At 41.0% G+C, this 118,186-nt stretch overlaps 1 protein-coding gene across 4 annotated transcripts; it reads right to left on the bottom strand.

The window, feature by feature from the left end:
* Positions 1-562: 562 nt before the first annotated feature.
* On the bottom strand, positions 563-116,533 carry ica1 (islet cell autoantigen 1). Of its 4 annotated transcripts, none has more exons than XM_072251985.1 (15): positions 116,465-116,533; positions 106,006-106,035; positions 100,843-101,014; positions 90,734-90,806; positions 89,366-89,489; positions 85,681-85,879; positions 66,929-67,054; positions 53,205-53,303; positions 47,552-47,652; positions 32,881-32,930; positions 31,311-31,379; positions 31,144-31,203; positions 10,492-10,752; positions 3,824-3,919; positions 563-1,528 (listed from the first exon to the last, which is right to left on the bottom strand). In XM_072251985.1, exons 2-15 carry the CDS (start codon positions 106,020-106,022, stop codon positions 1,407-1,409), a joined length of 1,569 nt encoding a protein of 522 aa, XP_072108086.1. In that variant the 5' UTR covers positions 106,023-106,035; positions 116,465-116,533; the 3' UTR covers positions 563-1,406. The 4 variants fall into 4 exon arrangements, with proteins under 4 accessions (XP_072108086.1, XP_072108085.1, XP_072108088.1 ...); XM_072251984.1 differs by lacking the exon at positions 116,465-116,533 and adding an exon at positions 112,226-112,402; XM_072251987.1 differs by lacking the exon at positions 116,465-116,533 and adding an exon at positions 112,226-112,402 and having other exon boundaries at positions 3,842-3,919.
* Between the last annotated feature and the right edge of the window lie 1,653 nt (positions 116,534-118,186).

Here is a 118,186-nt window from a genome sequence, read left to right as displayed (position 1 = left end):
TTTAAAAATACATCTATAGCGTTGGTAATGAGAGAGGCTGGTATACGCCGAGCAAAAAAACGTAAAGCATCCATTAGTCTCTTCATTTAGATTGTAAATGTATCGACTACTCTAAGTACCTGTATTGCACGTTGGTTTTCCTACCAGAAAAATGAGCATGATGAGGTTCAATTTTAACCCCACACTTTGGTGTCTCCCTCCATCTCTCCCTCTGTAAAAATTGACCAATAATGCAAACCTTTTTGGAGAATTGAAAGCTCTGGACTGAAATTCCTGCCAAGGGTGAAGTGAGCAACCTTGAGCTGAAATTGCTACGGCTCTGCTTACCAGTCCAAAAGCAGTAGTTCTTTCTTTAACCATGATTCAGAGATACGTACTGATTCAGCAATGCTGCCAAGGCTACTGATTCATCTAATGACAATACAACATGTCTCAGTCAGTACCCATGCTGTTAATAGAATGACACATGGAGTTACCATGTAAATTGCAAAACAACCTCAAATTTAACTAATTAAATTAAAGGCATCCATTAGTCTTGCAAGACCATGGATCTGCACCTGGAAAGTCTTACTCTCCAGGGTGCAGGCCTGGGCAACGTTGTATGGAAGACCGGCGGTTGCCCATGCTGCAAGTCTCCCCTCTCCACGACACCAATGTTATCCAAGGGAAGGGCATTAGGACCCATACAACTTGGCACCCGTGTCGTCGCAAAGCAATGTGTGATTAAGTGCTTTGCTCAAGGACACAACACATGTTGCCTCGGCTGGGGCCTGAACTCACGACCTTCAGGTTGCTAGTCTAATGCCTTAACCACTTGGCCACGAGCCCACTAATTATATCAATGGATACTTGCTTTTTTTTTCCTATTACTAATGATCTGAGAACATGAATTAATGTGTATTTCAGAATCAGAGCCATGTACAATGTAGTGGGGAGATGATTGATTCCCTGATGAAAATAGAAACATATACAGTACATTTCCGAGTGACTGGAGCATTTTACCACCCCCTGATGAAAATAAATTCTGATTTGTTCTCTGAGAGTAATTGAATAAGGAAAATGTTCAGTGTAGAAGTTGGCTCTGTGCAATGACAGAGCTTCTCTGAATAAAAAGTGTTGCCAATTATATAGATTTATTGTTGGTTGTAGAAAGTAGCCTAGAAAACATCTGGTTAATTGAACAAAAATGACATTACTCTCTATCATTTAGTAACAAGACATCAACATTTACAGATTGTCTTTTTAATAGATTTCTATCATTTGTGCTGATAAAAATAATTAAATATTTTTTTCAGCGGGTTATAATGAGTGAAAGATTAGAAAATTAGGATCTAGTAGTCAGCATTCAATAGACTTACCAAAGATTACAATATTATAGTCATGATTACACCTTAGACTAATGTGTGTCATGCATTGAGGAGCTCATGTTCCTCATCAGTTCGTCCAATTGCATCCGGGTTTGATAATGGGTCCAGGTCAGCAAAAAGTTTAAACCATGTAGACTGGTCAGTTGAATTTTTCGAAGCACCTAAAAGCACAAGAAATATTATGTTAATAAATCTGGTGTTACAGTATCTTAATTGTAGGGGAAAGAATTCTAAACATTTTGCCAGAATACAAACATAACTGATGTTTGTTAATATTTCATGCTGAATCTAACAAGTTTTACCTGGAATGAATAAATTCAGCACATCTGCCAGACTGTATTACATTGTATTTTATAAATGAGGTTTCATATTGTAATAAATGACAGCTGGAGTTTTACTCAAACAAATTCTGCACAGAAGATGAAATATGATTTTGAGCCTCAGTGTAACCAGATCATAGATGCTGAATACATGCTTCTCTGCCAACAATCTGAATTCTCCAACTATGTAGTATCACATCTCCTACAGGGTTCACAATAAATGTTAAAACAGGAAATGCGACAAAAGTCAATTGCATACTGTTGGGAATGTTCAACTGACCCCAAACAGTCAGGGAGAGATGGAGGAACAAATCTTTAAGCTCCTTTCTGAAAAGGGCAAAAAAAGTTCATCCAATTATCACGTGAGTTTCAATCAACATAACCAACAGAGCTGCAACCTGTTTAAAGGATCTGTGAATAAATTCCCAGGTCGGGATGAAATGGTGACGTTAGTAAAAGATGCAAAGGAGGAAATTCTGGACCATCATTTGTCACTTCTCCCTGGCCACAATAAAGGATTAGAGGTCTGTTGTTTAATTTGAAGTTATAGCATAAAACTTTCTGTTGAAAAGCAAAGATTCATCAAGATTCTGTTAACTTGACAACAGGTGATATGGAAGTTCATTACGGACTGTGCATTTAACATGGTCCACTTGGATTTTAGCAAGGGTTTTAAATAAGGCCTGCAATTCAGGATTGCTTGAAAAGCTCATGGAACCATCGGGGAAGTGGGAAATTGGATTTGAAATTGGCTCCGTTGCAGCAAGCAAAGAACAATGGTTGACAACAGGTAGTTAGGTAGCCTGAGATACTTTTGTACTCAAATGATCTTGCTGATACCTCAGTTTGCACATGGCCCTGCTGAGACCACACTGCTGCAGATTGATTCGTTGTATTTAATAAAGGGTACATTGACAACCATAAAGGGAATGCAACAGGGATTCACCATTAATGATTTCTGGGATGAAGGAGTTAAATTTAAAAGAATGAAAGGTGATTATTGGAGCCTTTGGGTTCAGATGTAATCGTCCTTTTTGTACAGGTCGTACCTCCCACAGAAGAGGCCTCAGTGATCCAGGAATCAGAATCCCTGCCCCCTACACCAGTCTCTCAGCCACACATTAGTAAGCTTGATCATGCTATTCTTGCACACGCTGGCATGTGGCACAGGCAGCAACCCTAAGATTACTACACTGGAGGTCCTGCCTTTCAGCTTCCTACCTAACTCCCTGAGTTCTCTCTTCAGGACCTCCTCCCTTTTTCTACCTATGTCATTGGTACCAACATGTACCAAGACTTCTGGCTGGTCACCCTCTCCTTTCAGAATACTCTGCACCTGACCCAAGACATCCCGTACACTGAAAGGTGACCTCAGGGGAAAACGCATACTGTAATTCTGGACACTGAGAAGCTAGATGCCGGAATGGACTGTAGTGAGCGAGGAGTCAGAAGTCACCAGTCTGATATAAAACTCAATGCTGTTACTGTGAACGGACTGAAGTTCCGAATGATTACCTCCTCCAAGTTTTGTGAAGATGGCATTAACATTACTACAGGGCATTTGATCATCACAAACAAAGCCTGTGTTTACTACTCATTCCTAATTCCCCTGAGCCGAGTAACCAGTCATGAGTCAACTAAATTGGTGATTCTGGAGTCACTCACAGGCCAGATTGATTAAGGGAAGCAGATTTCCTTTCCCGAAGGACATCCATGAATCAAATATCTTTTATTTTAAACAATCCAGTATTTTCAGTAGTACTAACATTTTTAATGCAGAATTTAATTACTTGCCTTTGTTCCCCAGCTACCATGGTGAAAATGTTAACTTACGATATTAGCCCAGTAATGTAGCCACTCTGCTACTGAACCCACCGTGCAACCTTTCTCCAAATAGAGGTAAACATTATCAGGAACTGTGATGTACTGAATATTCTGGCAAGACCAATGCATTTCAGACAGATGGACTTGTTGCTTTTGTACCCACTACTGAGGATCTCATTTAATAAACTTTACCTGCCCCAATTACTGGACTTCGAATATCTCAATTCATGCACTATATGATATTCAGATACAGCGCGCACGCACACACACACACACACACACACACACACACACGGCCGATGGAACAATGACCTTTTAATGGATTCTTACTCATATCCCCAATGAATCCGTTTAGCTGCTCTTTTGACTGAAATGCAGGTTGAAGATTGAGGCCGGCTGCTGTCCAACCTTAAAAAGAAATGAGCAAAGTATTCAAACACATGGAATGTGTATATATAAAAAAACTGCAATACACATGTTTTTACACTGCTGCCAGTTACTGAGGACATTTATGAACAGATGTTGTAAAGAAACATAATCAATCAGCTTTAAACCATTCTATACCACACACAACTTGTCATAAGTAAAAAATAAACTGCTGGAGGAACTCAGTGGGTCTGGCAACATCTGTTTGTCATAATCTGTGATACTAATCCATCAACACTAATTGGATTAGTATCACAGATTTACAAATGTGCACGTTAAAACAGAGCTATTTTGTGCAGTTCAAGTTATGTTGTTTTGTTTCAGTTTGATTGCATGCAGTGAAAGACTTGTTCATTAGTGTCTTCTTTCATTTCTCTCACCGGGTGACAATATGGACAAGAAACAGAGTACTTCTGAATTGTGCTCATTGTTGCCTGTTAGAGTACAGCAAACTTCCAGAAACAAGATTGTCCTTTTTAATAATGTAGTACACTGGTGCTAGTATTGGTATTGTTTCATGAATGCCACATGTACCAAGATACAATGAAAAGCTTGTCCTGCGTACTCTTGATACAGATCTGATCATTGCACGGTGCACAGAGATAGAATAAGGTAAAAAAAAGACAATGCTGAATAAGGTGTAAAAGCTCCTGAAAGAGTGCAGTACAGGTAAACAATAAAGTGAAAGATCATAACAAGATAGATAGTGAGGTCTAGAGTCCATTTTATCATACAAGAGTTCCATTCAAGAATCTGAAAACAGTGGGATGGAATCTGTCCTTATGCGTTGGTAAATGCTTTCAGGCGTTTGTATCTTCAGAGCAGAAGTCCCCAACCCCGTGCCGAAGAAGTCTTCAGTGTCCTGCCTCAATGACTACCGCCCCGTTGCACTCACATCCATCATCATGAAGTGTTTTGAGAGGCTCGTCATGAGGCACATCAAGACCCCGCTGCCCCCCTCACTGGAGCCCCTGCAGTTCACGTACCGTCCCAACAGTTCAACAGACGACGCCATTGCCATCACCCTCCACCTGGCCCTAACTCACCTGGACAAAAAAGACACATTTGTTCAAATGGTGTTCATAGACTTCAGTTCAGCATTCAACACAATCATTCCTCAGAAACTGATTGGAAAGCTGAGTCTACTGAGCCTGAACGCCTCCATTGCAACTGGATCCTAGACTTCCTGACTGGGAGACCTCAGTCAGTCCAGATTGGGAGCAGCGTCTCCAACACCATCACACTGAGAATGGGGGCCCCCCAGGGCTGTGTGCTCAGTCCACTGCCATTCACTCTGCTAACCCACGACTGTGCAGCAATACACAGCTCGAACCACATAATCAAGTTCGCCGATGACACGACCGTGGTGGGTCTCATCAGCAAGAACAATGAGTCAGCATACAGAGAGGAGGTGCAGTGGCTAACGGACTGGTGCAGAGCCAACAACCTGTCTCTGGATGCAAATAAAACAAAAGAGATGCTTGTTGACTTCAGGAGGACACGGAGTGACCGCTCTCCGCGGAATATCGACGGCTCCTTCGTAGTGATCGTCAAGAGCACCAAATTTCTTGGTGTTCACCTGGCAGAGAATCTCACTTGGTCCTTCAACACCAGCTTCATAGCAAAGAAAGCCCAGCAGCATCTCTGCTTCCTGCGAAGGCTGAGAAAAGTCCATCCCCCACCCCCCATCCTCACCACATTCTACAGAGGTTGTATTGAGAGCATCCTGAGCAGCTGCATCACTGCCTGGTTCGGAAATTGCACCGTCTCGGATCGCAAGACCCTGCAGCAGATAGTGAGGTCAGCTGAGAAGATCATTGGGGTCTCTCTTCCTGCCATTAGACATTTATACCACGTGCTGTATCCATAAAGCAAACAGCATTATGAAGGACCCCATGCACCCCTCATACAAACTTCTCCCTCCTGCCATCTGGCAAAAGGCACCGAAGCATTCGGGCTCTCATGACCAGACTATGTAACAGTTTCTTCCCCCAAGCCATCAGACTCCTCAATACCCAGAGCCCGGACTGACACCAACCTACTGCCCTCTATTGTGCCTATTGTCTTGTTTATTATTTATTGTAATGCCTGCACTGTTTTGTGCACCTTATGCAGTCCTGGGTAGGTCTGTAGTCTAGTGTAGTTTTGTGTTGTTTTACATAGTTCAGTGTAGTTTTTGTATTGTTCATGTAGCACTGTGGTCCTGAAAAACATTGTCTCATTTTTACTGTGTACTACTGTGTACTGTACCAGCAGTAATGGTCGAAATGACAATAAAAAATGACTTGACTTGACTTGACTTGAAATGGCTTGTATGAGGGGGCATAATTTTACAGTGATTGGTGGAAAGTATAGTGGGGGATGTCAGTAGTAGTTTATTTTAAAAACACAGAATGGACGTAATATGACATTTCGACTCCTGTACCCAGTGTCCTGAGTGAGGACATGTGTCAAATGCCCTCTTCAACACATTGTCCCATTACTACTCCACTAACTTCTGTCCTTCACAAAACTACTAACCACATTAACCACTGTCATTCAAATCCTTAACACAGATGTGTTACCCATTATAAATTGGTTATATACAAAAGGCAGAAACCAAAACAAACATGTTCACCATCACATTAAAATAAGAACTGTACAATTGATGAGCAAATTTATTCCAAAAGAGCTATTTTTAAAAAGAATTGGCTATTTGCTTAACCCAACATTTTCTGATTCAAAAATGCTCTTTTTATCATTGTAATAAATCGAGCAGGAGGCAATACTGAATTAGATGTGTTTTTCCTCCACTGTCACTACAGTACTCCAGCTTCTCGAGCATACAAGCAAATATTAATTTAAATTATTTAACCAAGGTCAGCCAACTGCAAACCTCCTGGTAGTGAAACTGCCACGGGAAGTGTCTACATCAATCACTGCCCTGTAATTTGTATGCAAATTAAACTCATGCATACATCCTGCCTGAAATCAGGGCAGGCCCCTTGATGATAAATTTTTATTTCAAAATTGAGAGTCCATTTTTTGAGAGGTACAATAAGATATCACTAAATAGAAAGCACTTCTCATACTTGGAATAACTTTTTGTTTAAAAAGGCGAAATGCTTAAACACAATACTGATTTTGACAGGTGATTATACTTACAATTTTTTAACAAGTGACACATATTTATCAATGAAAAAACATACTTTTTTTCCTGAGACCCATAAGTGGGCAAGATCTATTTTGATGGGAACTCAGTTTGAAGAACAAGACAAATTAAGATAAAATCTTACTATAAAAAATAGCTTAAAGAAAATATTAGATAATTGAAAGGTCATGTAATATTTGCAAGGATATATTTTAAAATCATTCTTAATATCCTGGAATACATCATCACAACCTCTCTGAGCCCTCCATGCCTCTATTTCTGTCACTACTTCCACTTTTTCTTTTTTAATTTTTGTGCATGAAGTACAAATACTGTACAATGGAATGCACTCCACAGCAAGCAACCAATGCCAACATTAAATAGACCCAAGTCCAGTTTCACTTAGATAATAAAAATAACAAAATAAGTACAGATGCTGGAAATCTGAAAAAAAAACACACAAATTGGTGGAAACAAGGGATTGAGACTGGAAAAGTTAAATTAATTTCTCTTTCCACAGATGTTTCCTGACTTGCCATTTCCAGGACTTTGTTTTTGTTAATACATAGACGGGTGTAGTGTGAACTAGAATACACCCCAAGCACATCCCATTACTGTGATCTTGTAGAATGAGATGCCGGTTGGTGCAGAATTTGAGAATCATTTGTGCTACAAACCCATGACAACCAGGAATTGGACTGACATTTAGAACAGAATTATTTCCATTTTATTAATTTGGATCGCACTGAAGTCAAAAGCAAAAATCTAGCATCCAACAACATTACTAGATCTCTCTTTCTTTAATCTAGTTGGCTGCCATGCACATTTGATTCTGTGTTACCCGTGGTAAAATTCATATCAGGATGGAATATAAAATTGAATGCACTTATAAAGGAAAAAAAGGCTGCTGATTTGCCCATGCCTACTGACCCAGAGGAATTTACACCCATTTATTCCAGCTCTCATTCTTCTACCTGAAGCAACAAATAATCTGCTGGAAAAACTAAATAGGTTGAGTAGCATCTGTGAGGGGAAAGGAACTGTTGACGTTTTTGGTCAAAACCCTGTATTGGCACTATGCGCATTCGCTGACATTTTGTGCTCCACATTACCTCTGTCCTTTGCTCAGAGAACAGTATTAGGGAGGGGGCATCTGCAGAATGGTAATAACTTTACAACAAATTACATTTAATATAATCTTTGAATTCAGTAAAATATATTTATTTTTATTTATTGAGATGCAGCGTGGAGTAGGCCCTTCTGGCTTTTCAAGCTGTGTTGCCTCAGCAACCCCCAATTTAACCCTAGCCTAACCACAGGACAATTTACAATGAACAAATAACCTACAAACCGGTACATCTGGAGCACCTGGAGGAAAGCCATGTGGTCACGAGGAGAAAGCCTTATAGGCAGCAGTGGGAATTGAACCCGGGTCACCTATACAATAAAGAATTGTGCTAATCACTACACTACTGTGCCACCAGAATGTTTCATAGGAGTACAGTAAAATGCGGATTCCCAGCTGAAGAAGGGGATATTAGGATAGCTAACCAAAAATATAGTCAAAGAGTAGCTTTCAAGGACTATCTTAAATTGGGGAAAAGTACAAGGGAGAGAGACGGGAAAAGATTAGCCAGAGAAGTCCCAGAACTTTTAATCTAATTGCTGAAAGCTCAGCTGCTCATCGTGGAGTATGGAGGTGAGGGTAACACAAGGATGCAGAGTGGGAGGAAATTTAGTCTATAGGCTGGAGGAGATTATATACTTGAGGATGAGGAGGAATTTGAACATTGGAATAATAAATTTTAAGACTGAGGCATTGTGGACATACATCCAATCTAGTCGATGCACAATGGTGATAGTTGATGTTGAGTTAGAACACTTTCAGCAGTTTATGGACACACTTGTTTGTGGAAAGTGAGAGCCATCAGAATTTCAAGGGCTCGCACAACCCGAGGCAACACGTTTACCAGCACCTGACTGAGGGAGAGTAGGGTGATTACAGAAATGACTGTTTAAAAGTAAGAGAGTGAGCCCAAATGAACGGTCTTGATCCGAGACACTGACTAACCATTTCTCTTCAGAAGTGCTGCTTGACTGGTTGAGCCCCTCCGGTGCCGTTCTGTGGCATTTAAAAGTACGAGGCTGCCCTTTTAAGACTCGGATGAAGTGAAACTTTTTTTAAAAATATGGTCGTGAGCATTTGATTGTTCTCCTACAAAGAGTAGTTGAAGCAGAGAATATAAATTGTTTAAAGCTAATTTGTTAATGAGACAGGGGTTGAATGGCTACATAATTTTTCTATGTATGTTTCTATAATGAAATACAGACTAAAGTTTCAAACAAAGGCTACAATCAGATTCACCGTGAGCTTATGTAAAGGTGAAGACTTGCGTGGCTAAATTGCCAATGTCACCTATGTACTGGACTGTCTGACAAACTTCACCACACACATTATTGCACAGTAGAAATAGCAGTTTAAAGCCAGTGCTAAGCAGTATTCTCTAAGCATTCTTGTTCCTTAACCTGTCACACTTGAGACCTGGGCCAAGGCAAATTAACCTTACTATATTTGTACAGCACATAGGAAAGGTGGGTATTGAAATCACAAGAATACCAGAGGAGAAACGTACTGGAATTAGTCAATGTAGTAGAACTTTAAAATATAATTTTAGTATACTTTGCAGTATAAATTCCTAGTCCTGTCCTGTGAAGAAGTTGGGCCCATCTCCTTGGAGTTTAGAAGAACGAGAGGTGCTTCAATTGAGACGTACCGGATTCTGAGAGGGATTGTTAGGATTGCTCTATGTAGCTGAGACTGAGTCTTTTTTTCCCCTCACTCGGTAGGGTAAATGACTACAGGATAAGGAATCGAGCAGATGATTGAGCTGATAAATCATTTTCTTTTGGGTTGCATGTTTTGCAATAATCAACCTCAGGGTTTTTTTTAAAATGCTCTGTCCTTCAATTTTACCCAGGTTTCAATCAATAGATCTTTGGATCCTTGATGAGTTCAGGCAAAATGATCAATTAGGAAAGTGGACAAAGGCTGTGAGGGAGAACAGGCTTAAAGAACGCAGAGAAATAAAAGCAGGAGTAAACCTTCAGTCTTTTCTTTTCTCAAATAGTTTTATTACTCATTGTCTGAATTGGGGAGGAAAATAAATAGGAAAGCTTCCAGGCTGAGCCTTTATTTTGGGCTAAATACATTCTCAATTAATTGAGAGAAGGATGGAGTTCATTTATATTTGTGCAAAATTGGAGATTTAGCCTTGAAAATGGATCAACTAGAATCTGCTAAAATTAAATTGCAAACCTTCTAATATGGATTTGGAATATTACTTCAAAGATTTATCAAGAACACAACAGCATTATCAATGAAAAAATGTTCAAGGTGCTATTATTTTCATATTTCTATACTTACCAGTAACTGAAGATGATAGATCTCCCAAGCTTTTGTCAAACAGTTGAGAAGGGAGGAAGCTTGAAGGAGAGGGAGATTGGTCCGATTCACCAGCTGTTGGATGGTTTGGTGAATGCAGACCTTCTCCAAATACTGCTTGCCATTCTCTGCTGAAGTCACCCTCTTCCAGTGATGTCCCATTTAGTATTTCATTCAACAACGCCATTTCATCCTTGTCACTTGTTTGAGATTCAATGGAGTTGATCAATAAATTCGTTGGAGCTGAAATTAAAATTGAAGAAAAAACATCAATTTGTGTAATATGTTGATATGCACAGGCAAATAAAATCTCATTCTCAAATATTATAGAAAGACTAATTTTTGTACCATACAATTTTAACAACTTTCATTTCTTAGGAGAGGTTAACAATCTTGGAAATACATATTCTGCAACTATGATACATTGCCATAAGATATATATCCTGTCAGTAGAGTCAAAAATTTTGCAACAGGACACTGTAATTCTTTTAATGTCTGTTCCTTGAAAAACATAATTTAAAAAAAAAAATTCTACTTACTCTGGATGTACATACAAAACTACGCTAACATTCTGTGTTTCTCTTAACACATTATCCAGCTTGGGTTTGGTTTTTTGCATTTTATTTCCTGCAAACTTTTAGATAATTTTAGAATAATGTCCTTTTTGTAATATGTGGTTTCAGTCTGTCATCATCTTGACATTTCCCATGTTATTCATTTGAAAATCAGTGTTATTGGTTCCAGCATAGTAGAAGATGAGGATCATCAGTTTTTGCACAAAATCACTTCTGGCGTATAATCAGCCACAGCTTTCATGACATGGCACGAATGAACTTCTGCTTTCCTGCTTAGATTCCCCTATACGGTGCACTGTCTCACAGGAATATTAGGAGCCAAGCAACAAGCATTCCAGGCTTTCACAAGTAATTCCATCACTCTGGTTCAGTTAATAATTGAAATTAGCTGGTCCATTATCAATTCTTTGCCAATCTTGCTAATGAAATAAGATGCTTTTTAAAGTTATTATTATACATTGTAAGATAATTTTAATAGCTCTGATATCTGCTTACATTTCATTTGAAAACAATTTTCATCCCTTATCCCTGATTGTTATTTTAACACCGAAGTTTCGGATTCATTATCCACATGAGGAGATTGCCATCGATATTCCTTACTCTAACCTGGATGTGAAGTAGCTAGAAACCATATTAGCTGATATAATTTGATATCAATTAACCTTAAAGAATGGCAGGAAAAGATCTTAAAATTGCTTTGATGTGAGAGTTATCCAAGGAAAATATATTCATATTGCTAATAGGGTCACCAGCTATATTTTATGATTAAAACATCAAAACACCAAACTGCTGAATAGAACAAACAAAATTCTATTAATATTCTAATTTTGGACATTAATATGATGTTGCTGTGTAAAATTTTAGTTACTAATAGTTCTGTCAAAACGTACACCCGAGTACGAGAGTATTATACAATAATGATGCGTTATGGTTAAGTTACTAGACATGTGTTCAGAGGTCTGGATCCAAAGACAAGTTCAAGTCCTACCATAGCAATTGTGGAATTCACAGTAATTAAGGAAATCTGAAACAAAATTCTAGAATTTGTAATGGTGCCTCTGAAACTACTGGATTATTGTAAACATCTGTCTTATTTACTAATGCCTTGAGGGAAGGATATCCACCCTTGCATTATCTGACTCCTCACACAGCTAAGCCTTCTGAGACAGTTCTTGAAATGGAAGGGGAGACCTAGCAACAACCAATAAACACTGGCCTGGTGAACAACTTCCACGTAGCAGGTGGCTAGACATCAACAGAAAATGAACGCCAAGGAGACTCACTGTGAATCACATCAGTGAGAGCTTTTATCTAATTAAAACATTGTCAGGGCTACCCTGAAATGCAACAAAAAATAAACGCACATCGGTTTCATTCATCTTCAAGATCTGTGTGTTACTAGCAACATCCATTCCACATTACCCATGAGAAGATGGTAGCACCTTCAGTCCCAGTGAAGAAACTCCCACTGTGCTGTTGGGAAGGGAGTTCCCAGAGTTTCACCTACCGATAATAAAGGAACACCTCCGAATCAGGAGGATATGCATTCCAATGCACTGGTTGCCCTTGTCCTCTCTAGTGACAGAGATTGCAAGTTCATGAGATGCAGTTAGAGTGGTCTAGATGAGAAATTTCCATACCTTTTATAAATGAGGCACACTGTAGCCACTGACTGAATTGCTGGGTAGGGTGAAGGAAAGAACCCAATCAAACCTGTTGATGAGATTCTTGTGCATTGTTGGAGCTGCACTAATCCAGTTAAATGGTGAGTATCCAACATAATCCTGATTTGTGCCTTATACATGGGGATGGCAGGAAGAGTTTTAATCATCACAAGCAGTCGCTTGTTTCAGTGAGGTAGCATGAGATTTTAAAAGAGCTCAGGGCCTTTCCTGACTTTTCAGCAGAGTTCAATCATCGCGATATATTAAGTACTTGGGAAAAGGCCAATAAAATGATCTTGGGTTTAACCAGAGTGGCCAATGTGGGAGCGGGTCAGTGTTAGAGTGGTTAGTTTCAGGTTTTGACTCAAGAGGCTTATGCAAGAAGAAGCAAATGATCTGGGTAAGTTCCTTTCTCTCTTTGTCGAGTAGTGCATAGCTGGTACAGGAAGAAAGGGCCAAGGGTCAGTGGTGTTTTCTTCATGTGAATGTGGGAACTCAGAGTCCTCCAGTCTCTCTGATAACTACATGTGCATGAGGTGCATCAGGCTGTATCTCCTTACACATCATGTTAAGAGTGGAGCAGCAGCTAGATGACCTCTGGTTCATACTGGAGAATGAGAAGGTGATAGGAGCTACAGCGAGGTAGTCATTCCCAAGCTGCAGAAAGCAGGTAGCTGGGTGACTGTCAGGAGAGGAAAAGGGAATGGCTAGACAGTCCAGAGTATCCCTGTTGCCATTCCACTCAATAATAAGTATACTGCTTTGGATACCATGGGAAACAATCTACCAGGGAAAAGCCACAGTGGCCAGGACTCTGGTTCTGTGGCTCAGTAGGGAATGGAGGAGAAGAGAAGATTTAACCATTAGAGGAGCAACCAGGAGATTCTGTGGACATGAAAGAGACACCTGGATGGTATGTTGTCTCCCAGGTGCCAGGGGGAGGGACATCTCAGGTTGGGTCCACAGGGTTCTAAAGAGGGAAGCTGAACAGCCAGGTGTTACCATACTGTTGATAGGAAGAGGGATGGGGTCCTAAAGAAGAATATAGGGAGTTAGGTAGAAAGTTGAAAAGCAGGAGCTCAAGGGTGGTAATCTCTGAATTTCTGCCCGTGTCACATGCCAGTGAGGGTATGAATAGAATGCTTCGGCAGTTAACTGCATGACTGAGAAATTGGTATGGTGGGCAGACTTTCAGATTTCTTGATCACTGGGATCTCTTCTGGGGATGGCATGACCTGTACAAAAAGGAAAGTTTGCACCTGAACTCATGGAGGACAAAGTTCAAAGTAAATTTATCATCAAACTACATACATGTCATCTTTTACTACCCTGCGATCTATTTTCTTGCTGGCATTCACAGTAAATACAAATAAACACAACAGAATCAATGAAAAACTGCATAGAATAAAAACGGAGAAACAAGTAGAAGTGGTGTGTAGTGAGACTGAGTAAGGAGAGGCAGTTGACAGAGCAAAACTGCCGTCAGTGGGATGTGCGTCTTTACACTAGGTAGTAGGTTCAATAGTTTGGAAAAGTGAGGATAAAGTAAAAGGGAAAGAGTGCAGGACAGATTACAAACATCTCCAGAATAAATAAAAAAACAACAAGTTTAGAAAGGGATAAGAATTTAACTTATGTTAATATGGGGGCAAGATTGAAAAGTGTGGAGGTTATATATACAGGGCTGTAAGTCTTATATTTAAATGCATGCAGTACATGGAATAAGGTAGGTGATCTTGTTGCACAATTATGGAGATTGGCAGGTATGACGTTGTGCGCAGCACTCAGTCGTGGCTAAAAGATCATAGTTGGGAGTTTAATAACTAAGAATTCACAATGCATCAAAAGAACAGGCAGGCAGGTAGGCAGAGGAAGTGGGCTGGTTCTACCAGTAAAAAGTGAAATCAGCTCCTTAGAAAGAGGTGACACAGGATGGGAAGAGGTAGAATTGTTTTGAACAGGGTTAAAAATCTGCAAGGGTAAAAACCCTGATAGGAGTTTTACACAGACCTCTGACAGTAGCCAGAATGTACAGAACAAATTACAACAGCAGATCGAAAAGGAATGTAAAAAGGGCAATGTTACAATAGTCATGGGGGATTTCAATACACAAGTAGAATGGGAAAATCAGGTTGGTGCTAGGTCCTAAGAGAAGGAACTTTTAGTATGCCTATGAGATGGTTTTTTTAGAGCAGCTTATGTTGAACACACTAGGGGAAAATGCAATTCTAGACTGAGTGTTGTGTAAAGAACCAGATTTCATTAGAGAGCTAGAGATCATAATATGATGGAATTCACCCTGCAGTTTGAGAAGGAGAAACTAAAATCAGATGTATCAGTATTACAGAGGAGCAAAGTGAACTAGACAGGCATGGGAGAGGAGTGGGTCAAAGTTGATTGAAAGAGGACACCAGCAGGGACGACGGCACAACAGCAATGACTGGAGTTTCTGGGAGCAATTTGGAAGGCACAGGATATATTCATTGCAAAGAGGCAGTATTCTAAGGGGAGAATGAGGCAACCATGGCTGACAAGGGAAGGCAAAAACAGCATAAAAGCAAAAGAGAGGGCATATAATTAGAGCAAAAATTAGTGGGAGGTAGAGGATTGGGAAGCTTTTAAAAACCAACAGGAGCCAATTAAAAAGCCGTAAGGAGGGAAAAGATGAAATATGAGTATAAGCAAACCAATAATATAAAAGAAGATACCAAAAGTTTTTCAGAAAGGTGAAAGGTTTGAAGGTAGAAAAGTCACATGAGCCAGAAGGACTCCTCCCCAGTTGTAGCGGTAGCAGTTACTTGAACAAACCAAAACTGCTTAGAGACTAAGCATGTGGGGGTGGGGGTGATCCTGTACAACGCGCTATTTATCCAGAACTAAGTTCCAAATCAAAGAATACATTCAAAATTGTATTAAGCTAGCTAACAAAGAACCTTGAAGAGATAAAAACTCTTGAGACTAAACAAGCAACATAACAAAATAAACAGGCTTAGCATAGTAAAGGGTTTTAAGCCAAAAGTTCTTAAGCTTATTCAGGAATATTCAAACATAGTTAAGCAAATTTAAGTGTAATTAAGCAAGCAACAGAAAAGGTAATCACCCCTCAGCTCTACACAAACTAGACTTACTCCAAAGACAAAGCATGAAGATGTAACTAAACACTTCACTTTTACCATGCCCCAACCCGTGTGATTAACTATCACAATAAGCATAATAAACACACAACACAAAATACAATACAGGTAGAAAATAGATATATGGCTCCCATACTAGTGTTCTAAAAGAGGTAGCTGTAGAGACTGTGGCGGCATTAATAGTGATCTTTCAAGAATCAACTGGTTCTGGAATGGTTCCAGAGGACTAGAAAATTGCAAGCATTACTCCACTCTTCAAAGAGGGGAAGGAGACAAAAGACAGAACATAATAGGCCAGTTAGGCTGACCTCAGTGGTTGGAGAGATGTTGGAGTCCATTATTAAGGATGAGGTTTCAGGGTTCTTGGAGACACATGATAAAATAGGCCAAAGTCAGCATGGTTTCATTAAGGGGAAATCTTGCCTGGCAAATCTGCTGGAATTCTTAAAGGAAATAACAGGCAAGACAGACAACAAAGAGTCAGTGGATGTTGCTTACTTGGATTTTCAGAATGTCTTTGAGAAGGTACCACACATAAGGATGCTTAACAAGATAACAGTCCATGATATTATAGGAAAGATACTAGCATGGATACAAGATTGGCTGACTGGCAGGAAGCAAAGAGTAGGAATAAAGAGAGCCTTTTCTGGTTGGCTGTCGCTGACTAGTGGTGTTCTGCAGGGGTCGGTATTTGGACCACTTCTTTTTACGTTGTACGTCAATGATTTGGATGATGCGATCAATGGCTTTGTGACCAACTTTACAGATGATACAAAGATAGGTGGAGGGGCAGGTAGTGTTGAGGAAGCAGCAAGTCTGCAGAAGGACTTAGAAGATTAGAATGGGCAAAGAAGTGGCAGATGGTATACAGTGTAAGGAACTGTATGGTTATGCACTTTGGTAAAAGGAATAAAGATGTATACCATTTTTTAAACAGGGAGAAAATACAAAAATCAGAGGTGCAAAGGGACTCGGGAGTCCTCACGTAGGATTCTCTAAAGGTTAACTTGCAAGTTGAGTTGTTGATAAGGCAGGCAAATGCAATGTTAACATTCATTTTGAGATGACTGGAATATAAAAGCAAGGATGTAATAAGGTATTGGTCAGACCACACTTGGAGTACTGTGAGCAGTTTTGGGCTTCTTATTTGAGAAAGGATGTGCTGGCATTGGCGAGGGTCCAGAGGAGGTTTATGAGAATTATCCCGGGTATGTCTGATTGTTCGATGGTTCTGGGCCTGTGGTCGCTGGAGTTTAGAAGAATGAAGGACTATTTCATTAAAACCTATCAAATATTGAAAGGCCTCAATAGATTGGACATGGAGAGAATGTTTTCTTTCATGGGGAAGTCTAGGTCCCTTTAAAACAGAGATGAGGAGGAATTTCTTTAGCCAGAGTATATTGAATCTGTGGAATTCATTGCTAAAGATGGCTGTGAAGGTCAAGTCATTGGGTATAGTTAAAGTGGAGGTCGACAGGTTCTTGATTGGTAAGGGTGTCAAAGCTTACAGGAAGAAGGCAGGATAAGGGAGTTGGGAGGGATAATAAATCAGCCACGATGGAATGGTGGCACAGACTCGATGGATCAACTGGCTTGATTCCGTCCCTATCTCTTATACCTTATTATGGTTCAGTTATTACAGGTTTATGTAGTCAGTGTTTCCAATGACAAATACTGATAATTTTCTGGTCAATGGCAACTCTAGCATATTGGTGGTGAGGGACTTGGGAATGATAATACTGTATCACTGAATGGCAAGTTTTAATGGAGATATTCATGGCTTGGCACTATTATTGCATATTTGTTAATTATTCGGTCACACTGCTTGCAGATTTGTAGTGCTTCATTTGGCGAGGAACAGATGAAACGTTGCAGCTGAATCTGCTTTGCAACAGCAAAATGTACACAAATAATGTTGCAATTATATCTTACAAGATTTAAGAAGTTTTTACGTAAATGAATTGGTGTTGGTTCTAATCGACAGTGCTTTGGCATAATGTCTCTAAACAGATCGTTAATTACAGCACAAAATTATAAGCAGTCCAAGGGTTTTTAAGCAAATCACAATTGCTGATGTGTTGACATGTAAGTGTTTAGTGACCCTAAGTTCATTTACATTGATAAACTTTAGATACTGAATTACATAACTCCAAACAAATTAATCAAAAGTTTTCTAGTTATTACCGGTAACAACCAGTAATTCATTACCTTTCCTGACTACACATAAAAGCAGCAAGCTGTCTCTTCCACTTCCATTTAAAAAGACAGTAATGTCAAGAGTTTTGATTTTGAAAATGGCAACATCTTTAAAACAGTCTATAAGGATAAACAATAGCCAATGTATAATAATTCACCTCAGTTCTTGGAAAAAGAGTTATTTTAAAAATCATTATAAGTTATGCACTCACAATAACAGGAGCATGGTAAACAACTAGGGTCACATTGCTGTAATGTAGCCCCTGACCAGTAATGCACTATGGAATACTGGATTCAGTTAGAACATTGTAGCCCAAGTTTAGACTCGAAGGGGAATGTGATCAAGATTTAGGCCCACAGTGTTTTACTGTTAACTCTGGTTGATGCTGGGGAGCAGAATGAAAGAAATGAAACCAGAATACTTATCTGTGGCAATTGCTGCAAGTATGAACTGGACTGGGGATATTACAGCTAAACCCTTCACTTCTGAAAAATAACCAGTGGGAATCTGGGCTTTTCCTTCAGAGTTTTCACAGCCCATCAGAAGATACATAAACGTGGTTGCTTAGCACAGATCACTGGATTCAACTGAGGAATGCAGAAGTGATAATTGTGATGGACCAGGTGTTACACACCATTCATCTTAATGAAATGGCCACATTTGGGAGAAGAAATCTTTGTCTGACTCAGCTAATGGCCCTTCTGGATGGCTTTCAAAGCTATTGTAAAGTATGATCAGAGTCAAAGTCATTGTAAGGTATGATCAGAAGGCCACAAATGCTGAGTCCTAAGGAGAAATAAAATTACTGCCAATTGTTAATATTTTCTTTCCATGGTTAGGTATGAGTGCATTTACATCCATTTAATCCCTCTTGCTATTACTACTTCCAAGTTTTCAGGAAATTCAAATGAAACTCAATTAATTGGGCCTAGAAAACCATAAGGTCCGAGCTTGAACAAGTGGTCTAAAACATATCATCCTAATAGACAAACTCTACCCAATTTCCATTTTTATTAACACACATAAAAAATGCTGGTGAACGCAGCAGGCCAGGCAGCATCCTGCTGCATTCACCAACATTTTTTTTGTGTGTTGCTTGAATTTCCAGCATCTGCAGATTTCCTTGTGTTTCCATTTTTATTATATTTTTTCCAATCTGAATTAAATTGGTTCTGTGTAATAACTAATGGGTAGTTTTGAGAATACACACGACAAGAGGTGTGAACGCGAATTAGATATGTCATACCTGATATATACAAAGTAACCATCAGAACCTTGGAAACATACCGTTCAAAATATTCATAGATGCAGGCACAAAGGCTTCTAGATATATTGCACAAAGCCTACCATTGGAATTACGTTTTGGAAACAATTATTAGAAACCAGTGAAAAATTTAAGTCATAAATATTAGAACAATGGCATTATCAGAAAAGATGAAGTTCATCTGCTCGTGTAATTAAACTGGTTGCAACAATACACTGTCCAATCTTTGTGTCTAAAGAAATACGTAGGATCTTCACTTATGTGGCAGTTGTTATAATAACTTCTTCTAGTCATAATGCTGAACAATGCCATTCTCTGGTCACGTTAATACATTATAGCTATCCATTGTTATGGAAGAAATTATAGCACATGAAGCATTTATTTAAATGCATAAGATAAAGACCAGTATTTTTCTCATTGATTCTATATTAAATTGTGTATTTGTGTATTTAATTTATCCTCTGCCAATTAATCTGTCATATCTTTTTCCTTATTTGTGCCACTTTTAGGTTTACCAATGAGAATGTTCCTCTATATGCAAACTCTTCTGAAGAGGTGTAGAATGACATCAAAGAAATGTCAGCTTTATCAAGCAGCATCTGAGGTTCCATACACCATGTTATATTCATTTTATTGACAACTTCACCAGTCACTTCAGAAGATTATTTAGTGTGAATTATTCAACTGTCAATTGTATGTTGTGACATCAGGCCCATACACAATACATGAATTAATGTATCTAATTGCATATAAATTGCATATTGGACATTTAGATGGAGACGTAATGTAAAGATTTGTTACTCCTCATGTATGTGGAGAATGTAAGTAATAAAGTCAATTCAATTCAGTTGTACAACTGCCTCGCTCTCTTGAAGCACTTCAAAACCACACTATGGTTGATTGTCGCAAGCTCCAAATGTTCAAAGTACTAAGCCACATTCCACCCTAAACAAATTGACAGAAATTAATTTTGAATTTCTCAAATTTCTGACGCTTCTATATGGCTTCAAAAATCCCATGGCTGGTTATTACTTGAAGGGTCTGAAAATCTCACAGTAAATCTCACAATATAGTCATCTTCCACCACAGCTGATCAGCTGAACCCCCAGCTGTTGTGTATTATATTTGCCATACTCTTCTGTTAACAGATGGGCTGATATGGCAGAAAGCCAGAGAAAAGTCAGGTACAAATGACAGCTGGAACTTTAGTGTCAGACAGCATGGAAAGTGACCCTTCGATCCAACCAGTCTACGCCAGCCAAGATGCTCTGGCAGGTCAGACCCTTTTGCCTGCAATTCCTCCAAAGCTTTCCTGTCCCTGTGCCTCTATCGCCCAGTAGCACTCACATCGACAGTGATGAAATGCTTTGAGAGGTTGATTATGGATAGACTGAACTCCTGCCTCAGCAAGGACCACAATAGGTCAAAGGCAGACGCAATTTCAGTGGCTCTCCACATGGCTTTAGACCACCTGGGTAACACAAACACCTATGTCAGGATGCAGTTCATCGACTATAGCTCAGCATTTAATACCATCATTCTCACAATCCTGATTAAGAAGTTGCAGAACCTGGGCCACTGTACCTCCTTCTGCAATTGGATCCTCGACTTCCTAACTGGAAGACCCCTATCTGTGCAGATTGGTGATAACATATCCTCCTCGCTGACGATCAACACCAGCACACCTCGGGTGTGTGCTTAGCCCACTGCTCTACTCTCTCTATACCCATGACTGTGTGGCTAGACATAGTTCAAATACCATCTATAAATTTGCTGATGATACAGCCATTGTTGGTAGTATCTCAGGTGGTGACCACAGAACTTACAGGAGTGAGATATGCCAACTAGTGGAATGGTGCTGCAGCAACAACCTGACACTCAACGTCAGTAAGACGAATGAGCTGATTGTGGCCTTCAGGAAGGGTAAAATGAAGGAACACATCCCAATCCTCATAGAGGGATCAGAAGTGGAGAGAGTGAGCAGTTTCAAGTTCCTGGGTGTCAAGATCTCTGAGGATCTAACCTGGTCCCAACGTATTGATGTAGTTATAAAGAAGGCAAGACAGCGGCTATACTTTATTAGGAGATTGAAGTGATTCGGCATGTCAACAAATACACTCAAAAACTTCTATAGTTGTACCATGGAGAGCATTCTGACAGGCTGCATCACTGTCTGGAATGGTATGGAGGGGCTACTGCACAGGACTGAAAGAAGCTGCAGAGGGTTGGAAATCTACTCAGCTCCATCTTGGGTACTAGCCTACAAAGTACCCAGGACATCTTTAGGGAGTGGTGTCTCAGAAAGGCAGCGTCGATTATTAATGACCTACAGCACCCGGGGCATGCCCTTTTCTCACTGTCTGGAAGGAGGTATGGAAGCCTGAAGGCACACACTCAGTGATTCAGGAACAGCTTCTTCCCCTCTGCCATCCGATTCCTAAATGGACATTGAAGCTTTGGACACTACCTCACTTTTTTAAAAAACAAATATACTGTATTTCTGTTTTTGCACATTTTTTTTAATCCATTCAATATAAGTAATTGATTTACTTGTTTATTTATTATTATGGTGTTTTATTTTATTTATTATTTTATTTTCTCTCTGCTAGATTACATATTGCACTGAACTGCTGCTGCTAAGTTAACAAATTTCATGTCACATGCCAGTGATAATAAACCTGATTCTGATTCTCTACAAGTGCCTTTCAAAGGTTTTTAAAGTACATCCATCAACCACCTTGTTACCATATGCAGACCAAACCTCTGTATGAAAAAATTGTCCCTCAGATACTTAATAAATCTACCCCACTCACTCTAGTTCTTTGTTCCCCAACCCTGGGTATAAGACTGAATTCATTTTATACACCTCTATAAGATTACTCCTCATTCTCCTATGCTCCAATATATAAGGTTTTAGCCTGCTTAACCCATTCTATATTCTGAGGTTTCAAAGCCCTAGGAAGTAAGACAGATCAGGAGAAACTCAGACAAGAGGTGTCTGAGAATAAATGGATGTGTTAAATCCAGGCCAACAACGTTAAATAATGGGTGATAGAGACAGTGCACGTTCACATATTAGTAATAGAATTCCAGATTAACTTAACTTTAAAGAGAAATATGGACTAAATGTGTTCCACCTCAAATTACTATCAAGAAAAATGATGGAGCCAGTACCTAAGCTTCTGGCAAGGAATGTAAACATTGGCTTTGAACTTCCTGTATTTAGTTGAAGGGCATTTTTGTTTGTCCAACAATCAGACAAGACAGAACAGCAGTCCAGAAAAGTAATGGTAAAACTGTCAGTGCAGTGCACACACATAAACTTATGCTATGCATCTGAACAATGTTTCTAAGAGGCAACATGTAAATGAAAAATAAGAGGGAGTCAAGAATACTCCCCCCAGAACTCCTGATGTAATGTGAAGGGAAGCTGTTTAGACAAATCTCTGGCTGCTACTGGATACATTAAAGTGGAAGCAGATGAGTATGGACCCACTTAGCTGGACAAGTACAGAAACGCGATTGATAAATGATCAACCATGTCTGGAAACAGATTGAGGAGAACATTAAGGGGCAGTTTAGCTTGATCACAACTACATAGGATGTCATTTGTGAGTTTGATAAAAGGTTATTTTGATGCTGTGACAAGTATAGAAATCTAGCTGGAAACACTGAAGTTTGGAAACTGATACCACTTTCCAACAACTGGAAGAATGGAGCGGATGGATACAAAGTTTGATATGAGTGTTTGGAGTATCAGAGAATATCTCTGTAATACTGTGTTCAAATTGTGAAATGAAAAGGAACTTCGAAGGATCATGAATGTTTTCTGTAGCACAAGCAGGGGTCCCAAAGGCTGTGTTGCTTGTCTGATGCCAGGGTTAAGAAAATCTCCTCAGGCTATAAAAAGAAATTGACTGGGAGGAAAAAAATGCAATCGTTGCTGTCCATGCTGGAATCAAGGTCAAGCATAATGCAAATGAATGTGAGAAACTAGGGTCCAATTAAAAAGCAGAACACAAAAGGTGAAAATCTCCAGATTATTACCTGAGCCATGTGAAGATTTACATAAAGTTAATAAATTCAGTGAATTGAATGTGTAGTTCAAAGATACACAAGGAAAAAAACAGCTTTCAATTCCAATGTGACAGGCTTCTCTTAAACTGGCTAAAGCCATGTTCTTGTGAATTAACTAACTATGCATCAATAAAACTGTAAACTAAATAGTTAGTCGTGAAGTGCTGGAAAGTGGAAATTCAGAAAGTTTAAGAGGAATGGCGGAACACAGTGCACGGTATCACAGTTAGAAATGTAACCAGAGTTGGTCTGAAAGGCAGGACATACAAATGTAAAAATACATCTTAAATCTGAGTTAGAGTGGGGAAAGAATAGATAAAATGGAAGAATCTTTACTTAAATTCATGAAGCGTTCATAAAAAAGGTAGATGAATTGAAGGAACTAATAGAAACAAGTATGATCTAGTAGTTATTCCACAAATTTGGTTGCAAAGTGACCAAGGAACAAGTTCTAATGAGGAACTCAAAGAAGTCAGCTTTACTAAAAGGTATAGGGGTTGAGTAAATGGGAAACTAGTGGGACAGAAAGCAGATTATGATTGTAGAATTTAATGACATGCTTCTCAGGGTATCGAAGGTGACAGTCATGGAGATGCGATGGAACTAGTCATATTCTTCCAAAATTCCATGGATTCTGAAACATTTCCCATAGATTGGAAAGTAGTAAATGTGAACCTGCTATTTAAAAAACAGGAAGAGGAAAACTAGGCAACCATAAACGAGTGAGCACGACATCAGGAACTGCATTTGGACTTTCAGGAAGTCTTTCCTAAGAACTGCACAAGATATTATTAAGCAAAATTACAGCACAATGTATTGGGGGTAATATACCAGTATGCATTAATAATAGATAAAAAACTGTAGAAATAAAGTAAAATATGAAACACTACAGCAAAGGCCCTTCAGCTCCTGATATTGTGCCAATCCTTTAACCTACTCTAAGATCAATCTAGCCTTTTCCTTCAACATAAACCTGCATTTTTCTTTCATCTACATGCCAAAGAGTTTATTGAACACCTCTAATGTATCTGCCTCTACTACTATCTCCAGCAGGATGTTCTACGCACCCAACACTCTCTGTGCAAAGAACTTAACTCTGACATCACCCCCTATACTTTCTTCCAATCACCTGAAAATTATGCCCCTTTGATATTAGCTATTTCTGCCCTGGGGAAAAAAAAGCCTCTGGTTATCCAGTCTATCTATGCCTCTTATCTTTTCGCTTCAAAGAGAAAAGCCCGAGCTCACTCAACCTATCTTCATAAGATATGCCCTCTAATCTAGGCAGCATCCTGGTAAATCCCCTCTGCATCCTCTCTAAAGCTTTCACGTCTTTCCTGTAATGAGGTGACCAGAACTGGACACAATATTCCAAGAGTGGTCTAACCAGGGTTTTATAGAGCATTAACATTACCTTGCAGTTCTTCAACTCAATTCCCCCCCCAACTAATGAAGCCCAAAACACCATACATATATCTTCTTAACAACCTTACCATTTTGCATGGTACCATTGAAGGATCTAAGGTTGTGGACCCCAAGATTCCTATGTTCCGCTACACTGCCAGGAACTATGCTATTAATGCTGTATTCTTCCTTCAAATTCAATCTTCCAAAATGAATCACTTTGCACTTTTCCAAGTTCAGTGCACCTGTCACTTCTTAGCCCAGCTTTGCATTCTGTCAGTGTCCCACTGCAATCAACCGCAATGCCCCACACCATCCACAACTCCACCAGCTTTCATGCCATCTATAAGCTTACTAACCCACACTTCCACTTTCTCAGCCAAGTCATTTATAAAAATCACAAACAGCAGAGGTCCCTGAAAAGATCCTTGCGGAACACCACTGGTCACCAGCTCTCTGTCTACAACTAAACTCTGCCTTCTATGGGTTAGCCAATTCTGTATCTACACAGCCAAGTTTCGCTGGATCCCATACCTCCTCACTTTCTGAATGAGCCTACTATAGGGAACCTTATCAAACACCTTACTAAAATAGTAATGCACCACATCCACTGCTCTACCTTCATCGATGTGCTTTGTCACATGCTCAAAATATTAGATTAGTGTTTTGAGGATTGACCTGCTATTGACAAAGCCATGCTGTCTATCCCTAATCAGACTATGCTTCTCCAAATACTCATAAATCCTGTCTCTTAAAAATCCTTTTCAATAATTTGTCCACTACTGAAGTAAGACTCAATGGCCAATAATATCTTTCTTGAACAAAGGAATAACATTTGCAACCCTTTAATCACCTGTTATTACTCCTGTGGTCAGGAGGACGCAGAGGTCATTGCCAAGGGCGCACCAATCTCTTCCTTTTTTTCCCCATAATAACCTGGGGTATATCCCATTTGGCCCCCAGGTCTTATCCATGCCATATTTTTGAAAAGTCCCAGCATATCTTTTCTTAATATCTACATGTTCAAGCATATCAGTCTGTTTTAACTGTGCTCACAATCATCAAGATCCCTCTCACTGGTGAATATCAAAGCAAAATATACATTAAGGACCTCCCCTATCTCCACCGACTCCAGGCACACATTTCCTCTACTATCCCTGATCAGTCCTACCCTCACTCCAGTCATCCTCCTGCTCTTCACATACATGTAGAACGCCTTGCGGTTTTCCTTAATTTTACTCACCAAGGCCTTCCCATGTCCCCTTCTAACTTTACTAAGCCTTCTGTTTAGCTCCTTCCTGGCTACTCTGCCCAATCCTTGTTTCCTAAACCCCAAGAAGGCTTTTTTCCTCTAGACTACGTTTCCATATCTCTTGTCAAGCATGGTAACTTCACTCTACCATCCTTCCCTGCCTCAATGGAACAAACCTAAGCAGAATTCCCAGCAAGTGCTCTCTAACCAATCTCCACATTTATATTGTGTATTTCCTTGAGTACATCTGTTCCCAATTTATGCTCCCTTGTTCCTGCCTAATAGCATTATAATTCACCCAAATACTTCCCCATACCGTCTGTTCCTAGCTCTATAGTAAAGGTCAGGGAGTTGTGGTCACTGTCTGAATGCCCTCCCAATTTGAGATCTGACACCTGACCTGGTTCACTGCCTAGCACTAGATTCAGTATGGCCTCCCCTCTAGTCAGCATGTCTACAAATTGAGTCAGGAATCGTTCCTGGACAAACCTAATAAATTTTGTCCACCCAAACCTTTTGCACTAAAGAGGTGTCAATCTATATTGAAGAAGTTTAAAACTCCCATGACAACCCTGTTATTTTTGCAACTTTCAAAAATCTGCCTCCCAATCGGTTCCCCAGCTGCTATTGGGTGGTCTATAGAATACTCTCAAAAGAGTGATTGCTCCCTTCCTGTTTCTGACTTCCACCCACACTGACTCAGTAGGCAATCACTCCACAATGTTCTCCCTTTCTGCAGCTGTGATCCTATTTCTGATTAGCAATGCCACTCTACCTCCCTCCCTGCCCCTTTTGAAACATCTAAACTCCAGAACATCCAACAGCTATTCCTGCCCTTGTGACAGCCAAGTAACTGTAATGGCCACAATATCATAGTTCCATGTACTGACCCACGCTCTCAGTTCATCACCCATGCTCCTGATTCTTGTATTAAATAAAGCTAATTTTTGGGTTTGGGAGGCTGTAATTGATGGAGTGCTGCAGAGATTACACAAGAGGTTCAACTGTTCACAATCGACAACAATGAGTTGGACAAGGGTCCAGCAGTAATACGGTTTGTATATTTGGGTTTTTGTTTGATGTTTTAATGCTTTGTGAAGAGCGCAGAATGACTTCAGAGAGGCAGAGATAGGCCACGTAAATGGGCAAGGACATGGCAAGTAGTATTATGTGTAAAAATGTGTGGTTGTTTATTCTGGTAGAAAATAGCAAAGCAGCTTTTTTTTAAAAATGGTGTCAGATGAACAACCATGCTTTCTGGTTCAGGGCAAAGTGCCAGAAGAGTAGGGAACACGGGCTGGGAAGTGGTAAAAAATTGTAAGCAGATGGTGAGACTTTATTTAAATAAAAGGCACCATCACCCTTCCAAGGGTTCCTGTAAACACAAGTATCCACAATAATTGCAGGAATGGCAAAGGTTTCACTTTTCGAGGGAACTGTGAAATAACTTGATACCCAGAACATGAGGTTTAATTAGCTGAGAAAATTTACAAACAGAGAATGATAAATTACGTTTATTAAAGGTTACTTTCTCACTTCATTTCTTTTTTGTTATTGCTGCAGGTACTCACTTTCTCACAAATCATTTATGTACCATAATCAATTATGGTGTTTATAATCAGTTTAACTATGGATGATTTTTATAAAATGTGGCCTTGAAATTCCAATGCTTCAAGAGGGCAGCAAACAGTTTCTGCAGCAGAAAGGAAAGCAATTGTTTTGATTGTGGTCTATCTGCAACATGTTATTGTTCACCCAAAGCCTAAATACAGGAACAAGAAGTGTTTTCTGCTCATTGCTATTTATTAGCTCAACCTAAACTGATTCCCATTTAACACTGATTCTCAATCTAACCTAAACTGAGATAATTTCTTAACCCTGCACTGACCTTCTCCCTTAAGAACACTACACCACTTCCTCTCCCTTTTGCCTATTCTTGCTATGCATCAAATATTTGGAATCCCAACTTTGATCAACCTGCTCCCATTGTCTGTAATGGCAATTAGAAAACACCAGCTAACATTGGTACGCATTGCTTAAACCATGCTTGCCAGGAATGGAGCGTTGTACTTATATGAGACAAAACTGGACGGGCTGGATTAATTCCTACTGAAACATGAAAGGTTAAGTGGTGAGGTTTATAAAATTATGCAGACCTTAGGGAGAGAATTCCCCCCCCCCTCCAAGGTTTATAAAATCATATGGGCCTTAGAGAGAATATTGTTCCCCAAGGTTTATAAAATTATGCGGGCCTTAGAGAGGACATTTTTACCCAAGGCAGGGGAGCCTAGAACTGAGGAACACAGGCTCTTTGAGTTTGAGGGGGAAATCAGAGGACCAAGCTTTTCCACACAAGAGGTTGGTGATATCCCCTGCCCCTCTACCCCACAATCTGATTCTACCTATTGCCTACCAGCCTCCACCTCATCCCACATTCTCACTTCCATCTTCCCTTCGCTCTCAGTCCTGATACAGGATTTCCACCTGAAAGCCAGCCAATCTTTTGCTCCACAAGTGTTACTCAACCCGTGAAGTTATTCCAGTGGTTCAGATTTTGCTCAATAATTGTATATTTGTTTTGCCATTTTAGTGTAAAAAAAAACTTTACAATGGTGAATTGGAGTTTTCTTTTCTCACAATTAGGTTCAAGTATTGAAATTATCAACAATAATGAGACGATAGCAAGGAATTATCTCAATGGGGTTTCAGGCTTCTTCGCAGAACTGCTCATGGAGGATCAATATTTAATAATTTTCCCCAATTCCAATCAAGAATATTGAGAAATAACCTTTACCACCCACTAGATTCATGGTGGTTCCTAAGGGGGAACATAGCCGGGGGCGGTAGTGGGGATAAGTTCCCACTACCTATAAAGTGCTCCAAAAGGCATGCGTCTCTAACAGCCTTCGACAACGAAGTCCAACTCTTGGCCTTCATGCGTGGCTTAGCTACTAGGCCCGGTGGAACTGTTTCTACTGACGAGAAGGGGCAAAGGCCGACCACTGGTGCCTTAAAACCAGCTGCTTTGGGCAGGTGGGGCTTGTCAGCCTTGGACAGCAGCCCGCTTAGGAGAAGGAAAACTCTGATTTTAAACCTCTGCTTCCTTACAGCCATACCCACCCATGGGAAAGGCTTCAGGAGTAATCCCCAGGGATGAAATCCGGAGCCGGGGTCCTTAAGGCAGTTTGATGTTGTTTTCAATTTTGCTCTAGCAACCTCTGCGACAACACTAGTGCTAAGCTGTATCGGCACTTGCCCTTCCCTTAGACTACATCAGTGATGTGGAAAGGGGGAACCCGCGGCATGGGTAGCAGCCGGTTCTTTAAATCTTCCCGCCCAGGCTTGCACCCTGGAGAGGACACAGTCCACCAGAGGTGCAAACCCATGATCCCCTGGGATCGACAGCTGCCTACTACTATGATGAGAATCATGGTGACGTAGTTATGTGGATAGCTCAGAGAATGCAAACCAGTAAAATAAATTCAAAGTTATAATTGTGTGAAATTTGAACTCCATCTTACAGATGGTGTAGTGGCAAGCAAATGGTGCCCTTGACCTACTAGTTGATGGAGAATGATGTTCAACAGGACTGGTACAAAACCAGCACTTTGATTTAAAATTATAACAACCTTCACTGTAGTAGAAGTGAATGCCTGTAAAGCTGACAGCTCAAAAACTCAGCTCAGATAAGCAAAATGAGCTCTACCCCAAGTGAATGCCCAAATATACCTACAAACAGCTGAGGAATCTTTAAAATGGTATGGGTACGGGGTTCAGTTTCTTGCAGTTCAGACTTGAATTCCTCTGCATGATACATCCTGAGCAGCTGCATCACTGCCTGGTTCGGGAATTGCACCGTCTCGGATCGCAAGACCCTGCAGCGGCTAGTGAGGTCAGTTGAGAAGATCATCGGGGTCTCTCTTCCCACCATTACAGACATTTACATTTACAGACGTGTTGTTTTACATAGTCTAGTGTAGCCTTGTGTTGTCTCACACAGTCTCGTGTAGTTCTGTGTTGTTTCACATAGCACCAGGGTCCTGGAGGAACGTTGTTTCGTTTTTACTGTGTACTGTACCAGCAGCTTATTGTCAGAATAACAATAAAAAGCCACTTAACTTGACTTGATGATCCACATTATGTGTTAGGTGCAAAGACATGATTCGGCTTGGCAAGGATTCAAATTATTTTTGTGTACCTCAAGCATTTACATAGAAAGTAGCACCAGGCATTTCAAAATATTGTGAATTGTGATTCAAACTGGGTGCAAAAGGAGATCATACTGTTTAAATAAAATCTGTGCTGAACGAGCTAATTTCTAGCCCCATGAATACATCGTACTTTGATGTCTAATCGTAAAATTGGCAAGGAGAACAAGCATATTTCTCTGTCATAGTTTTTTAAGTGTGTAAACCCAAGGTACAAATATAATCCTGCCCTTAAAATTTAAGTCACAAACTTCAGTAAATTAGGATTAATTTGACTTGGGTTACTTTATGACAAATACAGAAGCTCATTTCCGTAATGAACAAGAGAAAGCTATCATCCTTCATAACGCTGCATTGCCTCGTCTCTGGTATTTCATTAATAAAGAGTAGAGAGTTTAAAAACCAGATACATCAATGGTATTAACATGGGAGGGCAAATTGCCTCGTAATTGCTGGTAAACTATACAATGGAATATCTCTGGGATTTTGGCTTTCTAGTGTGAAAACATGATAGAAATTTGGGTTCATGAACATGTAAGTATTTCAACATTAGTCAAAAAAATAGAAAAAGTGTAATCAAATGAGAAAAGTGAAGCAGTATAAGAATGAATGCAGAAAGCAAGACAGTATACATACGTGCAATAAACCTTCACAGAGGACAATCAGATGCCAATAACTAACTGTCCATCTCTATACAGTGTTAAGGATCTCATCTAAATCAAATTCTAAATTGATTAGTAAAAAGATAGTAATCTTGCAGCAGCTATTATTTTTCCATTACTTCAATTTGATCAATAATTAACTCATTTTCAGCTAATCAACTTGTTCAGATTAGTCACAGATTTTGTTTAGCACTTACCACTTGGAGACAAAGTTGGCTTTTCTTCCTTCTTCATATCTAACAAATCATCTATACATTCTATTGAGGGCAAGTTTTAAAAATCATTAGTACTTGTTCAAACATCTCAACAGGTAGAAAATAAATGCTTGATGTGTTGCAGTAAAATGCACTTAAGAATTTATTACTTGATTTATGCTGATTGCTTGAAGACTTGGCTTCCAAAGTTGAAGACTTTGCTGGAGACAGAGATGCATCTGAAAGCATTCAAATAAAAATTCAGATTTTAGTAAATATAGTTACTTGTCAGCAAAGCTGACTCTAAAATTACTGAAGCTGAGGTTTTACAAAATGATTTGGGAGATAATGGGAAAACAGAAATCACAATCAAGATACTGTTTCAGCTTTTTATTCCAAATCTCAAATAGTACTTTTTAAAATATGAAATTCCAGTCCTGTGTTACAACTTTGACAGTGTACAGGTATAACTCCAGTACAGTGTTGTGGGTGTAATTTTTGCTGAGGCTCCACTGGTAGTTATTTTTTAATATATAAATGGTCAATGGGAAACCATAGAACACTCACAGATCTTCAGTCTAATTGCCACCAATCATTGGGTGGTGGAGGTAGTCAATTTTTTGAAAATAAGAATAGATGTTGAAATTGACTGAAGTTACAGAAAAGTTACTGTCCAAGTTGACAAGGTATTGTAATTTTACAGTAGCTGGCTGCAACATCTTGTCGTTATATAACAAAAATGTTGGAAATACTCAGGAATTCAGGGAGATAATGCTTCATTTCAAGGACCTTTATTTTTTACTCCTTTCCATTGCTGATGGAAGTCCCCAGTTCCAATAATGTGAGGTAGCTTAAAAAGAACAAATGGGGATTTCTGTGTTAGGGTGGATGGCAGACAGATTAGTTGCTGCAAAGCAAAATGTGATTGCAATGGAACAAGAAATAAAGGGCAGGTCAGGAGGAAATGTAAATGGAAGAATCAGAATCATTATCTGTGTTTTTGTTAACTCAGTATCAAGTGTGCAAGTCAAACTTAAGACAGCGTTCTTCCAGCTCATCACAAATTTTATTGGAACAACATGGAAACTAGGGAGAGAGCACAGCAGAGGAGAAAGTAGCACGATCAGTCAATTCAAGCAGGATGTTATCCTAAGCAGTTGTTTATTGGTGGGCCCTTAGGTGATGGTGCAGTGTGGAAACAAATAAGTGGTGGCTGTGGTTAGTGACTAGCCCCTGTGTGGCTCAGCAAACTAATAAGGTATGGCATGTTAATACTGTAAGGATGGCAATTCAACCAATCAGTCCACTATCTTCTTGGGATTTTAATATACATTATTGATGTTAAATAATAATTGCTGCTACCAGCTGATTGTCTGAAAGCAGAAAATTATTACGAAAAGAGTAACGGTGAAAGCTTACGGGAACTTCCTTTTCTCTTCAAACACAGAAAATAATTAGAACACCAAACTATTACCACCTAATATAGAGGGGGATAAAAAATTTAAAAGATGATTTGAAGGAAATAAGGTAAGTATTTTGAAAGGAACAGGGCATTCAGAGAATCTGAAAATTGGAAATCATGCAGCCCTCAATGAAGATAAAGGGTGATTATAACTAACTACCTTTGGCAACTTTCATTTCAAGTTGTATTTGCAGAAAAATATTGAAATATAAAACATACATTTTTCCATGTAAGTAACAAGTTTTACAAATTAACCTTTTCAAGATACAAAACCTTACCTGAAGTAATAGATTCCTTATTTTCATTATCTTCTTTTAATGAGATAAGCCTAACAGACAGAACGACAAAATGTAAAATTAATTAAGTCATGTAATTAATTATCAGTTTTTGAAATTTTATTTTAACATAGAATAAAACTGGTAACCATAGCAATTTGAGTCTATACTTAATTTTCCCAGAACTGAGAAATCAGTTAAGAGTCACCATATTGATGGGTCGGGGGTCAGATTTGGGCCAGACTATTCTCAAGTCTGTGTGATTATTTGGCATGCAGTTCCCAATAATCATCTGCCCCAATCATTCTCCAACCTCCACCCCTGGCGATTCACTACTCTTACAATCACCACAATGGGGAGAGATTGTTGGGGAATAAACAGCAGTCCTACTTACAATGCCATGGACTTGCATACAATAGATTTGAAGTCTCTGTTTTGAACTCCCTTCCGTGCCAAACTAAAGGCTGCCAGGTGCCACATTTAGCCAATAGGTTAGTGGCAGTAAGTAGTCATAAACAGTAATTCACAGTCAGCAGTCAGACCGCACTGAAAGAGGTGCAGTCATTTTGCTGTGAAGCTGCCGATGATTTTCAAACAAAGGTGGGGTTCATGAGGTATGTAGAGCTAATTCTAGGGACCGTGCTTTAGGAAGAATGCCAAAGCCTTAGAAGAACAAAATATATTTATAGCACATTTATTATAATTGTGACAGGGATCAGGGACTTCGGAGATATGAAGAGATTACTGTTTTCCTTAGAGCAAAGGCAAAAGAAAAATGGAAGATGTACATTTTATATACTATTCAGGATGTCTCAAACTATTTTACAACTAACAAAGGATATATTGGAAACAAAACAACTAATTTGTATACAGAGTCCTAACAACAACAAAGTAATAATGAGCAGATATTTCTTGTAGTAATCCTGTGTGTCGATGTATATTGATCACAAAAAATGGGGATAACACTTCAAAAGAATGCTACATACTATATTTTTTTACAGAAGTCTTTAGAGTCACATCTCTGGCACTCCACTTAAGTGTCAATCTGATTACTAATGTTCAAGAATCCAGACTAGGCACTGTACCCAGAACTTCTGGGGAGGACAACTAACTAAGCCACAACTGATGTTTATTTAATATACTTTTATGCCAGCTGAGATTTGAGAGATATTCAAAATGACAGAACAGATAATGAAAACTGTTTCATCAATGTGATTTCTCCTGTATCTACCTACAGGGATCCATGTCTACTTTTGATAATCCTTTTTCTTACATCTCTGTAGGAACTTCTTCAGTTTTCCCCCTCACTTTAGCTGTATTGTTTTATCTTTCCTTATCAATGGCTTCAACCTCCTTTCATGAATTCTGAATTGTTCCCAGTTTGCACATATGTTGATCGTTTAAATATTAGCATTTTCTTTTGCTTGAATATTAATTTTTTAAACTTCTTGTCAGTCATGAAGATTTTTGTCTTCAGTTGTAAACTGTGTTAATTCTTTCCAAGATAGTAATTGATCACAATTATGTGAATTATAATTTCTTTTCATTAAGTTTTTTAGATCTATCATAGCAAACAGCAGTTAAAGTTGTTTAGATTTAAGACCCATGATTTTGGATTGAACTTTTAATTTCAATAGAGGCATCACTTCCCTATAGTCTTGTTGGCTGCATGATCACTATTTAACACTAATAATAACCATTCACCCTTGACGTTACCAAATTCTCCACCATCAATATTCTAGACAATCATCATTCATCAGAAATTCAGAAACACTGTGGCAAAAAAAAACAGACCAATTGCTGGGTATGTTGTGGTGTGTAACTCATTTCCTGACAAAGCTTTTCCATCATCTACAAGACACAAACACGCAGTGTGGTGGATTATGTCTCTTTATCTGGTCAACAGGTTTGTAACATTTAAGACACTTGACACTCTCTAGGACAACGCTTGATTGACATCCTATTATGCACCTGAATATTAATTTACTAGTCCGGCCCTGTAGCTCAGAAGGGTAGGGCAAGGAAGAGGAGGGCAGTTGTGATAGGGGACTCGATAGTAAGGGGGTCAGATAGGCGATTCTGTGGACGCAGTCCAGAGTCCCGGATGGTAGTTTGCCTCCCTGGTGCCAGGGTCCGGGATATTTCTGATCGTGTCCAAGATATCCTGAAGTGGGAGGGGGAGGAGCCAGAGGTCATGGTACATATAGGTACCAATGACATAGGTAGGAAAAGGGATGAGGTCCTGAAAGGAGAATATAGGGAGCTAGGAAGTGAGTTGAGAAAAAGGACCGCAAAGGTAGTAATCTCGGGATTACTGCCTGTGCCACGCGACAGTGAGAGTAGGAATGCGATGAGGTGGAGGATAAATGCGTGGCTGAGGGATTGGAGCAGGGGGCAGGGATTCAAGTTTTTGGATCATTGGGACCTCTTTTGGCGCAGGCGTGACCTGTGCAAAAAGGACGGGTTGCACTTGAATCCTAGGGGGACCAATATCCTGGCAGGGAGACTAGCGGGGGCTACTGAGGTGACTTTAAACTAGAATGGTTGGGGGGTGGGAATCAAATTAAAGAGGCTAGGCGTGAGGAGGTTAGTTCACTACAGGGGGATGGGAACCAGTGCAGAGAGGCAGAGGGGTGTAAAGTGAGGGTAGAAACAAAAAGTACTATGGAGAAAAGTAAAAGTGGCAGGCCGACAAATCTAGGGCAAGCATTAAAGAGGGCCACTTTTCAGCATAATTGTATAAGGGCTAAGAGAGTTGTAAAAGAGCACCTGAAGGCTTTGTGTGTCAATGCAAGGAGCATTCGTAATAAGGTGGATGAATTGAAAGTGCAGATTGTTATTAATGATTATGATATAGTTGGGATCACAGAGACATGGCTCCAGGGTGACCAGGGATGGGAGCTCAACGTTCAGGGATATTCGATATTCAGGAGGGATAGACATGAAGGAAGGGGAGGTGGGGTGGCGTTGCTGGTTAAAGAAGAGATTAACGCAATAGAAAGGAAGGACATAAGCCGGGAAGATGTGGAATCGATATGGGTAGAGCTGCCTAACACTAAGGGGCAGAAGACGCTGGTGGGAGTTGTGTACAGGCCACCTAACAGTAGTAGTGAGGTCGGAGATGGTATTAAACAGGAAATTAGAAATGTGTGCAATAAAAGAACAGCAGTTATAATGGGTGACTTCAATGTACATGTAGATTGGGTGAACCAAATTGGTAAAGGTCCTGAGGAAGAGGATTTCTTGGAATGTATGCGGGATGGTTTTTTGAACCAACATGTCGAGGAACCAGCTAGAGAGCAGGCTATTCTGGACTGGGTTTTGAGCAATGAGGAAGGGTTAATTAGCGATCTTGTCGTGAGGGGCCCCTTGGGTAAGAGTGACCATAATATGGTGGAATTCTTCATCAAGATGGAGAGTGACATAGTTAATTCAGAAACAAAGGTTCTGAACTTAAAGAGGGGTAACTTTGAAGGTATGAGACGTGAATTAGCTAAGATAGACTGGCAAATGACACTTAAAGGATTGACGGTGGATATGCAATGGCAAGCATTTAAAGGTTGCATGGATGAACTGCAACAAATGTTCATCCTAGTTTGGCAAAAGAATAAATCAAGGAAGGTAGTGCACCCGTGGCTGACAAGAGAAATTAGGGATAGTATCAATTCCAAAGAAGAAGCATACAAATTAGCCAGAGAAAGTTGCTCACCTGAGGACTGGGAGAAATTCAGAGTTCAGCAGAGGAGGACAAAGGGCTTAATTAGGAAGGGGAAAAAAGATTATGAGAGAAAACTGGCAGGCAACATAAAAACGGACTGTAAAAGCTTTTATAGATATGTAAAAAGGAAAAGACTGGTAAAGACAAATGTAGGTCCCCTGCAGACAGAAACAGGTGAATTGATTTTGGGGAGTAAGGACATGGCAGACCAATTGAATAATTACTTTGGTTCTGTCTTTACTAAGGAGGACATAAATAATCTTCCAGAAATAGTAGGGGACAGAGGGTCCAGTGAGATGGAGGAACTGAGCGAAATACATGTTAGTAGAGAAGTGGTGTTAGGTAAATTGAAGGGATTGAAGGCAGATAAATCCCCAGGGCCAGATGGTCTGCATCCCAGGGTGCTTAAGGAAGTAGCCCAAGAAATAGTGGATGCATTAGTGATAATTTTTCAAAACTCGTTAGATTCTGGACTAGTTCCTGAGGATTGGAGGGTGGCTAATGTAACTCCACTTTTTAAAAAAGGAGGGAGAGAGAAACCGGGGAATTATAGACCGGTTAGCCTAACGTCGGTGGTGGGGAAACTGCTGGAGTCAGTTATCAAGGATGTGATAACAGCACATTTGGAAAGCGGTGAAATGATCGGACAAAGTCAGCATGGATTTGTGAAAGGAAAATCATGTCTGACGAATCTCATAGAATTTCTTGAGGATGTAACTAGTAGAGTGGATAGGGGAGAACCAGTGGATGTGGTATATTTGGATTTTCAAAAGGCTTTTGACAAGGTCCCACACAGGAGATTAGTGTGCAAACTTAAAGCACACGGTATTGGGGGTAAGGTATTGGTGTGGGTGGAGAGTTGGTTAGCAGACAGGAAGCAAAGAGTGGGAATAAACGGGACCTTTTCAGAATGGCAGGCGGTGACTAGTGGGGTACCGCAAGGCTCAGTGCTGGGACCCCAGTTGTTTACAATATATATTAATGACTTGGATGAGGGAATTAAATGCAGCATCTCCAAGTTTGCGGATGACATGAAGCTGGGTGGCAGTGTTAGCTGTGAGGAGGATGCTAAGAGGATGCAGGGTGACTTGGATAGGTTGGGTGAGTGGGCAAATTCATGGCAGATGCAATTTAATGTGGATAAATGTGAAGTTATCCACTTTGGTGGCAAAAATAGGAAAACAGATTATTATCTGAATGGTGGCCGATTAGGAAAAGGGGAGGTGCAACGTGACCTGGGTGTCATTATACACCAGTCATTGAAAGTGGGCATGCAGGTACAGCAGGCGGTGAAAAAGGCGAATGGTATGCTGGCATTTATAGCAAGAGGATTTGAGTACAGGAGCAGGGAGGTACTACTGCAGTTGTACAAGGCCTTGGTGAGACCACACCTGGAGTATTGTGTGCAGTTTTGGTCCCCTAATCTGAAGAATGACATCCTTGCCATAGAGGGAGTACAGAGAAGGTTCACCAGATTGATTCCTGGGATGGCAGGACTTTCATATGAAGAAAGACTGGATGAACTGGGCTTGTACTCGTTGGAATTTAGAAGATTGAGGGGGGATCTGATTGAAACGTATAAGATCCTAAAGGGATTGGACAGGCTAGATGCAGGAAGATTGTTCCCGATGTTGGGGAAGTCCAGTACGAGGGGTCACAGTTTGAGGATAAAGGGGAAGCCTTTTAGGACGGAGATTAGGAAAAACTTCTTCACACAGAGAGTGGTGAACCTGTGGAATTCTCTGCCACAGGAAACAGTTGAGGCCAGTTCATTGGCTATATTTAAGAGGGAGTTAGATATGGCCCTTGTGGCTACGGGGATCAGGGGGTATGGAGGGAAGGCTGGGGTGGTGTTCTGAGTTGGATGATCAGCCATGATCATAATAAATGGCGATGCAGGCTCGAAGGGCCGAATGGCCTACTCCTGCACCTATTTTCTATGTTTCTAGCACATAATGACTACAGTTACTTCTTTTTAAACTTCCCTGAAAATGTTTTCTAAATCCACCATTTCTACGATCAAGTTAGACCATGGCAAAAGGTACATGGGAACCTAAAACTGTACATCCCTCACAAATTCACACACATCTGGATTAGGAAATACTGTCAGAAATCTTTATTAGGACTAAATCCCAGAACTCCAAACCCAAGAGCAAAGTGGGAATGGCTTTATCAGAAATGTAATGGTTCAAATTGACATTTCACCAACACCTTCTCAAGAAAAGTTAGGAACGTGCAATAAACACTGGCCATCTTGACACACCAATCCTACAAAATTAATAGGTAAAACTGTAACACTTGCAATACACTTGTCCCACAGTACCACCTTCGGGGCCTCTAGAGAACTTCTACAGATGTTTCCTGCCCCTTTGTATTTCACATCTCCACCAAAACTGATTCTACTGGTTGATTTTGAGAGTTAAGATCCTTTCTAGCTTCCTCAAGTACAAGTGCCATCATTCCCATTTTCTGATCTGTTCACAAAGTACCCTGAAGTATAGTTCTCCCTGGCTAACAAGAATCCTTTATAACGTGGAAAATTTTATAATTGTAGGTACAGTAGCCCTTTGATACTTTACAGATGATGCATTCAGAAAAAACGGCAAACACTACATTGAAGTGTTGTGCTCCTGACTTTGCTGCTCACTGTCATAGATGCCGAGAAAATTCAGAAGCTAATCCATCTTTTCCTGGATGATACAATAAAGCAAAAAGCAAACCACATGTGTTTGGGCAAGATGAAGTATATAAGTAATTCATCAAATGACCATTGTTGCTTCATGGAACAGTGCAGGGTATCTGATTAAACAAAAAGACTTTTATACAGATCTGTACCAGAAAGACAATCTCAACATGCATTTCCTACACTTCACCAGGACAAGCAAAGCCTTAAGTAAATCAGTGCTGACCAGGAGAGAATGGTGTTTAGTACTTAACCTCAATCACACTGCAATAACATGTCAGTAAAGGTTTTTTAGATAATGAGCTTTCAATTTTCTCTTTTTCCTACTCTGACTGGAGATATACTCTCACGATGGTGTACACCATCCCTTTCCGACACAAATTGGTTATCACTAACATGAGGAAATCTGCAGATGCTGGAAATCCAAGCAACACAGACAAAATGCTGGAGGAACTCAGCAGGCCGGGCAGCATCTATGGAAAAGAATTAACAGATGATGTTTTGGGCCAAGACCCTTCATCAGGACTTGGAAAAAAGATAAGAAGTCAGAATAAGAAGGTGGGGGAGAGGGAGTGGAGGAAGTACTACAAGGTGGTTGGTGAAAAGTGAAAACCAGGAGCGGGGGAGGGGTGAAGTAAAGAGCTGGGAAGTTGATTGGTTAAAGAGATAAAGGGTAGGAGAATGAGAAATGGTTGGTCACTGGGAGATTCTTTTTCCAGCGGACCGAGCATAGGTCTCCTAATCTACATCAGCACAAACCTAAATACAGGAGGCCACATGGGGAGCACCGGATACAGTAGATGACCCCAACAGACTCACAAGTGAAGTATTGCCTCACTGAATAGTAGTGATGGAGGAGGTGTAGGGACAGGTGTGGCACTTGCTCCGTTTGCAAGGATAGGTTCCAGGAGGGAGATGAGTGGGGAGGAACATGGATGAGGGAGTCGCATAGGGAGCGACCCCGGTGGAAAGTGGGGGGTGGGAGGAGAAGGGGAGGGAAGGATGTGCTTGGTGGTGGGATCCCGTTGAAGATGATAGAAGTTACAGAGAATTATGTGCTGGACGTGGAGGCTAGTGGGGTGGTAGGTGAAGACAAGAGGAATCTTATCCCTGATAAGGTGATGGATGGAGCCCCTTTCTTTGAAGACGCAGGACATCTAGTGGAATGCTGCTGCAACAACAACCTGGCAGTCAACGTCAGTAAGATGAAAGAGCTGATTGTGGACTTCAGGAAGGGTAAGACGAAGGAACACATACCAATCCTCATAGAGGGATCAGAAATGGAGAAAGTGAGCAGTTTCAAGTTCTTGGGTGTCAAGATCTCTGAGGATCGAACCTGGTCCCAACATATCGATGCAGTTATAAAGAAGGCAAGACAGCGACTATACTTCATTAGGCGTTTAAAGAGATTTGGTATGTCAACAAATACACTCAAAAACTTCTATAGAGGTACCATGGAGAGCATTCTGACAGGCTGCATCACTGTCTGGTATGGGGGGGAGGGGGCGGGGGGTGCTACTGCACAGGGCCGAAAGAATCTGCAGAAAGTTGTAAATTTAGTCAGCTCCATCTTGGGTACACCTACATAGTACCCAGGACATCTTCAAGGAGCGCTGTCTCAGAAAGGCAGCGTCCATTATTGAGGACCTCCAGCACCCAGGGCATGCCCTTTTCTCACTGTTACCATCAGGTAGGAGGTACAGAAGCCTGATGGCACACACTCAGTGATTCAGGAACAGTTTCTTCCCCTCTGCCATCCATTTCATAAATGGACATTTGTTATGAACCCACAGGTTATTTGTTCCGAATTGTAACGTTTTAGGAACGAACCAGCAGCAATAGATTACACATGGAGTCTGGTTTTGATGTTAAAACCACTATCTTTATTAGTAACTACTTATAATATAGTAACTTAAACAAAAGTTAACAGTGTTATGTGTAGATATGTGTATAAATATAACTCCCAAACTATTGAGCTTGGGCAATAAGGCTTAAAGTCTTGAGATGGTAAAGTAGGAAAGTGATGGGAGAGAGATATTTGTAATCCAAGGTGAAATGTAGAGAAAAGTACGACGTATTCCACAGATTCCATGATGGTAAAACGAGATAACAGTCACCGTAGATCTTGTCCGTCATGTCGTTCCAAATCCACATACGAATTATCACCAAAAGTGACCTGTCATGGGAATATCATCTTCCAGTAGTTACCACACAACATACCCAGGCAAGGGCTACAAAAGTGGTCCCACAAGATACCCCAAAAAATCCACTCCTATGGATTGTATGAAGTGACAGATTCATTATGCACTCCGTGCCAATGTTTAACCCACCCTTGTGGGCATAAGAGAGTTCCAAGCCCCAGATGTGACAAGCTGAAGCTACTGGCTTTCCCAGTCTCTCTCTCTCTCGACTGAAGGTCACTCCCTATATATGAATTTAAGTTTGTAGCAACCTGTGACTGACATCATAGTCTTGCCTCACTTAGGTGCTCTTAAAGTGACAGTCCACAGTAAACGAAACCTGTGGGTTCGTAACACATTGAACCCATGAACACTACCTCACTTTTTAAAATATACAATTATTTTTGTTTTTGCATGATTTTATTCTATTCAATATACGTATACTGTGAATTGATTTACTTATTTATTATTATTATTTTATTTTTATTTTTCTTCTTCTGTATTATGTATTGCATTGAAATGCTGCTGCTCAGTTAACAAATTTCACGACACATGCCGGCGATAATAAACCTGATTCTGATTCTGATCACCTTCATTCTGGAATGAAAAGCCTCATCCTGAGAGCAGATGCGGTAGAGATGGATGTTATCACTACCTAGTTCACCATCCTGTATTTCTCCTTGTGAATAAACAAACCTCTCAAATGGTCCTAACTAAAATGGATGTATAGTATGCCAGCCAGTACCTGTAAAGCGAAGTGGATATGACATTATGGGCGCTGACATAATAGTATGAAGTTTGAAGCTTATTGGGTCAATCACCTACAGATATTAAGATTATGCAGTGGGAGACTACGAAAATTGTAGAGAATAGAAAACCAGAAGGTTAGTTCCTTGCTCCCTCCCATGAGCGCAGGTAGAGTAATTGCAGCATTTGATACTTCAGTGTTTTTTTTAAAACGGCAAGATTACAACATTTCCTGCTCAATGGCAATGCACATATAAACAAATAATGGCGATGCTGGAAATACAAAATTTAATATAGAAAATGCAGACCAAGCCAAATATGTAAAAAGAGAAATAGCTCACATTTCAGACTGATGGTCTTGCATTCAAACACCCAATTATCTTTGTTACAATAAGGCACAAAATTTTGGAGACCAAGAACTAGAACTTGTCATCAGGGAAGTGAGGAAAGCTCAGTTACATAACCAAGGAAAGCTGGCACCCTAATTTATTACAATATTATTAAGACAGTTAAAGCAGCAGCCTTGTCACTTCTAAAGAAAGCATTTTATTTTTACTTCTAGTTGAATAATCTCAATTGAACATGGAAGTATGATTGCACATTCACTTTAAAGCATTCTAAGCTAATGATGCAGTAGATATCTCCTACCACAGTGAGGCCATGAACCCTATGGGACAGGCAGAATGTGAGCTGCCTAATCTCAGCTAGGGCTATAAGGATGCACACACTTCCATCAATTTCTTAGGGCTAGAGATAGAGGGAAATAAAAATGTAAATCGGCTCCTTCTTAAGATATTCTTATGGATGTATCCTGAGAACAAGGTCACAGCTGAGGTGTGATGGCTCTCATCACTTCAGCTGACACTAATTTCCATTTAGATGAGTAAAGACAGCTGGTATATTTGGAACCGTCAATCACTACTTTTAGGGGAGTCAGAATAAATTAAAATGGACAAACCAGCAAAAATAGCTTTGCTAACATGTATGGACAATAAAAAAGCTACAGGGTCAGTGAGTATGCCTGGTAATTTTATGTAGAATTTAATAAACTCCTGTTTAAGGATTTTTTCCAATCAAATTTTTAATCTGTTGTATTACCATTTTATACACTGCATTGTAAAGAATCTGGTGAACTACAAAACAAAGTCCTTTTTTGTTCAATTTTCTGTCAAACATAGTTTTCAAAGACTTTGTAAAATATTCATAAAAACACAAACTGCATTATTCATTTCTGCTTCATAAATAATGCAGCAGTTTTCATTGTAAACTACATAAATTATGCAATTCCAATTTTTCAATGTAGTGTCTGCTGAGAACTCTGTCTGTTTAGTGGAAATTTTAATTGTAAAGATAAACTGTCTTGATCCATTATAACATAACTACTCTTGCAGCAGGAAAATCAAAAATAAACAAACTATTTGACAAAAAAAAATCCACAGGAGGCAGTTTCCTAGCACAGAACAGATTTGCAAGCTCCTATATAGTAACCTGACCATTTGTTAAATTTTAACTTCATTTGAAATGTAACAACTGATTAAAAAACTAAGATTTAACACAGTTGACTAAAGCAATGAATGATACAAACTGTGCGATATTCCATGTCACAATAAAAGACAACCAGCTGGAATAATTAAAACAAAAGCAATCAAATCTCAAACTGTGATGCATCTCTCTACCTGGCAAAAAGGTATTTCTAAACAAGTTCTATTACAATATGTGATTTGTTTCAGAGTAACACAAGCAGTAGATACATTATTCTCTAAAGCAAAATATCAAAAATCACGAAGAAGCCCAAAGATCAGAGTGTGATCTGTTTACTGTCCCAATGCAGCAGGCTGTACTTTGTTTCCTTTTGCAAGAAAGCGACCATGTCTACCATGGGAACCATTTTGATGCAATGGGTCATCAGCTGAACGAAACACAGTCAGCTCAGTATCTTGATATCAGCAAATAAATTTGGCTTGAATATGAAGTGGCCTTTTTGTCTTTACAGTTTCAATGCCCTTATAGCATATTGCAACCATAACATATCGTTTTGGCATTACAAGCTTCCTGAAAAGCTCTCCAACAATTTGAGAACCTCAAAAGATGGCACCTGCAACCAATGGCGACATGTTGCAGACAGCTCACGAAACTAGATACACTTCTAGATATACTTGTTCTTCTGAACTGCGATCGATTGCAGCCTGTAGTTTCCCTTTTAAGGATGTAGTTGTGAGCCGACTAAACGACCTGGTGCTTTTGTGGTCTCCTGGGGGATTTGACATGCATGAGAGCAGAGAACGCAGCTACGATCAACATCGCTGTGGGGTGGCTGCATTGATACCGGATAACATAACATGAACTCCATTACACCGGACTGAATAAAGGGTAGAGCAAGATTAAAACTGCTGAGCGCAAGAGCAGAAGATCAGCAAGTGTTCAGTGCCATCTGCTTGCGTTTGACTGGCCTCCCTCTCTTCTTGAAGTTGCTGTTGGATGGGAGGTGTGGGGGTCTTGGATCCCACGCAGCCAGGTTCCGGAGCAGTAGTTACCCTTCAGCCCTCAGACTCCTGGACGGCCTGCACTCGCTTCAGTGCTGCGTGCGCTCTGCTGCTCTGGGCTCACTTCCGGGGACTCCGCAGTTCATGCTCCATGTGCTTTAGTTCAGATAGATAGATTCAACTTTATTGTCATTGTGCCGAGTACAGATACAAAGCCAATGAAATGCGTTAGCATCTGACCAGAAATGCAAAGAACAGTGTTATTTACAGAATAACTGCGAATAAAAAGTAAGTGCTACCGCACACAAATATAAAAGAACTGAGACAGTACAATACGGATGCAATATTGCTTAGCGCTGTGATGCGAGCTTCAGCAGGGTCACAGCCTCAGGGAAGAAGCTCTTCCTGTGCCTTCTGGTGCGGGAGCGGAGGCTCCTGTAGCGCCTACTGGATGGGAGGAGAGTAAAAAGTCCATGGTTAGGGTGAGATGCATCCTTGATAATGCTTTTCGCCCTGCTCAGGCAGCGTTTATGGTAGATGTTCTCAATGGTGGGCAATTGGGTGCCGATAATCCGCTGGGCAGTGTTCACCACCCGCTGGAGTGCTTTGCGGTCTGATACGGGACAATTGCCATACCACACTGAGATGCAGTTGGTGAGTATGCTCACAATGGTACAGCGGCAAAAGTCCGTCAGTATCCTGGAAAAGTTTTTACTTTTTAAAAACTATTTGTGCAATTTGATCAAAGTGGCTCAGTGCTGAATGGACTCTGCAGCTGTAGCCTGCAACCATCAGCACAGTGCTGAACTGATTCTATAGCTGTGACCGGCAGTCGCCGGGCTCCTTGACCAGCTTTACTCTACTCAGTGGCTTTGTGTCCATAAACTAACTTTCAGGGAATCTGCAGTTAATTATCTCTGGGTTGTTTGTTTACTTTTTACTGTTTGATCGATTTGTTGTTTTTTTTTATACATTGGGTATTTGTTGTGTGGGGTTTTTCTTTAAATGGGTTCTATTGTGCTTCATTGTTTTGTGGCTGCCTGCAAGAAGACGAATCTCAAGGTTGTAACATGTATACATACTCTGATAATAAATGTACTTTGAACATAGAACTTTGATTTTTCGGGATTGTAAATCTAATAACTATTCCTTTATTCTTATTTAGGCCCTTTCTAGATCAATCTTTTGTTCCTTCACTTGACTCCTTAGCTTTCCCTCCTACTCTGCAGGTTCATCCCTTTGGTAATTTAGTAAGCTCTTTCTAATCTTAGCTGACAGTACTTTTGGTTACAACAAACCAAAAGAAAAGGTTATAACCACAAATATTAACTCTGATCTGATCAGCGTTTCAATATTTCCTGTTGTATCAGAAATACTTCAATTTTATTTCCTGCACTCATTGAAATTAATTCTTTTCTTTAAAACCTGCTATCACCACCCAGCTGATCAATTTTCCTGTATCTACCTGCCAAAAGACCAGGCCTCAGTCATGAACCAGTTAAGTCTGATCCCCCTTTTAAATGATGCAGAAGCAGGTCTCAAATCTTCATTTAATGTCTGCTTCTACACATGAGTGACTTATCCCATTTGTGAGCTAAAAATGCAAACGCAGATTTTGAGCAAATGAAGCAAAACGTGTTGCATATTACATAACATGTATAACAATCTCTGAGCACAAGCATGTCACACACACTGAACACCCAAAACAAATCTTCAAATATGCACAAGTCACACACAAAGAACAGGTCTGTATTTAGTCACTGAGTAGCATATTAAACTCCTTTGTGTATCACAAAACATATGTTATGCTACATGAAAGAATTTCTAGCCAAAGGCACCACATTCTGGTCACGGAGGTACTCTGTCTGTGAGTAGCTGGTCTGGCATAACGAAGTACTCTTTAGAAAATGCACACAACACCAATTATTGTGGGAAACCTGAATTATTGAACTTCTTTCTCATTTTTCCTGCAGACCTGACTTGTGTGGAGAAAAGGATCCAGCTTCAAATTTTCCAGGATGACAAGGGTCAGGTTTCTGTAATGTTTACTGGCCTTCCAACTCAGAGCAATTAGACAACACAAATCCTTTGCCATCAGCAAGATTTACATTTTGCCTTCCCAAACACAAAAAAGTGAGGAATGACCCGCAGATCTGAAAATGCATTTCTCCTTTTTATCACGTTCCTCATTACCACCTCAAAGGCAGCCTTAGAAAAGACATTCATTCACATGTCCACCTGCCCCAGGAAATTAGTGGACGTCTGGCTCATTTTGACCTGGCATACACTAGAAAAAGCAAAATTTCCTAGTTGTTGGCAAATAGATGATATGTACTGATTTATGTGTTGACATGGCCTAGCAGCTGGGATGTCTGCAGATATCCAACCTACTGGAGAATCTATTGAAGCAGCCGGAAGTATCTGCAGCATTGTAGAAGATGCTGAGCTAGCTCATGTGCTTGTCAGTGATCGATCTCACGCCCTCACCAGAGAAGCAAAAGTGTTCGATCTTTGTTCACAAGGGCATTCAGAAAGGTGTTCTGAAAAGCGGGCAGAAGTAGGGCAACGTTACCTAGCACAGGAGACAGAGAGAGCACCACCAACATTCTGAAAGCCTACAACATGTGAAATACAAGTGGTACAGATATCACTTATATTGCACTAGTGTTCAAATTGTCCAAATTCAGCTAGGAAGGTAAATCTTGACAACATGAAGATTTTGAGACTGCATCTTACTTCTTACATGGGAGTCCAGTTACAGCAAGAACAGTATTACATAAATGTGCAAATTAAGTTAATTTCAAAATTTCCTGCTTAAATTCTACTCCTTATACTTAAAATATATACAAGGCCCCCAACTTACTCATCATCTGTATTAGACGCATCCTTTGTAACATTATTCTTTGCATTATTCTCTCCTTGAGACATCTGCTCTACCAATTCATTTACAGGTCCTTGCAAAACCTGCAAAACATTAAATTTACACAATACTATACATTCACAATTTCAGAACCTATAAAATGTTGTTTTACAAAGGTGCCTTGCAAGCAATCAAACAAATTGACAAGGTTAACAGAATAATTCTGTATCTGTCAATGGAAGATACTTAAGAGAGATGTGGTACTCTATGGCTCCATTGTCACTCCTTTTGCCTGCTACATGGAGTGCGTTTAGTTACTACTCATACATTCCTCCTTTTTCTCTACTTCACCTTTTGCTAAATATATCTCTATGCCTTTACTAACTTGCCCATGTCTGCATTAGTTAGCTCAATGTTCAATATACCTTGATAACAAATTAGCACTTACAATATGTTAATTTGATGTCAGAGAGAAGGTTTAAGGTATTCAATATCCTGGATTTGTCCCTAACCCAAACCTCATCCCAGTGAGAACTATCTGAGCATCAGTGAAAGTCAGTTGCACCCTGGAAGTAGCATTTTTTTTTGCCCAATGTTCTGCTCCCCCAGCTCCCAACTTCCTGCTGTTCTCGAGACCTCTATCGAATTCTGAGGGCTGTGTGCAGTTGGGAATTTCTTTTGTACATCTCAGATCTTGCCTGTGATGCCAGCCTGGATTAAATTTGTTTCCAATCACCTCTGAATGGGTGAAATATCTCTTCACAAGTGCAGCATGCCTTTGTAAATTGTGGCAGCCAGCCTGGCAAATTGGATGGTGACTGATTATATCTGTGGAAGTGACAGTGTGTCAAAATAAGCTGGAAACTACAAAGGAATTTTCTAAAATCATACAGCACCAAGGCTCTAGCCATTTCAATACAGAACCAAAGTAGGGTGAGAGCCTTCATGGTCATTCCCCCCTCCCCCAGACAGCAAGCAATGTTGCCCCTTCTCATTTCTGCCATTTTCTTCCCTTTGCCCCAGCATATGCTGCTGGACTCTCTGTGGCATCCAGCACTATACTTGGTGACAATCCGCTGGTACCTGTCACCTTGCTCACGACGGACTTCCGCCAGCAAGTGTAGGATATACCCGGGAGCAGCTGAAAGCTGGTGGTTCCAGTGTCAGCATAACTCAGCCGTGTCTTCACATAGTAGTGGAAATAGAGACCTCTCAATGTTAGTTCCACATTCATTTTCAGGATCTGCATTTATTGCCCATCGGGGTGTACAGGGTGTCCAGAAAGGGGTAGCTCCTCTGGTGATGGGCTTTTCCTGTCCATTTCTGGGCGGCTCACTCACCTTTGGCCCCCACCGGACACTCAGCTCTCACCCGTGGCTTGAAGTAGTCATTTGCATGAGACAACGGCCACAGCCCAGTACATTGCTTCAATAGGTGGGCCGAAGTAGCTGAGGGTAGCTGGTGAGCCTGATACCCCAGTGAGATAGGGACATGCCTGTCCTAGCATATGAAGTCAGCTCAGGCACACTGGGCGAATGAGAACTACAGTGAGATCCGATGCCCAGGAAGGCGGTACTGCAACATTCTGTGGAAAGTAACGGCCATGACAAGGCACAAAAGATGTCATGGTCATCCACTGCAAACAAGAAAGACCCCAGTTTGTGACACTTGTTCGTACCACTGGACCCGGACTTCTGAGGTTGAGAGAGTGGAACTGCCCCAGTGCAGTGGCTTTTCCCACTTTAAAAACTCCTCCGCACAGTCCTCCTGTAATCGTCAGGCACGACGGACAACAATAAATCATTGATAGTAAACAAGGTCTCCAGTCAGCGGGCCTACCATCTACTACTATTCTCTAGCTTCTCCCATGAAGCCAATATTGACTCCAATCAGCCACTTCATCCTGAACACCAAAAGAATTAACCTCCTGGACCAGCTTCCTATATGGGACTTCGTTAAAGCCCTTACTAAAGTCTACGTAGACAATACTGACTGCCTTTCCTTTGTTAAGCATCTTGGTAACCACTTCAAAAAATTCTGAGGTTGGTTAGACATGATATGCCACACACAAACCCAGGTTGACTATTCCTAAGATTGACTGCAAAATACTTATGTATTCAGTCCCGTAAAGCAGTGGTCCCCAACCTTTCCTGTGCTGCGGACCAGTTTAATCCCGACAATATTCTTGCGGACCGGCCAATGGAGTGGGAAGGGGAGGTGTTCAAGTTTAGCAGTGCGTGACAGGGAATGAGGAAAGGTGCAGCGGACTCATATCATTTCATATTGCCAAATCATATCGTTTCCTCGTGGCCCGGTAGCAGATGCTTTGCGGCCCGGTGGTTGGGGACCACTGCCTTAAAGTACCATCCAATAACTTACTCATGACTAATGTCAGGCTCACCAGCTTATAATTTCCTGGCTTATTCCTAGATCCTTTCTTGAACACTGGAATAACATTAACTATCCTCCAATCCTCCAGCACCTCACTCCTGGCTAAAGACATTTTAAATACCTATGCCAGGCCCCCTGCAATTTCTGCACAAGTTATACAAGGGGTCCTGTGAGGCCCTGGAGATTTATCCACTGTAACCCACAACAAGGCTGCATGCACCTCCTCTTCTGTGATCTGGATAGAATCCATGACCTCACTAATCGAAGTTGGCCTCCATCACTTTGTTAATGATTGAAAGTAGATCAATTAGATGGTAATTAGGCAGATTAGATTTGCCCTACTTTTTTTGAATGGAACACATCAGGGCAATTTTCCACATTGTTGAGTAGATGTCGGTATTGTAACAGCTTTGCTGGAGACACAATTAAAACTAGAGCAAGGGTCTTCATTACTACAGCATGTCCCCTCAGTCATTTCGAGTAAAAATAAAAATGAAATCCATCAAGACTGGGAACTGTTGTGGAACCAAGAGATAATGTGAAGAGCAGCAATGATACAACAGAAATGAAAGAAGCTTGAGGGGCTGATTATTCCTCTCCTTTCCAGTCATTTCTTCCTTTGTTTCAAGTCACAAAAATCTGATTCTTCCACTTTGAAAGAGGGAAGAGAGAGCAGACTTCATTGGGATGTATAAATACTAATAAGAGAAATACAACAGATTAATCCGGAATGCTGTTTCAGATTAAAACATCATTACAGGACAAGTACACATAGAAGAAGGAACAAGATCACAAAGCATTTCGTTGCAAGGTGTAAGATAAGATTGTTTCCCAGGATAGGCAGCAGAGACATTAGTAGGAACAGTTTAATTACTATCACAAACAAAGTGCTGGAAGAACTCAGTGGGTCAGACATTAGGTATGGAAGGAAGTGTACCATCAGAATTTTGGGTCTGGTTCCTGCTGTGATAGAGTTGCTTGGTTAATATTGACGGTTAAGACAATGGACCAAGTACCTTCCTTATGATAACGTAATTTTGCCTGTATCTGCGACTCTTAAATGAGAATCATCAATAGAAAGATTAAAATTAATAACTAGTTTTAACAAAGTTTTTTTAATAAATTGTGATGAAGTTCCTTTGCAGTACCTCAGCCCGGACTGAGTGAGGAGTCTGAGGGCAATCTCCACAGTCACATATTACATGGCAGCTGTTCACCTTGACTGATGGAATTTGCCACTCACTTTGTTTAGAAGCAAAGGGTGCATTCCCTTTACTGTAATAACATTGACAGATTCTGTTCATTTTCAAACTTACTGGGAAACGGTGACGCTTAAGAGCCAAGTTTCTCATTGTAATAAAAACTTAGCAGCAGCTGAATCTTACAGCATGGGAAAAAAAAAACACACTGAACAGTATTTCCCCAATTTCTCCCATCATGGGTCTGAACCTGACAAACCAAATCTGAAGCAACAATTCTCTCTTTCCTCTCGGCACTTACTTTCACATGCTTGAGACATAACAAAGCCACAAAAGCAAGCTTCTATTTATGTAAGAAAATGCCCAGAATAAAAATTTAAAATGCCATTCAAATACAGATAAATCTTATATATTTTACATCTTTGAAATTTATTTATTTTCCAGCCAGAGAGTAACTACTGCTGCTGTTTCCAATCTGCACCTTCTCTCAAGGCAACAGAAATAATGTACATCAAATAAGTACCAGATTAAATTATTTTATTCCCATTCTTACAAATCCCTGGACTGGAAAATGTTTTAGAACTTGAAGATACATAGGTGTGATCTGGCAAGAGGTCCATTAATGATAACTAGCCAAAATCCCACTGTTTTGATTTACCTCCTTTGATTTACCAAAACCTATATTTTCTCCTGCAAATGGTTTAAAGGAAAACATCTAAAATTGGAAAAAAAAATGTACTTACCTCTTCACTTTGAGGAGTAGGCTGGTAAAAATGTGGCTATGAGGATCATTTACTTATCATCACAAATTTGAAGACAGACACTACCCTCTTGGCAGTGTGAAGAATCTTGGGGACTGTGTTCATAGAACATTCAAAGCTGCTGCGCAGGTTGACAGTGTTGTTAAGAAGGCGTAAGTGTTTTGGCCTTCATCAACCACGGGAATGAGTTCAAGAGCCATGAAGTAATGTTACGGCTATATTAAGACCTTAGTTAGTTCCCACTTGGAGTACTATTTTCAGTTCTGGTCACCTCACTACAGGAAGGATGTGGAAAGGAGATTTACAAGGTTGTTCCCTGGATTGGAGAGCTTGCCTATGAGGATAGGTGGAGTGAACTTGGCTTTTTCTTCTTGGAGCAATGGATGATGAGAGGTGACCTGATACAGGTGAATAAGATGATGAGAGGCATTGATTGTGTGGATAGCCAGAGGCTTTTTCCCTGGGCTGAAATGGCTGATACAAGGGAACATAGTTTTAAGGTGCTTGGAAGTAGGTACAAAGGGGATGTTAGTGGTAAATTTTTCCACACAGAGAGTGGTGGGTGCGTGGAATGCATGGCCAGCTACAGTGGTGGAAGTGGATACAAGAGGGTCTTTTAAGAGACTCTTAGATAGGTATATGGAGCTTAGAAAAATAGAGGGCTATGTGGTAGGGAAATTCTAGGCAGTTTCTAGAAGGTTACACGGTTGACACAAATTTCTGGGCTGAAGGGCCTGTAATGCACTGTAGATTTCAATGTTCTGTAACAGAGGAGGTTGTTCAGCTTATTCAGTCCACATTAATTCCCAGCAGCACAGCAGAGCAATCCCCTCAGCTCTTTTGTTTTTCTTTATACCCCTGTTACTTACCAACATTAACTGATTAATAAATCAAGCAGTTTGCAATATTATGGTGTCCTTCAGAGATAATTCTTGAGTTTTGTCAGCAGTTGGCACCAAACAAGTGAGCATTGTCAGGTCTTTGGGGGTAAGGGTTAAGGTGAGGGAAAGGGGGAAAACTGCTAAAATTTCACATTCACTTCGTCAAAATATTCAGCTACAACACTCAATTCTAAAGGTACAATGGCTTTTTCCCTTATACTCTGGACACCACACTATGGTATGTTAATATTCACTTTAATTAATACTTAGCAGATCAAGTATGTATATTTATAAATTCAGTTACAAGATCTCAAACGCACCAGAAAAGCTTTTCAACATAGGAGAGAATTAAACAAAAATGAATAATTATTTTACAAGGTTCCACTTAGCAATAACAAACATGTAAACCTAAATAGAAAATTACCTTCAACATTGCAAACTCATATGGCTGGTAGCCTTTGAAACTTTCGTGAATAGCTGCCATGGTGTGGGAAGTCTTTTCCCAAAAATGAAGTAATGTTGTCTGAATCAGAAAAAAAAACACTTACTGTGAAATAATTGTTAATGCATTCACAACTTATATTTATCTGCCAATTACATACACACACACCTGTGAAAGTTACAAATCTTACAGAATTCACATTCCTCCTCGTTCAAATATTTGAAACTGACTCATCAACTGAGCAGGTTATTCAAAGATGAGCTTTTATTACATCAATTCTATATTAACTTCACTCTAACCCCCAAAGAATGACAAAATAATAAACTATTGTTAGATTTGAGATCCAGACTAAATTATATATCATCCTTTGAGTTTCATTTGCAACATTAAATGACTGCAATTGCTTTTATCATCCAAGTCTAAAAAAAGAAGCTCCCACGTCTTTGATCTGAAAGGTCAGCTGTTTCTTTTTCGACAGATGCTGTCTGATCCGCTGACTTCCCAATATTCTTGTTTAAACCAGCATCTGCAGGCTTTCTTTATTTGAGTAAAAAACTACACTATTATTTTTGACAATTATCATGAAAAGTAATATACTATTTTAAAAATTCACACCAAGCATGTACCCTTACAAAGGGAAACAATGATAACAACACTAACCAAAATAAAGGAGGCTAGAGCAAAAGTGGTAGTTGTGAAGGATAAGACTATTTGGAAAAGCAAATAACAGGACAATGAAAAAACACATGGAATTGTTGTGGCATGAAGAAAAAGCTGATTTTAGGTCAAATGTAACATAAAAGATTAGTGGAAAGACACATTTCATAGAGAAAAAAGCATCCACAGCTGCAACTTCATGGGCATTAAACACGACCTTGTCAGTGCACGTTGAGAAGGGATGTAATGCATTATAAGAGCGCACAGTATTCCAAAGGAACTTGTTAGGGATGTTTTTTCTATCAATTTGATAAATGTGAATACTGGTGAGCAGATAGGAAAGTGGTAGAATGAAACGAGTTGATTTTTAGGATGAGATATCCAATGTGTGCTATCACTTGACTTTGAAAACTGAGATGTGATGACATTTTAAATACTCTACCCTTTGCCGCTGTAGGTAATTGGACAGAAATATCTGAAACAATTTTTTCCAGAGCCAGACTAATAAGGTGCACAAGAAGAAGGGAACATTTAGGTTACAGAGGGATCAGGATCCACCAGTTGAAGAGTCATAGAAGGTTGTGTGCAAGCACAAATAATCAGGAAAACTAACAGAATGTTATTTCTTATTACTCGGGAGACTGATGACAAAGTACATGAGTGACTTGTGACATTGATGAAACCACATCTGTAGGACTGTGTACAGCACTGAGTTCCTTATTTAAGTAAAGATGGTGCCGGTAACTGGCAACTCTGCGGATGTTCTCCTGAGCAAACTGCCCTCTACACTATCCTATACCCGAGAAACCCTCCTAAACCTCCAATCTGCTACAGCTAGCAAGATCAACAACACCCTGGCGAAGCTACTGACCCAGCGGGAGGTCACCGCGCCAGAATTGCTTCTTAAACTCCAGACCACACCTGGACCCAACCAGTGAGGCCTGGTCCGAGGCCCACCACATTCCCGGAGACCCGCGGTCTGCTACTGTGCTGGAGCGCTTGGAGACATGGCCCATTCCGACCAGCCTCTCTCTGGAGCAGACGACCACACAGAAGTGACGTCGGAGACTTCAAGGTGCCCCAGAGTGACCACCGTAAAGCCCCATTGGTGGGCATCCACAGCTGCTGGAAATGAGGCCTCCATAAGATGAGGGGAGGTGATGTCTGCCTACTGATCAACACTGCGTGGTGCTCGGACACAGTGGCACTGACAAGCTCCTGCAGCCCGGACCTGGAACACCTGTCGGTGAAGTGTCATCCCTACTATCTGCCACGGGAATTCACCTCGGTCATACTGACAGCGGTCTACACTCCCCCGCAGGCGGACGTGGAGTGTGCCCTGAACATATTTGAGACCAGGTATCCGAAGGCTTTACTCATTACAGCCGGGGACTTTAACCAGGCCAACCTCAGAAAGGCGCTGCCAAAGTTATACCAAGATGTCTCCTGCCCCACTAGAGGCCCGAATATACTTGACCACTGCTACACAGCAGTCAAAGATGCCTACCGTTCCGTCCCATGACATCACTTCAGAAAATCGGACCATCAGGCCGTACTCCTCCTCCTGGCTTACAAACAGAAACTGAAGCGGGAGGTCACGGTGTCAAAAGTAGTGACGCGTTGGACGGAGCAAATGGATGAGGTCCTCTGTGACTGCTTTGAATCCGTGGACTGGTTAGTATTCAAGGATTCAGCAGCTAACCTCGATGAGTATGCCTCAGCTGTCACGGACTTTATTTGGAAATGCACGGAGGACTGTGTGTCTCGCAAGATGATCTGGGTATTCCCTAACCGGAAACCTTGGATGAATTATGAGGTCAAGTCCCTTTTAAAGGTTAGAGCTGCGGCTTTTAGGTCCGGGGATACCAGTCTCTACACGGAATCCAGGCGTGAACTCCAGAAAGCCATTAAGGGCGCCAAGATGCAATATCGAGCCAAGTTGGAAGCCCAGGCTAACCAGAGGGATGCCAGTAGACTATGGCAGGGTCTAAATGAGCACTGGGCGCAAAGAAAAGGCTGGGAATACCAATAACTGTGGCGCTGCTCTTCCTGACGAACTTAACGTATTCTACGCAAGATCTGAACAGAAGAAGAGCATCCCGCTCCCTCCGGATGAACCGGATCTGGTGGCATCGAGATTCATCGTCACTGAGGAGGACGTTAGAAGTTCCTTCCTGAAGATAAATCCAAGGAATGCGACGGGCCCAGATGGCATCCCGGGACGGGTTCTCCGGGCCTGTGCAAGCGAGCTAGCTGGAGTGTTTGCTGACATCTTCAACTGCTCCTCGTGTTTTAAGAAGGCAACGATAATCCCAGTGCCGAAGAAGAGCAAGGTGGCATGCCTGAATGACTATCGACCTGTGGCTCTGACATCAACTTCTATGAAGTGCTTCGAGCGATTGGTTATGGCACACGTCAACCACAACCTACCGGTCAATCTTGACACTTTGTAATTTGCCTACTGGAACAACAGGTCAACGGCAGATGCCATCTCTCTGGCCCTACATTCCTCCTTAGAACACCTGGAAAATAAAGATGCATACGTAAGGCTCCTTTTCATTGACTACAGCTCTGCCTTTAATACCATCATTCCAAATAAATTGATTCCTGAGCTCCGGACCTGGTCCTTAGCACTCAGATATGCAGCTGGACCTTCAACTTCCTCACAGACAGGACCCAGGCTGTAAAAATAGGGGACAAGTTCTCCTCTACAATCACTCTGAGCACCGGTGCCCCACAAGGCTGTGTACTCAGCCCCCTGCTGTACTCACTGTGCACCCATGATTGTGTAGCCAAGTTTCCATCGAACTCAATATATAAGTTTGCCGATGACACAACAGTTGTAGGCTGTATCTCGGGTAATGATGAGTTTGAGTACAGAGAGGAAATTAAGAACCTGGTGGCATGGTACGGAGACGATAACCTATCCCTCAACGTTAGCAAGACGAAGGAATTGGTTGTTGAATTCAAAAGGAGTAGCGGACCGCACGACCCAATTTACATCGGTGGTGCGCAAGTGGAGCAGGTCAAAAGGTTTAAGTTCCTCAGGGTCAATATCACAAATGACCTGACTTGGTTAACCAAGCAGAGTTCACTGCCAAGAAGGCCCACCAGCGCCTTTACTTCCTGAGAAAACTAAAGAAATTTGGCTTGTCCCCTAAAACCCTCACTAATTTTTATAGATGCACCGTAGAAAGCATTCTTCTAGGGTGCATCACAACCTGGTATGGAAGTTGTCCTGTCCAAGACTGGAAGAAGCTGCAGAAGATCGTGAACACAGCGCAGCACATCACACAAACCAATCTTCCGTCCTTGGACTCACTTTACACCGCATGCTGTCAGAGCAGTGCTGCCAGGATAATCAAGGACACAACCCACCCAGCCAACACACTTTTCATCCCTCTTCCCTCCGGGAGAAAGCTCAGGAGCTTGAAGACTCGTACGGCCAGATTTGGGAACAGCTTCTTTCCAACTATGATAAGACTGCTGAACAGATCCTGACCCGGATCTGGGCCGTACCCTCCAAATATCCGGACCTGCCTCTCGGTTTTTTTGCACTACCTTACTTTCCATTTTTCTATTTATGACTTATAATTTAAATTTTTAATATTTACTATCGATTTGCAATCCAGGGAGCGGGAAGCGCAGAATCAAATATCGCTGTGATGATTGTACGTTCTAGTATCAATTGTTTGGCGACAATAAAGTATAAAGTATATAATGTTAATGCTTTAAAAGCAGTTCAGAGAAGATTCACTACACTGATACCCAGAATGGGTGGGTTGCCTCAGCTGGGTTTGTAATCCCAGAGTTTAGAAAAGCAAGAGAGGACTTGCCAAAAACATGCAAGATTCTGAAGGCTCTTGACAAGGGAAAATGTTTTATCTTGTGAGACTTGCAACGAGGCATCTCTGTTTAGGAATAACGGCTTCATTTCAATCCTAGATGATAGGACTCTCAGATGTATCTGTTACAATTTATGCATTCCTGCCCTCACCCTCTCCCCTCTGACCTAGAGCAAGGAGAGGAATCTCTCTGTCCTTGCATTTTAACCCATCAGCCTCCACATTCAATGAATTGTCTTCCATAGTTTCCACCACTTTCAACATGATGCCATCATCAGAAAGGACTTCTTCTCTTTCAGCACTCTAAAAGGTTCATTCTTCCCCCTTGCGCTACCTTAGATGGGACCAGGAAATTATCGAAGTGATGGAGGACACTAGCTACTTCAAGGAGTCACGTTAGGATCAAATAAATTCCATGAATGAGAACAGGTGAAAATGATTGGTCCTGCTTATGAATCTTGGGCAAAGAGGTGAGAAAGATCGATCTTAGAGAAGAGATTGCTCCCTCCATGACATCCTAGTTTGCTCTTTCATCTCACCAACACCATCTCTCTTTCTCATGACACTGTTGGCCAGAAAGTGCAATCTACAAATCAGTAACCAGGAGTGAGGCAAGGGTGGTGAAAAAAGACGAAACAGAAGTCTTTGTTGTAGCTATATGGTGACAGGAATGGAAGTGGCCATTTTGTCAGACTATCCTTGCAGCTGCCATTTTGTGAACTCTTTAGTAAACTGATTCGTGCTCTGGGATAACTTGATCAGAGAAGTAGAATGAAGACACAGGAGTTTCTGCTAATCCTGAGGTACTTCTTAGATAAAAAGCTGCTTATTACGTAAAATAGCAGGTTTGCAGAAGGAGCAGCCTGTGATCTGGTCATCTGGTCCAGTATTTGGCTGACCCGGTTGAACTGGTTTGAAACAATCTGAGTTGGATAGAGCAAAACATATTACCTAGGTCACAAAGCTGAAGGGAGAGCCATAAATCAATACTGCTTGTAGTCTTGAGCCACATCCAATGAGAAACTAACACAGGTCAGTCAGATCACCTTGAACTAACAAAAGTGACATCATTGACTGATCTGATAAGGAAAAGAATAAGAATGGAGGATTTTGGGAGCGCAGGCAGAGAACAGCTCTGCGGAGACCAATCATCGCAAAAGTGGTTGAATCCATATTGAAGACATGGAAACTACACTGGGATCAGGAAGAATGCCTGGCCAGCATTACTTTTCTTGGGTATTACCTTTTTACTTCTTTGACTGTTCAAGGAGGATCAGGGAAACCTAGTGGGTATGCACACAGGTATCCAGTTGTGTAAATTTATGTGCTTGTGAACTGAGCCAATAAGGTTCTTGTCAGTAAATGCAGATTCTCTCCGTGCCTAATTAATCATTATTGTTGAGGGAAAATCCTTGTAAGAGAATTGATATCTCTGTGGGAGCTCAAGGATAAATCTCTCCATTGAGTCAGTGGAAGACTCGAGTCAGACCACGTTGGTGAGGTACAAAGAGATCTGGGGCTGGGTAGTTGCCTCTTACTAACCCAGGATTGAGAATTTGGGGAAGTCTGCAAGTTTGGAAGATTTCGATTATTTTAATTGGAGGGGACTCCTATAGAAATACGTATTGGGGAAAAGGCCACAATATGGGGAGTATGCTGGTCACACTGGCAGTGAAGGGAAAACTGCTGGGAAAGCTCATCAGCTACTCAAGGGAAATTGTCAGACAAGGAACTTAATTATTTACAGAAGCCAGTAGCAGTTGCCTGTTTGATGATTAGATGGAATATTGGCAGAAAGTAAAAAGAGAGCAATAAAGATCAGAAAAGGAAAACCCAGAATATCGGAAGAAAGTTAAAATAATATAAGAAAGATCAGAAGAGGAAAACACAGAATATCACAGAAAGCTAAAGCAGAGTGGGACAGATTAGAAAAGGAAAACAAAAGGCTCTGCAAGGAGGTAGGAAATCTTAAAGAGAGGGTTCCCTATTTAAAGGAGCAGATGAGTGTGGATTTGAATTTGACACACACGTACTAATTTCAGTTACAGTATGAAAAGCTGGTTTAGGAAAAGAATAAACAAGAAGCCCAAGTAGCCAAGAATGAAGTGGAGGTTATGAGGAAAAAAATGCAGTGATTTAAGCATATGTTCTGGGTATGACTCTAAACTGTAACCGGTGATGAGGCTCTGATTGGGGACTTTCAGAACTTTGGGGAAAGTGGAGTTACCCCTTAGTCATTCATTGCTCCCAGAGCCACTCTGACCCAGAACGGTAGCACCTGCAAGGGATCCTGCTCAGGATACGAGCGAAGGCCAATGGCAGATCTGGCAGGTTCAGTAACTGAACTTATGACAGAGAAGGTGGATGACCTAGGACCTCAAATGTCAACGGCTACAGTACAGGTGGATGAATATTTAGGAAGAGAAATGGAGATTTCTTTAGTTCGCCCAATGGTAGGCAATAGCAAACCACCATTGCTAGATAATAGGTTTCCTAGAATCTATTTGCTAAGAAAATCATGGTCAAACTCACAAAATCTATCACACAACAACAGCGTCGAAACAATTCTGAAGTTGCTGCACTCGGTAGAGTTGATTCTGATCAGCAGAGCATCCCCGACCGTCATCAAGCTACTGCTCATAAAATTCAAGTAACACAAAAGAAAATTATTGTCACTTGGAATGTAAGAACCCTATATCAAGCAGGAAGATTAGACAATGTGATAAATGAAATGGAAAGACTAAAGATTAACATTATGGGAATTAGCGACGTTTGTTGGATAGGTGCTGGAACATGTCAGAATAGAAATAAAACACTAGTTTATTCTTGTGGAACATCCCATTCTAATGGAGTAGGAATTCTTATGGATGAAAACATGGCAAAAAGTGTTTTAGAACATTGGGCAATATCAGAAAGAGTGCTCCTTGTTAGATTCAGAGGACAACCATTTGATTTAGCCATTATACAGGTACATGCACCAACAACAGATGGAACAAATGAGGATATAGATAAATTCTATGAAGAGCTTGAACAAGCAAAGAATGGATGCAAATCTCAAGAAGTTGTTATAGTCACGGGAGATCTAAATGCTAAAGAGGGACAGGGTGCTGATGGAAATACCACCAGAAAATTTGGACTAGGGGAGAGAAATGAAAGGGTGGAAATGGGTAGAATGGTGCAAGATGAATAATCAGGTCATTATGAATACCTGCTTTAAAAACCATCCAAGATGCTTGTGGACCTGGAAAAGTCCAGGTGATAACACTAGAAATCAAACTGACTTTATTACTATAAACCAAAGATTCAGAAACTCAGTGACTCAATGCAAAACATATCCAGGTGCAGACTGTAATATTGACCATAACCCAGTAGTATGTCATGTAAAACTAAAACTTAAGAAAAACTGAAGAAGCAAAAACCTGAACAATCCCTTGACTACTTGCAATTAATTAAAGAAGAAAACTTAAGACAAAAATTTACAATTGAAGTAAGGAAGAGATTTCAAAGTCCAGAAACAGAATCTGTTGAAGGTGATAGGAATCATGTAGAAACGAAATTCAACTCTCTAAAGGGTGTCTTGGTAGAATCAGCAAAGTCAGTGATTCCTAAAAATGAAAAAAGCACAAGGAATAAATGGATGACAGATGAAATCAAAAATCTAATGGAAGAAAGGAGACGGAAGAAAGCAAATCCTATAGAATATTAGTCCTTAGATAAAAAAGTTAAAAGCTTATGTCAAAAAGCCAAAGAAGAATGGTTAAACCAGGAACGTGAGCAAATAGAAAGAATCTCTGTTACTGATCCAAAAAGGTTGCATCAACAAATCAAGAATATCACTGGTGAAAAGCTCCTCTGTTCTTCAGGTGGATGTTTGAAAGCAATGGAAAAAGATGAGATTATGAACAGATGGACTGAGTATATTCAGGGATTGTTTGAAGACAATAGAGGTGAAAAACCAGAAATTAATAAAAACATTGAAGCTCCAAGTATTTTAAAATCTAAAGTTCGTAATGCAATAAATAAGATGAAGAAAGGAAAGGCAGCAGGTGCTGATGAATTAGTAATAGAACAAATTATTGCCCTTGAAGATTATGGAATTGAAAAACTTACTGATTTAATCAATGACATTTATGAGACTGGAATAATATCAGAAGAGATGGAAAGAAATCAGTATTTATCACTCTTCCAAAGAAAGCTGGAGCAATAGGATGTGAATTACATAGGACCATAAGTTTAATGAGTAATATCACCAAGATACTTCTAAGAATTTTGATGACAAGAGCTAAATGTAAGATACAAGCTGAAATAGGTAAAGAACAATGTGGTTTTGTGAAAGACAAAGGTACAAGAAACGCAATATTGATATTAAGGATACTATCAGAACGAGCTATTCAAGTGCAAAGAGATTTGTTTGTTCGTTTTATTGACTACACAAAAGCATTTGATAAAGTGAAGCACAATAAATTATTTGAAATATTACAGAAAACTCTAGATCTAGATTCCAAAGACCTCCGCTTAATCAGAAAGATTGAGAAATGAGTCGGTTTACAAAAATCAAGAGAGGCATTTGACAAGGGTGTGTTTTCTCCCGATTTATTTAATGTGTACAGTGAAACAATATTACAAAAAAATAAGAGACATCTTGGGTATCAAAGTTGGCCGTGAAAACATCAATAATTTCAGATATGCAGATGACACTGTGTTAATTGCAAGTATGGAGGAAGAACTACAAAACTTAATTGATATAATTGTTGAAGAAAGTGTAAAAATGGGTCTATCAATTGCAAAAAGACAGAATGTATGGTGATATCAAAAAAGAAAGAGAATCAATCCTCTCTGCAGGCTGAGAATAAATGAGGAAGACATAAAACAAGTACAGAACTTTTGCTACTTAGGAAGCTGGGTGACATCAGATGGCAGGTGCGACATGGACAGTAAAAGAAGAATAGGGATGGCAAAAGACACTTTTACGAGAATAAAGAGTATACTGACCAATACTAAACTAGGCATGACAACCCACCTCAGAGTACTGAAATGTTACATTTATCCAGTTATGTTATATGGCTCAGAATGTTGGACAATATCTAGTAACATGAGGAAACAAATTGAAGTAGCAGAGATGTGGTTTTTGAGGAGGATGCAAAGAATATCATGGACGAAATGAATATCTAACAAGGATGTCATGAACAGAGCAAACACAAAAAGAGAAATAATGTATGAGATCATGAATAGGCAATGTAACTTCATTGGACATGTGATTAGGAAAGAGGAGTTAGAATGCACGGTAATTATGGGAAAGATTGAAGGGAACAAAACAAAGAGGAAGACAAACACAAATGATGATGGAGACAGCGACCAGAGAACTGGAAATGAATACTAATGAATTGATCCACTTGACCTGAAACAGGAGTGTGTGGGCCATGGCAGTCAAAGCTCAAACTGGGCATGGCACCTGATGACGATGATGATGATTTAAGTATGGGTATGAATGTGATACTGAAATCAGCACATAAGAAAAAAAGCAACACTAGAAATCATACAAAGTGTTTAAAGCAGATACAAAAGCAGCAGGGACAACTTGCTGCAGAGATAGGAAGATCTAGAAGAAGGGAGGAGGATGAATACAAAGATCTGGATTGGAGTGATTTAGCAGATAAGTCGACCAGACACAGTTATGATGAGGAGCTTCCACCTCACCGAGGTACAACAAAAGAAACTGTTGCTACAGTCTGCAAGATTAACCTCCCTAGTTACTATCAGAGAGGGGGGTGCTGGGACAGGAAATTAAAACCAGAATATAACATAGACTTCCCTCTTCAGGGTACAACAATTAAGGGATATTGCTAAGGGTAATCCGGCCTGGGGATGATCCTAGGAAGCTGTTCCAGGCAATTAGGCAATTAGTTACCAGAAAGCAATACACAGTGATGCCAAGGAAAGGAGACTGATTATAATGTGCTTGCATCCAAATATACACTCCACTTTGCCAGAAACACAGCAACACATTGTGGGAATAAATGAGAAATTAAAAAATGTGATACTGACTGTTTATGAGTAATAACAGTGGGGACCCAGTGGATGAATTAAATCAAGGTTACCAGAACAGAAGAGAACACCCCACGGCACCTAAGTTCAAGGAATATATGGATTTATATCAGATCGAGATCAGAACCCGAAAGTAGATGGATAGGAACATTAGTGTCTCTTAGCACTGACAAATCTAGAAAGATGTTGGAACTGTTTGATCCTAGTAACTCTGCACATACTGAGGCATGGGTACTTAGGAAATGATTACAGCATGGGCAAAGGAAGTGCAAGAGTTAGATTTCAACTTTAGGAATACTTCAGAGGCATACTTGAGGCATCATGTGAAGAAATGCATTTCAATATAGAAGCCAGCAGAGAGACTGAAGAAGTAACACAGTGCTGGAGTGCACCTTCACCCAACCAGGGAAGCTGTTGTGGAGGGCAAACATCCCAGTACAGTCGTCAAACCTGCAGTAGTATGGGTCATCATGCCCAGAACTGCATAGCAAACTGTTCATATAATCTGAAACATAGAAACATAGAAAATAGGTGCAAGAGTAGGCCATTCAGCCCTTCGAGCCTGCACCGCCATTTATTATGATCATGGCTGATCATCCAACTCAGAACCCTGCACCAGCCTTCCCTCCATACCCCCTGATCCCCGTAGCCACAAGGGTCATATCTAACTCCCTCTTAAATATAGCCAATGAACTGGCCTCAACTGTTTCCTGTGGCAGAGAATTCCACAGATTCACCACTCTCTGTGTGAAGAAGTTTTTCCTAATCTCAGTCCTAAAAGGCTTCCCCTTTATCCTCAAACTGTGACCCCTCGTACTGGACTTCCCCAACATCGGGAACAATCTTCCTGCATCTAGCCTGTCCAATCCCTTTAGGATTTTATACGTTTCAATCAGATCCCCCCTCAATCTTCTAAATTCCAACGAGTACAAGCCCAGTTCATCCAGTCTTTCTTCATACGAAAGTCCTGCCATCCCAGGAATCAATCTGGTGAACCTTCTTTGTACTCCCTCTATGGCAATGATGTCTTTCCTCAGATTAGGGGACCAAAACTGCACACAATACTCCAGGTGTGGTCTCACCAAGGCCTTGTACAACTGCAGTAGTACCTCCCTGCTCCTGTACTCGAATCCTCTCACTATAAATGCCAGCATACCATTCGCCTTTTTCACCACCTGCTGTACCTGCATGCCCACTTTCAATGACTGGTGTATAATGATACCCAGGTCTCGTTGCACCTCCCCTTTTCCTAATCGGCCACCATTCAGATAATAATCTGTTTTCCTATTTTTGCCACCAAAGTGGATAACTTCACATTTATCCACATTAAATTGCATCTGCCATGAATTTGCCCACTCACCCAACCGATCCAAGTCACTCTGCATCCTCTTAGCATCCTCCTCACAGCTAACACTGCCGCCCAGCTTCGTGTCATCCGCAAACTTGGAGATGCTGCATTTAATTCCCTCATCCAAGTCATTAATATATATTGTAAACAACTGGGGTCCCAGCACTGAGCCTTGCGGTACCCCACTAGTCACCGCCTGCCATTCTGAAAAGGTCCCGTTTATTCCCACTCTTTGCTTCCTGTCTGCTAACCAATTCTCTATCCACATCAATACCTTACCCCCAATACCGTGTGCTTTAAGTTTGCACACTAATCTCCTGTGTGGGACCTTGTCAAAAGCCTTTTGAAAATCCAAATATACCACATCCACTGGTTCTCCCCTATCTACTCTACTAGTTACATCCTCAAAAAATTCTATGAGATTCGTCAGACATGATTTTCCTTTCACAAATCCACGCTGACTTTGTCCGATGATTTCACCGCTTTCCAAATGTGCTGTTATCACATCTATGATAACTGACTCCAGCAGGTTCCCCACCACCGACGTTAGGCTAACATAGATCAAAGAGTGGAGTTATGAAACCCAAAGGTCCTGAAGAAAGTTTCAGCCCAAAATGTCGACTGTTTACTCTTTTCCATCGATGCTGTTTGACCTGCTGAGGTCCTCCAGCATTTTGTATGTTTTGCCTTGGATTTCCAGCATCTTCAGATTTTCTCGTATTTACAAACTTCTGGGACAGGAGTTTAGGGCCTCTTCTTCCATATTTAGTTGGGCAACATCTGACAGTAGCCACATCTTCTGCCAAAAGTTACTTCTATATTCTGAAAAGGCATTACTCCTCTTTATAGGGAGGGCATTTTAGAATCAACGTACCCTTATTTGACAAACACTTCCCAGTTAGATCCAATTGCAGTTTATCCTTCACATGGAAACCAAATTGACTAAAATTACAAACAGTTTGGGATCATTATCAAACCCATGCACAAAAAGTAGGAGATGAGAGATTAAAAATCTTAAATTGCAAATCAAAATCAGAGCAAATTCCTGCATTGAACCTCTCTTGTATGGTGTACCCATGTCTCTGATCTTTCTGCATTGAGAAGTTCAGCAGGGCGCCAGTGTCTCCAGACTCTACCCACTGACTAAACCCTCCAATGTGTTGCCCACTCCATAGAAATACTGGTCTTTATGTCTGATTATATCAAAAGCAAATTTCACAATTTGTACAGCAGTCAGACACTGGAGCTCATTAAATTAGGATACACAGAGAATTAAGCCCAATTCTCAACATGCAGATAATAGTTTAATGCAGGTGCAGATTAAAGTTTACATTGGAAAAGAAGACAAGCTGACTAGGCACTGAATTTTTGAATTCAGTATGTTTTCAACATTTTTCTTTGCTATTTGCAGCTCTGCAGTGAAGCATGGGCCACCATATAAACCAGAATCATAGGATTATTAACAGCAAGGGTGACCAATTGCTTATGCTCACTCAGTTATAATGCACTATTTACTTTAAAACTGAAATAATGCAAAAGTTCAATAAATTCAAGCTTTAGTATAATTTTTTTCAATTGAACCAGTGAAAATACAAAAAAAAAACAATTGGCCTCAGATCAATACGTTCATCTTACTGTAGGTGATTTAGTTTTGTCAGTCAGTGATAATGGTAAAATTGGCAAAAGGTATAATAAATAAAAACTACATTATTTTATACATTTTTTTCATTTCATTTCTAAGCAGCCCAATTTACTTGTTGATTGTCCATAAGTAACCAACGTAATAAGATTAAGAAGTTTCAAGTTTTTACCTGATAAGTTACTAAAATGTGAGAAAGAAGATTGCAACGACTTGCTCCCAGTAAATCCACTTTCTGGCACACGTCATTCTTTAATTTGTCAAAGTGAATCTTCGTAATACGAACTTGGCCTTGGACCTTAAATTTTAAAATCATAAATTAGTTAATGATTCAAGACATCTTTGAACAAAAAGCATTAATAAAGATTAAAATAGAAATCATAATATATTTTTAAGCATAGAGCAAACCAGTTTGACCTTGACAAGGTATTTGCATTTAGAAAGGGACCTCACAAAATGTTAAGTCATAAGAGCACAATACTTTGCCTTGTTTAAAAGACTGGCTACGGAGAGGGTCATCTTCTAATTGACCAGCAGGATACTAGAGGGATCAGTCGTGGGACTGCAAAAATATATAATAAATATAGCTTCCTGGATTTTAGCAAGGCTTTTTTGACAAAGTACTGCTTGGAAGTCTGATCAAGAAGGTTCAGTCGCTTGACATTCAGAATGAGGTAGCAAATTGGATTCAGGGGAGAAGCCAAAGAGTGGTAGTAAATGGTTCTCTAACTGCAGGCCTGTGACTGTGGTTGTGCTACATGGATTGGTGCTGGGTCCACTGATCCATTGTCATCTATATCGATGATTTGATGATAACGTGGCAAACGTGGAAGGCGGGGTGGTGAAATAGTGAACAGCGACAAATGTTATCAATGCCTGCAGCGCAATCTGGGCCAGCTGGAAAAGTGAGCTGAAAAATGGTGGATGGAATTTAATGCAGATAAGTGTGAGGACAAACCATAGTACTTACACAGTGAGTGGTAGGGTGCCAAGGGGTGGGGTAGAACAGAGGGATCTAGGAATACAGATCCACAATTCCTTTAAAGTGGCACTGTAGGTAGATAGGGTCATGAAGAGGGCTTTTGGCACACTGGCTTTCATCAATCAGGGAACTGAACACAGGAGTTGAGATGTTGTGTTGAAGTTGTATAAGATGTTGGCAAGGGTTTATTTGGAGTATTGTGTGCAGTTCTGGTCATCTGCCTACAGGAACAATATCAATAAGATTGAAAGAGTACAGAGAAAATTTGCAAGGATGTTGCTGGACTTGAGGACCTGAGTTATAGGGAAACGCTGAATAGGTTAGGACTATATTCTCTGGAGCACAGGAGAATGAGGGTAGATTTGAAAGACATACAAAATTATGAATGCAGGCTTTTCCACCAAGTGGGGCGAGTCTAGAACCAGAGGTCATAGGTTAAGGATGAAAGGTGAAATATTTAAGGAAACCTGAGGGGGAACTTCTGAACTCAGAGGGAGGTGTGAGTGTGGAACAAGCTGCTAGGATCTCCTGACGGCTAGCCATTTTAATTCCACTTCCCAGTCCCACACTGACACGTACAGCCACAGCCTCCTGTACTGCTATACTGAGGCCAGATGCAAGTTAGAGCAGTAACACCTCTGTCATTCTGTCTACTACACTTGCAAATTCGGATCCAATCCAGAACTGCTCAAATCCACACATGACCAGAGAATCATAGCGTAATAAGGCACAGCCACATTAAATTTATTCATAATGGCAAAGCAAGTCAGGGAAAATTGTTCCTCATTAAAAAAAACTCAATTCAAACAAATTCAAGCTTTTGGGGCCTTGAAAACTTCCCTGTGATAAATGCACAAAAGGATGTTCATGACTTGCTAAAAACTGACCGATAAATGTTTGTTTAGTCATTAGACATAGTCATACTTTATTGATCCCGGGGGAAAATGGTTTTCGTTACAGTTGCACCATAAATAATATAGTAATAGAAATAGTCATATTAGTCATGGAAATAATAAATAGTAATAGAATAGTAATAGAAAGATAGTAATAAATAGTTAAATAGTAATACGTAAATTATACCAGTAAATTATGAAATAAGTCCAGGACCAGCCTATTGGCTCAGGGTGTCTGACCCTCCAAGGGAGGAGTTGTAAAGTTTGATGGCCACAGGCAGGAATGACTTCCTATGATGCTCTGTGCTGCATCTCGGTAGAATGAGTCTCTGGCTGAATGTACTCCTGTGCCCACCCAGTACATTATGTAGTGGATAGGAGACATTGACCAAGATGGCATGCAACTTAGACAGCATCCTCTTTTCAGACACCACCGTGAGTATTCATAACTTCAAGATACACCATATTTTCTGTCTTGACAATCCAATTCTGCATTCATTAATTTGAGATACTTGGTTACCAATGAAAATTGTGAAAAATCTTTCCTAAATATATTTTGTTTTGGCATCCTGGTCTCATTTTGTTCCCTTCTCTGTCAAATTTGTACACAGACTGTGATGGAGATAATGTTAATCACACACGACAGAAGGAATGAAGACTGGAGAATTTCAAAAATCAAAATCCCAATGTGTTGTTTGAACAGACATTGGGGTGGGTGAGGGTGGTATCTGGGGAAAGGAGTAGTGGGTGGGGTAACAAACTTTAATAACGTATCTCCAAAGGTAGTATAGTAATTACTTTACAAATAAATAATTATGAACAAATAAATATTTAACAAATCCAAGTGCCTCAACTGTTGCCAGTTTTATAATTAATATCTGGTTCAGGGTAAGGTCAGATCAGCTGACTGGAGGTAGGAACAGTAAGATCCAAATGGCAAGTATTTATCAGAAATTCCTGAGAAGGTCAAGATAAGAAAATACTTACTCCTCCCATAAATCCATCCTGACCCATAATTTCATCACCACTATTTCTGATCATCCCTACATCCCACAAAGCTGTGAAACATGGCAGCACCTGCCCTCGTATAAGAATACCACCATCCCTAGCCATATCATATTGCAAACATTTCCTATTAATCAAGCCCAAAAGAATAGATTGATCAAAGTAAATTCAGCTAATTTTACATGCACAATCTATGCCAAGCAACTAACTTTAAATCACTCTACTTTTATGAGGAGAAACCACTCAGGCACCAGTTTGATGCATTTTATATAAAGTTAGATGAGTAAGTGGGCTGAAGTCTCTGAAGGAGGGAATGCAGTCTGTGAGTCCTGCCTTAAGTTCCACTTAGATTTGGTTTATTATTGTCACACATACTGAAATACAGAGAAAATCTTGTTTTGCATACCATTCACACTAGATCACTTCATTAAAACAGTGCATTGAGATAGGCGTAAAAAAATATTTTTTTCTTGGACCTCCAAAGTCTGCTCAGATTCTGATTTAGGTAACTTTACAGCACCAGAGTGATCCAGATTTGAGGCAGAGAGGCACCCTAATAATGGAAAATCACTTAGGTTTTCTGAATTTGACAGAAAACATTCAGGCTGTGATAGGAAACTGATCATAATTGGAAATATGTAGATCTGAAATTAATTTATCTTGGTGGTAAACCAGTGTGATTCTCAGTTTCAGTTTCTTATCTCAGCCAGGCTCAGTTGGAAGAACTGTGGAGTAACTTGATTTCTTTCTTCATTAGCCATCCATCTGTGATATGGGCTCAGCTTATTGGATGCTTCCTCCTCCCACCTTCTTCCTTTGCCTCAAGGTGTTCTTCTAGAGTGGAGGACGTGTCCAACCTGACCTGCCAGGTATATCTTCCTGCTCTGCATTTTGTAACTCTTACATTCTTTTGCCTATGTTCTTTTGTGCATGTTTATGCAATCAGAGTCATGATGCCAGGTTTATGCAATCGGAATCATCAACACCCACCACCACCCTTACTTTTACACACGCTGCAACTAACAAGCTTCTTTTAACACCTTCCCAGTTCTGACAAAGGGTCTGCAATGTGAGACGTTTGCTCGGTTTCTCATCCCACAGACGTGGACCAACGTATGGAAGCATCCTGTGTTTTTGTGTTAGATTGGCAGCAGCTGCAGTTCAAAAAAAAATTAACCACCTTTCTTGGTCCTGGCTGATTTAAGAGCACTGGTCCACTTCTTGCTGATACCAGACATTCACATAACCAGTCAATATAACTGAAAACTGATCCAGCATTCCACTGCTAGTTGTAAGAACTTGCTTTATATAAATGCACAGGTGGCATTTCCTGCAGAAAACAGTACATATTCAAACCACACTAGCTTTATATGCACATCATGTTATTAAAATAATCCCTCCATACTGTTGGATTCTGATGTTTTTGATCCAAGGTTCTTTCGGAAGTCAAGACAGAGGCAAAAAAAAACTTGTTGCTTCACGTTGGTTTTGTTAAGCACCAAGAGAATAAAGGAAATGGCAATGGAGAATAGCAAGCGTCAAGTAGAGGAAGGAATAGAATAGCAAACCAATGTGCTCTGCTCTTCTTATACCACAGATACAAGATAATCTATTCAAATTTGTTGAAAAAATTTAACCAATCAGATAGCCCCTATTCAAATAATGTGATACCAAAGAATCTTCCAGAAGGAGAAAGAACTGTAACCACCAGGGGACACACTGAACAATTACATATAATATTGTGACCACTAGGAAACATATTGAACAATTACCTATATATAGGTGTTTATATAAAATACAAGCAGGCATAAAAAGTTAAACTGCAAATGAAATAACAATTATGCAGTCTAATCCAGCATTTCCCCCTTGATTCTAAATCACACATTTAGAATCATTACATAGAAACATAGAAAATAGGTGCAGGAGTAGGCTATTCGGCCCTTCGAGCCTGCACCGCCATTCAGTATGACCATGGCTGATCATCCAACTCAGAACCCTGTACCAGCCTTCCCTCCATACCCCCGATCCCCTTAGCCACAAGGGCCATATCTAACTCCCTCTTAAATATAGCCAACAACTAAAAGTTCAGAGGGAGAGACACTTGTGATAGCTATATTAAGTCTAAAATAATTTTAAAAACTACACAAGTTATGGAAATAACAAAGAGTATTCACAGGATTATATCGTTGTTTGGTAGATTAGCAGATACGCTTACATGAGTTTGAACTACGCTATTTTTGGTGACCCTTATACAAGTAAAAAAGGTGAAAATTATCATAAGGCATATCAGGACAAATATTATGGCTCATAATATTGAGTAACTCCTGTTTCCAAGATTTAAATGAATCCAGTTAAAAGAAATCCCATCCATCATATTGATTTATTTTAGCTGCTTCTTTATGAATGTGATCAGCCAAATTAGTTATGTCTTCAACCTTGTCAGGTATGCAAGTACAACACTCCTTGCCTATAACTGCACGTGCTCCCCACTTAACTGCTAAAAGAAGATCCAACACAATTTTGAAGAACTATCTTATGCAGGGTGACTATTACTTTTCCCAAGGCATCAGCAATGTTACTGTTTACCCTTAGTCTCATAGCAGGAAAGTTATACCTAATAACAAGATTCTAAACAATTACATGGAAGAGAGGTACAAGCCCCATTCCCTAAATCATGCTGATTATATTGTATAAATGGTCTAGTTCAGGGTGGTATGTTGGGGCATGATCATCATATATTTATGACTTCCTTGAGAATAATGAATCCTGGGCATAATGTTAATATCACCTTTGCTGAATAGTGATAATGAATTTTGGTTAAGGAAGAGGGCACATGTTTGCTTTGCATCTGCAGGAATGCCTAACATAGGTGAATATTTTGCAGTGTTTGGTATACATCACTGACATACCCAACAACTCAAGGCATTAACAGCATCAGCAAATTCATGTGACGTTTGCAAGTATACATTGTGTGTCACCTCAATTGGTACATTGTGAGTGGGGAAAACTGGCAAAACTGTAACAACAAATAATATTAGAATAAACTTCATAATGTCCAGTAGCTGTTTATTCTGTTTGACGTTTTCTGGCTCGTTAGTGATTTGCTCACTGTAGCCCAGCAGCGTGGGCACCGAGTCAAAAGTTACTCACACATTAACCACAGCGCTAGTTGTACTCATCGGATACCACTTTACCTCGTTTGCAGTGCTTGGAGGGTATCCACTTACTTTTACCTTCAACTATCACCACTGAGTTAGTCTTTCTTGGGGGCTTTGCTGTTGCTTGCTTGGTGAGAGGAGGGTGTTGATGCTTTTTCGAAGTAGGTGGGGGGGAGGGAGGGGGTTGATGCTTTGCTGCTGTTTATGCGTGGGAGTAGAGTAGGGGAGGCTTTGGTATTCTAACATTTTTACTGTTGCTCATTCTTTGGGATATCCTTCTTTTTCGTGGATGCCTGCGAAGAACAAGAGCTTCAAGTTGTATATTGTATACATTCTCTGATATCAAGTCGAACTATTGAACCAGTGATAAGGACCTTCTCAGTGAGATCCCAATGGTTCCTTATGTGGTTTCTTCATCAGGGCCCACTCAACAGGAACCTGGATGCATCTTCCTTCTGTCAGATCACTTCAAGTGGTAGAAACCTGTTGAGAAGACGACTGGACAGCTTGGGTTAATTTCACACAATAGTTAACTAAACTGTCTGCCATAATGTAGACATCAGCCTCTCTGAGATTACGTGCTCCCGGCACTGACATAGAAAGCCCTGTTATCACCTCGGAAGGACTTAGCTTAATTTTCTTAATTACGGTTGCTCTGATGCCACACAAGACCATTGGAAGAGCTGTAAGCCATGGTGTGCCTTCCTCATGATAGTCAGCCACTGTTTAATGATTCCATTCATTTTGTTCAACTTGTCCTGGTGACTCTGGGTGATGTGGACAATGAAAAGACCATTCAATGTTCATCAGTCGACATAATTCCTGACAAACACTCCCAGTGAAATGTGTTCCTCGGTCAGGGTCGACGTGACATGGCAATCCCCATCTAGGAATATGGTCCTTCATCAGTTTTTTGCTGTGTATGTAGCAGCATCTTTCTTTGTTGGAATAGCTTCCACTCATCTTGAAAATGTGTCCACTATTAACAGCAAGTCTGAGTGTCCTTGACACCTTGTTAAAGTAATGCAGTCCATTGAAGGTGTAAAAATGGATTAGATCGGGCAGGAGCACATAATTGTAATAGATTTTCCATGTTTTCTGGCACGTCGTGCATCATGTGCCCTGAAATTTGGATTCCACCAGCATAGGGAGAATCTGCTGATTATACTTCACATTCCAATGTTGCCCAAGGAGTGTATTTGCTGTGACATACAGGTAAGCAACATGATTGGAACCTAGGAATTGTCTTCTCCTGATAGCCATAAAATACAGAAAATCATAGAAGCAGTTGAAAGAAAGACATCAATTCCCCCCCCCCGTACGAAGAGAAAAAGAAACAAAAACTCAAAAACCCCAAATCCCCCAACCCCAGCCTCGCACAAAACCTAAACAGATCACGCAAACCACTAGCCTGCCAATCCACAACAAGAAAGAATGGGTAAGAGCACGAAAAAGACACAGAACTGAAAGAGGCCAATAAGAAGTACAGCCCAATCCATAAATCTGAGAATTTCGATAACATCTCTGGGAGCATCAGGACCATGTGGCCCCTCTGCGAGCAGCCACTCGAACTGGAAGCTGCTCCGAGCGACTACTTTTCCTGGTTAGAGTGCTGAGCTTGTATCAATCAATATTTTGAGTGTTTGTCTGTGATACAGAACCCAACTTTGTTTCCATAATTTCAGTTGTCGGGTTCTCTGCATTTGTTCTCAGTCCCTGATTAGAGTATGCGCAGGTGCAGTAGAAGCATTCCTGTGCAAGTCTGGCAAAGAGCTTTCAAAAGCAGCAAGTTTTTCCAATGGGAGTGCTTGATTGGAGCACAGTACAGATGCAGCAGAAGCATTCCTGCCAAGTCCAGCAAAGAGCTTTGAATACCCAGTCCCCATAAAAGAGGGGTACTGTCTACTGGAGCGGTCTGAGTTGAAGTGGTTTCAGTCAGAGAGGTGAGGCTTCAGCTCAGCAGGGCTTCGGTGAGAATAGGCAGAAGCGAGGCATATAGGCAAGTTCATTCCTTATTTCTTTTTTCTTACTTAATTCTTGAGAGAATGGGGGTATGTCTACAGGGCCAGTGTTCTGTTCTGGGTGTCCGACGTGGGATTTCCGAGAGGCTACCAGACATCTGCACCACGTGGATCGAGATGCAGCTCCTTAGAGAACGTGTTAGGGAACTGGAACGGCAGTTCAATGACCTTTGGCTTGTTAGGGAAAGTGACGCAGTGATAGACAGGAGATACAGGGAGGTGGTCATCCCAAGGCAGACGAATGGGCGACTGTCAGGAGACAGAAGGGAAAACATCAGATAGTGGAAAACACCCATGTCCCCCTCAACATTAAGTACTCCATTTTGAGTACTGTTTGGGGGGGGGAGGGGGGTAAAACAACCTAGGTGGGGGAAGCAATAGTGGCTGACTCTCTGGCACAGAGTCTGGCCCTGTGACTCAGAAGGGTACGAAACTGAAGAGGATGGTAGCAGCAGTAGGGGACTCTATAGTCAGGGGGACAGATAGGTGATTCTGTGGACGCAAAAAAGAAACACGGTTGGTAGTTTGCCTCCCAGGTGCCAGGATCTGCAATGTTTCTGAATGCGTCCACAATATCCTGAAAAGGGAGGGTGAGCAGCCTGAAGTCGTGGTACATGTTGGTACTAATGCTATAGGGAGCAAAAGGGAGTATGTCCTGAAAACAGATTACAGGGAGTTAGGAAGGAAGCTGAGAAGCAGGAAGCTTCAGTTCTTCACTAAGAGTTACAGGCTTATCAGCGTGCTTAGTGGCCCTCTGCAGTTTGTTGAGTGGTTGGGTAATTTCAACATATGAATAGACCCATGCTCTGTTGTATTTGCACAGATCCAGAAATGACTAAATTTGCTGGAATATTGGAGGTGGTTTTTATGGCTATTGGAGGAGGCTTTTGCATGAACCTCAGTGATTTCCCGTATACCTTGGGGAAATTTTCTGTCCCAAGTAAATTACTTCTTGTTGTATTTGTGCCTTGTCTAGATTTGCTTTGACACCTTTTTGCACTACTTTAAAAATATATTATTGTAACTTGTAGTAATTTTTTATGCATTGGACTGTACTACTGTCACAAAACAATGAACATCATGGCCCATGTCACTGATAAACCTGATTCTGAATATTTAACAACTTCTCTATAAAAAAAATAAAAACAAAATGAAAACACAAGGTAGATGAAGAGAGGAAAGGGTGGCAAGACAATTTCTGAATTGTTCCAGCAACAGATAGGATGGATCAAATGTCCTCTTGCATTGTAATCACTGATGTTAGATGAGATTGATACTTGCTTCATTTCCATGAAAGGATATTGTTGAACCCAGCTCACTCTTTTTAATTGTGTATCTTCCATCAAAAAGATTCAGCTTGGCTTAATGATAAAAGATCTTTAATTTGTACTCCATCAAACAGTCCCATCACATGGTGATGCACAATTGATATTCACATTTTGCCCACGCAGTAATTAAACACTGACGAAATTAAACTGTAAGTGCCAGATTTAGAGGTCTAATATCAATAATTCCTTCCAATACTTTAAGAGAATTCCATTCGCAACAGATGTTGCAATGATTTTACAAACTTGGTCATTTGCTGGAATTGAATCTTTAGCATTTTCAAGACTCTACACAGTGGGAGTACAGGCTTGTATTTTATTTGGAGAAAATACATACCATGGAAATGAAGCAATGATATCAACAGGATTGTGCATGCAAACAGTTCAATACTTCTCATTCTTATCGTGTTCATTTATGTCCATGGAAACAATGGGAAATCAGGAAAGAGATTGTAGGGTAGCACTAGTGCAGCAGTAGCAAACAAATACAACACAGAAAGGGAAATGTAAACCCTAGTTGATCAGGTAACAATTTTTTTAAAAAAGCACCCTGATAAACATTTTTTAGAACTTTTGAACTGGGATATTGACTGCTTCTCCTTCCTCAGATGTGACTAACCTAACTGAGTGTATTTGGTGATTTTTGAACAGACTTCAAACATCTGCAGATTTATTGACACCCCTAGATTTGTATGCTAAATATCAAAAATCACCATTAAAGGATCTGTTTTTATATAGACAGTTAAAGAATAAAATATTGATTATTATACAAGCAGGAAATGGATGTTTATTTATTAATTTATTGAGATAAAGCATGGAATAGGTCCATGCAGCTCTTCGAAGTGTGCCACCCAGGAACCCTCAACTTAATCTAAGCCTAATCATGGAACAATTTACAATGACCTACCAAACGGTTTCTTCTTTGGACTGTGGGAGGAAATCAGAGCACCCAGAGGAAGCCTATGCAGTCACATGGAGAATGTACAAACTCCTTACAGGCAGTAGTGGGAATGCAAGACTTTTTTTTAAAACAGAGAATTTTCACCATTAAGAATATGCCCACAATTTAAATGTTGATTACAGGCAAGGGTTAATATTTTTAATGTTCTATTTGTATCCCTGAAATCTATGAATTTGATCTGTGCCGATATACTAATTCAAGTTTATTTTAAATAATTTTAATACAGAAATCATTATTATCAGCATAATTAAAAATGTCTGGGACAAAAACTTCAGAACTCCTAAGTACTCTTAACAAAGGGAAATTAATTGAAGTAATGCAATTTCAATATTCAAAATTTATTTTGGAAACAACCTTTTGTATACATCCTACACAAGAGAAATATGATCCATCTATGATATCAAATCCTGCAATGACAACGCTCATACATTTTGCATACTACTGCACATTGGTTGTAATCTTGATATTCCAGTTTTTATGGACATTTTAAAAATTCGATCAGAAAAAATGATACAGTGCTGAACAGGCCCTTCCTGTCCAAAGAGCTGCATCACCCAGCAATCTACCTATTTAACACTAACCTAATTAAAGGACAATTAACCTACTAACCTGTACGTCCTTGGACTGTGGGACGAAACTTGAATACCTGGAAGAAATTTAAAAACGCAAACACGAGAAAAACCTGCAGATGCTGGAAATTCAAGTAACACACACAAAAATTGCTGGTGAATGCAGCAGGCCAGGCAGAATCTATAGGAAGAGGTACAGTCGAAGTTTCAGGCTGAGACCCTTCGTCAGAACTAACTGAAGAAAGAACTAGTAAGAGATTTAAAAGTGGGAGGGGGAGGGGGAGATCCGAAATGATAGGAAAAGACAGGAAGAGGGATGGAGCCAAGAGCTGGAAAGTTGATTGGCAAAAGGGATACAAGGCTGGAGAAGGGAGAGGATTATGGGACAGGAGGCCAAGGGAGAAAGAAAGGGGGAGAGGAGCCCAGAGGATGGACATCAGGCAAGGAGTTATAGTGAGAGGGACAGAGAGAGAAAAAAGGGGAAAAATAATAAATAAGGGATGGGGTACAAAGGGGAGGAGGGGCACCCTCCCGTTCATATCCCGTCCCTTATTGATTTATTTATTATCCCCTCCTTTTTTCCTCTCTCTCTTTTCTCTCCCTCTGTCCCTCTCACTATAACTCCTTGCCTGCTCTCCATCCTCCGGCGCTCCCCTTCCCCTTTCTTTCCTCCTCAGCCTCCCATCCCCTGATCCTCTCCCTTCTCCAGCCTTGTATCCCTTTTGCCAATCAACTTTCCAGCTCTTGGCTCCATCCCTCCCCCTCCTGTCTTCCCCTATCATTTTGGATCTCCCCTCCCCCTTTCAATTCTCTTACTATCTCTTCTTTCAGTTAGTCCTGACGAAGGGTCTCAGCCTGAAACGTCGACTGTATCTCTTCCTATAAATGCTGCCTGGCCTGCTGCATTCACCAGCATTTTATTGTGTGTGTTACCTGGAGGAAATCATGTGTTCACTGGGAAAATGTGCAAACTCCCTGCAGATGGTGCTGGAATTGAACTCCCAACTCCAGAATGCCACAAGCAGTAATAGTGTTGCACTAACTGCTGTGCTACTGTAATGCCCACAAAATAACACAGGATACATTTTCCAGATGTGCTCGCAAAGAATAGTAGTTGTTAGTTGTCAATATAAATATTCTACAACCGATAAAGAGTAAAAGTATCACTGATGAATGAGGCCCATAATGGCAAAGAGAGAAACTTACAAATAAAAACATAGAATATAGAAACATAGAAAACATACAGCACAATACAGGCCCTTTGGCCCACAAAGCTGTGCCATACATGTCCGTACCTTAGAACTACCTAGGCTTTAACCATAGCCCTCTATTTTTCTAAGCTTCATGTTAGCCACCCAAGAGTCCCTTAAAAGACCCTATCGTTTCCGCTGGCAGCTCATTCCACGCACTCAACACTCTCTGCATAAAAAACTTACCCCTGACATCTCCTCTCCACCTGCTTCCAAGCATCTTAAAACTATGCCCTCTCATGCTAGCCATTTCAGCCCTGGGGAAAAGCCTCTGACTATCCACATGATCAATGCCTCTCATTATCTTGTACACCTCTATCAGGTCACCTCTCATCCTCCGTCGCTCCAAGGAGAAAAAGCTGAGTTCACTCAACCTATTCTCATAAGGCATGCTCCCCAATCCAGGCAACATCCTTGTAAATCTCCTCTGCACCCTTTCTATGGTTTCCATGTCCTTCCTGTAGTGAGGCAAACAGAATTAAGCACAGTACTCCAAGTGGGGTCTGACCAGGGTCCTATATAGCTGCAACATTACCTCTCGGCTCTTAAACTCAAACCCATGATTGACAAAGGCCAATGCACCGTATGCCTTCTTAACCACAGAGTCAACCTGCGTAGCAGCTTTGAGTGTCCTATAGACTCGGACCCCAAGATCCCTCTGATCCTCCACACTGCCAAGAGCCTTATCATTAATGCTATATACTGCCATCATATTTGACCTACCAAAATGAACCACTTCACACTTATCTGGGTTGAATCCCATCTGCCACTTCTCAGCCCAGTTTTGCATCCTATCAATATCCTGTTGTAACCTCTGACAGCCCTCCACACTATCCACAATACCCCAACCTTTATGTCATCAGCAAATTTACTAATCCATCCCTCCACTTCCTCATCCAGGTCATTTATAAAAATCACGAAGAGAAGAGGCCCCAGAACAGATCCCTGAGGCACACCACTGGTCACCGGCCTCCATGCAGAATATGACCCATTTACAACCACTCTTTGCCTTCTGTGGGCAAGCCAGTTCTGGATCCACAAAGCAATGTCCCCTTGGATCCCATGCATCCTAACTTTCTCAATAAGCCTTGCATAGGGTATTTTATCAAATGCCTTGCTAAAATCCATAAACACTATATCTACGGCTCTACCTTCATCAATGTGTTTAGTCACATCCTCAAAAAATTCAATCAGGCTCGTTAGGCACGACCTGCCTTTGACAAAGCCATGCTGACTATTCCTAAACATATTATGTCTCTCCAAATGTTCATAAATCCTGCCTCTCAGGATCTTCTCCATCAACTTACTGAAGTAAGACTCATTAGCCCATAATTTCCTGGGCTATCCCTACTCCCTTTCTTGAAGAAGGGAACAACATCCACAAACCTCCAATCCTCCAGAACCTCTCCCATCCTCATTGATGATGGAAAGATCATTGCCAGAGGCTCAGCAATCTCCTCCCTCGCTTTGCACAGCAGCCTGGGGTACATCCCGTCCAGTCCTGGTAACTTATCCAACTTGATGCTTTCCAAAAGCTCCATCACATCCTCTTCCTTAATATCCACATTCTCAAGCTTTTTAGTCCACTGCAAGTCAATCCTACAATCGCCAAGATCCTTTTCCATAGTGAATACTGAAGCAATGTATTCATTAAGTACCTCCGCTATTTAATCCGGTTCCATACACACTTTTCCACTGTCACACTTGATTGGTCCTATTCTCTCACATAGATGCATCTGACTTTTAAGGACAAAGCAGAAGGCAAAGAGCGGGAATAAAGGGAGCCTTTTCTAGTTGGCTGCCGGTGACTAACGGTGTTCCACAGGGATCTGTGTTGGGACCAATTTTTGTGTTAATAATTTGGATGATGGAATTCATGGCTTTGTTGCAAAGTTGCATACAATATGAACATAGGTGGAGGGGCAGGTAGTGTTGAGGCAGTAGAGAGGCAGATTAGGAGAATGGGCAAAGTAATGGCAAATGGAATGCAGTGTCGGGAGGTGTATGGTCATGCACTTTGGTAGAAGAAATGAAAGGGTTGACTATTTTCTAAATGGAGAGAAACTACAAAAAAACTGAGGTGCAAAGGAACTTGGGAGTCCTTGTGCAGAATTCCCTAAAGGTTAATTTGCAGGTTGAGTCTGTGGTGAGGAAGGCAAATATAATGTTAGCATTCATTTCATGAGGACTAGAATATAAAAGCAATGATGTAATGTTGGGGCTTTATAAAGCCTCACTTGGAGTATTGTGAGCAGGTTTGGGCTCATTATGAAAGAATGAAACTAGGGAGGGTTCAAAGGAGGTTCACGAAAATGATTCCAGGATTGATTGGCTTGTCATATGAAGAGCATTTAATGGCTCTGGGCCTCTATTCACTGGAATTCAAAATAACGAGAAGTGACCTAATTGAAACCTATTAAATGGTGAAAAGCCTTGAAAGAGTGGATGTGGTGAGGATGTTTCCTATGGTGGGAATGCCTAAGACTAGAGGACACAGTCTCAGAATAGAGGGGCATCCTTTTAGAATGGAGATGTGGTGGAATTTGTTTAGCTAGAGAGTGGTGAATCTGTGGAATTCTTTGCCACAGGCAGCTGTGGGGGGCCAAGTATATTTAAGACAGAGGTTGATAGATTCTCGATTGGTCAGAGTATGAAGGAATAGCAGGGTGAGAGGGGAGGTAGGGGTTTTGGACTGAGAGGAAGACTGAATCAGCCATGATTCAGTAATCATTAGTGGTGACGTAGCAGGGAAAACTGAAGAGAGTATTACAATTAATATAGGACACATTGTCTTGCAGAACCATTTGAATAAGGTACCATATAAACAGACATATCAATGATTTTAAGAACATAGTTTAATAAGAATATGACATAAAAGAGGTATAGTAAGCTGACTAAATAACAGACGGAGGGTCATGGTGAATGGGTGCAGCTAAAATTTCTAATTTGTGAATGTATACCGAGAGTTATGAGGTGATGTGTTCTGGTATGAAGAATAGGGAAAGATAATTCAGCATTTAAATATATTTCTGAAAGGAATGAAACAGTATTGGGACCTGGGTATCTGCGTACTTGAAAGAAGCTCAAGCAGCAAAAGTAGCTCAGAGCATAGTCAATTGTTGGTTTTAACAACTGGGGCATTGGGTAAAAAAAGCAGTGAAACATTGACGTAGCTTCAGGATGTGGAGCCTCAGGAGAATGTCCAGGATGGTTCCTTCAATGAGGAACTACAGTTATAAAGATAGAAAGTCTGGGACTACTCTCTTTGAAGGGCAGATCTGAAACGAAGGGTGTATAAAATGAAGAGGAATTCATGATAAAATGGCGGAGCAGACTTGATGGGCTGAATGGCCAACTTCTGCTCCTTTGTCTTATGTTCTTATGGAATCTAGACAGTGGGAGATTATTCCCATTGGTAGAAGGATAAGAACATGAAAGCACAGGTATAAAGTAAAGGAGAAGAAAATGATGAGTAAAAAAACCATAGCTGGTGAAGGAGGTTCCATCGTTGCTACGAGAGCGAATGGGGTAAATATATGTTGGAAAAAATGCAAGATTACAGAGAAAGGGAATATGGGTGAAACCAGCTGGATTGAATGGGACCCCAGGCTGGAATATACGGAAATTCTATGAACGACATTTACCCAATTTTCATGACTGAATTTTGACATAACCGATAAAATACATTTATACATTGCATCCATGTAAATCTCTTTCAAGGAGTACCGAAGCTTCAATTTCATTTCCATTTCAGCAAATAAAATTTTCAAAGCCCAATTAGATTTATTATCAAAGTCTGTACACTATACACAATATCCTGATAATGGGTAATGAGGAAATGGCAGAGGCTTTGAATGACTATTTTGTGTCAGTCTTCACGATGGAGGACACGTCTAGCATGCCAAAGAGAGATGCTATGGATACAGTGGGAGGTGAAGAGCTCAATACAATAGCTATCACTAAAGAGGTAGCGCTGAGCAAACTTGTGGGCCTGAAGACATACAAGTCCCCTGGTTCTGCTGGCATGCGTCCCACGGCACTGAAAGAAATGACAGAAGTTATAGTAGAGGCATTGGTGACAATTTACCAAAATTCTCTGGACTCTGCAGGTCCTGGCAGATTGGAAGATAGCAAATGTCACGCCATTGTTTTAAAGAAAAAAGGACGTAGGCAAAAGGCAGGTAACTATAGGCCAGTTAGTTTAACATCTGTTGTTGTTAAAATGCTTAAAGCCATCATTAAGGAAGAAATAGTGAAGCATCTGGAAAGAAATGGATTCATCAGGCAGACGCAGCATAGACTCAGCAAAGGCAGGCCCTGTTTGGCAAACTTACTAGAGTTCTTTGAGGATATAATGCAGGGAATAGAGGGGAACAGATGGACATCAATTACTTGGATTTCCACCTAAAAGGTGCCACCTAAAAGACTTACCCATAAGTTAAGAATGCAGAGTTGGGGGTGATGTATTAGCATGGTTAACTAATAGAAAGCAGCGAGTTGGGATACATGGGTGTTACTCTGGTTGGCTATCAGTGGTGAGTGGTATGCCACAGGGGCCAGTGCTGGGCCCGCAACTGTTCATGATATACATTAACCATCTGGACGAGGGGACCAAGTATAGTATATCTAAGTTTGATGAGGATACTAAATTAAGTGGAAAAGCAAATTGTGCAGAAGATATTGCGAGTCTGCAGAGAGTGGGCAAGCATCTGACAGATGGAATACAATGTTGGTAAATGTGAGGTCATCCACTTTGGAAGGAAAAATGGAAGAGCAGATTATTATTTAAATGGTTAAAAATTGCAGCATCAAGAAGGCAAATGAGATATTGGCCTTCATTGCTAGAGTAGAGGGATTGAATTTAAGAGCAGGGAGGTTATACTGCAACTTTACAAGGTACTGGTGAGGTCACACCTGGAGTACTGTGTGCAGTTTTGGTCTCCTTACTTGAGGAAGGATATACTGACTTTAGAGGTGCTGCAGAGGTGATTCATCAGGTTGATCTCAGAGATGAGGGAGTTAGACCATGAGGAGAGAAGTCGCCTGGGACTGTACTCACTGGAATTCAGAAGAATGAGAGGAGATATTATAGAAATATAAAATTATGAAAGGGATAGATAAGCTAGAAGCAGGAAAGATGTTTCCACTGATAGGTGAATCTAGAACTAGGGGATATACCCTTAAGATTCGGGGGAGAAGATTTAGGACAGAGATGAGGAGGAACTGCTCCCAAAGAAGCAGTGGAGGCTACCTCAGTAAATATATTTAAGACAAGGTTGGATAGATTTTTGCAGAGTAGGAAGGTTAAGGGTTATAGGGAAAAGGAAGGCACGTGGAGATGAATCCATGGCCAGGTCAGCCATGATCTTATTGAATGACAGAGCAGACTCAATGGGCCAGATGTCCTACTCCTGCTCCTATTTCTTATGTTCTTACACAACTTTGAGATTTATCCCCTTACAGGCAATCACAAAACAAAGAAACCCAATACAGCCCATTAATAAAAGACCATAAAATACCCAATGTGCAAAAAAAAAAAGAACCAAATTCCGCAAACAGCAAAAGCAGGCAAACAACTGAAGGTTACGAAAGTGAGACCACAGCCAAGAAGCCAGACATCATTGCAGCTGATCCAGTAGCCTGTTAGTTGCAGGTCGCAGCCTAAGTTCAGTGCAGAAACAAGTAAACCTCATGGAGCAGCGAACTGAATTGGCCTGTCCCTTGCTTCTGGCCCCATCAACCTGACCTTTACAATCTGGCCTGGCACTTGAATTGTCCAAACTTCGGGCCATGCCTCGCTCTCAGAACCTGGACCTGCCGCTGCAATATCTTGGGCCTGAACCCAACCCCATTAGTTCAGTCCGTACCTGACCTTTCCAATTCAGCCTGGTGCTTAAAATGGGGATCCCATGGGTTGTTCCTTATTCTCAGACCCGGAGTTGGGACCCGCCTCCTTGACTCTGCCGTGCCTCCCCTCGGTTCTGCTACAACGAATTGCCAAGCCCATTCCAGCAATGGGCAAACATTGGCTCATTCCTCACTCTCAGGCCAGACCCCGCCAACTTGACTGTACCCGGGTTCAATCCACAGTGAATAGATATGCTCATTGGTGATCCCTTCTTCTAGGGACCCCTAGAAAACACTAAATAATTCTTATGAGATATATAGGTGTCTTCCTGCCTCCTGGTACAATCCAGAGAACAGATAAGATGTGTCTTGATGGAAATGAGGAATTTACAATCGTGGTGAGATAGAGAATAAGAAACGAGAATAGCACAAATTATTCTAGTGTTGCAACTTACATCTTCTTCATAGTTAGGAAAGTCAGCAGTATATTTCATTAAAGATCTGGTGTACACGCTTACTGTACAGCATATTTACTGCCAACTGTAGCATTTGTGTACTATCAAATTTCCAAAGGCCAAGGAAGTACTGCCATATACCATGTGCACAATTCTCAATGTGCAAACGCTTACATTAGTGTTTGTGCCAGAATTCAATTAAGATTACGTAGCTGCAACAGTAAAATAATGCGAGACCAATATGAAAAAGAAAAGCTCAGTTTTTAGGGAAAACTGAGATCTAACCACATGTCCAAAACAGAAATTTGCAAAATCAATCATCTAGGTCAGTCATTGTTTGTAGATCCATTTATGCAACTAGTATAGTAACACAAAGTGTCCTGTTACAGCTATTTTTCTGATGGCATCCTTATTTAAAAGGTAGCATTAACTAAATATACCACACAATAAGTTCTTACCTTCCTAAACTTTTCTAGATGCTTATACACATCAGGATCCAACTCCTGAGAAATATCTTTCATCCAGAGTAGTGCTCCCCGGTATTCCGTGCGAGATTGTTCCATTCGATTCACTGTCAGCCAGGTATCAGAAATGGCACGGTACCTAAAAGTTTCCACTTCCTGGTACAGTCGACATAAAGGACTACGAAGTGCCAGCCTGAGTCAGAAGAATCACAGCCAATTAGTGATTTTATTTCACCTGCATCCTCTAACATGAGGCAGTAAGCAGCTTTCTTCTTCTCAGTCCTTTAACTGGTGCTGTTGTAATGTTAAATCAAAACATTCTGGGAATGAGATTTTAATGCATCTGTCTACATATTTTATGAACAACTCATTTCAGCCTTATGTTTTGATTTGCTAGAACCCAATTACTTAGTATGGAAATTATGTGGTCAGAATGGGAGAAACAAACGATAACGAGTACAATTGGAAGCAACTCAATAATAGGTTTGAAATCCAAGATACAAGGTCTGAGCAGATTGGGAGATGTGACCTACTATATATATTTAAATCAAATATATCAATTGCTCATAAAGGAGAAAAGGAGATTTATGCAAAAACTATAGCTGATAGGTTTCAATCACATAAGTAAAATTGAATATTAAAGATGCAAATTCAATATTTAGAAAATACCAATTCTATAGCATTCATACTTGTATCAGTACTAAGCACTACCTCATGCTACAAATAGAAAATAGTTTCAAAATAACACTTCGCAGGTTCATGTACTTAAGGACTGTTTGCATCCACAACATCTTGAACAGACGGAACCAGATTCTCCTTTACCTTCTACCCTATTGCTGTCACCAGCCTGCAGACTCACTGTGCACATGAGCAAAGTTGTACAGTTCCACTAAATTTATCTAGATACCCTACAAGCTGAAACGTGGAGGTGGGGTCTAGACCCAGAGCGTATTGATGCAACAGGCAAAGATGATTTAAACACCGGGCTAGATGGATTGAAAAAGCAGGGTGTCAGGAACAAAGGCGAGGGTTGATCCAGTTCTGCTCACTGCTCTGCTCATTTTCTTGGCTCTGCACTGAACTGACGCTGAGGCTGCAGGCTGCTCTGGGCCTTGTGTCTATGGACTCACTTTTTTCCTGAATTCTGTTTGCTTTCTTTATTGTTTGCATGCTTTGTTTATTCTTCCCCTTTTTTCAATTGTGACAATCTTTTTTTTTTAAAAAGGGTTCTGTTGGGTTTCTTTGTTTTGTGGTTGCCTGTCAGGCACAATGCTAAACGTAATTTGAACTTAGAAGAGAATAAAAAACTGAAGGATTGGGAGCAGGAGTAAGCCACCTGACACTTTGATACTTCCTTAAGGAGTGGACGAACATCCCGCCGCCGTCCAGTGGGTTCGATTTGCCCACGTCCAACGATTAACATTCATTACTATGAGACTCATACTGAAAAGACTATCCCCCTTAGTCGAAGATCTTCTAACACCAGACCAAGCCGGGTTCAGGTCAAGTCCTGAACTTAACCCAGTATATTGAGGATGGCTTTGAAATGCAACAATTTACAGGGGCAGTATTCATTGACTTAACAGCAGCATACAACACTGTGAATCACAGAGGCCTTCCACTGAAAATTATCTAAAATGTTAAAGAATGAAATCACAGTCAAAGTCATAAGAAGCCTCCTAGAAAATCACAGATTTTATGTAGAAATGAATGGAATCAAGAGTAGGTGGCGTCCACAAAAGAATGGACTACCACAGGGATCAGACCTGGCACCTCCACTATTTAATGTTTACACGAACAACCAACCAACCTTTCCTAACACACGCTGGTTATCTATGCAGATGACCTATGCATAGCAACACAAGCTAACTCCTTCCAAGAAGTCGAAGTACGACTTACAGCAGTCCTCGAAGCAATGAAGCAGTATTATGAAAAATGGTCTCTGAACTGAAATCCATCAAAAACTCAACTGTGTGCATTCCACCTGAGGAATCGAGAAGCAGCTCGGAAACTCAAGATCTTCTGGTGTGGGAAGGAGCTCGACCGCCATCCGACTCCAATCTACCTGGGCGTGACACTGGATAGGACGCTCTCATTTGCCACCCACATCCACAAACTCAAAGGGAAAGTTGGCTCTTGCAATTCTCTCTTGAAAAAATTAGCAGGTACGAAATGGGGAGCTAATGCTCACACACTTAGATCAACTGCCCTAGCACTCTACTATGCACCTGCAGAATACTGTGCACCTGTGTGGAGCAGATCAGCCCATGTGAAGAAAATAGACTCGTTGCTTAACGAAGCCTGCCGAATAATCACAGGCACACTGCACTCCACACCCACTAATATCATTTACAGACTTGCAGGCATTGCTCCCCCAGAGATCCGAACACACACTACAACAAAAATTGAAAAAGGTAAACGGAACTCGAATCCACGGCACCCACTACATCATGTGTCAGTTTCCAACCACCTAAAATCGAGGAAAAGCTTTGCTACAGTGGAGGAACTACCGCACGGAACATCCCCCCAAACATACAGGATTGACTTCTGGCAACAAACAGAAGCCAGAACCCCTCTAAACAATACAGTGCAAGACCCCACAGAAATGTTACCAGACGGGGCACTGCTTGACAGACGGAAGTGGTGCACTCTCAACAGAGCGAGAGCAGGAGTTTGTAGGAAGGGAGACGATATGGTGAAGTGGGGTTTAAAGGCCAGCGAATCCTGTGAGTGTGGCGAAAGGGTGCAGAACATTGAACACGTTCTGCGCAACTGCCCACTCTCACCTGATTTAGCTGACACAGACCTGCTCAACATCAGCCAAACGACACTAGCATGGCTGGCTGTCTGGTGTGACAAGCTATGAATGAATTACTATGAATAGCTGTGAAATAAAGAGAAAACATTGGGGAAAGTGGGGATGTTGCAATTATAGTGACTTATATTTTTATCTAATGCAGTTCACTTGGTGTTTTAATTTTCATTTAATGAACTTAATAGTCAATTCAATATGCAATTAGTTTTTTTGATTTTTTGTGATATGAGAGACAGTCACAAATGACTGAATCATTTTACAGGTTTGACTGTGTATTTAGCCTGACAGAATGGATTAGCCATCTGCCATTTCTGTGTATGGGCTTGTTTAGAATCCACCATGTAATATCATGTCATACACCTGTAAGCCAAGCTGTTGCTAGAAGGTGTGTAGACTGAGTGAATAAAGGAGTGATGAATGTGGGATCTAATTTCTTTCATTAAAATCCAAAGTAATCAATTAGCATTGCCGCAAATGAAGAAATTGTTTACAATCAAAGTAATTGCTTCAAAATCATTTGACTCAAGCATCAAATTTATTATGAATCCATGAGCAACACAGTGACCATTATTAGTTTCAGATAAAAGGCAAATTTCCGGCAGATGTCCTCCTATTTCTTATCATATTCATCACACAGTAGAGATTGGACAGATAAATGGCCTTTGGCAATGTTCATATGCAAGTAAGTTAATACTAGAATATCAAATTTTCTCCAGAAGAAAGCAGATAAACTGCAGGTTAAGTGCACCTAAGTAATTATTGTATCAAACATATTTCCTACAATTGAAGTGGATACCTTAACTCCTTATCACCATCCAGCACAATCAGACTAACTTATGTTAAATATGGCAATCATTCTAGTACCTTTGTTGTGAGGAGAAACATAGTGCCTTTCCAGTTGCTTGCATCATCTTTCCTGCCCTGGTTTTATCCTGTGAACCCTGGGATCTAAGAAATTTGCCCAATTCATTTTCTTCCTGAGACAAAACTGAAATGGAAAGATAAAGTCATTAATTTTATTGCTGTTCAGAACTTAGAAAGAAATGGCTTGAGAACAGGCTAACCCACACCCCTGGAATAAAGTGCATGTAGAAACATTTTTAGCAGAATATCTGTTTCATTTTTTTTAAATAGTCACTCAATCACCATACATTGCATCTCAGTTTTTTAAAAAAAATGTCAGAATTAACTTGCCAAGTAAATGCACCACCTGGTGTATTGTACCAGATAACGCAGAATTCTCCAACTTTCACTGCAGTCAGCTAAGCAAGGAATACAGGGGAGAAATACATTGGCAAAAGTATTCCTAAAATTATAAAGAAAAAGTAAAACCATTTCTGTCCTCAGCTGTACTTCAATGATTTGCATTCACAAGTATTTGTAAATAAACGTTAGGCAAGGTCTGAACTAGATTTTATTAAGTTACTGCTTGCCACAGAGCAAATAACTTGCTGATGTTTAAATGTGTAAGAATGGCCTTCTGGGAGTACTAAAGTAATAGTTCTGTACTGGTCATCACAATCTGAGATAAAAGTGGGGCAAAAAAAACCTGATTACCTAGCATAATGTTTAATTAATTTAAATCTCTGTGGAGTTTAAATGTTTCCCCTGTTGCCCAGCCTATTTGCTTCTCACACCACTGTTTTCATGGATTCCAGGAGCTATTATGAGAACAATAATTACATGAAATTCTACAAAACCCCGAGACTGAAGAAGATAATAAATCACTTTTTCCTTATTACTTCAGACTGAAAATTTTCACTCATTCCAGTCTTGGCAAATTTCTGCAGTAACAAGATTTCTAGTCCTCCAGGCAGTTCTGCCCTCTAGTGGCCCTGTGTCTCTTTTGCTGCAAAAAAGGTCATTCAAAATATTCCATCATCATAATTCGTGGCTAATAGGAATTTGGTCAGGAGGAGATTACCAGCATTTGATGTTCCCAACCCAGTGAACTGAACCAAGGGTAATAAGAAATCGAGTAGCAACTCGATTCAATTTTAGAATTAGACAAAATATGCACATGAGGGAGCTGATGGACTGTTCACTCATGACCTCCATAACATGGCACAACTCCTTGGGCTGAATGAGCCTTGTTTAGTTTCTACTTTCATTGAATTATAGTTTTAATTACTAATTCCTTGTAATATTCAATCCTACGTTAATGACAATGCAGTAATACTAACACAAATAGCCACACGTTGAAAGATTCAGCTAGATGTATTGAATACATACAGCAAATCTGTTTCTGATACTGTTCAATGACCTTCAGAAGTTCCATACATGTCCTTTGAACGCAATGGAATACCTAGACAGAATAAAAAGAGTGAAAGCAATTGTATGTACTGAGGGTATAATCTGAGAGGGAGAGAGCAAGGTTTGCAAAAGGGAAAATAGGGGATGGGATTATCACAATGTTGGACAATAGTTTCAATACTTCTGGTGGGTCACTGGGGTAATAACATCAAACATCCATCAGGATTCCAACTGTCAAATTTACTATCATTGTTCCACACAGGAATGAATGAGAACAGATGCCATGAATCTGTCACCACAAATGCATCACACTCAAAAAGATACGATCCCTGTTATAGAAGACTTCAATGGAGGTGGACTATATTCTGTTGGGAAACTTCTCAAGTCGACCTGGCAGTCACCTTTAGGTTAGTAAATTTCTTGGATGCCTACAATTGCTTGGATCCAAATGTGATATCTGGATACTTATAGTTAAGTTCACTGGCACATCTAGATATATACAAAAAAGTGATCAAACAGAGTTATAAAATTTCCTTTAACTACATTTATACAAAAAAAAAACAAGTTCTATCATCAGCTGTAATTAATTGAACTCTCTAGCAATTCTTCTGGATTGTGGGAAGTGATGGTTGTAAGGGCAGAAACAGACATCCTCTCTCCTGTTTGTTGAACTACAGATGTTGCAAATCTGAAATTAACCTAGCAACTGCAGGAAATACACAGCAGATGAGGCAGCTTCACCTGTGAGAGAAAGTTATTGATTCCAGATTTGGTTTAATGTTTCGAATCTCTTCAGTAAAAGTACCACAGGAAAGCTGATATGCTCCTAATATTTAGTCTGCGCTCTCTCAGTGAAGTGCTTTAAACTTACTGACAGGTAGCATCCTGGTTTTGATGGGGAAATAATTCCATCAATTTCAGCATAGAAGGGAAATATCAAATACTAGGGATCACTGTTTTAAGGCGAGATGGGGGAATGTTTAAAAGAGACATGTGAGGCATGTTTTAAACAAAATCCTCAAAGTGATAGATGCCCGGAACGTGTAGTTGGAGAACGGTAGCTATGAGAGTCTCAAGACTAGGGACCAATTATTTAAATCAAGGGCAAGTTGAAATTTCCTCTTGCAAGAGGGTGATAAAATTCTGAAATTCTGTCTGAGAACTGGGAGGCTGGATCATCAGAAGTATTTAAAGTGGAACTAAATACATTATTGAAAGATCAGGGGACTGAGGGCAATGGGGAATTGGCACAGAGTGGTGAAGGGCTGGGGTGAGTGAACCATAGCAACACAGAATGGTGAAGAAGGGTTGATATGCCAGTGTCCTACTCTAGCTGCTATTATTTTCATTTTTGTGTTTCTCCTGAATACACTTACTTCTGTGTTACTTAAAGAGCACCTGCCTGAGGAGGTCACTGTTCACGCAGACTAATCTATCTTCTGTTAGATTCTAGTACTCCACAGCACTCACCTCCTACACCTTTACCCGAATCTCATGTGGATAGGGTGGTGAAGAAAGCTTTTGGTGTGCTGGCCTTTATAAATCAGAGCATTGAGTATTGGAGTTGGGATGTAATGTTAAAATTGTACAAGGCATTGGTGAGGCCAAATTTGGAGTATTGTCTACAGTTCTGGTCACTGAATTACAGGAAAGATGTCAACAAAATAGAGAGAGTACAGAGAAGATTTACTAGAATGTTACCTGGGTTTCAGCACCTAAGTTACAAAGAAAGGTTGAACAAGTTAGGTCTTTATTCTTTGGAGCATAGAAGGTTGAGGGGGGACTTGATAGAGGTATTTAAAATTATGAAATGGAAAGATAGAGTTGACATGGATAGGGTTTTTCCATTGACAGTAGGGGAGATTCAAACAAGAGGACATGAGTTGAGAGTTAGGGGGCAAAAGTTTAGGGGTAACATGAGGGGGAACTTCTTTACTCAGAAAGTGGTAGCTCTGTGAAACGAGCTTCCAGCAGAAGTGGTTGAGGCAGGTTCAATATTGTCATTTAAAGTTAAATTGGATAGCTATATGGACAGGAAAGGAATGGAGGGTTATGGGCTGAGTGCAGGTCGATGGGACTAGGTAACAGCAAGCGTTCGGCACGGACTAGAAGGGCCAAGATGGCCTGTTTCCATGCTGTAATTGTTATATGGTTAACCCTAACCAGTGTAAACACCACAGTACTCCACAAATTACCTGTACAACTAAAGGAATCAGCATATTTAGACCTGCAAGCAAAAGATAATATATTAATAATGCTTTTGTTTAACATGCGTTTGCTCTTCAGCCATTTCCTTCATGGTTGCTACCTGAAGAGATTGGGGCTGAGAGGAAAAATAGATCAGCCATGATGAAATGGCAGAGCAGACTTGATGGGCCAAATGGACTAATTCTGCTCCTCTACCTTATGGTCTTATGCTCTTGCCGTATAGCTAGGAAAGCAGAACACAAAACTCCAAGTGCAGTCTTTCTGACATCTTATACTGTTGTTACATTGCACCCCAACTCTTGCACTCAGTGACCTGACCAATGAAGGCAAGTATGCAAAATGCCTTCTTCACTACCCTGCCTACCTGTGTCAGCACTTTCAGAGAACTGTGTATCTGTACCCTAAGGTCGCTCCGTTCTACTGCACTTTCCAGGTTCCTACTATTTATTGTGCACGTCCTGCCTGATTCAATGTCCCAACATGCATCAATTCACACTTGTCCAATTTAATTCCTTGGCCACCTTCCAGTTGATCTAGATCCTGTTATACTCTCAGATAAATTGCTTTATATGTACTATACCACCAATTTGCACTACATTCTCATCCAAATTATTAATACAGATGACATGCAGTGGACCCAGTACTGATCCCTGTCGCACACTTCAGGCCACATGTCCCCAACCCGAAAAAAAAAACCTCTCCAATATTGGTCACCATCCTTACTGCTTCCACCAAACCAGTTCTGCATCCATCTGGCTCATTCACCCTGAGCCCCATGAAATGTAACCTTCTGAAATAGCCTACCATGCTGGATCTTGTCAGAAGCCTTGCTAAAAATCCATATAGACAAGATCTAACCCTCTACACTGGGATCAGTCCTTTTGGTCACCTCTTCATGCAGAAAGCCATGCTGACTATTCATAATCAGTCCTCACCTTTCCAAATGTGGGCAGATATCATCTTTTAGAATCTCCTCCAGTAACTTCCTCACCACTGATGTTAGGCTCACTGGCCTGGCTGAGGCCTTTCTTAAATAAGACCACCCTCCAATCTTCCCATAGCAATTTCTTCCCTACTTATCCCACATACCCTATAATACACTTGGTCATATTCCAGGGATTTATCCATCTTTATGTGCTTTAAGACCACTCGCACCTAGTCTTTTATAAGGTGATGGAACATATCCACTATTCTCTTCTCTGAATTCCCTTTATATTAATGAACAACTTGTAAATTATTTCACTGAAATGTGAATTGATTTGCTTGCCAGAGAAGATGGGAGTTAAATTGGGTTGGACATCGCACAGTTGAAACCATTGAGAACCGAGAGTTCTGTTGGCACAGAAACTAAGATGCTGCAACTGCGCCATCAAGTGGCGCAGTTTGGAAGTTTTTCTTTAAAAAGATTAGCTCAAATCCCGTACATTCTTTACTAATACAGATGTTAATGTTGACCACTTATACTGCTACCTGAAAAGGTGCAAAGAACTCAGTCTTTTTTTTTTACATTATCGTTTAATTTTGGTAGATGTTTAAAAAATTCTTAGATCAAACACAACTGGAATTTAAAAAGCAGTTTAGAATGGAATGTTGCAGTTGCACACCATGATTTAAAAAGAATTACTGATGTGCACATTATTAAATTAAATGGGCAGTGTTTCCACAGGAAGTTACTGACAATAAAACCTTACAGCATAAAATGGAATTCACATTTTCCATCCCATTCGAACTGACTTTCTGTAACAGCTAAGGTGCACGTATCTGAAGAACATCAGCAAATATCCCAGCCTCTTAAAATGTTTATGTAATGCTCTACGCAATCGGCAATTGCCTCTGATCTGGGCCGACATTTACGTGCCGGGCGGCACCTAATTAATTAGCTTGTTTATTTTGACTTTTTTCTTAAAGATGTGCTGGGTGCGCCCTGGCTACCGCTGTACCGCTGCGTGCTTCGTGGCCTGGTATCGGTCCATGGCCCAGAGGTTGGGGACCACTGATTTAATTTACCATATCAATTGTAAACATCCAGAAATTGTTCTATAAGAGCATGACTTAATATGTAATAGGTTTGCAATGCAAAATAATTAACAAAAAGGAATAAAGTCATAATGTACTAAGGTCAGTTGGCATCTAAAAACTATGACATTGTGTGACGACAGATGCGACGAGGGCATTGATCTAAATACTAGAATCACAATCGCGTTTATTGTCGCTGACAAACTTTGTGAATGTTTTTGTTTTGAGGCAGCAGTGCAGTGTAATACATAAAATATCTCTTGATGATAATAATGGGAAGAGGGCACGTCCTGGGGGTTGATGTCCTTAATGACGGATGTCACCTTTTTGAGGCATCACCTTTTGAAGATGTCCTCGATGCTGGGGAGGTTAGTGCCCATGATGGAGCTCGCTAAGCTTACAAAGCCTCTGCAGATTTTCCTAATCCTGGGCAATGGCCCCTCTATACCTGACAGTGTACATCAAAAGAAATCTGCTGGGGTCTTTGGTGACATACCAAATCTCCTCAAACTTCTAATGAAATACAGTCACTGGTATGCCTCCTTTGTAACTGAGGCAATACGTTGGGCTCAGGATAGACCTTCAGAGATGTTGACTCCCAGGAACTTCAAACTATCATCCTGCTGACCCCTCAACGAGGACTGGTGTGCGTTCCCTTGGACTTCCCCTTCCTGAAGTCCACGATTAATTCCTTGATTTTACCAGTGCAGATCTAACTCACTCCTGCATGTTTCCTGACAGCAGTGGTCATCGGTGAATCCACAGATCGTGTTAGCACTTTGCCAAGCCGCACAGTCATGGGTGTAGTGAGTAGAACAGCGGGCTAAGCACACTGAGGTGAGCCAGTGTTGACTGGCAGCAAGGAGATATTATTTCCGATCTGTACTGACTGTGGTCTCCCGATAAGGAAGTCATGGATTCAGTTGCAGAGGGGAGGTACAAAGGCCCAGGTTTTGATGCATAACTTGTTTTGCAATTTGTAAAATGCAAACCTGAGGGTAAGGGAATAGACAGCAGGTTTTATTTATGTGTGTGAGCGTCACTGACTAGACCAGAAGTTATTGTCCATTCCCAGAGAAGCTGAGCTATAGTCCCTCGCATGAGAGTATTCCCAAGGTACTGTTGTTGAAGGGCTTTTGGAATTGTGATTCAGTGTCAAAGAATGGTGACGTACTTTCAAGTTGGGATATTGTGCAAGTTGGAGAGGATCATGAAGTTCCGATGCCAGAGTTGACCATTCTTCTTGATGGCCAAGGTGGGAAGTTTAGAAACAGCCAATGAATATTCTCATTGAATTGATGCACTGGATTTTATTTACAAAACACACTCCAACCTTGGTCTGATTTGGTGATTACAAGCCAATTAAAACAATAAGACCATAAGATACAGGAGCAGAATTAGACCACTTGGCCCATCGAGTATGCTCTAACATTATCATGGCTGATCCATTTTTCCTTTCAGCCCCAATCTCCCGCCTTCTCCAAGAATTCCTTCATGCCCTGACCAATCAAGAATCTATCCACCTCTGCCTTATACATTCAAAGCCACTGGCAGCCAACCAGAAAAGGCTCCCTTTATTCCACTCTTTGCCTCCTGTTAATTGTCCACTACTTTGTCCATGCTAGTATCTTTCCTATAATATCACAGGCTTTTAATTTGATAAGCAGCCTCATGTGTGGCACCTTATCAAAGGTCTTCTGAATATCCAAGTACACAACATCAACCCATACTTCATTTACCCTGTTTATTATTTCTTCAAAGAATTCCAGCAGATCGGTGAGGCAAGATTTTCCCTTGAGGAAACCATGCCATCTATACAACATATTTTATCATGTGCTTCCAGGTACCCCGAAACCACATATTTAACAATTGACTCCAACACCTTCCCAACCACTGAGGTCAGACTAACTGGCCTATAGTTTCCTTTCTCCTGCCTCTCTCCCTTCCTGAAGAGTGGAGTGACATTTGCAATTTTCCAGTCTTCCGAAACCATTGCAGAATCCACTGGTTCTTGAAAGATCATTACTAATGCCTCCACAATCTCTTCAGCCACCTCTTTCAGAACCTTGGGATATACAGCATCTGGTCCTGGTGATTTATCCACCCTCAGACCTTACAGTTTCCCCAAGAATTTTCTCCCTAGTAAAGACAACTTTACACACTTCTGACTCCCTGACACTCTGAACCTTCCACCATGCTGCTAGTGTATTCCACAGCGAAGTCTGTTCAAAATACTTATTATGTTTATTCACCATCTCCTTGTCTCTCATTTCTACCTCTCCAGCACCATTTTCCAGTGGTCCAATATCCACTCTCACCTCTCTTTTACACTTTATGTATCTGAAGAAACTTTTAGTATCTTCTTTAATATTATTGGCTAACTTAATTTTGCACTTCTATTCTTTCCTTCTTAATGCCTTTTTGTTATCTTCTGTCGGTTTTTAAAAACTTCGCGATCCTCTAAGTTCCCACTAATGTTTGCTCTATTACAACACATGTCCTTAAGTTTCTGGTTAATTATGTTCCCCAAGATGCTGATGATGCAGAACAATAAACTCATTTGACAGTAATTCTGTTAAATGTCATATTAGATGCTCTCTTGTTGGAGATAGTAATTTTTGCAACACAAATACAATGCAATTTTAATTGCTACTTGTTAGCCCATATCCCAGGGTCATCTCTGTTTTCATGTATGCAGGCATGAGTACTTTTATTTCCTGAGATGTTGATGATTGAATAGGTATAACACACCACAGTGGACATCCCAGATGACTGAAGGTCACTGATGAAACAAATAAAGAAATCTAGCCATTAATATGTAATCTGAGGCTACAGACTTCACTACAGCCTCGCTGCGTTTTACAAATGTGGACAAGAGAGGTGCGCTCTAGGGGCAAGGTAAGGCAACAACTACTTTTGAGATTATGCCAATATTTAACAACAAAACTTGGTAGAACTGGAGTCAATTGGAAGAGCGGTGAAAATAGATCTCCACCAGCTGAAAATCACTGCAGGAGTTCAAGGCTGTGTCCAGGCTCAACCATCTTCAACTGACTTATCAACAACCTTCCATCCAAAAGAGAGGTCAGAAAATGGGGCTGTTTACTAATAACTGCTCAATATCCATGTTGCATGCAACAAGACTCAAAACAAAATTTAGGCATGGGATGAGAGGTGGCACAAATACTAGGCAATGACAATTCAAACAAGAATATGTCTAACCACTTGCATACAATGCTAACTTCAACAAGCCTGGACTCTTTAGATTCTGTGTTTTACTGTATATTGTGTGTAATGTGCTGTAAGGATTCACTGCTTATGTAATGGCTCCTCTGTAATGTTCACTGCTGAGGTAACGGTTTCTCCGTAGCAGCAGTGTTTGGGTTATGGCTGGAGATAACGGGACTGTAGTATGCATGTTAGCCAATCAGAGATTGCTGCTCTGTCTTGTGAATCTGGAAGGATTTTTTTCATGGTCTTTTGTCGAGGAGAGATAAAGAGGGAAGATGCGTGTGGAGAGAGCTGGTAGACCACCAGACGGAGTGGACTGGGATCTGAGGGTTCGAAGGTCGGCGACGCTCAGAGCAAACCGATGGTGGGTGAGTGATGACTGAGTGAGCTCCAATGTGAACTTTTGACTTTTCCTCGAATTGGGCCTTGTTTAAAAAAATTTCATTACTAACCCTATATTCAGATTAAGATTCATAAAGTTCAATCATTTAATTGCATATGATGTACTGTCTGTTACTTTGCGTTGTGGGTTTGTAACATTACACAGCATCCACACAAACGTGATTTCTCACTCTGGCGGGGCCAAAGGCCGTTTCCCCCTAGACGAACACGAGAAGGTTACATGTGTTTTTTGCTCTTTTATTTGCTGCTTGTGAGATTCTTTTTTGGCACATGGAGGGGTTGATATTTTTTCTTTGAACGGTTTTCCATGGTTTTCTCTGGGTTGTACCCTGCACACATACTTCGATAATAAATGTAATTCGAACATTGAATGGCAGAATATACTCTATCCTTGGACATGCACAGCTCCAGCAACATTAAAGGACCATCAAACCATTCGACCGGCAGACAAGACGTCACAGATATTGTAATCTGGAGCAAAAAAAAAACTGATGGAGGAACTCAGTAGGTGCAGCAGCATCAAACTGCTGTCTTAACTCAAAACGTCAACTGTCCCTTTGCCTTAATAGATGCTGCTTGACACACTGAGCCCCTCCAGCAGTTTTTGACCTGACTAGCAAGATGGCTTTTATTTCGGAGGGTCCAGAGGTGGCTGATGAAGATAAATATGGGAACGGTAGATACTTCCACAGATGGGCAGGAAGAGTGTGGTAGACAGGCAGTTTGTGAGGTGGCTTGTTCTTTTTGTCTTATAAGCTGGATTACCGTATGCTCCTTGTGAGTAAACCTTGCCAGCCTGATGTGCTCTGTCTCTACTCTGAGTGGTCACAGGCCTGAGATTTCCAAGAGACCACAGGGTTATTACACTTCGGGGAAGCGTTGTATTTTTCCCCTCTGTTCACCTGATGACCTCTTCCCACAACGAGCCCAGAATAGAGCACCTGTTGGTGTTGGGCATGCAAACAACACAATTTGATCTGAGACCCAACTACTGCAGCTTCAACACTGTGGTGTTTACTTACATATTTATTTAGAGACACAGCATGCAATAGGCTCTTCCAGCCCTTCGAGCCATGTGGCCCAGCAACCCCTGATTTAACTGGAATGTAATCACAGGAAACTTTACAGTGACCTACCAGCTAGCAGGCCTCTGGACTGTGGGAAGAAACCGGAGCACCCGGAAAAAACCCATGCATTCAGTTTTTGGATTTAATGCAAATCATTTTTGGGTCATCTGGAGAGGAAAGAACCTGATAATATTGATGGGCTTGGAGGAATAAAATTATTTCAAGACACGCCTGTATGGCTTCTTCAGCAATAAAACTGAAGCAGACCTTGACCAAACTTTCTACATGATGCTAGTTAGAAGCTATTCAGCAACAGTCTCCTGTCCCAATTAAGTGGCACAGTGCCCCAAATAAACAAAGGGAATCACAGCTATTTTCTTGTGTAGTTTTGTTCTTTAAGAGTTGGCCCAAGTAAGTAACTACCTCGATTAACCAACAGCCAATTAACTAAAACCCACTGTACTCCAGTTCTTTACCGATGTTAAGCAACATACACAAAATGCCAGAGAGAAATTCAGCAAGTCAGACAGCATCTATGGAGAGGAGTAAGCAATTGATGTTTCTGATTCTGCTGAAGGGCGTTGGCCTGAAACTTCAAACTGTTTGTTCTCCTCTATGGATGCTGCATGGTTTGCTGAGTTCCTCCACCTTTTATGTGCTTTGTTCAATATTTCCAACATCTGCAGTATCTCTTATTTTTATGAGATAATGTTGATTTATTTTTTCCAATTTATGAACATCCTGGTCCTGCTCACCAACTATTTGCCCCATTCTTCCATCTTTAAATCCCCTGCTTGTATCCTCCCTCATAGTCTTTGTTTCTCTGTTTCCAGTGCAATAACCATGCCCCCTCCATCAACATTCAGTTAACTTTAGTCCTGCTCCTTCAAACTTCCTCTTTAAGTTCACTTGTTTCCCTGCCTTTCAAAACTCCATTTTGAACCAAATCCTTCCTCACCTCAATGTCTCCATCTTTGACTGTGTTTATTCTCCTATATTCACTGTGAAGCACGCTGGAATTTTAAATAACACTACACAATACAAATGTCTGCAGGATTTCGAAAGATATTATTTCAACAAGTAGATTAAAACAATCTTATTTGTCAATTGATACACCTTAGCAACATACAGAAATTTTTGAAAAGTAACAACAATTTTTTTTACCTCTAATTTAGCATCAAGGTCTGCATCTGAAGCTATAACATGTTGATCTTCTTTCTTCCCAGTAACCTTGATAAGAGTTTGCTTTGTTTTCCAGTATCTCTGCTGCATTTTATTCACAACTGAATTGTCCTGGATCCAGATATGTCGTTTATAAAAATCGCGGGAATATCCACTGATAAAAACAGAAGCAATCTGGGTTATTCAAAATTACATTTCATTATAAATATCTAATTGTTATGCCAGTCTCCTCCACCAACTTGCAAAGACATGCAACTATTTTGACCAGGAAGTATATGAGAGCAGCTCTAAGAATAAGTTGTTCCTCGCCACGCCTTGCGCCACATTGGGTGGCACTTGCCATTTCTTTATCATTTTATCTGTTTTTATTTTAAAAATGAGGCCGAGTTGCTAGCTGGGATGGAAAGCGTGCAAGGAGTCAGCCAGATTGGAACCCGGGACCACTTGCAGATACCACTACACCACCAGCCAGCCATCTAACAATAAGATGCGGCTCAAATTGGATGATGATTAGGAGAGGTATATCCCTATGATCCAAACTAATCACAGCAAATTTGAAATCTAAATATGGCAACACAAATTCAGGTGATGCAACATAGCACACAGAATCATAGAAATTTTCAGGTGGATTTAACATTGAGGAAACAGACAGATGGCAAGTGCAGACGCTGAGGAGATTCATTTGGAAATGAAAACAAATAATCAATAAAAATCACACTGACGAACGTAGAAAAACAGATACTATAGTTAATTTCCTGAATGCCTTTTCACCAGAAAAGCTTTTTCAGAAACAAATGCGTCTTTGGACATGAAGAATATAAGACTAGAAAATCTTTATGTAGATACATAACTAAAGTCAGGGCAGTGGATTTACTGAAGATGATGTGAGTTAATCTCATTGGTATTCAACCAATTGCTGCTACCTTAGAAAAATCACCAGGATGATTAGGACAACCAGAAGCAATAGTAAAACTTACCAAATATTAGCACTATTTCCATCAGATCAAAATAGGCCAATGATAATTGAGTTTTTTTTTAAATTGTGAGAGGATTAGGTAAGACAAGATGAATGAGGGCAAATTACAAGAGGAAGTCATGATTAGAAGTTAAAATTCAAAACTGTAATCAAACACAGCAAGAAAAGAAGTTAGGGAGAAAATTATTCACGTGGTGTTCCTGGACCTCGCCAATGCCTTTGGCTCAGTTCTTCATAACCTCCTCTGGACTGCTTTCGACTTCTTCAGGGTCCCAGTGACCCTCACAAGCCTCACTAAGGCCTACTTCCAGGACGTGCAGTTATGTTTGACAACAGCAGATTACACCATAGTGTGGCAACATCTGGAAGTGGGAATCATGGCCGGTTGTACCATCTCCCCGCTAGCCTTCACCATGGCCATGGAGGTGATCATTAAAGCATCTCAATGGGTGGTTGGAGGACAGCGCACAAGACCTGGCCTGAGGCTGCCGCCTACCAGAGCATACATGGACGATCTCACAACACTCACCACGACCAAGGCTTGTACTGTATGCCTGTTGAGAAAGCTTCAAAAGAATATCGAGCAGGTTCGGCTGAAAATCAAGTCAAGAAAGTCCAGAAGCATCTTTATTGTCAAGGGGAAGCTGGTAGACCAATGCTTCTACATGGGCGATGAGACGATTTCAACAGTCTTCGACAAGCCTGTGAAGAGCCTAGGTCGGTGGTATAAGGCATCCCTCAAAGACACAGAGCAGGTAGATCAGCTCAGGAAGGATGCCGTCAGTGGCCTCAGGAGCATCGACAGAACCACACTCCCTGGCGAGTTGAAGCTCTGGTGTATGCAGTTTGGGCTCTTTCCATGCCTCATGTGGCCAGTAACCCTGTATGAACTTCCAAACTCGAAGGTGGAAAGCTGGAGAGACTGATCAGCTCATACGTAAGGAAGTGGCTTGGCCTTCCCAGGTGCCTCAGCAGCATAGGGCTCTACGACAAGGGAGTCCTAGAGCTACCCATTTCCAGTCTTCCAGAGGAGTGTAAGTGCGCCAAACTAAGACTGGAGATGATGTTAAGAGAGGTGATGTGATCCATTTGTAGCCCAAACTGCCCACATTCTGGATATGGGAGGAAATGGACTCCATCAGAAGCAACTGAGTAGGCAAAGGGGGCACTCAAGCACAGGGACATGGTGGGCCGAGTGCAGCAAGGGAGGAGCTGTCTTGGCCTTGGAGACAGTACACCAGCCTGGAACAAGGCTGCTCTGTCTCAGAGACACAGGAGATACGTCGGCAGGAGGAGGTGGCAAGGTGTGCAAAGGCCGTCGCTCAGGCAAGGCAAGGGCAATGGATGAGATGGCAGGGAGTGGAGAAAAGAAAGATCTCCTGGAAAGATCTGTGGGAGATGGGGACATCCAGAGCGAGCTTCACCATCAGGGCTGCCTACGACGTCTTGCCATCTCCCATGAATCCCCGCCAGTGGTATGGAGAGGACCCCACATGCTCCCTCTACCCGACTTCAGCAACACTAAAACACATTCTGGTGGGCTGCAAGACCAGCCTTACTCAAGGCCGATACACCTGGCGGCACAACCAGGTGCTACGGTGTCTTGCAGCAGTGCCGGAAAGTCGGCGGATGAGCGTCAACGCTCTCCCTCCCCCTTCATCCTGCTGGCCATTAACATCATTTGTCCGGGAAGGTGAGGGTCAAGCCAGACTCGATACATCGAGACCAGACACCAGGCGGCCAGGCAGGGCACATGATTGGAAGATGGTGGCAGACTTAGGCCAGAGGCTCTGCTTCCCAACTGAAATCGTGGAAACCAACCTCAGATCAGACCTTGTGCTATGGTCGGCTTCACTCCATCTCGTTTTACATCATTGAGCTTACAGTGCCCTGGGAGGATGCAGTGGAGGAGGCCTACAAACGCAAAAAGCTGAGGTATGCTGAGCTTGCAGCCGACGCGCAACAACGTGGCTGGAAAGCAAGGGTCCGACTGGTCGAAGTAGGCCGCAGAGGATTTGTAGCCACATCAACATCAAGGCTACTCCAGCGAGGGAAGACACACCGACAAGCAGTCAAAGACCTCTCCAGAGCTGCTGAAAGTGTAGTCAGTGGCTCTGGATTAAGAGAAAGGATTCCATCTGGGCCCCCAAGTGAGTGAAAGGCATCTAGGGGGTGAGCCCGGGAAGCCAGAATTCACTGCTGAACCCTCCGGAGGTGTCGTGGGCCTATCAGCGAAACACTGAGGAAAGAGGGTGCCCACTTGATAACCCAGAAGATGCCACCACTCACTCGGCCACCCCACAGAGTCTAGGCAGCACGTCTCAGGAGTGCAAGTAAGGGATAGTAACATCTAGTCCTACATAACATACCATATCCAGAAAGTCATCAGAGCATGGAATATTTGCTATTTGGAGTGATTAAGGATGTACATTAAGCATCATATTTTATGCTGCAAGACTGTATTTACTGATAAAAATCTGCACTTCTACTGAGAAGCAAGTCTGAGCAAACTGTTCTTAGACCTCTAGTTTCTTTGGAAACCTATGACCAGATTTTAAGGACATCTACATGGTGACTCATTGAATGCTTGTTCCACTTGATAGCTATAATTCACTGAAGTCTTATCCAGGGTCAAGGACAGCTTCAATCCCACTGTTATTAGACTCTTGAATAGGCCATTTGTACCATAAGTTGGACCTTTGACAGCACAATCCACCTCATTATGACTTTGTACTTTATCATTTACCTGTATTATGCTCTTTCAGGAGCCTTTACCCTACATGCTGAATTATTACTGCTTTACCTCATTCTAGCTCAAAGCACTGCACAATGATTTGATCTTTATGAACAGTATGTGTGATAAGCTTTTCACTGTATCATTGCACATGACAATAATAGACCAATATCACTGCATTCTCAGAGTTGTATCTTACATGTCATGGCAAGGGTTTTCTGGTTTCATGTTTTAAAAAAAATAATCAATTTCAACTTTATTGCAAAGCGAAAAATGAGTTGAAAATGTTGAATAATTCAACATTTAGAAGTAAGCATTCCAGTAACAAGATTTAAAAACAAGCATAGTTAAACCAGTATTAAAAATACATGGGCCTTGTGATCATAGTGCTGCTGTAATGGATACTTATCTTCGTGGCCAAGATTACTTCTTCCTCCTTTACGCAGTAATGAGCATCAAATTATGTAACTCTGCTGATATACCTAGCATTCATCAGACTTATCGAATTTCTACACCCAAACATTACACTTTTCCCCAGGTATGGTATACTATTGGATTATTAATACAGAGGCTCTGTTCAATTTTAATGAAAAAACACCTTCAGCTTGTTACGCCATTCAGATTGATAAGAGTTTAACCCTCAACCTCAAGAACATTTTCTGCCGTTTCTTAACATCCACCGATTTCCTTAGTGCCAAGTTCTAATAATTGAGCATGCTCAAGAATTCCTCAATTGTAGAGAGAACTTCAAAGGATCTATGTACCGCTCGATTAAAAATTCTTTCCCAAATCAATCTTGACATCTGCCTCCTTGCTCTAAGATTACCCCACTTTGCTTTAAATTTTCAAGTCAGTGAAAATATTGATTGAATGCCTACTTTCTCAACCATCCTCAAAGTCTTGGGTTTTAATAAAATTGCCACAACAGACGCTGCTGTAACACAGACTGAAACAAGACTTTCCAGGCGCAGATCCACGGTCTCGTGAGACTAACAGATGTCACCACCACTCTTAATTCTCGCCAGTGTAGACTCATCACAGAACAACCCAAATAAAAAGTGACCCGTAAAATTAATGAGATCAATTTAGAATGTCCCATCCTATTATAATTGTGATTAATCCACTTTGATATTTACCTCTCTAGATAAACATGCATTCTAGGCAATGTCACAAATAAGGCAATTTAATTAGACACACTACTTATTACAAAAAATACATTGATTTTAAAAATCTGCAAGTTGCTTTTCTTCTGCTAGCAACTTGAGACCTGGCAATTGGAAGTGATGAAAATTAAGTTTGAAGCTACAATGTAAACTGGTCCAATCATTTTCATTCTAATTCCATTGTGTTGGTATTTTCCATTTTCTATTATTCCCTTCTCTGACCGGTATCTACATTTACTTTTCTCACAAACTGTAATAAGTAAAACACTTACTTGCTTGGATGGTCCATGTTTCATTAAAATCTGAAATAAATGCAAAAAATTAATTTTAAAATGACATTCAGGATTGTGCATTTTTACTCATTGAAATAAACAAATACTTCCAAAATAAATTAATTTTTTATTTCTATTTTAAATGTGAATAAGATTATTAAAAATGAAATCTCTTTGCTATTTTCTTATATTTAATTATAAATAATAACTGTCAGAAACCATACTATTTTTACACATTTTAATAAAGCCTGCTAAAATCTAATTGAGTATGAAGAGCATGAATTTCACGACACGTCAGTGATGATAAACCTGAATCTGATTCTGAGATAACATGCCCAAACTATAGCAGAATTAAGGCACTAAAGCATGACATTCAGCTATGCAGCAATCACAGTATTTATGTGTTACACTTGCCCTCTCACTGTTTCATCCAATTGTTAGTTATTCATTAAAGTTCAATGTAAATTTTTATTATCAAAGTACTGTACATATATGTCACCATACACAATAAATATTCATTTTCCTGTAGGCATACTCAGCAAATCTATAGAACTGTAACTATAACAGGATCAATGGAAGATCAGAGTGCAGAAGACAACAAACTGTGCAAATGCAAATATAAATAAATAACAAAAAATAATGAGAACATGAGATAAAAGAGTCCTTGAAAGTAAGATCATTGGTTGTGGGAACATCTCAATGGATGGGCATGTGAATGTAGTTATCTCCTTTTGTTCAAGAGCCTGATGATTGAGGGTAGTAACTGTTCTTGAACCTGGTGGTGCAAGTCCTGAGGCACTCGTACGTTCCACCTGATGGCAGCAGCGAGAAAGAACATGGCCTGGGTGGTGGGATCTCTGATGATAGATGCTGCTTTCCCCCAACAGCGTTTCACGTAGATGTGCTCAATGGTTGGGAGGGTTTTACCTGTGATGGACTGGGCCAAATCCATTGCTTTTTGTAGGATTTTCTGTTCAAAGGCATTAGCGTTTCCATACCAGGCCATGATGCAGCCAGTCAATATACTCTCCAGCGCACATGCACAGAAGTTTGTCAAAGTTTTAGATGTCATGCTGCATCTCTGCAGACTCCTAAGGAAGTAGAGGCACTGCCGTGCTTTCTCTGCAATTACATTTACGTGCCGGGTCCAGGACAGGTCCTCTGAAATAGCAACACCCAGGAATTTAAAGTTGCTGACCATCCCCACCTCTGATGAAGGCTGGCTCATGGCTCTCTAGTTTCTAGTTCTAGTGTCACCCAACCCGAGGAGGAAAAGTCTGTATGCATTCACACTGTCTGTACCTCTGATAATTTCATATACATCTACAATATCTCCCCTTATTCTCCTGTGTTCCAAGCAATAAAGTCCTATTAACCTGTCCCTGTAACTCTGGTCCTCAAATCCCTGCAATATCCTTGCAGATTTTCTCTGCACTCTTTCACACTTATTGGCATCTTTCCTGTAGGTACGTGACCAGAACTGCACACAATACTCCAAACTCAACTGCACAAACATCTTACACGACTTCAATGCAACATCCCAATTCCTGTACTCAGTGCCATGATTTATGAAGGTCAGTGTGCCAAAAGCCCCCTTTATGACATTATCTACCAATGATGCCACTTTCAAGGAATTCTAACATCTGTTTGTTCTATCACACACCTCAGTGCCCTACCAAACACTGTTTTAACCTGGTTTGTCCTCCCAAAGTGCAACGCACTCCACGTCTGCATTAAATTTCATCTGCCATTTTCCTGCCCATTTTACCAGCTGGTCCAGATCATGCTCCAAGTTTTGATAGCCCTCCCCACTGTCCACTTCTCCCCTAATCTTGGTATCGTCCACAAATTTGCTGATCCAGTTCAACACATTATCTAAATGATTAATATAGATGATAAACACAATGGACCCAGCACTGATTCCTGTGGCACAACACTAGTTACAGGCCTCCAATCAGAAAGACTACCATCCTCTGGCATCTTTCAAAAATCCAATTGAATACTTCATCGCGATTGAAAACGACCTAACCTTCCTGAACACTAACCCTAATTAAGCCTTGTCTATCAAAATACTTATGTACCTTGTCCCTTAAAATATATTCCAATAATTTACCCACAAATGATATCAGGCTCACTGGCTTGCAATTTTCCAGCTTATTCTTAAAGCTTTTCTTGAACAATGTTAGGTATCCTCTGGCACCTCACTTGTGGCAGAGAACATTTTAAAACTCTATGTCAGGACTCCCGCAATTTCTACACTAGCCTCCCTCATGATTCGAGGCAAAACTTTGTCAGGACCTGGAGCCTCAAGACAGCCAGTACCTCCTCTTCTATAATCTGGATATAGTCCATGACCTCACTGTTTTTTTTTGCTTCAGTTCTACAGTCTGTGTTTATCTTCCAAACAAATATAGATGAAAAAATAATTTAAGACTTCCCCCATCCCTTCCAGCTCCATGCATGGATGATCATGCTGATCTTCAAGTATCGGATTTTGTTCCCCTCTATCCTTTCGCTCAATATGGCTATAGAAGCCTTTGGGATTCTCTTTTGGTTTGTCTGTGAAGATAGCCTCATGCTCTCTTTAAGGCCTCCTGACCTCTTTCTTCGTGTTCCCTAGCATTTCTTATATTCCTCAAGCTCACTTGATCATAACTGCATATACCTGATACGTATCTCCTTTTCCTTTACCAAAGCCTCAATAGCCCGCAATAACCCAGGTTTCTTAAACCTATTAGACTTGCCTTTCATTGCAACAGGAACACACAGATTCTGATTATTCTTCTGGCATGTCACCTGGCGACCTCCATTTCAGAGAAAACAGACCCAACCTGTCTAAAAAACAAACTCTTCTGATAACTCAACTGCTCCAATCCAGGCCACATCCTTTCTGCTCCCTTGCTCAGTGACATCCTTTCCGCAATTTGGCAACAGAAATGCATACAATACTCCTAGTGTAGCCTAGCTGATAAAGCCAAGCATGTTATAGACCATCTTCACCAAACCATCTATGCACTTTCAAGGAAAGTATGTACATGTAGACAAAAGGTATTTGTTTTCACTCAACTCAGCCATTTCTATCTCAATGTAGTGGCAGGGAGCCGCACACCAGGTGTTATCAAGCCTGAGTCAACCCCCAAGTCCCCCCATGTTGGCCTTTCATATTTATCCCAGAGGTTGGTGTGGTCCTTCAGAGATTTGAATGGTTTGCTCAACATATTTCCTATGGGAAATTCCACTTGCTGCTATGTTCTGGATTCAATCACCCCCAGAATATTGCATTAGTAATCAGAGACCAAGCCATTAATAAAACAGGACAGAGAGCTTCAAATTTATCTCAAACAAAATAGCATGGAGACAATTTAAATTGAGTGACGTGATAGATGCTCTAATTTCAGAAATCAATGGAAATATGTGCAACTACCTACAAAGCAAGGCACTATAAAAATGTGGTTCCAAGTACAAAACAACCCCAAATGACATACTTAGACTGACATGGATACAACATGAAGTAATATGGCCTTGTCAACATCATTTGACAATGGGACCAAAAGTATGCTCAAATCTCCACAAACCACAAATGGACAGTTGCCAAATGAACTGCTTCCACTGTAAAAGAACTACACATCGTCCATCTTGGAAGCTAGCTGGATCGCCAGGTGCATTACTTCCATGCACACTTCTTGAGCTCAATACAACTGGCTTCTGTTTCTTAAAGTAGATCAGGTCACCAAGAGAAAATACAGACCAACATGACTGGGACAAAACAGTGGTACAGCCGCCTGACCTGCTATCTCACAGGTCCAACAGGGCGGATGGAGTCTGCATCTTCTCCCTATGACCACATGGGTTTCCCCTAAGTGCCTCCTACATCCCAAAGACATGCAGATTGTTTAGTTAATTTATGTCTGTAAATTGTCCCAGTGTGCATGTGCATGGGAGAATCACAGGGAAGCTGATGTGAGTGTGGAGAGAATGAAATGAGGTAAGTGGGTGCTTGAAGTTCAGAGCAGATGCAATATGTTGAAGGAGCTGTTTCTGTGTTGTACACTATGAATATAGTTGGCCAACTACAGTCTGCTGATTTCTTGATCCTGCTTGAAAAGTTCTGATGGTGCTGATGTTGATCACACCCATTAACAGTGAGCAAAACTTTCATGGAGATTAAAAATTATAGAATAAAATAGTGATTTAAAATTTTAATTCAGAATTTTCTAATTTGCTTTTACATTATAAATAAGGTGCTGGATGCCTCAACCTAAAATACATACAAAACACTCAGTCACAGTAATGGAAAGTCATTGGCAAACATTGCATCATAACTAAGCAAGCATTTATTGACAAATCAATTCAGGGCTACTCATTGATTGAATCAATAAATTCAGAGTAAAATAATAAAATCAGTGAATATTATGGAATTTACAAGATATTGATGAATTAACAAATTCATAGAACCCATGTAACAGAGCAATGGGCAGCTCAGAATAGACCAGTGGTAAAATTAACACATCAATAAATTAATGGAGTAACCAACAGCAATATTAGAATTAATAATGTGAGCAATATGCACATCAATATATTAAAGGGGTATCAACCGATTAGCAAAGTACATTAAATTACCAGATAAATTAATGGATGGTTAAAAATCATTAAATTGATTCTGAAATGAGCACTAATTACAACCAGGTAATTGGAACAGAAGTCACAAAAATGTTAATAGAAGAAAATGCACAAGGAAGAGGCATTTAGCCACCTTTATGATTGAACCTATGGAGATGGAAGCAGAGATGACTGCAAAAAGCTGGAGGTGAGGTAATCAAGACAAAGACAGACTTGCTATTAAGCCCAGAACCTGATTTCAGGGCAAAATTGTAAAGTACATTTAATTTATTGTAAAGATTAGAGAGTAGATCAGAGTGGGACATAATTTTGTTCTCATATTCCCAGGAGAAACTGCATACTGGATAGTATCATCATGTGGAACTGTTGGAACGCAAGTAGCAATTAGAGCAGGCACATGATCAGTTATTAAAACACCTTTTAATGGATGTTAGAGATCTGTCCTATTAGAAAAGCAGTTTAAAAGCATCAGAAAATATCTTTTGCAGAGAGAAGCATTTTCCATGTACAGCACCTCTGATAAAGTGTTGATCGCCTACAGGCATCACATAAGAAGTCAAGGCCATATTTTCATGCAAGGCAGAGATAAGGAGAGCAAAATTAGACAGAAGACATATTAAAACTGCCATTTTTAAAGTTGTATCCTATTTTTGTTTTCCCATTATAAATACAGACAACTGAATTGATAATGAAAACTAGAACAACCTGTCACATTGTAATCACAATTAATTTATTAATGATGATACCACAGCAATTTATAATCCAAAATACCGGTAACATGTATATTAGAAGCATCATTTTTGCACTTATAAAAGTGACAATGAATTCTTTTAACTAGTGATGTTTTTCATTTCAGAACTGTTAAAATGAAATCAACAGGATCAGATATCTTTACCAGCTATACCTATAAACACACTCACTTAAAAAAATGTTACCCTTTCAATGTGAACAAGATGTTTAATTTAGTGCATCATTTCCGAATGACAGCTAGGACAAAAATGATGCCGTAAATTTCCCTTCTGAGAAAAGTAAGTTTCTAAATATTTTATATAAAGATCTTCAGTTTATAATCAATAATTAAATCTAAGAGACCTGTTTCTGTATTATTTCACGTCAGTACATTTTTCGCACGATACACCATACATCCTTGTCAGTGTATTTATATCTCACTAAATACCCCCTCAGAAATCCAGAGATCATGCAGCAGATACCAAAGATCGCGGGGGGTTGGGGAAACGCGACGTCCTGCCATCTTGATAAGTAACTGAACAGAACCAAGGGTACACCATCGACTCACACACAATTCAGCCCTCTGTCTGCATGCCTCCGAGATACCTTACCATATGGAAGTGTACCGGCACTGATCAAACGCGTCAGATTGAAAAAAAACAAGCAGCATGTAAACTGGGATCTAAAGGTAATTTCGAGTCAATACCGCATTCAGCTTTCCTTGCTGATACTGCCATCACCGACGTGGGAGGGGAAAAGAAATGTCGACAACCAATTACTTCTATCATAGCCGCCGCGTGTTTTAAACAATTAAATAAATTCCCCCTAGCAACAACATTTCAATTGGTTAGAATGGAGAATTCGTACTTACCAGCCGAAAGAGGACGTTGCTGGAACTTCACGGTGGGCCGCGGACACACAGCAACATCAGGCTACCGGCTTAATGCGCTAAACGCGCTTCCCAGAACGGCGCTCAGGTGTGTCTCTGACGCAGGCGCGGGTCAATAATGCCCGGAGAACACGTAACTTCGATTATCCTGACACTCAGCTGGCAAGGCTCCGCGGCTAATACCTCTCTATTTCGATAAATCTCTCCACCGCCCCTGCTGGAATGATCGCGGTGCCAGCTAAATAAAAGGGAATAGCCCTCCCCTGCCCGTTCAAAGAGATGCGTTGAAACATTTTACAGAAGAAACATGATGCACGCAGTGCGTGCGAGCAGGGAAAGATGCACTGCATGGAAATTAAGGAATGTAGCCTTGAGAACCTGGAGGAATGCAGCAAGCCAGAGGGAATCTACTACTGATTGTACTGAGATCCTGAGGTGAAGACTGCAGTTGACAAAATTTGGTTTTATTTTGGCGCACAGGCCATATTTATAAAGGGGAACGAAGAATTTCAGAAGAGATACTGTGGATTCCGGTTAATTGGGATGCAGGGGCGTATCTACGGAAAATAGCGCCTATGGCAGCACTGAAATTGCACCCCTGTCCAAACATCTGACACCCATCTTTTAGATAACTTTACCATAATATCAGCTCAAAAATACAAGTCAAGCTCGTTAATCTTTTAATTAACAAATTATGGCACTACGTGAAAATTATAACTGCACCTTCCTTGCTTTCACCAATGCAAATTGGTCTATGGTGTGAACAAAGTCAGTTTTTTCAGTTTCTCCTCTTTCTACACTCAGCAGAGCAAGATCACAGAGTCTGCCTTGACCCATGGAGGCTCTCAAATATGAAAGTATTAGTTTTAACTTGCTGAATGATCTCTCACAGCTGGCGATGGAAACTGCGATGGTTGGCATTATCTGAATAGCAAAGCGAAGATTGGGGAAGACGCTCATCTCCATACTGAACAATAAATTCAAGAAGCTCTTCTGGTCTTGATACTTTCATGTTGACCTGCCTTTATAGCAACATTCTGCAATCCAAAATTTCTTCATATAGCTGCTGTCCATCAACATCAGAGCTGTACAATTCGCCCAAATTTTCGCACTTCTTCTTTAGGTTGTTACTGTCGGTGCCATAACACAGTCCTTCGACATGGAGAAGGAACCCAAACTTGGCGTCAGTGTTGTGCAACCGAGCGAACCTTTCGTCCATTTCTCTGTGAAGACAGTCTAGCGTTCATGACTCTTTCCATTTCTTCCTTAGCCGTTAACCCAGCGTCTCTCGAGTTCTCATCAGCCATTCGTTTCTTTCGTCTCTGATGTCTTTCAACTACAATATTCCATTCTTGACAAAGACCGACTCCTTCTTCGAGTGACTCACTGACCAGCACTTCTTTTTCATCATAAAAATGATCTCGGAAGGCTTTCAAATCCAGGGCAGCATCGTGCAAGTTCATGCTAGGATCCTGCAGCCTCTTTTGAATACGGCCAATGTGAATGAGTACTTTGTTCCAAAATCCTAGCAAATTCAGAAAATTGTAACTCAACATGCGGTTGTACAGCTGCCTTGCATCACTTCTTATTTCACTGGTTTCATTTTCATTGTCTATCATGTCCTGGAGAACTTGAAGTATCTCCTCAAGGTACTTGTTGACGGGCTTCACTGTTTCTGTCCTTGCACTCCACCTGGTTTCAGACTCCGATTTAACAACCACAGGCACGGCGTTTTTGAGTTTTTCCCAGCGCTGTGTTGAACGAGAGAAAAACAAGTAGAGAGCTTCGATGGTTCCAAAAAAACGTGACCATCATTGTATCCTGCTTGGCTGCATGTATACCCACTAAGCTGAGTGAATGATCGTCGCAATTCATAAACACTGCCAGGTTGTTTTTCTCACTTATTCTTTGATGTGCCCAGCCATCACAGCAGCGTTGTCATAGCACTGTGACCGGCAATCTTGCAGCTCCATTTAGTCCTTCTCTAGCTGTTTCAAGATGTCTTCGACCAAGCTCTTAGCATCCTTCTGGCTTATCTGGTGTGACAACAAACCAAGTTATCAGAAGATTGATGCTGATGAGAGAGATAAGGGAGACAATGGAGAAACATTCAAAATGCTAATAAGAGAGAAGAAAGAGATTAACGAGAAAGAAACACATTTCAGATATTGACAGACTGATTGCTTTGAACCTGAACTGTTTGAAGTTTGATGGACAGGTGATATCCCAGCAGGGGGATAAAAAGAACGGGTTCACTAAGGCACGACACACACCACGCGATCATGAGATAATGAGAACCTGGAAGAGCGGTGTGCCCCCACAAATTGGTGGGAGTTTGGAGGCCTGGTTGCGGGAACTGACCATAGATGCACAGGGTGAAAAGGTATGATCGGCGGGAACCTGGTGTGTGTGTCCGCCCTTGCCTGGGTGCCGGGTTCACCGTGGAAGAACGGTTGTATCTGGAACGGAGGGGTCACAGTCAGTGACCACAGAAGACATTAAAAAGGGTCCACCCGAAAGCCAACTGCAAAGAACATCAAAGGTCTGCTGAATCAGATTTGCGTATTCTCTCTCTCTCTCTCTCTCCAACAGCACAACAGCGATTACTGCGAACTATACTAAGCTGAACTGAACTCTGCATCACTTGAGACTGATCATTTTACCCCTAGACTGCGGTAGAGCTTGGTTGATTCCTATTACCCTAGTTCTGTGTACATGTGTGTTTTATCATTGCTAACCTGTTGCATTTATATCCGTACGATTAGAGTACTGTGTTGCCTATTTCTTTAATAAAACTTTATTAGTTTCTGTTAAACCAGACTCCAACTAAGTGGTCCATTTCTGCTGGTTTGGCAACCCAGTTAAGGGGTACGTAACACTGGATAAAACCAAGGAAGGACTCTATAACACGGACTGCTTTCCTCTCAAAGTCAACTTCCACATACCTCACTACTTCTGACATCTGCTCACGGTGTGCCTGACTAGGAGTCGAGTCAAACATGAGACCACAGTACTTGGCTTTACGCAACACACACCAAAGTTGCTGGTGAACGCAGCAGGCCAGGCAGCATCTCTAGGAAGAGGTACAGTCGACGTTTCAGGTGAGACCCTTTGTCAGGACTAACTGAAGGAAGAGTTAGTAAGAGATTACTAACTCTTCCTTCAGTTAGTCCTGACGAAGGGTCTCGGCCTGAAACGTCGACTGTACCTCTTCCTAGAGATGCTGCCTGGCCTGCTGCGTTCACCAGCAACTTTGATGTGTGTTGCTTGAATTTCCAGCCTCTGCAGAATTCCTGTTGTTTGCGTTTTTAAATTCACTACTGCGAAGCCTCTTCCGGTGATGCCTACACCGAAGAAGTTTAGATCCTCTCTTCGACGGGAGTTCAGTGAAACCATCTCTCACTGCTCCCCATCTGTAATTTCTTTGGCTCTTCAACTTTTTGACCACATTTTGACTCAGACTCGCTATCACAGCCATATATCCTTTCTTGGAACGTGCCTCCGTCGCCAACTTACTCCAGTTGGCTTTAGGATTCGTTTCCGAGCCTCTCAATTTGGACCTTCTGAGGATCCCAGGTACTCACATTTTATTGACTTTGCCTCTCGCCACTTCCCCGTCAAGCTCTGAAGGCGACTCTCTCCCCCATGAGGAGGTACTTGGTGTCCCTATCCCAGACCTTTCCACACCTTCGGGGCACTTTCTTCGCCGTCTGTAATGGGCCTACCCGTTATTTCATCCTCCGTCGGATTCACGCCTGCAATCGCCGTTTTTTTGACTTTGTCATGTTAGGCAAAGATCGTAAGATCCTACATCTATGGACTCCAGAGCCTGCCGACCCCGACGCTAGCAGGCATGAACTTCAGATTGCGGCGCCTGCCATTGATCTTGCCGGCTCCAACACCTCAGGGCATATTCAAAACCCGGACTCCAGCAACGACCATAGAGACATTCACAGCGATTGCGCAACCACCAACTGCGACGCCAGCCTTGAACTCCAGGCCGGGTCTTTATGTGCTGCTATTGTGACTCCCGTCTCCCCTTCTCCCACCAATACTCTGCAATCCCGTCTCCTTCAGATCCCATTGTCAGCTCCTGGGTCCTCAGAGACTCCGTCTTCCTCTCACCCCAACCCTCCCCTCTCCATTGACACCCCCAGCCTCCCCCCTCCCCCCTCAGATCCCAGCTCTCATCCGTACCGGGTCTTTACCATTCCTTCTGACCTTCAACTGTCGGAGGCAGAACGCTCTGTCCTCAGTACGGGCCTCGCCTTTGTCCCCCTTCGCCCACACCTCAGCGAGTTCCGTGTTCGCCATGATGCGGAACTCTTCTTCCGCCGTCTCCGTCTCCGAGCCTACTTCTTCGGCAAGGACTCTTCCACCCCCACCGATGACCCCTTCTCCCGTCTTCAACCCTCCTCTTCTTCATGGACACCCCGCTCTGGTCTTCTGCCTGCTCTGGATCTCTTTATCACTAACTGCCGATGGGACATCAACCGTCTCGACTTCACCGCACCTTGTCCCCATTCCAACCTCACTCCTTCGGAACGCTCTGCTCTCCACTCCCTCCGCACTAATCCTAACATTATTAAACCCGCCGATAAGTGGGGTGCTGTTGTAGTCTGGCGCACTGACCTCTACCTTGCCGAGGCACAGCGACAACTCGCGGATACCTCCTCTTATTTACCCCTCGATCGTGACCCCACTAAGGAGCACCAGGCCATTGTCTCCCACACCATCACCGACTTTATCCGCTCAGGGGATCTCCCATCCACTGCTACCAACTTTATAGTTCCCACACCTCGCACTTCCCGTTTCTACCTCCTACCCAAGATCCACAAACCTGCCTGTCCTGGGCGACCTATTGTCTCAGCTTGCTCCTGCCCCACCGAACTCGTTTCTGCATACCTCGACCCGGTTTTACCCCTCTTGTTCAATCCCTTCCTACCTATGTTCATGACATTTCTCACGCTCTTAAACTTTTCGATGATTTTAAGTTCCCTGGCCCCCACCGCTTTATTTTCATCATGGATGTCCAGTCCCTATATACTTCCATCCCCCATCAGGAAGGTCTCAAAGCTCTCCGCTCCTTTTTGGATTCCAGACCTAATCAGTTCCCCTCCACCACCACTCTGCTCCGTCTAGCGGAATTAGTCCTTACTCTTAATAATTTCTCCTTTGGCTCCTCCCACTTCCTCCAAACTAAAGGTGTAGCTATGGGCACCCGTATGGGTCCTAGCTATGCCTGCCTTTTTGTTGGCTTTGTGGAACAATCTATGTTCTGTGCCTATTCTGGTATCTGTCCCCCACTTTTTCTTCGCTACATCGATGACTGCATTGGCGCTGCTTCCTGCACGCATGCTGAGCTCATTGACTTCATTAACTTTGCCTCCAACTTTCATCCTGCCCTCAAGTTTACCTGGTCCATTTCCGACACCTCCCTCCCCTTTCTAGATCTTTCTGTCTCTGTCTCTGGAGACAGCTTATCCACTGATGTCTACTATAAGCCTACTGACTCTCACAGCTATCTGGACTATTCCTCTTCTCACCCTGTCTCTTGCAAAAACACCATCCCCTTCTCGCAATTCCTCCGTCTCCGCCGCATCTGCTCTCAGGATGAGGCTTTTCATTCCAGGACGAGGGAGACGTCCTCCTCTTTTAAAGAAAGGGGCTTCCCTTCCTCCACTATCAACTCTGCTCTCAAACACATCTCCCCCATTTCACGTACATCTGCTCTCACTCCATCCTGCCGCCACCCCACTAGGAATAGGGTTCCCCTGGTCCTCACCTACCACCCCACCAGCCTCCGCGTCCAACATATTATTCTCCGTAACTTCCGCCACCTCCAACGGGATCCCACCACTAAGCACATCTTTCCCTCCCCGCCTCTCTCTGCTTTCCACAGGGATCGCTCCCTACGCGACTCCCTTGTCCATTTGTCCCCCC

The sequence above is a fragment of the Mobula birostris genome, chromosome 3 (genome assembly GCF_030028105.1).
Source record: "Mobula birostris isolate sMobBir1 chromosome 3, sMobBir1.hap1, whole genome shotgun sequence".
NCBI classification, from domain to species: Eukaryota; Metazoa; Chordata; class Chondrichthyes; order Myliobatiformes; family Myliobatidae; genus Mobula; species Mobula birostris.
Note: the sequence above shows the minus strand (reverse complement) of the source record. Positions and strands in the feature narration are given on the sequence as shown.

What these genes read in the sequence shown, in the direction of transcription:
- ica1 (XM_072251985.1), bottom strand. An exon ending in ATCTAGAAAAGTTTAGGAAG is followed by an intron (nt 67,055 to 85,680) that starts GTAAGAACTTAT and finishes TTAAAATTTAAG; the next exon opens with GTCCAAGGCCAAGTTCGTAT. An exon ending in TCTATCATCTTCAGTTACTG is followed by an intron (nt 3,920 to 10,491) that starts GTAAGTATAGAA and finishes TTTCTTTTTAAG; the next exon opens with GTTGGACAGCAGCCGGCCTC.